This window comes from Schistocerca cancellata, chromosome 4 (assembly GCF_023864275.1).
Source record: "Schistocerca cancellata isolate TAMUIC-IGC-003103 chromosome 4, iqSchCanc2.1, whole genome shotgun sequence".
Taxonomy (NCBI): Eukaryota; Metazoa; Arthropoda; class Insecta; order Orthoptera; family Acrididae; genus Schistocerca; species Schistocerca cancellata.
In genome coordinates this window covers 684,577,079-684,721,257 of record NC_064629.1, presented here as the reverse complement: position 1 = coordinate 684,721,257, position 144,179 = coordinate 684,577,079, and the positions used below count along the sequence as shown (strand labels likewise).

The following is a 144,179-nucleotide window of genomic DNA, read 5'->3' as shown; positions in this document are numbered from 1 at the left end:
GCATCTATAGAAAAGTCCCAGAACTGCTATCATTAATAAACGGTCACAATGCCCACATAGTACTAGGGACAGAAAGTTGGCTGGAACCAGATGTAAACAGTAATGAAATTCTAAACTCAGATTGGAATGTATACCGCAGAGACAGGCTGGACAGTGAAGGGGGAGGCATGTTCTTAGCAATAAGAAGTGCAATAGTATCGAAGAAAATTGACGGAGATCCGAAATGTGAAATAATTTGGGTGAAGGTCACGGTTAAAGCAGGCTCAGACATGGTAATTGGATGTCTCTATAAGCCCCCTGGCTCAGCAGCTGTTTTAGCTGAGCACCTGAAGAATAATTTGGAAAATATTTCGAGTAGATTTCCCACCATGTTATAGTTCTGGGTGGAGATTTTAATTTGTCGGATATAGACTGGGAGACTCAAATGTTCATAACAGGTTGCAGGGACAAAGAATCCAGTGAATTTTTTTGAAGTGCTTTATCTGAAAACTACCTTGAGCAGTTAAACAGAGAACCGACTCGTGGCGATAACATATTAGACCTTCTGGTGACAAATAGACCTGAACTATTTGAAACAGTTAACGCAGAACAGGGAATCACTGATCATAAAGAGGTTACTGCATTGATAATTTCAGCCGTAAATAGAAATATTAAAGAAAGGTAGGAAGATTTTTCTGTTTAGCAAAATTGACAAAAAGCAGATTTCAGAGTACCTGTTGGCTCAACACAAAAGTTTTGTCTCAAGTACAGATAGTGTTGAGGATGAGTGGACAAAGTTCAAAACCATCATACAATATGCATTAGATGAGTATGTGCCAAGCAAGATCGTAAGAGATGGAAAAGAGCCACCGTGATACAACAACTGAGTTAGAAAACTGCTGCGGAAGCAAAGGGAACTTCACAGCAAAGATAAAAATAGCCAAAGCCTTGCAGACAAACAAAAATTATGCGAAGCGAATGTAGTGTGAGGAGGGCTATGCGAGAGGCATTCAATGTATTCGAAAGTAAAGTTCTATGTACTGACTTGGCAGAAAATCCTAAGAAATTTTGGTCTTATGTCAAAGCGGTAGGTGGATCAAAACAAAATTTCCAGACACTCTTTGACCAAAATGGTACTGAAACAGAGGATGACAGACTAAAGGCAGAAATACTAAATGTCTTTTTCCAAAGCTGTTTCACAGAGGAAGACTGCACTGTAGTTCCTCCTCTAGATTGTCGCACAGATGACAAAATGGTAGAATCGAAATAGACGGCAGAGGGATAGAGAAACAATTAAAATCGCTCAAAAGAGGAAACGCCGCTGGACCTGATAGGATACCAGTTCGATTTTACACAGAGTACGCAAAGGAACTTGCCACCCTTCTTGCAGCGGTGTACCGTAGGTCTTTAGAAGAGCGTAGCGTTCCAAAGGATTGGAAAAGGGCACAGGACATCCCAGTTTTCAAGAAGGGACATCGAACAGATGTGCAGAACTATAGACCTATATCTCTAATGTCGATCAGTTGTAGAATTTTGGAACACGTATTATGTTCGAGTATAATGACTTCTCTGGAGACTAGAAATCTACTCTGTAGGAACCAGCATGGGTTTCGAAAAAGACGATCGTGTGAAAACCAGCTCATGCTATTCGTCCATGAGACTCAGAGGGCCATAGACACGGGTTCCCAGGTAGATGCCGTGTTTCTTGAGTTCCGCAAGGCGTTCGGTACAGTTCCCCACAGTCGTTTAATGGACAAAGTAAGAGCATATGGACTATCAGACCAATTGTGTGATTGGATTGAAGAGTTCCTAGATAACAGAACGCGCCGGCCGGTGTGGCCGTGCGGTTAAAGGCGCTTCAGTCTGGAACCGCGTGACCGCTACGGTTGCAGGTTCGAATCCTGCCTTGGGCATGGATGTGTGTGATGTCCTTAGGTTAGTTAGGTTTAATTAGTTCTAAGTTCTAGGCGACTGATGACCTCAGACGTTAAGTCGCATAGTGCTCAGAGCCATTTGATAACAGAACGCAGCATGTCATTTTCAATGGAGAGAAGTCTTCCGAAGTAAGAGTGATTTCAGGTGTGCCGCAGGGGTGTGTCAAAGGACCGTTGCTATTCGCAATATACATAAATGACCTTGTGGATGACATTGGAAGTTCACTGAGGCTTTTTGCAGATGATGCTGTGGTATATCGAGAGGTTATAACGATGGAAAATTGTGCTGAAATGCAGGAGGATCTGCAGCGAATTGACGTATGGTGCAGGGAATGGCAATTGACTCTCAATGTAGACAAGTGTAATGTGCTGCGAATACACAGAAAGAAAGATCCCTTATCATTTAGCTACAATATAGCAGGTCAGCAACTGGAAGCAGTTAATTCCATAAATTATCTGGAAGTATGCATTAGGAGTGATTTAAAATGGAATGATCATATAAAGTTGATCGTCGGTAAAGCAGGTGCCAGACTGAGATTCATTGGAAGAATCCTAAGGAAATGCAATCCGAAATCAAAGGAAGTAGGTTACAGTACGCTTGTTCGCCCACTGCTTGAATACTGCTCAGCAGTGTGGGATCCGTACCAGATAGGTTTGATAGAAGAGAGCGAGAAGATCCAACGGAGAGCAGCGCGCTTGGTTACAGGATCATTTAGTAATTGCGAAAGCATTACGGAGATGATAGATAAACTCCAGTGGAAGGCTCTGCAGGAGAGATGCTCAGTAGCTCAGTACGGGCTTTTGTTGAAGTTTCGAGAACACACCTTCACCGAGGAGTCAAGCAGTATATTGCTCCCTCCTACGTATATCTTGCGAAGAGACCATGAGGATAAAATCAGAGAGACTAGAGCCCACACATCCTTCTTTCCACGAACAATACAAGACTGGAATAGAAGGGAGAACCAATAGAGGTACTCAAGGTACCCTCCACCACACACTGTCAGGTGGCTTGCGGAGTATGGATGTAGATGTAGAAAGTCACTCCATCACCTTTCATGCAATAAGCGTTAACAATTATTTACAAGGCGTACATGACAATGTCAGTCTCCTTTAAATATTCATATATACGATGTACAACGTAGCAAATGAGATCTGTGGTTGTAGTTCACGGCAAAGTACATGGATGAGTGCTAGGAAGGTGCAAAATTAAAGCCACCTTACAATACCACCACCTAACGAACTATATTGTACTAGGATGGGAGAATTCTTATAGCATTATCTCATCTAGTATAATATCATATAACCATCAAATGTCTGTACAAGCGAATTAGTAAGAATACGAGGGCAGAGGAGCACTTGAATCATGTTATGTTCTTCTACATCATTCTGCATTCATTCATGGGTTTACTGCCATAAATTTACTTGTTACATATTTATTATAATCTGTCTACCCATTATGTTTGGAACATTGTTTCGAGACATGACAATTGGAATAAACAATAGTAAAAGAACCAGAATGAGATTTTCACTCTACAGCGGAGTGTGCGCTAATATGAAACTTCCTGGCAGATTAAAACTGTGTCCACCGACCGAGACTCGAACTCAGGACCTTTGCCTTTCGCGGACAAGTGCTCTACCATCTGAGCTACCGAAGTACGACTCACACCCGGTCCTCACAGCTTTACTTCTGCCAGTATCTCGTCTCCTACCTTCCAAACTTTACAGAAGCTCTCCTGCAAACCTTGCAGACCTAGCATTATAAAATTTTTAGTCTCTTTCAAAAAAAAAAAAAAAAGAGTTCCCATCATTCCTTACGGCCCACACTCTCTGTCATTCATCCATCCCTAAGACGTAGGTTCTGGCAAGAATTATTAAAGTAAAGTATCCTAATCTTTCCAAAGTGGTCGTCCAATAAATTACATGTGTTTCATTTAGCTATTGATATGCAAAACAAGCAATTACATCAATTATTCAAGAGGTTATCTATTGGCCATTATACAATTATATAAAATTCTGTGAAACATGCTACATAATTTCACTTGGTCATACACTCCTGGAAATGGAAAAAAGAACACATTGACACCGGTGTGTCAGACCCACCATACTTGCTCCGGACACTGCGAGAGGGCTGTACAAGCAATGATCACATGCACGGCACAGCGGACACACCAGGAACCGCGGTGTTGGCCGTCGAATGGCGCTAGCTGCGCAGCATTTGTGCACCGCCGCCGTCAGTGTCAGCCAGTTTGCCGTGGCATACGGAGCTCCATCGCAGTCTTTAACACCGGTAGCATGCCGCGACAGCGTGGACGTGAACCGTATGTGCAGTTGACGGACTTTGAGCGAGGGCGTATAGTGGGCATGCGGGAGGCCGGGTGGACGTACCGCCGAATTGCTCAACACGTGGGGCGTGAGGTCTCCACAGTACATCGATGTTGTCGCCAGTGGTCGGCGGAAGGTGCACATGCCCGTCGACCTGGGACCGGACCGCAGCGACGCACGGATGCACGCCAAGACTGTAGGATCCTACGCAGTGCCGTAGGGGACCGCACCGCCACTTCCCAGCAAATTAGGGACACTGTTGCTCCTGGGGTATCGGTGAGGACCATTCGCAACCGTCTCCATGAAGCTGGGCTACGGTCCCGCACACCGTTAGGCCGTCTTCCGCTCACGCCCCAACATCGTGCAGCCCACCTCCAGTGGTGTCGCGACAGGCGTGAATGGAGGGACGAATAGAGACGTGTCGTCTTCAGCGATGAGAGTCGCTTCTGCCTTGGTGCCAATGATGGTCGTATGCGTGTTTGGCGCCGTGCAGGTGAGCGCCACAATCAGGACTGCATACGACCGAGGCACACAGGGCCAACATCCGGCATCATGGTGTGGGGAGCGATCTCCTACACTGGCCGTACACCACTGGTGATCGTCGAGGGGACACTGAATAATGCACGGTACATCCAAACCGTCATCGAACCCATCGTTTTACCATTCCTAGACCGGCAAGAGAACTTGCTGTTCCAACAGGACAATGCACGTCCGCATGTATCCCGTGCCACCCAACGTGCTCTAGAAGGTGTAAGTCAACTACCCTGGCCAGCAAGATCTCCGGATCTGTCCCCCATTGAGCATGTTTGGGACTGGATGAAGCGTCGTCTCACGCGGTCTGCACGTCCAGCACGAACGCTGGTCCAACTGAGGCGCCAGGTGGAAATGGCATGGCAAGCCGTTCCACAGGACTACATCCAGCATCCCTACGATCGTCTCCATGGGAGAATAGCAGCCTGCATTGCTGCGAAAGGTGGATATACACTGTACTAGTGCCGACATTGTGCATGCTCTGTTGCCTGTGTCTATGTGCCTGTGGTTCTGTCAGTGTGATCATGTGATGTATCTGACCCCAGGAATGTGTCAACAAAGTTTCCCCTTCCTGGGACAATGAATTCACGGTGTTCTTATTTCAATTTCCAGGAGTGTATTTATGCTCTTGGCTTACATTACAAAAGAAACATTATTTCACAAACTGATTGACCAAGACAGGTTTTTCCTTAACGTGTATACCCTTTAAACATTTCCAAAATCTTATGTTCTAAAGCATTCTTTGACAAACTGCATTTACATTTACTGTAACAATCAATATTTGTAATAAGAGGTCAGATCGACCACCAATTTTAACTAATGTGTTTGTTCACAGTGTGTAACATGTAAAACATAAAAAAATTAAAAACCCATAGCACCATTAAAAAAGAAAATGACAAACAATAATTTTACATAAATACATACACAAATAAAATTCTGGAAATACACAAATATATAAAAACAGTGAAGGACATAGCGTCATTAACAGAAAAAAAACTACAAACAATAATTTTACATAAATACATACACAAATATTTTCTTAAGACAACTCTGAAAAATAAGTACAAAATGTTTACACAATGATAGATATCGGAAACTGTTAGTTTGTAACTGTTTGTAACTGTTTGTAACTGTTCAGTGTTCTCTACATTATACACCTTTTTTTTTATCAAGAGTCAAACACTGATTCGGATTTCACAACACACTTTCGTCTTCATTTGTGTACAGGAATGGAAGCTACAGTTTTAATTGTGAAATTTAGGACGCAAAGATCATTTGAGATGGGACTGTTGCCTTTACAAGTCAGTCTTTGGACCCTCAGGTCTCTTCAGGTTACCAGTCTCTCGCAGAATAGATGATGTGGACGGATCCTCGGATTATACAGCCAGGTAAGTGGGTGTATGTTTGAAACGACCAAGTTTTCGTCGAATTTGCACACAGTATGAGGGAGGTACATTCTGCTAGGATTGTTATAGGTCACCTAGAATTCTTCTGCGTTGGCTAAGAGAAGTGTAATTGTGCCTAGTCTTCAGTTCTTCATGTTTCTTCTTTTACTATGTTTGTGTTCCTACTCTTCTGTTCTTCATGTCGCTTCTTGCTCTTGATATAACTATTGTATTTGGGATAAGGATATCGGTAACTGTTAACAGGTAGGTTATCTGTTTGGTGACACTATACATGGAACTAGTCAATGTGTGTTACTCAGATTCCTCAGAAGTTAGTGCCAGGTGACTGACTCCTACAGCTTATGATGTTATCAGACTCTGTCTGGTGGAGGACCGCAGAATAAAAGCAAATATAGTTCACGTTCCGAATAGCTATTAGCAGTTCCGCTGTAGGCTTAACTGACTGTATTGTGTGCAATTGATTTATCTCGTCACCATCATGTAGTATAACAGTGGAGACGAGCCATTAGTGGCCATTTAAACACCACTCTGCTGTGCTGGTCACGTTACCTGGTGCCATTGTCTGCCGCTCGACCGAGGTCTTCAGGCAGCCGATGAATAGCCCACGTCTGTGTCCGCCCATATCCGCCACAACATGACTGACGGCGCCCCTTGCAACTGGACTGTTCCATCTACACACTGTGTTGTTGCTTCCAGCGTGTCTCGAAAATTTTTTTTTTGCGCATCCTGTGCTCACTAATGCCCACAATTAGTTTCCGATTTACAACAAGTACTATGTAATACATAACACAATTTATTGACATTTATGAAATATTAAATTTTAAGATGCATTCACTAGTGAGGTCATTTACCTTTACATTCATTATTGTTTGAGTTGTACAATCACCCAAGACACATATTTACTATTATTATTATAATAAAGATTTAATGTAGAAACTTAATGTTACTTATAAAGTAATACACCTCTACCTATGTCAGTGAATTATTAAATATCTGTCGGCACCTGTATACCTATAAATATACAGGTTCGTTAGTTGTTTATACAATAATAGAATTAATCCTCATCAAATCCCAATGTTAATAGTTGCAAGTACTACTTGTTAAACTAATTGTTAAACTACTTGTTAACTACTTGTTAAACTACTGTTAACTACTTGTTAAACTACTGGTCAGTAGGACGTTTATACTAGCATAACTACTACACTGCCGTGGGTATCACAAGAGCGTCCAATCTCATGGCTCTTGGTTCCATCATGGCTGTCGTCGTGAATATCTGTGAACAATAAAGTGCACATCTGGACACACAGACATACACAAATGAATGATTAGGTGGGCCTCTTCTTCATTTCCTGCTCATGACGTGCTTCGTGTGGACAATCATACTACATAGCAAATTTAGTGCATTTACTGATCTTTTATTTTAATCTCACTTTCATGACCTTTTCTCATGGTTTTACACAGTAATAACCTCTCTTCTCTGTCCCCCTATTTCGGATCTGCTGCTGTTACCTTTCTCTTGTGGTCTCTTCTTTTCATCTTAATAAAGTTACATATTATTCTATTAGTGGTACCTGGAAATATAAAGATTTTAGTACATTATATAAAATCACTGCTTATCAACACGACTGCCATGTCGTTATGTATTGCATGGGGTCCCGGGTTTGATTCCCGGCGGGGTCAGGGATTTTCACCTGCCTCAAGATGACTGGGTGTTTGTGTTGTCCTCATCATTTCATCATCATCCAGGAAAGTGGCGAAATTGGACTGAGCAAAGATTGGGTAATTGTACGGGCGCTGATAACCACGCAGTTGAGCGCCCCACAAACCAAACATCATCATCATCATCGTTATGCATTACCCTCTGTGCCCTGTGCTTTGAACGTAAAGCTTCATATCTTTTCCTTATTACGTTTTAAGTGTCTATATCCCCTTATTACACTTCCATTTCATGTCCCTCTAACACTCAAATAATATTTCGGTGCGCTCATACGGAATTCTGCAGAACTGGCCACCATATACACAATTATTCCGTCTCTTTGGATAACATAAATACAACTTTCCCATACAAATAACGGAGCGCTCTCGCATAGACACGTGGAGCTGGCCACCTACTGAATTCCCATTTCTCTGAATGGAGACAAATCATACTTGGGCGACACACCTATGTATCACCGCAAACCCTATTAGCAAGTCACTCATTTATGATCCTATTGCTAAACATGTAAAATAGACACTCATTTCTAAAAAAAATTTACTGGTGTTTTCTCCTAATACATTCCACACCAATTGGTTAACAATTTTTTTATCTATTCACACATCTTTACGCCATTTTTTTAGTACCACAAGTCTCTCAATTTCACTTTATTCCTTCAAGGACAGGTAGCACATCTTAAACTCCAAACACCTAAAATTGTTCGCTCAGCTTGCTGTGAACATAGTTATAACCTACGAAGAAACATACTCAAATTTTCTTACCCACGACATCCTGCCCTTTTATGTACTGTAGTACCTCTTTTAACGTGATAATATTACAGAAAATCTGATAAATCAACAGATCCCTTCAGTGTAATACTTAACTTAATTGCTAACTAGGTACAATATACTTTACTGTCGCCATATCAACTCACTTTAATTCTTCCTCCTTATTCTATGCTATTTTGCCATACTCTCCCAGGGCTGGGTGGTCTAATTACAACTGATTGTTCCTGATTCCTGTTGCTATACATTCCACCCTATCCTTGATCCGACCACTGACGAGTTTCTCTATTGTCGTCTCATGATCCGCCATTATTTTGTGGCTCCCATCTCCAGTCATTTTGTTGCCTATATTCTCTGCCATAGTTCCTCCACTGTCCATAATTCCCACTACAATCTCTCTGGTCCATGTTTTGGTGAGGTGGACGATTTACATTGTTTTGCCAATTATGGCCTCTATTATCCCCTCCGTTGTTCTCCCTACCTTCACCTTGCATGTCCCTCTGCCTACGTTTTTCTCACGGCTACTGCTCATTGAAAGTGTATTCCAATTCTCTTAGGATACCTCTGCACCCTTCTACATCACTGCCACATAGGCCAACGAGGATTTGCTAGTAGGAAATTGGCAACTTCATGTAACATAATCTTATGATCTCAGCCAGTGTGCATGGGTCGTCCAAATACTGGTTTTTCTTGGTCAAGTTTTCGAAAAACTTCACCAGACTAAAGAACCCTGAACTCTCCAAGTCTGTGCCCATCTTTATTTCCTGCTTGATCCTATCCTGTCTCCCCTTGGACCAGTATTTGTTCAAAAATGTGTCACGAAACTCTTCGTATGACGTGCACGTTTCTGCAATGTTCCGCATGCATTCGGCCGCTGTTCCCTCGATATGTGAACATACGAAGTCCAGTTTGTACATCAAAGGCCAGTGGGGAGGTAATGATAAATCAAATTGACCAATAAAGGTTTTCGGGTGTAAAACATTACCCTCGTCTTTGTAATGGTGAAATTTTCGAACTTAGATAAAATGCTTAAAATCGAAAATTTAATTAGAGTTTCTTCCTGCTCGGCCTACCAAATTCTCACTTGGCGCTACCGTTTCCTTTCTACCGTTGCCTTCGGCGTCCTCTCTTCTACTTCCTGTTACGTTTTCATCACTGGAAAACTGTTCCATGGTGCGCATTATCGGGTAACAGTTATGCAGATGACATATCTCATTGCTGTTCTCCGTATTCAGAATTTGTAACCCAGTTGTGCACTGTATAGAAGTGGGGACCATTATCTCTAGCGATATTTCGTTGCTCTGCAGATACACTTTCTGTCTGTATTTGACAAGCAACTACTACATTCGAGTACATTCTAATATCGTCTGGTCTTGGACATGATCGTGAAGAGTTTGACTTGCTCTTTCGGTTTCTGTTGTTTCCAAATCGCCTATTGTTTCTTTTCTGAGAGTTGATTTTTGCCTTGGTTGCGACCTGACTTCCTGAGATAATTGCTTAATTTCGCTTTCTATGTTCTGTTTAAATTGGGACAACCCGCAGTCAATACCTTATTTGGTGCAATTTCTGACCTTTGCAGCTGCGTTATTTCTACTTGTTTGACGCGCCTCTGCAACTTCGTTAATGAACCTCTACCTATCTTTGTCGTATTTTCTGTCTTCTACATCTACATCTACATCCATACTCCGAAAGCCACCTGACGGTGTGTGGCGGAGGGTACCTTGAGTACCACTATCGGTTCTCCCTTCTATTCCAGTCTCGTATTGTTTGTGGAAAGAAGGATTGTCGGTATGCCTCTGTGTGGGCTCTAATCTCTCTGATTTTATCCACATGGTCTCTTCGCGAGATATACGTAGGAAGGAGCAATATACTGCTTGACTCTTCGGTGAAGGTATGTTCTCGAAACTTTGACAAAAGCCCGTACCGAGCTACTGAGCGTCTCTCCTGCAGAGTCTTCCACTGGAGTTTATCTATCATCTCCGTAACGCTTTCGCAATTACTAAATGATCCTGTAAAAAAGCGCGCTGCTCTCCGTTGGATCTTCTCTATATCTTCTATCAACCCTACCTGGTACGGATCCCACACTGCTGAGCAGTATTCAAGCAGTGGGCGAACAAGCGTACTGTAACCTACTTCCTTTGTTTTCGGATTGCATTTCCTTAGGATTCTTCCAATGAATCTCAGTCTGGCATCTGCTTTACCGACGATCAACATTATATGACCATTCCATTTTAAATCACTCCTAATGCGTACTCCCAGATAATTTATGTAATTAACTGCTTCCAGCTGCTGACCTGCTATTTTGTAGCTAAATGATAAAGGATCTATCTTTCTGTGTATTCGCAGCACATTACACTTGTCTATATTGAGATTCAATTGCCATTCCCTGCACCATGCGTCAATTCGCTGCAGATCCTCCTGCATTTCAGTATAATTTTCCAGTGTTACAACCTCTCGATACACCACAGCATCATCTGCAAAAAGCCTCAGTGAACTTCCGATGTCATCCACCAGGTCATTTATGTATATTGTGAATAGCAACGGTCCTATGACACTCCCCTGCGGCACACCTGAAATCACTCTTACTTCGGAAGACTTCTCTCCATTGAGAATGACATGCTGCGTCCTGTTATCTAGGAACTCCTCAATCCAGTCACACAATTGGTCTGATAGTCCATATGCTCTTACTTTGTTCATTAAACGACTGTGGGGAACTGTATCGAACGCCTTGCGGAAGTCAAGAAACACGGCATCTACCTGTGAACCCGTGTCTATGGCCCTCTGAGTCTCGTGGACGAATAGCGCGAGCTGGGTTTCACATGACCGTCTTTTCCGAAACCCATGCTGATTCCTACAGAGTAGATTTCTAGTCTCCAGAAAAATCATTATACTCGAACACAATACGTGTTCCAAAATTCTGCAACTGATCGACGTTAGAGATATAGGTCTATAGTTCTGCACATCTGTTCGACGTCCCTTCTTAAAAACGAGGATGACCTGTGCCCTTTTCCAATCCTTTGGAACGCTACGCTCTTCTCTAATGTTTCAAAAGCAATCCGCTTTGCGCCCCTCTCTAGTAATCGCGCCTCGTTCGTGGTTCTTCTGACCTTCGCAGTCTCTCGTTCTAGTTTTGTTCGGAGCGTCACTACCTCATTTTTCACTTCTCTCGTTTCATGTCTTATCAACTAAATTTCGACACTAACGTTTTTCATTTGACTTCTCATTCCAGCACTAATGTTTTGAATTTTACCTCCCATTTCGGCACTAATGTTTTGAATTTTACTTCCCATCTCTTCACTAACCTTTTGAATTTGACTTCCCATTTCTTTTAGGTATTCAAGGATGTTCAACACACCTATGTTATCTAGATCTTCTCTCCTATTGTGACTTTCTCTTCCTCTACTCTTAGGTGATCTTCTGCCCTTTTCCCTTTCCATTACTTGGTATTCAAGAAAGTCGTCACTGTGTCCCCATGATATGCTGCCTCATGACGATGTCACTGATGGCGATCTACCACGATTTTTAGTAATTCTGCGTTCACTTGGACACTCTACATTATATTCCCATATCTTTACAATTGCCTCAGTGTGTCGCTGCTCATCATCTTTGCTGTCACATAGCCCACCACGGGCTTGACTGTGTCTATCAGCCTCACAAAATTCCCATGGGTCAGTATTCCCCTCACCAGTGCCTTGTGCTGCTATCATAGCCAACTCTTTCTCATGCTATAGGTTCTCTTGACTACCCCATGTATCTGTCATTTCTATATTGTTACAAGTAGTGCTCTGTTGTGCTACTAAGTGCGCTTTCGCCCTAATTAATATGGACTGATCCCTGATTACAATTCTTTCTTAAAATACACTCCATTTACAATACCTACATTTATTAAGTAACGGCACGTAAGATAAATATCTACAACAACAGGCTAAACTAATGGCAACGTCGCGATGGGGCAGTGTCGTTACAGTACAACAAAATACACTGACACATTACATAACATAAATCAGGAAATTACAACCAGTGGGCTGAAGTGCAACGCCTCTGAAAAGAAATACAATAAATACACAAATATTATTTTTAATGTTATCACGTGGCTTTACCACTGAAAACTATATATCTACATCTACATCTACATCTATACTCCGCGAGCCACCTTACGGTGTGTGGCGGAGGGTACTTATTGTACCACTATCTGATCCCCCCTTCCCTGTTCCATTCACGAATTGTGCGTGGGAAGAACGACTGCTTGTAAGTCTCCGTATTTGCTCTAATTTCTCGGATCTTTTCGTTGTGATCATTACGCGAGATATATGTGGGCGGTAGTAATATGTTGCCCATCTCTTCCCGGAATGTGCTCTCTCGTAATTTCGATAATAAACCTCTCCGTATTGCGTAACGCCTTTCTTGAAGTGTCCGCCACTGGAGCTTGTTCAGCATCTCCGTAACGCTCTCGCGCTGACTAAATGTCCCCATGACGAATCGCGCTGCTTTTCGCTGGATCATGTCTATCTCTTCTATTAATCCAACCTGGTAAGGGTCCCATACTGATGAGCAATACTCAAGAATCGGACGAACAAGCGTTTTGTAAGCTACTTCTTTCGTCGATGGGTCACATTTTCTTAGAATTCTTCCTATGAATCTCAACCTGACGCCTGCTTTTCCCACTATTTGTTTTATGTGATCATTCCACTTCAGATCGCTCCGGATAGTAACTCCTAAGTATTTTACGGTCGTTACCGCTTCCAATGATTTACCACCTATGGCATAATCGTACTGGAATGGATTTCTGCCCCTATGTATGCGCATTATATTACATTTATCTACGTTTAGGGAAAGCTGCCAGCTGTCGCACCAGGCATTAATCCTCTGCAGGTCTTCCTGGAGTACGTACGAGTCTTCTGATGTTGCTACTTTCTTGTAGACAACCGTGTCATCTGCAAATAGCCTCACGGAGCTACCGATGTTGTCAACTAAGTCATTTATGTATATTGTAAACAATAAAGGTCCTATCACGCTTCCTTGCGGTACTCCCGAAATTACCTCTACATCTGCAGATTTTGAACCGTTAAGAATGACATGTTGTGTTCTTTCTTCTAGGAAATCCTGAATCCAATCACAAACCTGGTCCGATATTCCGTAAGCTCGTATTTTTTTCACTAAACGTAAGTGCGGAACCGTATCAAATGCCTTCCTGAAGTCCAGGAATACGGCATCAATCTGCTCGCCAGTGTCTACGGCACTGTGAATTTCTTGGGCAAATAGGGCGAGCTGAGTTTCACATGATCTCTGTTTGCGGAATCCATGTTGGTTATGATGAAGGAGATTTGTATTATCTAAGAACGTCATAATACGAGAACACAAAACATGTTCCATTATTCTACAACAGATTGACGTAAGCGAAATAGGCCTATAATTATTCGCATCTGATTTATGACCCTTCTTGAAAATGGGAACGACCTGCGCTTTCTTCCAGTCGCTAGGTACTTTACGTTCTTCCAGCGATCTACGATAAATTGCTGATAGAAAGGGGGCAAGTTCTTTAGCATAATCACTGTAGAATCTTAAGGGTATCTCGTCTGGTCCGGATGCTTTTCCGCTACTAAGTGATAGCAGTTGTTTTTCAATTCCGATATCGTTTATTTCAATATTTTCCATTTTGGCGTCCGTGCGACGGCTGAAGTCAGGGACCGTGTTACGATTTTCCGCAGTGAAACAGTTTCGGAACACTGAATTCAGTATTTCTGCCTTTCTTCGGTCGTCCTCTGTTTCGGTGCCATCGTGGTCAACGAGTGACTGAATAGGGGATTTAGATCCGCTTACCGATCTTACATATGACCAAAACTTTTTAGGGTTCTTGTTTAGATTGTTTGCCAATGTTTTATGTTCGAATTCGTTGAATGCTTCTCTCATTGCTCTCTTTACGCTCTTTTTCGCTTCGTTCAGCTTTTCCTTATCAGCTATGATTCGACTACTCTTAAACCTATGATGAAGCTTTCTTTGTTTCCGTAGTACCTTTCGTACATGATTGTTATACCACGGTGGATCTTTCCCCTCGCTTTGGACCTTAGTCGGTACGAACTTATCTAAGGCGTACTGGACGATGTTTCTGAATTTTTTCCATTTTTGTTCCACATCCTCTTCCTCAGAAATGAACGTTTGATGGTGGTCACTCAGATATTCTGCGATTTGTGCCCTAACACTCTTGTTAAGCAAATATATTTTCCTTCCTTTCTTGGCATTTCTTATTACACTTGTAGTCATTGATGCAACCACTGACTTATGATCACTGATACCCTCTTCTACATTCACGGAGTCGAAAAGTTCCGGTCTATTTGTTGCTATGAGGTCTAAAACGTTAGCTTCACGAGTTGGTTCTCTAACTATCTGCTCGAAGTAATTCTCGGACAAGGCAGTCAGGATAATGTCACAAGAGTCTCTGTCCCTGGCTCCAGTTCTGATTGTGTGACTATCCCATTCTATACCTGGTAGATTGAAGTCTCCCCCTATTACAATAGTATGATCACGAAACTTCTTCACGACGTTCTGCAGGTTCTCTCTGAGGCGCTCAACTACTACGGTTGCTGATGCAGGTGGTCTATAGAAGCATCCGACTATCATATCTGACCCACCTTTGATACTTAGCTTAACCCAGATTATTTCACATTCGCATTCGCTAATAACTTCACTGGATATTATTGAATTCTTGACTGCTATAAATACTCCTCCACCATTGGCGTTTATCCTATCCTTGCGGTATATATTCCATTCTGTGTCTAGGATTTCGTTACTGTTCACTTCCGGTTTTAACCAACTTTCCGTTCCTAATACTATATGCGCACTATTTCCTTCAATAAGAGATACTAATTCAGGAACCTTGCCCTGGATACTCCTGCAGTTTACCAATATTACGTTAACTTTTCCTGTTTTTGGTCTCTGAGGACGGACGTTCTTTATCAACGATGATAATGTCCTCTCTGGTAAGCCGTCAGGTATTTTATCGTTTCGCCCAAGGGGGGGTCCCTCTAACCTAAAAAACCCCCGTGTGCACGCCACACGTACTCTGCTACCCTAGTAGCTGCTTCCGGTGTGTAGTGCACGCCTGACCTGTCTAGGGGGGCCCTACAGTTCTCCACCCAATAACGGAGGTCGATGAATTTGCAACCATTATAGTCGCAGAGTCGTCTGAGCCTCTGGTTTAGACCCTCCACACGGCTCCAAACCAGAGGACCGCGATCGACTCTGGGCACTATGCTGCAGATATTAAGCTCAGCTTGCACTCCGCGTGCGATGCTGGTTGTCTTCACCAAATCAGCCAGCCGCCGGAAGGAACCAAGGATGGCCTCAGAACCCAAGCGGCAGGCGTCATTCGTTCCGACATGTGCTACTATCTGCAGCCGGTCACACCCAGTGCGTTCAATAGCTGCCGGAAGGGCCTCCTCCACATTACGGACGAGACCCCCCGGCAAGCACACCGAGTGCACACTGGCATTCTTCCCCGACCTACCCGCTATTTTCCTGAGGGGCTCCATAACCCGCCTAACGTTGGAGCTCCCTATAACTAATAGGCCCGCCCTCTGTGACTGTCGGGACCTTGCCGGAGAATCGGCCACTGGCCCAACAGGCGAGGCATCCTGTGGTGGCTCGGAAACGATGTCATCACCACTAGGAAGCACCCCGTACCTGTTGGAAAGGGGTAAGGCAGCTGCCACGCGGCCAGATCCCACCTTCGCCTTTCGGCCAGGCACGCGCGAGCCCACCACTGTCCGCCATTCACCCTGGAGTGATGGCTGACCGGTAAGATGCTCACTGCCGGAAGACGCAGCGACATCAGGGGTTCCATGTGACTCCAAGGCCACCGAAGTAGGCATAGGTCTCACCACAGTTGCCCCAACGCCACTACGAGCCGACGCCTGCGCCTCGAGCTCGATGAGCCTAACAGACAAAGTCTCCACCTGCCCCCGAAGAGTGGCCAATTCTCCTTGCGTCCGCTCACAACAACCACAGTCCCTACACATGACTATGTTTACCCTACTCTATACGATGACAAATTCCCAAGATAATCTTCTGATGAGCTACTCTGATAATCAAGAAACACTCACTGAAATACGAGACGCGAAAACTACGCTAGGTTTTCCCAGAAAAACTATTTAAAAGCTAAGCGCAGCAAATAAGTACAAAAACGCTTTATACAAACAGTACTCGCTGCTGCTGGTGCTCTCGCTCTGGCTGTCACAAGACAACTGCTGATTCTAGTGACTAGTGGCTAACGGCCGCGAAACGAACAAAAGACGGTTTTAGGGCGCTTTCTGTTCTAAACGATCAAGAAAACACTAAGAAATCTAACACGAAAACTACGTAAAGTTTTATCAAGAACTGTTAGTTACTATGCAGAGCAGATAAACACAAATAGAATCCCTTCCTTAGTGGAAGGTCGTAAACAAAATGCAAAATAAACGCTTTATACAAACAGTACTCGCTGCTGCTGGTGCTCTCGCTCTGGCTGTCACAAGACAAGTCCCTGGTGATCACTATCAATAACACCTAAACATTAAATGGGAAAATTTTTTAAAAAAATTTCCAAGGTTTCAAACCACTTTATGACTACTATCTGAAGAGTCTAAGTAGAATCCTGGCAGGGTAATCCATAACCAAGATCCTACTCCACGCGGGTGAAAAATGAATGTGACCAACAGAAAATAATAAACACTAAAATGAAAATGTGGCCCTGTCTGACTACTCCCTGAAGCAGAACTTAGGATCTCTTAATTCTATAAATTACTATCTAAACATAAATGAATGATGAAGGCAACTAATCCTACTAAATGATAAACGTTGATCCTGTATAAATATTTATTGTAGGTTAAAAAAACATTTATATTACAAAGTTTGCATTTTCTAAGTAAAATTACTAATCAATTGCCCAACTCTGCCCCGTTTTATGACTGCACAATCTAATATCAATAACACGAAATGACTGACATCATCTATGTACCAAACACTAGAAGACACAACTTTCAAAGATGATCTACAGTGGTGTGGAACCTCAGTGGAAATACACTAACATGATCACAGCTGCTTAGCTTTATAGCCCTAATAAGCCGAAGCAATTTGCGATATCACTGTATGTACTGCATCTGGTGCGTTGGCGTGCTGGTTCTCGTACATGCCTGCATCGATGGAAGAACTCCAGCCACAAAATAAAAACTCTTTCAGACACTAGGGCGGCAGAAGGCGGTCCTTTGACTAATATATTCTAATACTGTCTTCTCCTCTCTGTGTTCTACAGACGAGAAACGCGAACTCACGGCCACAAGGACGGTGTTCAGATGACGTGTCAACGTAAGTATAGGCTGAGGAAGTGCTCTCAATTATTGAACGCTGCGTACTCAACGACGACTTCCAACTTGGAGGTGAAGTCCAGAATCGTATAGCTTCACAACAGTACAGTGCCTAACTGTTCTAACTATAAACTCTCCTGAGAGCGACAGCAAGTCCGTCTGTACCAACAAAGCTGATATCGAGCGAACGTCACACACGGGTGCTCACAAGACCTTGTCTCTCCACTGCTGGCCTCCCAGCAAGGCTCAGCTCCCCATCATCGTAATTCCGAAAACGAATCATATTCCCGAAACCACGGAATATTCTCCCTTTCTACAGATCTTTCGAATGCTGACCAACCATATTTGAGTCTTTTGTCGTACAGTGCAGAAAGTTTGCGAGGAAATACCTATACTCATACAATGGTACGCTTCTGAGTGAAAATCCTTGGAAATAATGCAGCCTGTGTGGTTTGCGAGGTGCTGTTTCTTCGTTCCTCTCACCTGCATCCAAGATTTGCAAAGTTCGGAAGTTATCCTTCCGGCCCTACTACAATAGCGGCCGGCCGCCCCTGTATTGTGACTTCGCTCTCAAGTGTCCAGGCTGTCCGTCTTGGCACTTCCTGTGTGGAGCTGAACCACAACACTTGTACGGGCCTTCCACCCAGAGCTTGAGTTCTGCCTGTCGTTTCATCTCCACTGGCGTTCCAACCTCTACTAGTATAGGCAATCATTCATTACACTGTTTTTATAATAAAGACACTCTGTCACCTTTCATGCAATAGAGCGTTAACAATTATGTACAAGGCGTATATGACAATGTCAGTCTTCTTTAAATATTCGTATATACGATGTACAAACTATCAAATGATATCTAACTGTGGTTGTAGTTCACAGCAAAGTATGTGGATGAGTGCTTGCAAGGTGCGAAATTATAGCCACCTTACAACTTGATAGTTGCTATTTTTATTAATACGTTTATTTTTGTACATCCGTTCTCAACCATTTCCTTGTAGTTTATCAGAGGCTATTCATGCTTCTGTGCCTGTGCTGCTTCCCTTGGGGCCTATGTTTTGATAGCCACCCAATCTGTGTATACAGTAGCAGAATTCTGTCTTGGTGCGGCTTCAGCTGAAGTACTGTTTACTGTACACATGTCCCCCCTCCCCCCTGCACCACCTCTTTCCGGTGCGTTTTATATCTTTTCTCTTGTCCCATTCGTTATATGTTCCCGTTTCATACCACATTTTTTAATCCATGACTACCGCTTTTGGCGAAATTTCCAAGAATTTTAAAGAAAGGGTTTAGATTGGACTGTAAAACTGGCAAGACCACTTAATAAAAGTATTCGATCTTCTGTACACTTTTTGTCGCTGTCATATAGTCTGTGTAAACAGATTATGGGGTTTCTTCTTTTTATTCAGATTTGCACCTGATAATGTAATTTAAAATTACGAAACCGGTCGTGCTTTCAATAAAGAAGTATTTACAATAGCTGCAATGGTTTTTATTCAACATGGAAAATTTTGGCTGTGGATTCCCATCCAGTAAACTGTTATGTTCAATATTATCTTCCTTACAACAAACTGAAAATAGAGATTTAGTTATTTCCACAGTTTCTATTATTAGTTATTATTCATTCTCACACCCATCACTGTTATCATCATCATCAACTTCATCTCCCCATAATTACAGTTTCCATCTGGAGTATCAGTGAAGGAGGTTCTTTTGCAGAAGGCTTTGCTTTCTTCCTCCAAGAACTGCATCAAATTACAAAAATCCCTCGCTTTAGCTGGTTGAATACCTGGATCCTTGACGTACAACTTGTGTAGATCCAAGGTAGTATATTCTGTAGTAGGATTTATTTTAATAATGATATGCCTATTCCATGAGACGAAGTAAGAATTTCACAATGAGACACAAAATCTATTTTCCACACCATTTCGATTTATCTGTACCTGTTGCAATTTGAATGGAGGTCTAGGTGTATTGAAACAGAATAGCTCAGTAGCAAGTTTGATGTTTACGAAATGATCATGTTTCGTTATTTTCAGCTGGAATGAATGAGGTAATGCACATGGTTCCGCAGTTTTCCTGACTGAGGTTTCAGGAATTTCTGCAATCATTGTCTTGTGCTTCTTATGACCTATCAACGAGAACCCTTGATCATTTGGGAAATAGACGTGTCCTCGCACTGGAAATCAGTATGCGATTCTTTTGTAGACCTTCAAGATGTGCGCTTGACTGTACAAGAACTGAATCATAACTATTTTTGACCTACTAGGACACCTATCACTAAGCATAACAAGCTCAGCTCTTACATTTTATAATAGAATGGTGTTTAGATAGTCCAAAAGTCGTAGACGTTACTTCGTTATTACCTTTCCTTTCTCCCTGTTCTAGACAGTGGTAATCTGAAACTGAGTAATCTGCCAGACCGTGAATCGAAAAAAAGACCATAATTGCTTTGCATAGTAAATGGCATTTGACTGCAAGTGCGGTAAGGCAACTTTTGCGTGTAATCAAATTAAATACAGTTAATGAGGCCTTGTTTTGCTTTTAGAATATTGTTTCATTTCATGCTTACGAAAACTTTTGGGCCTTTCCAGTGCTGTTTTTTTTTTCGGACTACAAAATCACTCTTCTCAGTTCCGCGATCGGTTATCTCAATCTCTGCCATTTCGATGTTTGCTCAACGATTGAAAGAAGGGACAGTGTTACGATCTTCGACGGTGAAACAACTTTGGAAGACGGAATTCGGTATTTCGGCCTTCTCTGTGTTATCTTCCGTTTCGGTGCCACTGTGGTCGCTGAGAGAATGAATAGATGATTTTGACCCACTTACTAATATTACATACGACCAAAATCTCTTATGGTTTTTACTCAGGTCGGTTGACAAAGTCTTACTTTCAAAATCATTGAACGCTTCTCTCATTGCTCTCCTTACGCTCATTTTCGCTTCGTTCAGCTTTTGTTTGTCAGCTAGGTTTTTAATCGTCTTGAATCTGAGATGAAGTGCTCTTTGCTTAAGTTGCGTTTTTCTAACACAGCAATTAAACCATGGTGCTTCTTTAGCATCCGTTAATACCTTACTCGGAACATACTTGCTAGGGCATACTGAACGATGTTTCTGAATTTTTTCCATTTGTTCTCCACATCTTCGTCCCCATCACCGAATATTTGATGCTGACTGCTGAGATATTCTGAAATTTGTATCCTGTCACCCTTGTTGAGCAAATACATCTTCCTACCTTTCTTAACATTCCTTGTAGGACCCCTCGTCATATATGCCATCACAGCCTTATGATCACTGATACCTTCCTCTACATTAACTGATTCGATAAGTTCAGGTGTGTTTGTTGCCAGGAGGTCTAAGACATTACCCTCACGAGTTAGTTCTCTAACTATCTGCTCAAGGTAATTTTCGGACAAGACATCCACGACAATGCCACACAAATCCGCGTGGCACCAGTTTTGATGGCATAACACTCCCAATCTATACCTGGCAAGTTGAAGTCATCCCCTCTTACAGCGCCATGATCAGACAAATTACTAATGGTATCCTGCAAGTTCTGTCTGACGCGCTCTACAAGTACAGATCCTGACCCAAGTGGTCTATAAAAGCATCTGACCACCATTTTTTACTGTTCTTTGATACTCAATTTCACCCAGACTAATTCACATTTGCAATCCGTGATAACCTCGCTAGATTTTACCGAATTTTTTACTGCAATAAACACCCCGCCACCATTGGGGACTAGCCTATCCTTACGATAAATATTCCGTCTGAACTTAGGATTTCGTTGTCATTGACATCTAGCTTCAACAAGCTTTCTGTTCCCAATATTATCTGTGCATTATAACCTTCAGTATGCGATACCAATTCTGGGACCTCTCCTTGGATGCTCCTGCAGTTTACTAAAATCATATTAATCTTTTGTATCTCTGATCTGCGTGGACCAAGATTCTCCGAGGTTGCTGTCGCTGATTTAACAGGCAAATCGTCCTTCAAGGGAGGGGTCTTTTAACCTAAAGAAGCCCCATGTGCACGCGACACGTACTCTGCTACCCTAGTAGCCGCTTCCTGCGTGTAGTGCACGCCTGACCTATTAAGGACAACCCAACAATTCTGCACCCGGTAGCAGAGGTCGAGAAATTCGCATCCGATACCGTCGCAGAGCCGTCTGAGCCTCTGGTTTAGACCTTCCATTCTGCTCCAAACCAGAGGACTGCGATCAACCCGGGGTACGATGCTACAATTAGACAGCTTAGCCTGCACCCCGCGTGCATTGCTAGTTGCCTTCAGCAAATCAGTCAGCCGCCGAAAGGAGCCAAGGATTGCCTCAGAAGCCAATCGGCAGGCGTCATTCACGCTGACATGTGCCACTACATGCAGCCAGTTGCACCCAGTGTGCTCGACAGCCACCAGCAGGGCCTCCTCGACATCACGGACGAGACCTCACGGCAAACATACTGAATGCACACTGGAATTCTTTCCTGCCTTGCCTGCTATCTCCCTGAAGGGCTCCATCACTCACCTAACACTGGAGCTCCCAATGACTAGCATACCCACCCTCTGTACTTGTCTGGACTCGGCAGGAAAATCGACAGCTGGCTCAACAGGAGAGGCATTCCATGCTGGCTCAGAGTTATCATCAACACTGGGAAGCACCTCGTACCTGTTGCTAAGACATAGGGGCCAACCGCACGGCCTGCTCCCTCTTTCTCTTTCTGCCCAGTGCGACGTGAACCCTCCACTGTCTGCCACCCACTCTGGAGTGAGGATGAACTGGTCAGATGTTGCGTATCGGACGCCGCAGTGACGTCCAGGTCACAAGGGGATTTCAGTTCAAAAATGGCTCTGAGCACTATGGGACTCAACTGCTGAGGTCATTAGTCCCCTAGAACTTAGAACTAGTTAAACCTAACTAACCTAAGGACATCACAAACATCCATGCCCGAGGCAGGATTCGAACCTGCGACCGTAGCGGTCTTGCGGTTCCAGACTGCAGCGCCTTTAACCGCATGGCCACTTCGGGCGGCTGGGGGGATTTCAGTGGCACCAAAGCTGTCCCAGGTCTCGTCACTAGCACCCCAACGTCATCGCAACTTCGAGCATTAGCTAGAAGCTTGTCGACGGTAGCCAACACAGCTTCCAGCTGTTTACGGACAGCAGTCACCTCCCCTTGTGTGCGCTCACAACAAGCACAGTCCCTAGCCATATCGTACTGTGTATAAAATAGATATGAGGGCTCAAATGGCGCTACTGAGTTAGAAAATATACCAAAGGAGAATAAAGTATCACTAAAAGTTGATGTGCAGATTTCTCACTGTACTCTGAGAAGCCAAGCTATTAAACAGAAATAAATTTCTCTACACGGAAAATTTACACAAGGAAGCCGCCCTACACAAGGATATTCACAAGAGTTATGCAACAACAAAAACTACAATTAATTTTCTAACCACTAGTCTACACAGTAAAATACACATGTACAGTTCATTTCTTTGCCGAAGCAAGTGAACAAAAAACAAAGACTAAATTAATTTACAGTTAATGACACAACTGCTCCTGCTGCTCTGCTGCGTATCCTCTCGGCTTTTAGCATTTTTCAGTGGGCCGATGTTCTCTGCCCATTTTGTCAGATTTAATCTCCCTTCAGTTATGAAGAAACATAAGTCTTTTGAGTAATTCTCTCCTTTATCTACAATTGTCTTAATGAATTAATATCTATTAAAGGGGTTTGCTGTTTCTAGAGGCTCTACCTCACTTTTGCCATCTTTCAGTTGACAGATGTCCTCTGCCAATTTTGTTGTTTCCTTTCCCTTCAGTTATGAAGGACCGTAAGTCTTTTGAGCACTTCTCTCCCTTACCTACAACTGTCTTAATGAATAACACCTTGCTTCTCTGATGAAAATGCAGTAATCTTTCTCTTTATTTTTTACTTATTATTATACCTATATGTCTCACTTCTTTTTTTTACTTACAGAAGTCATAATACACTTTCAATTTACTTCTTGGATGGAGAGTACCTCTCAAATCATCTAGCTTTTCTTTTTGGTACTTGTTTACCAGGCTTTTGGTGTCAGGATATGTAGCGTTTTAATAATTAAATAAAGAAAAAACTTGTCTCATATAGTATTTGCAGCAGTGCCCTTCCCATTTTTCTGCTCTCAGCATTTTTTAAATTGAATTAGGCTTGCGAGTTAATCTGCCTGTTTTGCTCACATATCTTCTGCTCAGTTCCATCAGTCTTTATATTAATGTCTATCATGGCTGCAAAATGGGCTGCTAGTGCGGAGTTTATTACCTGTGTGTCACAGCAATGTGAAAGAATATTTGTTGTTATGTGATCAATAGTACTTTTACTATGCTTAGTTACTCTAGTGGGTTCATCTGTATTTATGATGTAAGTCTACAAGACGTCTAGTAGAGACTTGCTGTTGTTTCTATTTTTCTTTGTGTCTATGATCACACTCCAATAATCGTTAAATAAGTATTTTTGAAAGTTCTTGGATTGTAAATTCTAGCTGTTAAAATAAAGTTTTTATTTCACCATTTGCACATTAGTGCACGCCTAATACACAGCATGTCTTCCCTGCAATTTTTATTTCCACTGTTGTAGCTTCAAAGTTCACCTCTGTAGTATATTTTGTAGTACTTAGGATAGCTTTTTTGGTTTGTAACTAGAGAAAATGGCAACCCCAACCACCTTTATGGAATGCTCTGCCAAAAATGGTTAGATTTGCATAATTTTTGAAATTGTAGAGATCTCCATCTGATTTTCATTTAGGGCATGTTCTGTAACTACAAGAATGTTTGGCTTATATTTCTGCACTATTACCTCTAATTCGTCTGCTTTATTGTTTGTGTACTGAACACTCTGGTGAAGTATTCTAAATGTTGTTTTCACTTTAATGATTCCTTTTCCTGTGATGCACTATTCATTTCGATAGCTCCCCATGCTTTAGTTACACTGCAATAATTTGTTTCTGGTTGTCAAATTAAAATTGATCCATCTGCCTCTACTGAGTTTAAATTATTGGCAAAATTTTTATACTGGTAACTGAGATGAGTACTTTCACTTACATATTTTTCTGAAGTCTTCCTCTGCTTACATGATGACATAAAAAATCATCACTTAATGTAGCTGGTCTTCTAGGTCTTAGGCACCTACCTTGACTTTACACTTCTACTGCTGCTGCTGTAGTCCTCCTAGGCCTCGGGCACTTCTGTTGTGTGGTTGCTATTGCTGATGGCCCTGGTTTTCTTCATTTCACTGGCTGACATTGTTTGGCTACTATTGCAGCCAATGATACTTCTGTGTTTACTTTTAACACTGGCAAGTAGTCCATTTGCACTTCTGTGCAGGGTAGCGGAAGATAGCAGGAGAGAAGGAGTCTGGAATCGACTTTCTTGCATTTTGAGGCCTTTTCGGTAGTTTGAAGTAAAGTCTTGAAATCTTTACATAGGAACACAGAACAATCATTGTTAATTAACTAAGCATTTTTTTGACATTACAGATTTTCCCTTTCTATTTAAGTGCATGCCATGTCTTGATGTCTTGTACAATTTTCTCTGGCCATATCACATTTTGCAGTGAATTATGGGTTTCAGAAGCCCTTGCAGATTTTTCTGTATAAATAAATAGTTTTCTTTATTTCTTTGTTTAGAAATGAAAAATAAGCGAGGTCGTATATTTTAGGAGCACCTTTAACAGTTCCTTGATGTTGAAATAGAACACACAGTGTTTCATGTAAACAATGGGTGTGTTTATTGAGTTCATTACAATAGATATCATCTGATCCTGCTGTTAACAAAATTTTCTAGGAACCTGGAACATTGCTGGGGTAGTTCTTCAGTACATCATACCATAAACTTTTGGCAGCTTTTCTGCTATGGCTGTTTGTATATGTCATTATGCCACAACATTTTGCATTATTTTCTTGGAGGTTATTTTATGTGGTAAAGTGCTGGGAAGTGAAACAACATTTCAAAACATCTACATTCATTTGATAGCGAAAATATATACATACAGATACTTCAAACACTATTTATAAGGGAATAAACGCAGCTTAGTCACCTTGTCCATTATTCTTTTCCTTATGTAGCTAATAACGTCAGAACGGTATTTTTCTCCTTCATCAGAGTCGACTCTTTCACTTAAAATATCATTTGATAAAAATTGCTTCATCAACTTACATTCTTGTTTATATATAAAGTGGGTGTCAGCTCTGTTCGGTCATTCTAAAACCTTAATAAATTTTAACTTTCAGATGTATGACCTAGCGTGTGGAGGAACACTCAATGGAAAAATACCCAAGTTATCATGGAACATTTGCAACTTGCCACGAAAAACAGCACAATAATAAAATAAAGGTTCAGGAGTAACAGATGTACAGAATCTGCTACTGTAACATGAGTAAACACGGGGTACATACACTGAGGTAACAAAAGACGTAGAATATCTCATAATATCGTGTTGGACATCCTTTTGCTCAGCATAGTGCAGCATCTCGCATTGTGTGGACTCAAAATATCATTGGAAGTCGCATGCAGAAAAACTGAGCCATGCTGCCTCTATAGCTGCCCACAATTGTGAATGTGTTGCCAGTACAGGATTTTGTGCACAAACTGACCTCTTGATCATGTTGGGCGATCTAGATGATCAAATCATTCGCTTGAACTGTCCAGAATGTTCTTCAAACCAAACGCGAACAACTGAAGTTTGAAAGTATAATGAAATCTAGACCGTTAGCTGCTGACAGGCATTGATAAATATCAATGGGGACAGTTGAAAAATGTATGCCTCGACTCAAACCTGGGACCTCCTGCTTATATGGCAGATGCTCTATCCAACTGAGCCACCGAGGACATAGACGATAGTGCACACATACCAGCTTCAACTGAAGTTTGGTGACATGGTGGATTGTCATCCATAAAAATTCCATCATTGGTTGGGAACATGAAATCCATGAATGGCTGCAGATAGTCTCCAAGTAGTCGAGCATAACCATTTCGTCAACGATCGGTTCAGTTGAACCAGAGGACCCATTCCATGTAAATACAGCTTACACGATTATGGAGCCACAACAAGCTTGCACAGTGCCTTTTTAACACCTTGGGTCCATGGCTACGTGGTCTGCGCCAGGTGTGAACCACACCATTAGCTCTTACCAACTGAAATCGGGACTCAAGTGATCAGGTACGGTTTCCCAGTCGTCCAGGGTCTGGCCGATTTGGTCACGAGTCCAAGAAAGGCGCTGCAGGCGATATCATGCTATTAGCAAAGCTACTGCATTGGTTGTCTGCTGTCATAGCCCATTAATGGCAGATTTCGCTGCACTGTACTAACGAATACGTTCGTCGTACACCCCACATTGATTTCTGCAGTTATTTCATGTAGTGTTGCTCGTCTGTTAGCACTGACAACTATATGCAAACGCCGCTGCTGTCGGTCATGCGGTAAAGGTCGTCAGCCACTGTGCTGTCCGTGGTGAGACGTAATGCCCGAAGTTTGGTATTCTCGACACACTCTTGACATTGTGGAACGTGGAATATTGAATTTCCAAACGATTTCCGTAATGGAATGTCCCATGCGTCTAGCTCCAACTACGATCTCGTGTCAAAGTCTTTATATTCCCTCTATGCGGCCATAATCTCGTCGGAGCTCTGTATATGTATATATCGCTATCCTATGACTTTTGTCATCTCAGTTTAAGTTAACTTACGATGTTATCAGATGCTGACTCCTACAAAACTTTCTTCTCAAGAAACCTTGACGTGACACGACGCTCCGTTACGAGCCAGTTTGAATACCAACATTTAAAATGCATGGAGGAGAATGTTTTCACGTGACGGCCAATGTGAATTTGCCTTAATACTCGTATTTCGCAAAGAAAGAATATGGATTTCGCATCATTTTTTCCCATATTCGAAGTTCACTGCCAAGTCACTATGATAGTTACAGTCGTTCTCTGTTTCTGTACCATAGGGGCCATGCACCTCTTCTTAGTTAGTTAGTTGGTTGGCTGTGTGTTCCATCGATCAATCGCACGGTACGGTAGCTGTAATGATGTGAACGTGCCAAGTGCACAAGAAATGCACACATGAAACAAGGTATATATATATATATATATTTGTTGTTGTTGTGGTCTTCAGTCCTGAGACTGGTTTGATGCAGCTCTCCATGCTACTCTATCCTGTGCAAGCTTCTTCATCTCCCAGTACCTACTGCAACCTACATCCTTCAGAATTTGCTTAGTGTATTCATCTCTTGGTCTCCCCCTACGATTTTTACCCTCCACGCTGCCCTCCAATACTAAATTGGTGGTCCCTTGATGCCTCAGAACATGTCCTACCAACTGATCCCTTCTTCTGGTCAAGTTGTGCCACAAACTTCTCTTCTCCCCAATCCTATTCAATACTTCCTCATTAGTTATGTGATCTACCCATCTAATCTTCAGCATTCTTCTGTAGCACCACATTTCGAAAGCTTCTATTCTCTTCTTGTCCAAACTATTTACCGTCCATGTTTCACTTCCATACATGGCTACACTCCATACAAATACTTTCAGAAATGACTTCCTGACACTTAAATCTATACTCGATGTTAACAAATTTCTCTTCTTCAGAAACGCTTTCCTTGCCATTGCCAGTCTACATTTTATATCCTCTCTACTTCGACCATCATCAATTATTTTGCTCCCCAAATAGGAAAACTCCTTTACTACTTTAAGTGTCTCATTTCCTAATCTAATTCCCTCAGCATCACCCGACTTAATTCCACTACTTCCATTATCCTCGTTTTGCTTTTGTTGATGTTCATCTTATATCCTCCCTGCAAGATACCATCCATTCCGTTCAACTGCTCTTCCAAGTCCTTTGCTGTCTCTGACAGAACTACAATGTCATCGGCAAACCTCAAAGTTTTTATTTCTTCTCCGTGGATTTTAATACCTACTCCGAAATTTTCTTTTGTTTCTTTTACTGCTTGCTCAATATACAGATTGAATAACATCGGGGAGAGGCTACAACCCTGTCTTACTCCCTTCCCCACCGCTGCTTCCCTTTCATGTCCCTCGACTCTTATTACTGCCATCTGGTTTCTGTACAAATTGTAAATAGCCTTTCGCTCCCTGTATTTTACCCCTGTCACCTTTAGAATTTGAAAGAAAGTATTCCAGTCAACATTGTCAAAAGCTTTCTCTAAGTCTACAAATGCTAGAAACGTAGGTTTGCCTTTCCTTAATCTTTCTTCTAAGATAAGTAGTAAGGTCAGTATTGCCACACGTGTTCCAGTATTTCTACGGAATCCAAACTGATCTTCCCCGAGGTTGGCTTCTACTAGTTTTTCCATTCGTCTGTAAAGCATTCGTGTTAGTACACTCCTGGAAATTGAAATAAGAACACCGTGAATTCATTGTCCCAGGAAGGGGAAACTTTATTGACACATTCCTGGGGTCAGATACATCACATGATCACACCTACAGAACCACAGGCACATAGACACAGGCAACAGAGCATGCACAATGTCGGCACTAGTACAGTGTATATCCACCTTTCGCAGCAATGCAGGCTGCTATTCTCCCATGGAGACGATCGTAGAGATGCTGGATGTAGTCCTGTGGAACGGCTTGCCATGCCATTTCCACCTGGCGCCTCAGTTGGACCAGCGTTCGTGCTGGATGTGCAGACCGCGTGAGACGACGCTTCATCCAGTCCCAAACATGCTCAATGGGGGACAGATCCGGAGATCTTGCTGGCCAGGGTAGTTGACTTACACCTTCTAGAGCACGTTGGGTGGCACGGGATACATGCGGACGTGCATTGTCCTGTTGGAACAGCAAGTTCCCTTGCCGGTCTATGAATGGTAGAACGATGGGTTCGATGACGGTTTGGATGTACTGTGCACTATTCAGTGTCCCCTCGACGATCACCAGTGGTGTACGGCCAGTGTAGGAGATCGCTCCCCACACCATGATGCCGGGTGTTGGCCCTGTGTGCCTCGGTCGTATGCAGTCCTGATTGTGGCGCTCACCTGCACGGCGCCAAACACGCATACGACCATCATTGGCACCAAGGCAGAAGCGACTCTCATCGCTGAAGACGACACGTCTCCATTCGTCCCTCCATTCACGCCTGTCGCGACACCACTGGAGGCGGGCTGCACGATGTTGGGGCGTGAGCGGAAGACGGCCTAACGGTGTGCGGGACCGTAGCCCAGCTTCATGGAGACGGTTGCGAATGGTCCTCGCCGATACCCCAGGAGCAACAGTGTCCCTAATTTGCTGGGAAGTGGCGGTGCGGTCCCCTACGGCACTGCGTAGGATCCTACGGTCTTGGCGTGCATCCGTGCGTCGCTGCGGTCCGGTCCCAGGTCGACGGGCACGTGCACCTTCCGCCGACCACTGGCGACAACATCGATGTACTGTGGAGACATCACGCCCCACGTGTTGAGCAATTCGGCAGTACGTCCACCCGGCCTCCCGCATGCCCACTATACGCCCTCGCTCAAAGTCCGTCAACTGCACATACGGTTCACGTCCACGCTGTCGCGGCATGCTACCAGTGTTAAAGACTGTGATGGAGCTCCGTATGCCACGGCAAACTGGCTGACACTGACGGCGGCGGTGCACAAATGCTGCGCAGCTAGCGCCATTCGACGGCCAACACCGCGGTTCCTGGTGTGTCCGCTGTGCCGTGCGTGTGATCATTGCTTGTACAGCCCTCTCGCAGTGTCCGGAACAAGTATGGTGGGTCTGACACACCGGTGTCAATGTGTTCTTTTTTCCATTTCCAGGAGTGTATTTTGCAGCTGTGGCTTATTAAACTGATTGTTCGGTAATTTTCACATCTTTCAACACCTGCTTTCTTTGGGATTGGAATCATTATATTCTTCTTGAAGTCTGAGGGTATTTCACCTGTCTCATACATCTTGCTCACCAGATGGTAGAGTTTTGTCAGGACTGGCTCTCCCAAGGCCGTCAGTAGTTCCAATGGAATGTTGTCTACTCCAGGGGCCTTGTTCCGACTCACGTCTTTCAGTGCTCTGTCAAACTCTTCACGCAGTATCGTATCTCCCATTTCATCTTCATCTACATCCTCTTCCCTTTCTATAATATTGTCCTCAAGTACATCGCCCTTGTATAGACCCTCTATATACTCCTTCCACCTTTCTGCTTTCCCTTCTTTGCTTAGAACTGGGTTTCCATCTGAGCTCTTGATGTTCTTACAAGTGGTTCTCTTATCTCCAAAGGTCTCTTTAATTTTCCTGTAGGCAGTATCTATCTTACACCTAGTGAGATAAGCCTCTACATCCTTACATTTGTCCTCTAGCCATCCCTGCTTAGCCATTTTGCACTTTCTGTCGATCTCATTTTTGAGACATGTGTATTCCTTTTTGCCTGCTTCATTTACTGCATTTTTATATTTTCTCCTTTCATCAATTAAATTCAATATTTCTTCTGTTACCCAAGAATTTCTACTAGCCCTCGTCTTTTTACCTACTTGATCCTCTGCTGCCTTCACTACTTCATCCCTCAAAGCTACCCATTCCTCTTCTACTGTATTTCTTTCCCCCATTCCTGTCAATTGTTTCCTTATGCTCTCCCTGAAACTCTGTACAACCTCTGGTTCTTTCAGTTTATCCAGGTCCCATCTCCTTAAATTCACACCTTTTTGCAGTTTCTTCAGTTTTAATCTACAGGTCATAACCAATAGATTGTGGTCAGAGTCCACATCTGCCCCTGGAAATGTCTTACAATTTAAAACCTGGTTCCTAAATCTCTGTCTTACCATTATATAATCTATCTGATACCTTTTAGTATCTCCAGGGTTCTTCCATGTATACAACCTTCTATCATGATTCTTAAACCAAGTGTTAGCTATGATTAAGTTGTGCTCTGTGCAAAATTCTACCAGGCGGCTTCCTCTTTCATTTCTTAGCCCCAATCCATATTCACCTACTATGTTTCCTTCTCTCCCTTTTCCTACACTCGAATTCCAGTCACCCATGACTATTAAATTTTCGTCTCCTTTCACAATCTGAATAATTTCTTTTATTTCATCATACATTTCTTCAATTTCTTCGTCATCTGCAGAGCTAGTTGGCATATAAACTTGTACTACTGTAGTAGGTGTGGGCTTCGTATCTATCTTGTCCACAATAATGCGTTCACTATGCTGTTTGTAGTAGCTTACCCACATTCCTATTTTCCTATTCATTATTAAACCTACTCCTGCATTACCCCTATTTGACTTTGTGTTTATAACCCTGTAGTCACCTGACCAGAAGTCTTGTTCCTCCTGCCATCGAACTTCACTAATTCCCACTATATCTAACTTTAATCTATCCATTTCCCTTTTTAAATTTTCTAACCTACCTGCCCGATTAAGGGATCTGACATTCCACGCTCCGATCCGTAGAACGCCAGTTTTCTTTCTCCTGATAATGACATCCTCTTGAGTAGTCCCCGCCCGGAGATCCGAATGGGGGACTATTTTACCTCCGGAATATTTTACCCAAGAGGACGCCATCATCGTTTAATCATACAGTAAAGCTGCATGCCCTCGGGAAAAATTACGGCTGTAGTTTCCCCTTGCTTTCAGCCGTTCGCAGTACCAGCACAGCAAGGCCGTTTTGGTTATTGTTACAAGGCCAGATCAGTCAATCATCCAGACTGTTGCCCTTGCAACTACTGAAAAGGCTGCTGCCCCTCTTCAGGAACCACACGTTTGTCTGGCCTCTCAACAGATACCCCTCCGTTGTGGTTGTACCTACGGTACAGCTATCTGTATCGCTGAGGCACGCAAGCCTCCCCACCAACGGCAAGGTCCATGGTTCATGGGGGGAGATATATATTACAGAGGTAAGATTAATATTTCTATTATTTACCCCATTCCCTTAAATGGCACAAATGCATACACTATATTTATAGATTTATTTATTCCTGTTCAAGAATTCATCTGTGGTGTAGAAGGAGTTATCAAGGAGATATGATTTCAGTTTATTTTTGAAGCTATTACTGCTGTCTGTCAGACATTTTATTTCATCTGGCGATTTGTCAAAAATTTTTATAGCAGCATATTTTACCCCTTTCTGGGCCAAAGATAGGTTGAGTAAAGGATAGTGTAAGTCTTTCTTTTTTATGGTATTATAATCATGAATGTCACTGTTGTTTTTAAACTGGTCCATGTTGTTGAGAACAAATTTCATTAGTGAGTGCATGTGCTGTGAGGCTGTTGTAAGAATTCCCAATCTTTAAAAAGATGCCTACAATATGTGTGACTACGAACCCCACACATTATTCTAACCACTTTCTTTTGAGAAGTGAATACTTTTTGTCTAAATGTTGAGTTGCCCCCAAATATTATTCCGTATGACACCAGAGAGTGAAAGTATGTTAGCTTATTAATTTCTATATTCTCATAATTGGCAATTATTCTGATTGCAAAAGTTGCTAAACCTAGTCACTTTAGAAGATCAAAAATATGAATTTTCCAATTAAGATTCTCGTCTATATGTACCCCAAAAAACTTAGTATACTCTACCCTGTCAACAGACTTCTGTTGATGAGTTATATTTATGGAAGGAACTGTACTTTTTGCAGCAGGAAAATGGATGTACTGTGTTTTTTCAAAGTTTAGAGCAAGCCCATTTGCAGAAAACCAATTAATGACTTTATTATAGACTTTATTTGTATCATTTTCAATTGGAGTTTCTTTTACTGGATTAATAATGATGCTTGTATTATCAGCAAAGAGTGTCAGATCAGATTCCTGTTTCAGATAGGAAGGGAGGTCATTCATCATATATATCAAGAACAGAAGGGGACCCATGATTGAAACCTGTGGAACACCTAATGTAATTTCACCCCAGTTAGTTGAAATGGCAAACATATTTAAATCACTTGACCCATAACCAGAAACTTTTTGCTTCCTGTTCTGTAGGTATGACTTAAATTACTCATATGCTACTCCATTTATACCATAGAATTGTAATTTTTGTAACATAATGTCATGTTTCACACAATCAAATGCTTTGGACAAGTAACAGAAAATTCCTATTTGTGACATTTTACTATTTAAAGACTATTATGTGGGCAGTAGAATTGTATATTGCTGTCTCAGTGGAACAGCATTTTTGAAATCCCAACTGTGATTTACTAAGTATCCCATTACTGTTGAGATGGCTTACCACTCTTGAGTACAATACTTTCTCGAAGATTTTTGGAAATGCTGTAAGCAAGGATACTGGACGATAATTATTGACATCTGTGGTGCCCCCCTTACTGCAGAGAGGCCTGACAATGGCATATTTTAACCTGTCTTGGAAAATACCTGGAGTTAGTGATGCATTACATATGTGACACAGAACATCAGCTATAACTGCTTCACAGTGTCTTAATATCTTATTATAGATGTCATCTACTCCAACAGAACATTTCTTTTTCAAAGATTTAATAATTTTACTTATTTCACAAGAGGTTGTTAGGTGAAACTGAATCTGACTATTTTTTTTTTTTTTTTCAAAACAGACACTTCCATGTACTGCCTGGCTTTTTCTTTCGACTGTTCTCACCAATTTTTTCTCCTACACTTAAAAGAAATAGTTGTTAAATACATTAGCTACTTGTGTACTGTTGGTTAGGATGGTCTCGTTCTCTTTAACAGTAATACTACCTACCCCAGTGGTTACTTTTCCTGTCTCCCTTCTAACAACATTCCATACTGATTTTATTTTATTGACAGAGTTGTTAATTTCTTCTCTAACATACATATTTATTGATTTCCTTACAACTTTTTTCAGCATGTTACAATAATTTTTATAGTGTAAAACTACTTCTGGATCTTTACTAGTTCTTGCTGTCTCATACAGTTTTCTTTTTCTTTCTGAAGGCACTTTAATACCTGTAGTAATCCAAGGTTTCTTTGAAAAGTGTGTGGTGTTACATTTTGTAATTTTCTTTGGGAAACAATGTTCAAAAAGGGATATAAATTTATCAAGAAATATGTTGCATTTATCATTAGCATTTGGCTCATTATATACACCTCCCCAATTAACATTTCTTGAGGTTTGCCGATGACTTAGAAATTCTGTCAGAGACAGCAAAGGACTTGGAAGAGCAGTTGGACTGAATGGATAGTGTCTTGAAGGAAGGATATAAGATGAACATCAACAAAAGCAAAACGAGTATAATGGAATGTAGTCGAATTAAGTTGGGTGATATTCAGGGTATTAGATTAGGAAAAGAGACACTTAAAGTAGTAAAGGAGTTTTGCTATTTGGGGAGCAAAATAACTGATGATGGTCGAAGTAGAGAGGATATAAAATGTAGACTGGCAATGGGAAGGAAAGCGTTTCTGAAGAAGAGAAATTTGTTAACATCGAGTATAGATTTAAGTGTCAGGAAGTCGTTTCTGAAAGTATTTGTATGGAGTGCAGCCATGTATGGAAGTGAAACATGGACGATAAGTAGTTTAGACGAGAAGAGAATAGAAGCTTTCGAAATGTGGTGCTACAGAAGAATGCTGAAGATTAGATGGGTAGATCACATAACTAATGAGGAGGTGTTGAATAGGATTGGGAAGAAGAGAAGTTTGTGGCACAACTTGACAAGAAGAAGGGATCAGTTGGTAGGACATGTTCTGAGGCATCAAGGGATCGCCAATTTAGTATTGGAGGGCAGCGTGGAGAGTAAAAATCGTAGAGGGAGACCTAGAGATGAATACACTAAGCAGATTCAGAATGATGTAGGTTGCAGTAGGTACTGGGAGATGAAGAAGCTTGCACAGAATAGAGTAGCATGGAGAGCTGCATCAAACCAGTCTCAGGACTGACGACCACAACAACAACAACAACAACAAGTTTCCTCTGAAGTGCTCTATAGATACCAGCTGAGCGACCTCACACTTTTACTTAATGGTTTCTGAACTGTACACCCTGTTAGGTTTTGTAAGTTAATCAGTTATGCATCATGGTCTGACAATCCATTTACCACAGGGAATGCATGTGTTTGTTTTACATCCTCTTTCTGTACAAATACATTATCTATTAGTGTGCTACTGTCTTGAGCTATATGTGTAGGGAAAGTGATCACTGATCCCAAGTTATATGTTGTTAATAACACTTCTAGTTCACTTTTCCTATCAGAATTACATAGAAAGTTTACATTAAAATCACCACAGACAGCATATAGGGAGTCAAATCTTTTTGTGAACAGCTCCCAGCCTCCTAATGGGGACCTGTACATTGTTGCTATTATCAATACTACATTATCTAGGTGAAGTTCACATGCATGATCCTCAAACTGCTGATCAACACAAAATTTGCTTACTTCTACAGTTTTGCATTTACACCCTTGTTTTATGAAAATGGCAACTCCTCCTTTATCCATCCTAGATCTACAAGTGTAAGATGCTAAATTATACCTACTTATACTGACACTATGCATGCCCACAGTTACATGGAGTTCAGACAGACAGAGTATATTAATCTCATTCTTATTTCTGAGAACATTTAAACACACTAATAGTTCATCTACTTTATTTTTTATTCCCCTGATATTTTGATGAAGTAAGTTGATACTGCCCTTAGCTTTACCCCTATTTACTGTACATGAAGTTTCTTTTATTATATTTATCTTGATTGTCATCTGTCTGGACTTTGGCTTTAACCTAAAAAAAACCTGTCCGCCTGGACCCACTAACTACAGGGATCACCCCATACAGTTTCTGCTAGTAGAGAAGCTAACTTATTTTTCCCCATCCTATTCAGGTGCAGGCCATGTGTAGTGTATCCCCACCTACCAATAGCATTTACTGGAACAACACTTATGTGAGATTTTGCTGGTGTCTGGAGCATCATGTTCAGCTCAGTGTTAACATGCCTTACAGCAGTGCTTACCCAGGGTTGATCATGGCACTGAAAGACCTGCACAAACCCCACATTTGTGTGCTCAGTTTCTGCTCCTACTTTGTCCAGGTCATTCCTAACACTGTATCTTGAATTCATAGCCAGGCTGTTTCCTGCTCCCCCAACTATAATTAACTGAACTTCCTTCTCAAAGTCCCTGCACAGCTAAGGCTAGCACTTAGTTTCACAAAACTTGTGACCTGGTACCCAGCACCTAATATCTCCTAAAGCTACTGGCCCACATCCCTCCCATGACTGCTGCCTATAAGCAGAATTGTTCTTTTCCTATTCTGGTTTGATCCCAACCTGTCTTTTTTTCTTTAAGCTAATATTCTGCTTCAACCTGCTTTCAACTATATCTGGATGAGGTCCTTCCTCTACTTCAGATAGCAAGCCAAACTGATTTACTAATTGAATTTCTGGAGTTTTTCAAGTGTTTCCCTTTTTCGCCCTTTGCTTGCTACCTTTTCCTATTTCCCAGCCTGTTTTTCCTACCTTAATCTACATAATTCCAAGTTCGTGTTTTCTAATTCAGCCTTAAGGGCACAAATTTTTGCCTCCTGTTCAGCGATTTTTCTGTCCTGTCCACATAATCTACACTGCCATGGAAGAGCCTCATTTTCTTCCCTCCTTTCCTCGCCACTACATTCGCCCCAATGAAGCCATAACTTACAGCCTACACAGAACACCCCCTCTCTCAAATTTCTACTGCAACCACCACATTTGCCACACATGGTTTGATAGACAAACTTAACACAAAAGCAGAGAATAAGTTGGCACACGACCACAGTAGTTTCGTAATCTGTAGTCTACTAACCCGTCAATAAACACTAATGTAAACAAACTTTTAAACTTACTTCCGAAAGTTTTAATTACCTAAACTGTGTATGACCGACACGAATTAATTTGACTTTGAACCGGTAACTCTAGTCAAAAACGAAAATCTACACTCGCACGAAATTTACGTCTAAAAAACGTAAACAAAACTGGCGACTACCGGCCTTTCACGAAATACTTCCTTTTCGATCTAAATACGGCCAGAAAAGCGAAACCTTCAATAGACAGCCTAGAGAAGACACTAGTCTAAAATGTAATATTAACTAAATTAGCTCTTATTACAATATTAATCACTTAACTTAGCGAGAGCGTCAGTGCTGTCATGTATGTATCCAATCGCCACAACATACGTCATAGAGCCTGCCTTTGGCAAAGGGCACATATTATTTTGACAACTGCGACGTAATATCTTAGCAACATTCGAATGTAAGTACTGTAGCAGTGTAGTGGATTAGTGCTGAGAAGCGCGTGGGCTCTGGGCTGTGAGCTACCCGTAACAATAGTCTGAAATGATAATCGCGTTAAAAAAAGTTTAAATTGTAAACTTGAGAGAGGATATAAAAACATGAACAGTAGCACTGTACCAAAAGGTATAACATGTCATGTGACACTTATGTGACAATTGCTAAAGGATAACTAAGCAGTGTCATTGTGCTTTTAGGTTTAATTTCAGACGCTTTCAGTATTTTGCTGGAGAACACATGGTTTCAAAAAGTTAGTTTGACAAAGTGCTTCCATGACGTATTTTTGTGTAAGTAACATGACTGCAGTGGCTAAAGGAGAGACATATGGCATGTAATTTTTAGAAGTGTGTATTCAATGAGTCAGGGATGTGTTTAAGAGCGAGTAACGTACTATAGAGACAAGATTTTATTTTTCCGAAGACTCATGTTATAGTTTCCAACTTACGCTTTCGAATCCATAACATGCCCCGCATATTCGTTAATCACTGTCTGATGACATGTGCTAAGAATGATCATTTAGTGAGCACTGACAGTAATTTTTAGTGTATGATCTTTCATGATTTGTTGTCCTTCGTTTTTCGTAAAACAGAGTTAGCGCTTGCTGGTTTTGGAATGCCCGTGAAGGAATTAGTTGTGTGACGGCCCTAATTGCCAGATAATTTCCTCGTAATGTATCGAATAAGTTGACATCAGTCACAATTTGAACAAGTAATTTCACATTGTTAGCACTTGTAGCTCCTTTATGCCATAAGATAAATTTTCTACCAGATATGTTTTCAGTGTCGTGGGGAAAGTCTCCCGTCTTGAAGCTTAGTGGGTTGTGTGATAGTGCTTGTATTATAAGTTCCGTGATAGAGCAGATTTTTTTGAAGTGCTATTGTCTCTCTCTCTCTCTCTCTCTCTCTCTCTCTGTGTGTGTGTGTGTGTGTGTGTGTGTGTGTGCGAAAATTGATTTTTGTGTTACTAAAAGTAGTGCTCTTGTTGATCTGTAGTATGTCTCTGTATGATTTTTTTTTTTCTCTTTTTAAATATAATTGAAATGATCTTTATTGTTTTATGAATATTCTTTTCATTCCTGTGACGACAGAATGGACCCATTTTGTGTATAAAAAGTCGCATATAGACAATGTACAAGAGCTCTTTATTTGCACAGTGAGCCAGTTGTTTGATTACATCACTGTGTGTGACAGTGGAAACAGTGTCTTGATGGAATGTCGTATCATTCTACATAGAGCACACTTGAATGTGCATGTCCAGTATTCTTTTATCTAAAATTACTTCCATATGTTCCCCTTTTTGTTTATTGTTGACTTGCATCTTCATCTGTTTGTTTATAAATAAAATGAACTAAGTACAATATACTGTGGCAGTTTCCTGGGAGCACAGGATTCTGAAGCCAGATGAGCAGGGACCTGTACAGATTGTACCCCTTGCCAACCTTAGCTAGCTGACAGTACAAGCATGCCATAGCAGTATAGCATTGCAGTACACATTCCTAATACAATGTTGATTCCAGTGAGTTGCTTGCCCTCTGTACAAGGAGACAGTGTGTCTGCCTAATGCGCATCTCTCTTAACATTATTTTAAATATGGTGACGGATGGTTGGTTGCCAGTTATGATCAATATGTGAACTAGTCACAGAAACTGGTTTCCTCTTTTTTTGGTTTTATTGTGATGATACAGAAAAATAATGTGATTTAATCACATCCTGGTTGTTGTCATAATATTCCTCATATAGAATTGTGGACCCACATCTTCATGTAATTTGAAATCGAATGCATCCACTCAACCATCCTCACTTTATATTGCTTACTGTCCTCTCATCTTACCATTTTGTGGTGACTATATTCTTTATTACTGTCACTGGGTTGGTGTATGGGGGGTGAAACTAAATAATGTTGTTGTTAAAGCCAGCTTCTTTGGGAAGGTTATCATCTTTCTCATCGAATTATGCATTATACTGAACTCTTATCCACAGAAACTTTACTCTTTTATCCTTGCTACAAGATTCTTCCACCAACTGACCAATATTTGCAATGTATCTCTTTGAAGTGTTGTTCTTGTTATGGTTCTGAAGTGTTCTGATAACGAATTATTGTGTGTAATACAACACAACCTCCTAAGTTTCCTCCTATAATTTTGATGGTGTAGTTAAGTATGTGAACCAACAATGTATTCTTTAAAGTTTGATGTCATATGTTACGTAGATGGTGTATGCAGTGATTTTGTTTTTATGTTTCAATTGTAGATGTCATTAGTGTGTTTTGTTTGCAATGGGTCATTTAGTTATAGTGAGTTGTGGCTTAGATTGCGTTGTTCCTTAGACTTCCTTGGATCTATTGGAAATAGTGGTGCAGTGAGGGATGATAATGAGCTAGATTGCATGTTGAAGATGATAATAAAGCAGTTTTCTTTGACTAGTGGTGTCGAACAGATTCGTGTGTAGCATAGGTGTAAATGTAGCTGGAGTTCTAGGTTAGCTTGGAACTGGAAAGTACTATAGCATAGTAATGATTTTGAAGCAGCAAATGTAATGACACTACCTTTTTTTACATTTTTCATTCCACTTTTAAGTTCCTGATAAAACACTGATTTCCCCACTTTGATATGATATTTTCAAGTTACTGAATTTGAAAGTTGTTATTCGTCACTCATTACAACAGCGAACAAACGTAAAAGCACCCAAAAATTTAACTCCAGAAATAGAATGAAACCAATGGGACAAACATGGGAAATAGTGCGGTTTTCGATGGAGACAAACTAAGTATGTGACAATAAGAATGATGAAATCATTTCAAAACAAATATTAACGCAAAAAACATACTCTCAGAATTTTCAACATTCATCACAACCAGAAAATGTAAAAACAAAAAAGCCCTTGGCATCATCTATTTTGCTTGGCATATACACTGAGGTGACAAAAATCTTGGCCTATCTCCTAATACCATGTCTGACCTCATTTTGCCTGCTGTAGTGCAGCAGCTTGATATGGTGTGGGCTCAACAAGTTACTGGACGTCCCCTGCAGAAATATGCCATGCTGCCTCGGTAGCAATACATAATTGTGAAAGTCTTGCCAGTGCAAGATTTTGTGCACTAATTGAGCTCTCAGTTATGTTCATAAATGTTTGATGGCATTCATGTCAGGCAATCTGGGTGGCCAAACCATGTGCTCAAATTGTCCAAAATGTTCTTCAAACCAGTCACCGACAATTGTGGCCCGGTGACATGGCTCATTGTCATCTATAAAAATTCCATTTTTTGGTTGGGAACAGGTAGCCAAACATACAGAGGATCCAGTTCATTCATTGTAAATCCAGCCCGCACCGTTATGAAGCCAACACCAGTTTGCATAGTGCCCTGTTGAAACTAGGGTCCATGGCTTCAGGGGACTGTGTCACACTTGAACCCTATCATCAGCTCTTAACTACTGAAATTGGGACTTGCCTGACCAGGCCACAGTTTTGCAGTTATGTAGGGTCCAACTGATGTGGTCATGAGCTCAGGAGAGGCATTGCAGACAATATTGTGTTGTTAGAAAAGGCACTTGTGTCGGTTGTCTGCTGCTGTGGCCCATTAATGCCAAACTTCACCACACTGCAATAATGGATATGTTTGTCGTATGTCCCACAATGATTTCTGTGGTTACTTCATGCAGTGTTGCTTGTCTGTTACCACTGACAACTCTATGCAAATGCCATTGCTCTCTGTCATTGCCTGTGGTGAGAGGTATTTGCCTGAAATTTGACATTCTCAGCATAATCTTGACACTGTGGTTCATGGAATATTGAATTCCTTAACAGTTTCCGAAATGGAATGTCAAATGCATCTAGGCCTAGCTTGAACTACTATTTTCACATGAATCACCTGAGTACAAGTGACAGCTATGCCAGTGCACTGCCCTATTATACCTTGTGTACACAATATTACCACCATCTGTATATGTGCATATTGCTATCCCATGACTTTTGTCACCTCAGTGTATAGCTCAAAGAAAGGTGACAATACCAGTAAACTTCACACAACTCAAAGACCTGGTACTTCAAATATCACGTGACCAATATAACTCAAATGAAACCCTCAATACCAGGGGCCCACATGCAACACAAAAAACCAGTACTGCAAATTTCACTTGACGTACATAGCTTATACAAAGCTCTCGGTACCGTGAAAAATTCCGATACTGCAGATTTCACTTGACCTATATGGCAGCTAAAATGAAGCCCTCAGTACCAAAAACCAACACATGCAAACTGTCAAAGCCATTATCCCACTTTCCCTACCTAAAACGAAGTTCACAATACAACAAACCAAAATTCACATAACTATATAAAAAATAACCTAACCAATGGTAGTAAACCAATATCCGTGGTACTTACCTACCAAAATCTAACAGAATTACCAAACACTAAAAAGAAAAACCTTGAAATTCATAAAAATTTGGATCACCACCTATTTCAATATATACATGCAACTATAAACACACATGCCATACATACTACATAAAACCATATACTTGTCAAACAAAGCCACTTTCAACACACATACTCACACACACTCCTGTGTTAAAAACAATACAAAATCGTCCGCAGTAAGTGCAAATAATTGTAGTTACTTGATTTTAAACAAAGACACCCACTGCAACAAGCAATGGCTGACTTGGAAATATCTCTCACGTATCCATGACAGACAAAAGAAGGAAGGGAATAATAAATCTCCCTCAACCTACTGCGATAATAATCACAAACACAAACCCATCAGTCACAATATGCAGAATTAAAGTAACTCACAAGCAATCCGGAACTAACTATTTCATCAACAACCTGACATACTCAATTCACAGTGTCAAATGTCTCATTCTCATAACTAAGAAACAACTTCGAAAATAAACATTGAGCTCAAGAGTGCCACCAAATGCCACGACAAACTGTGACCCAACTCAACAACACTGCACCAGTGTCACATAGCGCAAGCCAACACAGTTACATTTTGGGTCAAAGTGTGGTGAAATTGCAACTTTCTGTGGACCTTTCAAGCTTTTAACATGTTTGAGGGTGTTAACAAGAACTGCATTGCCACTCAGACCCTTCTTATTCTTGTCAAGGTTTCATTAGGTCGGTCGGTCTCTCTCTCTCTCTCTCTCTCTCTCTCTCTCTCTCTCTCTCTCTCTCTGTGACGACATCCATTGACAGTTTCTAGAGAATCCTATCTCCACCATGTTAGTGATGTCATTGGTGTACTGCATTGTGTAGCATTGTTTACTAATTTCACTTTGGGAACCATGGTGTAGGTATCCAATGAACTGCACTAATTTTCTTCTTTTTGATTCAAAAAGACACAAATTAAGCTGATATTAGGCTGCTGGCCTACATGTAATAAACTGGAATTGTTTCAGAGATATGTTTATACTGGTACTTGAATTTTGGTAGTTTACTAAAAGAGAATATTTTTAGACAAAAATATAGTGCCATGTAACTATTGTCTAAATAAGGATATTTATGCATGGTCTAATTGTTATAGATGTTTAATGCATCTATTAATAACTAAGTTTGGTTAGTAGGAAAATTGTTGAAGTTAATTTCTATGTGCAGCAACATTTCTTTTTCTCCGAACAGCACACCTTCCTTTTTTTTTTTTTTTTTTTTTTTTTTTTTTTTTTTTTTTTTTTTTGGTTGATCTCATAGCTCCCAAACCAATAACACAAGCAGACAGTAGTCCATCAAATTTTTCCAAAAGTGCGTGGTTTGCCATATTATGTGAGGTACATTCTGAATGTTATTTATTATTGATGTTTTTGTCATTAACAAAGCTGGGGTATGTTCACCCCACCAAAAAATCTATCATTAATCAAAATACATAAATGAGTTTATTACAAATATATATTTAGTTCAAAATTGTGGTATCTATCTCAGCTGTGATTCATATATCATACCCATACACAGCAATACATTACACAAAATTTGTCATCTTCGGTCATCCTATGATTCTGGATAACAAATCAGCTGTGAAATGAAATGTTGTGTGGCTAGTGCTTCCCGACGGGTAGACCAGTCGCCTGGTGCAAGTCTTTTGAGTTGACGCCATTTCGGTGACTTGCACGTCGATGATGATGATGATGATGATGATGATGATGATGATGATGAGAGCACAACACCCAGTTCCTAAGTGGAGAAAATCTCTTACCCAGCCGGGAATCGAACCTGGGCTCCGTTGCATGGCATTCCGTCGTGCTGACCACTCAGCTATTGGGGCGGATGGTTGTCAAATGGAATTACTGTAGAGTTGGTTGTTTTTATACTAGGGCAAATTTCAAAGAGGAGTCTTTTGACTCTAGCCATAGTTGAAGTCAGTATACTCTGTTTCTAACAATGCTTGTCAGCGGTGTAGATGTAAAAGTCACTCATACCTTATGTATGTATTGTGGAGTTTTTACTTTCATTTCCAAGTCACTTACGTAAATGATACACAGTAATGGATTTAATGTAGTTCCTTATGGCAGTACCATATTGAAGATTCTCAATCCTGATTGATAATTCTTATATTTAATAAATATTTTACAGTTTGTCACCATGTTAGACTTAATGAGGAACAACAGTGTGCAAGGTATTGACTGGATATGTAACTTGTGATAAGACTTCATCAGCAGAGAGTAATACTAGAAAGAAAAGATATTCATTCAATGGGCTCACCAAATGTTGAAGAGAATATTAAGTGAAAGGAACAAGTGGTATAATTAGTCGGACAGTAATACACACCGATTATTTGTAAGTTTATCCAACTGTACCACCATTAAAACAACACTAATCAGTTCTCAACACTTTCTCTTGGAATTCCTGAAAATCCTTGTGATGCTCATGCACACTAAACTGACTGGTTAAAACTGTAGCACTACTCCTGTAAATGTCTTGGAATTCTGTCTTCAGACCATCTCTATGACAATACCAAAACCTACATGAACAGTATGCAGGAGTTGGACGGTTCTTCCTTTGCAGGTGCTGTGCACGTTCCCACAAGCTTTTGAACAACCCAGTCTTATGAATACTGCAAATAGTAGTTTCTGTACAAAACTTTCTGTCAGGATAAAACTGTGTGTCAGACCAGGACTTGAACCTGGGATGTTGCCTTTAACAGGTAGGTGCTCTGTCACCTGAGCTACCAAAGTGCAACTCAAGACCCATCCTCACAGCTTCGTTTCTGCTGGTACCTCATCATCTATCTTACAAATTTACAGACGTATTCCTGAAAAACTGCCAGGAAGATTTGTATGAGGCATACTCTGCTGCAGAATGAAAATTCATTCTGGAAACCACACTTGGGGTCAGTCTCAAACAATCTCATCATCAATGGGATTCTCCTTCCTTTCTACAATTGATTGGACTTCAAGCTATCCATTGCAGGTATCCAGCAAATAAAAAGTTCAGACCACCCAGGTTTCCAATCTCTGTGTATAAAGGCCAACGAAAGGTACTGTATTTTTCTGGATACCAGACTACATAGGAATTTGGGGAAACTTATTAGCAGATGTAATAATACCATCTCAGGTAAACACTGTTGTCCAATTTGCCATCCCACAAAGTGTTGTCTCTCAACTGTTTACGTACAGAGTCATGTCAGCTTGATGAAGTGTTACTGGAAGTGATGGATAGTAAGCTGCAGTTGCTGAAGCTAACTTCTTCTGTGTACATGTCTATCTTCAGTCACTCAAGTGAGATGAGGTTTTACCAAACCAATTCCATTTTTGTATTGGTTTACACTGTAGTAAAAGTGTTGAAGTACTGCCAAAGACCTGTCTCCTTCCTTAAAAATGTGTTATTTGAAAGAAAATCAATCAAGAACATGGAATTAAAAAAATAGTTTTTGTGCACATTGATAATAATGTGAGCTGGATGTTGCATATTTCATATTTTCTCCAAATGTCCAATTTGTGGCATCTTGCTATGGGTAATATCAAATTTTAGAGATGAAAGTGATAGAAAGTTGGCCATTTTGCTGTTTTCCATTCCTTTCTGTTTTTATGTTATTGCATGGCAGCTTTTCAGTGAGTAAGATACTGTGTGTGTTGTCTAGAAGTTAGTGTCACAGCCTACTGATGTGGATAACCTGAGTTTGGTTCTGATTACCTCAGATTTTTCTTTGATGGGAAGATATGGAACAGTGGCCATTCAGTCTTGTGAGACCAAATGAAAAGGTGATTGAATAGATAACAGCTGAATTGACATGACAGTCACCAAAATTGCCTCAAAATGAAAGATTTTCACCAGTCACTTGCCTCTTCAGCCGGGGTCACTAAAATACACTTCTATGGTGGTACTTGACTCGGAGGTTATTGGTTTTAACCCTGATTGGGTGAAAAAATTTTGATTGGCAGAGTGTAGACAGCAAAGGTAGGAGAAGTGGGGGGGTATAAAATTTGTGCAAACGGATGTCCTGGTTTATATTCCAAACCTCTCCACAGTGTCTGTGGATTGAGGGCACATGACTTTGTTGATAGTGGTGACATTAAGCTCACTAGCCCCATTGCTATTAACTTACATGAATGCAAAACATTTACAGTTAAGACTCCTAGTACTCAAACTGCCCACGTGCATCTACTAAAAAGGACTTATTTCATGCTATTATCCTCAAGAGCAGAGGGAGGGGAGAGGAATGAGGGAGTGAAAGGAGGGGGGGGGGGGAGAGAATGAATGAGTGAGTGAGTGAGTTAGTTAGGTAGTTAGTTCATTGCTCAGAAATACATAATATGGTCATCCTCAGGCTTATTCGTGATGACTCTCTAGAGATGTTTGTCTCTCAATAACAGCTTTTAAGTGTGTGTGTGTGTGTGTGTGTGTGTGTGTGTGTGTGTGTGTGTGTGTGTGTTTGTTTGTTTTTAAATGGTTGATAATGCTGTAATATACAGAGTGAATTTGTTGAACTAGAGTGCAAATTTGCTTTCAGACTGAATCATATGTGTTTTTGAAATTGTATTCACTATGGTTATTATTTTTTCATCTACAGTTGCCACTCCTGGTTGGAATGATCCACCACAGATTTCGTATGACCCATCAAGGCCTCAACAAACAGCATCAGGAAGAGCTAAACTGACAAAGAGGGTGGCATTCCCAATCCAAGGAGCAGAGCAGACATCATCACAGAGAGTTCAGACAGTACTTCCTCCTTTGTCAGCTCCACCTGTTAGCTCTGTTACGTTGGACAAAAGTAAAGAAACTGAGGCTTGCAGGCCTGAAGAATTAAGTATTTCAAATGAACAGTGTTCAAAGGTGGTCAGAAACCTCTCTGAATGCCTGGACCGCAGTGGTTGTGACAGGGTTAGTTCACTTAGCTGTTATTGGGCTCCAAAAATAGGCTTAGTGTAACATTTATGATAGTGCTTATGGGTCATTGCTTTACAGTGCCAGCTTATATTTTTGTGTAATTATTTAGTCTATAATATATTTAAAAAGAAAGATGATGAGACTTACCAAACAAAAGTGCTGGCAGGTCGATAGACACACAAACAAACACAAACATACACACAAAATTCTAGCCTTCGCAACCAACGGTTGCCTCGTCAGGAAAGAGGGAAGGAGAAGGAAAGACAAAAGGATATGGGTTTTAAGGGAGAGGGTAAGGAGTCATTCCAATCCCGGGAGCGGAAAGACTTACCTTAGGGGGAAAAAGGACAGGTATACACTTGCGCGCGCGCGCGCGCGCGCGCACACACACACACACACACACACACACACACACACACACACACATATCCATCCACACATACACAGACACAAGCAGACATTTGTTGGCCTTTACAAATGTCTGCTTGTGTCTGGCTTGTGTCTGTGTATGTGTGGATGGATATGTGTGTGTGTGTGTGTGTGCGCGCAAGTGTATACCTGTCCTTTTTCCCCCTAAGGTAAGTCTTTCCGCTCCCGGGATTGGAATGACTCCTTACCCTCTCCCTTAAAACCCATATCCTTTTGTCTTTCCTTCTCCTTCCCTCTTTCCTGACGGTTGCGAAAGCTAGAATTTTGTGTGTATGTTTGTGTTTGTTTGTGTGTCTATCGACCTGCCAGCGCTTTTGTTTGGTAAGTCTCATCATCTTTCTTTTTAAATATATTTTTCCCATGTGGAATGTTTCCCTCTATTATATTCATATCATTATTTAGTCTATAAATGACAATACATCATTAGTTACGAATTTGAAGTGTTGATTCTATTTAGTTCAGTGTTCTACTTTTATAAACCTGAATGAACATGTTAATTGAACAACCACCTTCAATCACAGGTGTGATTTTATTTCAGTTTATGATGCATTTTGAGCCCTGTGGGCTCATCTTGAGGTGTTTCAACAGTCTACATCAATGTATGTGCAATTATACACTTATGGATTATGTGACAGAGTGGATACATGGTTTTTAGCTTAGTATGAGTAAACATGTTTATGTGCACATATATACATAAGTGTATAAATGCACATAAACATGTTTCCTAATACTGTGCTTCAAAACCATGTATCCATTACTGGAAACAGGAAGTTATTTTTCTATTTGTCTTAAGTTTGTAAATGGATATTTACAATCTGCCTCTTTGTAATATACCATTGTAATCTTACCACGACCAGAATTAAACTAAATCTGAGATTTAAAAAAAAAAAAATTATATGGGCTGTTAAATCACCTGAAGATGAGTCGCCAGGTCTTGGAATGTATTGTGCACTGAAATAAAATCACGATTGTGGTTGGAGGCAGTTGTTCTTTATTTTATGAAAGTCACGGAAGAAATACTTTACAAAATACAGCTTAGTGTTTTAAAATAAGGTTCACTATTGTGGGGAAGAAGGATCTTAGTGTTGAGTTGAATAACTTATAAAGTTAAACGGGTTCAAATATTTTTTGATAATAGCTATATTTCTCCTACACTCTTGTATTTGAATTTTCAACTTACCTGAAACCATGTAAGAATTTCTTGAGCAAGTCAAAACATTCGAAGTTCTTCAATTCAGTCTCAAATTTAATTAAAGTATCTTTCATTTCATTAAAATTCTTCAATTTCCTTTAGTGATCAAAAACTTTTTAATTTTTTTTATTAAAACAGTTAATTATAGCAACCAAATTTATTTATAAATCAAAATGGGATACATAGATACTGTGAGCTGCAGTATTGGGATCTTAACATTGATTCATGCATTAATTTCAGCTTGAGTCCGAATGCATGTGACATCATAAATGTGCCTGTATTTATCCATTGTAATATGGTTATGTAGTCTTTGATGCTAATAAGCTCATCTATGATGTACAAAATACATTGTTATTTATATGATTTTTATGTGTGAATATATTAGTGTTGCAATGGTTGGACTCACTGTTCCGAGGATATTATGACTAAGACATTTCACAACAGAACATCATTCTTGTAGTAAAACTTGATGCATGATGTATCACTGTTCTACAAATGAGCCGTCTTTATGTACAGAACATAGTACAAATTGATGATTGCTAGCCACCTTCCACTGTAAATGTGGGTTTTCGTGTCAGGAGTCTCCGAAGACATGTTCGGCTTGCCTTTGATGCATCTTTTCATTTAAACAGAGAGGTTGCATATTTAAGGGAATGTGATTCTGTCAAGAAAGAAAGGTATTCGGAAGGAAATGACTGTGGCCTATAGTAAGGGACCAACCCCAGCATTTGCCTAAACTGTAGATGGGAAACCGCAGAAAACAACATTCACAGTTACTGGCTGATAGATTCCAACCACCAAGTCTCTAGAATCCAGGGATTGCTAGCTCAGCACCTCAAGGCACAGAGCTACCCCAGTTGTTGAAGAATATGAAAAAACTAGTTGTACGTTGTTTTCAAATAAAATAAAATGCATCACAGCAGAAGATCAAATTCTGATGTTGCAAATTTATCCTTTGATTGTGGATGATTCATCAGTTGATAGTGCATGAATGCACACATTTTAAGATTTAATTGTGTAGGGAATTTGTGACCTCAGTTGTTATAGTATTACAACGGCGTAAATGGACTTAGGATGAAGACGGAGTGGGAGATGCAGGATACAGTCAGCTCAGACGAATTAAAGTAGCTTCTTGAAAAAAATCTTTTAGAAATGAATGAACTATAGACTTTGTTGTCATCTCATACCCTTCTGTTCCCCACAAACACTTCCCCATCATTCCATATCAGAACTGGTTTTCATAATTGGGTACTTCCCAGATGACCAGATTTGGACGAATAATGGCAGAATTTTGAGCCGATTAAAGAAATGAAACCATCACTTTTTGGACAATATTGTTGTTGATTAACGAGATTTTTGGGTGACACAGGCAAATCCAAGTGTGGTTATATGGTCTGATTTTGATGTAATGTTATTTGCAATGATGATTACCACTCCACTGCCTGAAATATTTTGACCCCTAAGTTCTAACAGTCTCCAAATGATGACTCCAGTGCTAACATTAAACTGTAACAGATGGGTGATTAGCCAATTATAGTCATGCGGACATATTTTTAACTTATCATAACACTAGTGGAAATATTAAAATCAGTTTTTCTTTTTCGTGTTACAATCTTATCTGTAATTAGAAACTATCAGAACAGCATACAGTGCAAAAATAATAAATGGCAGCACATACATTAAATTAAACTGAAAGTAAGAACTGAAGAAGTGTGCAACTGCCTGCTGCACATCCTCATCTGAAAGGATTTATTGACCCTTCAAGGTGTATCTTAAGGGACTGAAGACATGATAATCGCATGAGGAGAGATCAGGACTAGAGGGGAGTGTGCTCCAATGTTTCCCACTTGAGTTAGTGTAACTTACGCATTAGAACATTTGCAGTGTGGGAATGTGCATTATATGCTGCCCCATACACATTCTTCATTCTCCTGTGGATGTCTACCAGTATCTGTCCCTCACCAGCCAAGAAAAGAATAACAGCATGTTAATTGTGTTTGGATGTGTTTGTCGAAAAGACACGAATGCTAGACTAATCCCTTGCTGATATGTCGGTTCTTATATTCCTGTGTCGGAGTCATGCTACATTGCATATATGCCGCAGCAATGCCCCTGCACAGAAACTTTTTGATCGCCTCTTATATCCATCAGTTTGATTATATGGCATCTAAGTCACGTGTAATTTCGTTTAGGTGATGGGGGGTCCAGACCCCCCTGGACCCCTCCTTTGGCTACATCCTTGAGATAGTGCCCCACAATGATCTGAAACTCAGGGATATACTTTTAGGTTGTTTATTATTTCATATTTTATAAACACATTTTAAGGTAGCATTATATCATACTTTTGAGGAGTTTGACAATAACAAAATTTTTATCTGATGCTCAACTCTCTCCGTCCTGTGCCAGAGTAAGACTGAGATGGCAATAATGAACATAAATTTTTATCCTGCTGTCATAGTCTGAGTGCTGCCATATACCACCTGTAACAGGGTATTAATGACAGACTTCAGAAATAATTACACTGCTTTCCAAAAATGAAAGAAAAATTTTGAAGCAGCGGTAACTCAAGAAATAAATGCCATTAAAGTGGAATATATCACTAACACAGTAATACTATTCACAAAGACCACATGCTAGTCAGTGATGCTTAAGTTCCTTTGCATTCTCTCTGCATATATGAGGCAAGGGGAATAAGACAGTGACTTGAGCTGTGTCAGTGATAGAAGACAGTCAACTAAGATGAAGTTGAGTTGTCATTTACCAGACAGACTGTACTTTGGGCTTTCGGCAGATTGGAGCCACAGCAAACCAAAATAGAGGTGGCTAAGTGGTTAAATGTTTGCTTTTGAGTTGCTTGTAGACTGTAGATGTGATTTGAAACCACAGCTTCAGTGTCTTAGAAGTTTCAAGTGAGGCTCACTGTGTGTCAGAGATCCTGGCAAGAATCTGGATACAAGCATTCCAACAGCTCAGCCCAAACTGGGATTTCTTCCTAGGGATTTATATAAAATACAGTAGTTTGTTGATAGCAGCTGTATTGAAACAGTGGTATCTCCAAACATCTGGAGACGTTGCCCATTCAGTCGTGAGGCATGTCGCCCAGCCCAACACCTCAGCAATCCTACAGTCAGCATCCTATCTCTACACCCCCAGGACACTCTAAACACTTTTGTGAGTACATGGATGGTGAGCACGATGCCCCAAGCCATCCTCTGACTATCTTTTCCCAGACTTGTCTATGACAGATTCCCTGCGGACAACGTAGCTTCGTCATAGGACATCTATTAAGGCTTTACAGATTTTTGTTTCTTTATTTTACACCACCTATTTCAGTTAACTCATGTTTGATCTCCACATCTGGGTTTGCTCTCCACCTTTCAAAATTTGTACAGAATTGTGGGCCATGGGGTGAACGTCACCCAGTACCCAACATGGGAACCAGTCCACATGGGGGTTGTCAATTAACTGCATGGTGTTAGCTCCCTCTACCCATCCAACTAAGCAGGGAATGCACTATTTATGCCCAAGGTGTTACCTCCTCACACATATTGAGGAGTGGGTGCCTGCTGGTTTGGGGGCACTGGGCAGTGTCTATCAAGCTAGGTGGCCATTGCTCTGTGTGGGTGATGTCTGTGGGGAGATCCCTTGTTTGGAGTAAGCAGTGTCAAGGCTGATGTCTAACACAGTGAAAAGACCAAAATTACCAGCTATTGGCCATGAGGCTATGACTGTCTCTTCAGACAGACCAGAATTCTTCTGCGTAGATCATAACGAGCTAAGAACTTTCCCTACTTGGCCACACCATGAGAGGAAAGCAAAATCAAACTAATTACAAAAACTTACTCCTCTTAGTTCCTGGTTGCATCTTTACTGATGGAGTGCCCTTTTGACCTACCAAGCCAGTGTTCTCTGTGGAAAACACTGAAAATATTTTTGGAGAAATATCTTTCCTTTTTAAATTGTGAAATGGTTCTGTTTTAATTAAAACAGTGAATCCTATCTCTTATAAGAAATCTTGCTAATGTACATGTTACTGTAACACCCAACAAGAACCTGAGTAATCTACAGGGTTTAATTTTTCAGTTGGACTTACCACTGCAGAAATTGAAGTAGTGAGGAGTCAACTTCACTTCACGTATCATGTACGTCGAGACCAATAAGAGTTTAAGGTTGACATCAGAGCAGTCATCCTCACTTTTGAGGGGGACGCACTTCCTGAGGAACTGAAAACTGTGGTCTTTCATTGTGATTTGAAGCCATATTTCCTATCATCGATGCGGTGTTTTAAATGCCAATAGCATGTGTTTCCCCAGTGTGTGAACAGCTTGATTCATGGAGAGTTTGGTCAACCACTTCATCCCCCCTGCGGGTCTGAGGGTTACAAAAGGCCTGAGGTATTCCTGCCTGTCGTAAGAGGCAACTAAAAGGAGTCCTCACCTTTTGGCTTTTATGTGATGGTCCCCGGTATGGTTTGACCTCCATTCTTCAAAATTTTCCTGAAGAGCAAGCCAATTGGGGAAGGGCACCTTACGTGGTGCATCATGTCCATCTTGCATTGAGATCTTTAGCCAACTTTCTTGTTGTGGCATTGCAGTCCTGCTCATCCTTCATCTCTTGAGCGAGGACATCTTCTGGGGTGCGTTTTCCTCCACCCACTATGCAGTGTCATTTTCTGCACCGACGATGACCATGGAATTCTTTGCACCTCATATCCAGCACGGTAGCCAGTCCATTGTGGTACCCTCTTGGTTGTAGCCCCCTGACTACACAGGGATCACTCTCCTGATGACTGCACCATTAACTCCCCACGTATGCCAGGTGGCCTTTGCTGTGGCTGGGTGGCGCCCATGCGGAGGGACCCTGCTCAGAACAGGTGGCATCAGGGCACATGACGCACAATGAAGCGTACCACGTCATCACTTGTCGGTGATCAAACTACAGCAGTCTCTAAGCATTTGAAGTCTCAGTACAATGCAAGGAAGTATGATCATAAATCGTCCCCCTCCATGGCCACACCATGGGAGGAACGCCAGGCTATGGATGGCAGCAAACCTTATTCACCCCGGTACCTCACATGTACGATAAGCCGGTTGCCACCGGTGCCTTCATCTTGGCGTTCGAGGGTGACACATTACCCGAGTAGGTCAAGGTGATGGTCTACCACTGTGATGTCAAGCCATATATCCCTCCCCCAATGCGGTACTTTCAGTGTGGGAAGTTCGGCCATAGGTCTTCCCGCTGTACTTCCAGCATCACATGTGAAGATTGTGGGTGTCCATCCCGTTTCAATACTCCATATGCCTTGCCTCCCATCTGTGTCAACTGCGGAGAGCATCATTCCCGTTGCTCACCAGACTGCGGGATTTTACAGTGAGAAAGGAAAATCATGGAATACAAGACCCTGGACCAACTGACCTACATTTTGGCCAAGAGGAAATTTGAGCGCCTACGTCCTGTGGCTGTGACCTCCACTTATGCCTCCGCTACGAGAACAGTTGTACTCCCATCAGTTCTGCAAGTTTCATTCGGCTCTCAATGAGTGCTTCCCTCGCTGTTACTCCCGTTCCACGTACCTCAGGAGCACTGTCTCCCCAACCATCGGGGACACCAGCCCCTACTTCCCAGCCGGAGAAGCGTAAGTCTTCTTTGGCTCATCTCGCTAGCAGGGGGTCCTTTGGGTCACTCCCTTCCCAGGTTTCTGCTAGTGGGAAAGATGACACCCACCAGTGGCTGAATTGCCAAAAAGCAGTTGGTCGAAGGGCTTCACGATCATCCTCAGTCCTGGAGACTGAATCAGTGAAGCCCTTCCAGCCAGAGAAACCCAAGGAACAGCGTGAGAAATTCAGAAAAAAGACCCCCCAGACCAAGGGAATTGCGGTGGCACCCACTCCAACTCTGCCTACAAGTTCTGCATCTGAGGATGAGGTGAAGATTCTGACATCCACTGAGGACCTAGCTCTTGCCAGTCCCTCAGACAAAATGGATATAGCCTGTTCAGGAAATAAGTCGGTGGCAGCACGTGACCCTGAGGTGTAGACTGCCTCATTGAGTGTTTCATGCCTTCCCAGTCTCACGATCATGTCGTCCTCCAGTAGAATTGTGGCAGTTTTTTCCACCACCTGGCTGAGCTATGGCAACTGCTAAGCTTTACACTTGCTTTCTGCATTGCCCTCCAGGAAAGCTGGTTCCCGGCAATGTGGACCCCTGCCCTTCACAGTTGCTGGGGATATTACAAGAACCATAGTGAATATAATAGTGTGTCAGGTGGAGTTTGTGTTTATGTCCTGAAATGTAGTGAACCTGTTCCACTTCAAACTCCTCTTGAAGGTGTGGCTGTCAGGAGGATACGAACGAGGCAGGAAATAACTGTCTGCAACGTATATCTCCCTCCAGATGGTGTGATACCCCTGAACGTATTGGCTGCACTGATTGATCAACTCCCTGAACCTTTCCTACTTTTGTGCGATTTTAACACACACAACCCCTTGTGGGGTAGCACCACGCTTACTGGCCGTGGTAGAGATGTCGAAAATTTACTGTCCCATCTCGGCCTCTGCCTCTTAAATACTGGGGTCGCCACACATTTCATTGTGGCTCATGGTAGTTACTTGGCCATTGATTTATCAGTTTGCAGCCCAGGACTTCTCCCATCTATCCACTGGAGAGCACATGACAACCTGTGTGGTAGTGACCACTTCGCGAACTTCCTGTCACTCCCCCAGCGTCATGCCCATGGATGCCTACCCAGATGGGCTTTAAACAAGGCAGACTGGATAGCCTTCACCTCTGCTGTCAGTGTTGAATCTCCCCACCCGCCATTGTGGTGCCATTGATGTTGTGATTGAGCAGGTCACTACAACGATAGTTTCTGCGGCAGAAAATGCTATCTCTAAGGCTCCCCCAGCAAAAGACAGGCCCTTGGTGGTTGCTGGAAGTTGTTGAGGCAATTAGTGTGTCGGTGAGCTCTGCAGTGACAGAAGCACATAACAGCACCCTTACATAGAGCACCTAATAGCCTTTAAGCAGATCCGCACCCATGTTCAGCTGCTTATAAAACAACAGAAACAGGAGTGTTGGGAGAGGTACGTGTTGATCATTGGGTACCATACATCACCTTCCCAAGTCTGGACAAAGACCGGAGGTCTTTGTAGGTATCAGACCCCAACAGGTGTCCCTGGCATTAACATCAATGGTGTGCTCCCTACCGATGCAAACGGTATTGCGAGCACTTTCCTGAGCATTATGCTTGAGCCTCTGCATCTGAGAACTACCACCCAGCATTTCACACCCTCAAACGGTGGATGGAAAGGAAAGTCCTCACGCCACAGTGAACCACATAACTCCCCATTTACAGAGTGGGAGCTCCTCAGTGCCCTTGCACATAGCCTCGACCCAGCTCCTGGGCTGTATTGGATCCACAGTCAGATGATAAAAGATCTCTAATCTCACTACAAGTGATATCTCCTTGTCATCTTCAACTGGATCTGGTGTGATGGCATCTTTCCATCACATTGGCGGGAGAGCACCATCATTCCGGTGCTAAAACTGGGTAAAAATCAGCTTGATTTGGATAGCTATTGGCCCATCAGCCTCACCAATGCTCTCTGTAAGCTGCTGGAACGTATGATGTGTCAGAGTTTCGGTTGGGTCCTGGGTCTCTCTACCACTGATAATCTCGTGTCCCTTGAGTCTGCCATCCGAATAGCCTTTTCCGGTGATGTCTTATCCTTGCCACATTGCATGAGTGGGGTCTCCGGGCCCTGCTCCTGATTTTTATCCAAAACTTCCTGTCACTCCATACTTTCCGTGTCCAAGTTGGTTCCTCCCATAGTTCCCCCTGTATTCAGGAGAATGGCGTTCTGCAGGGCTCCGTATTGAGTGTGTATCTATTTTTAGTGGCCATTTATGGCCTAGCAGCAGCTGTGGGGCCGTCGGTCTCCTCTTCTCTGTATGCGGATGACTTCTGCATTTCGTATTGCTCCTCCAGTACTGGTGTTGCTGAGCAGCGCCTACAGGGAGCCATTCACAATGTGCAGTCATGGGCTCTAGCCCACGTTTCCAGTTCTCAGCGGCGAAGTCGTGTGTCCATGCACTTTTGTTGGCGTTGTACCATTCATCCAGAACCTGAACTTTGTCTTAATGACGATCCGCTCACTGTAGTGGAGATGTGTCAGTTCTTAGGACTGGTTTTCGATGCTCGATTCACTTGGCTATCTCACCTTCGTTGGCTTAAGCGGAAGTGCTGGCAGCACCTCAATATTCTCCGCTGCCTGAGCAACACCAACAGGTGTGCAGATCTCTCTACACTGCTGCAACTCTACAGAGCCCTTGTTCAATCCCACCTTGACTATAGGAGTCTGGTTTATGGTTCGGCGGCACCCTCAGTGTTGCATTTACTCGATCCAGTGCACCACTGTGGTGTTTGCCTAGCAACTGGAGCTTTTAAAACGAGTCCGGTGACCAGTGTCCTGGTGGTGGCTGGAGTCTCCATTGTGGATCCAACATGCACAACTGCTCGCCAGTTACGTTGCACATATTCGTAGTTCCTCGAGCATCTAAATTACTGTCTCCTTTTCCCACCGACGGTAGTTCATCTCCCGCATCAGCAGCCCAGGTCAGGGCTCAGGATTGCAGTTTGCGTGCAGTCCCTTCTTTCTGAACTGGAGTCCTTCTCTTTATCACCTCTATTTGAGGTCCATTCACGTACACCTCCATGGTGTAAACCTCGGCCGAAGCTTCGCCTGGACCTTTTGCATGGCCCTAAGGACTCTGTTAACCCCTCCACTCTCTGCTGTCACTTCCTCTCGATTCTTGACGTGTTCCGGGGCTCTGAAGTTGTTTACACTGAAGGCTTGATGGCTGATGGTAATATTGGCTTCGCCTATGTCCATAGAGGCCATATTGAACAGTATTCCTTGCCCACTGGCTGCAGTGTATTCACTGCAGAGCTTGTGGCCATATCTCATTCACTTCAGTACATCTGTTCCTGTTCTGGTGATTAGTTTCTTCTCTGTTCTGACTCTCTGAGCAGCTTACAAGCTATCGACCAGTGCTACCCTTGCCATCCTTTGGTAGCAAACATCCAGGAGTCCATCTCTGCCCTGGAATTGTCCAATCATTCAGTGGTGTTTGTGTGGACCCCAGGGCACGTCGGAGTTCCAGGCAACGAACTTGCTGACAGGCTGGTCAAACAGGCTACGTGGAAACCGCTCCTGGAGGTGGGCATCTCTGACACTGGCCTGTGTTCTGTCTTATGCCAAAGGTTTTTTATGCGTTGGGAGACGGAGTGGCATAACACTATGCACAACAAACTGCATGTCATTAAGGAGACTGCGGATGTGTGGAAGTCTTCCCTGGGGGCTTCTCACAGTGAATCAGTTGTTCTTTGTCAGCTCTGCATTGGTCATACGTGACTCACACCTGGTTACCTCCACCATCACGAGGACCCACCTTAGTGTCGCTATGGCTCCCAATTGACAGTTGTCCACCTCTTGCTGGACTAGAGCTTTTAGGGTGGAGGTTTTAATGTGTTGCAGAGTGGCTAGCTTCTCCTTTTTTGTTTTCATGGTCAGCCATCCATGGCAATCTGCTTTCTTATTTTGACTCTCTTCTCCCCGTTCCTTGCTTGTCTCTGTGGTTTTCTTTTCCTGATTTGTCTATTGTAGTGTTTGTTGTCCTGTCGTTCTTCTGGTTCTTCCTTTCTCCTGTTATTGTGCCGTATGTCTTCTTTGTTTTCTTCTTTCCCTTGGGTAATTGTTCTACTGGGAACAAAGGACCAATGACCTAGCAGTTTGCTCTTCCGCCCCGTTTTAAACCAACCAAACACTTCATGAAAGCTCACCATGTGAGCTACCACAATTGTCGCCCTCACGGGCTCAGCATTAATTTGCTGGGTACAGGTTTGGCGGCACTGGGATTCCAGAGTTGTGGAGTGGTAAGCGCCACCAGTCCCCTATCACTGTAAGCTTTGGGCATGCTTCAGCGACCACCATCCAGTGCAGCGGTGGAACATTGTGTGTGTCAGGGAACAGGGATCAGTCTCAAGATGTGCTGTGCGCTGATGGGATGTGTGGCTGTTGGTGGAACAGTTATTAGCAGGAAACCTCTGGGGAACCTGCCACACCTCAGCTGTATGAGGCTTACTCAGGCACCCGAGGCTCTGTCTGAGTGCACCCTTATTTCCCTAGCTGCTTGTCGGACTGAGAGGGAACCCTCGAAATCATCTTCTTCTCCTCCCAGTGGGACAGGTGTACCACCTGGGAGTATTCACACCCACTCATCAAAAAGGATGAGGGAGGCAAGTCGTACTGGTAATAAGAATACTTTGGACTGCAGTAACAAGGCTCATGGAGTTGTGGATAACAGCTTGTTTCTGGTGATAAAGAGGAAGGAGAGGACATTTGAAAAAGTGTCCCCCTTTTATATCCGTAAAGGTTTGGAAGGCCGTGCTGGAACAGTAAAATCTATAAAATGATTGCATAATGGCTCATTATTGGTTGAAAGTAACAGTTCAAAGCAGGTAGACCTTCTTAAGAAATCACAGACACTGTTGAGCTGCGCACACCTCTTTCAACTCCAGTAAGGGTGTTGTCACGTTCCAAGGTGTCATGGACATAGCAGAACTGAAGCAAGAATGGTTCATTGTCACATTCAATTCTCCAATACTGCCTGAACGTCTTAGGCTTAATGTTAGACCTTACATTTCAAACCCTATGCGATGCTATAAATGTCAGCATTTCAGCCATACAACCATGAGTTGTGGAGGTGAAACGATCTGCGGGAACTGCAGAAAAGCCACTCATGATGCTGGGACTGACTGCCCGTCTCCAGCAATCTGCCTCAACTGCTATGGGAACCACCCAGTCTGGAGCCAAGACTGCCCTGTTTTTGCTGAAGAACGCAAAATACAGGAGGTAAAAGTGACGAAGCAGATCCCGTACGTCCAAGCCAAAAAAGAATATAAGGCGATGAAACCCCCATCTTTGCCACCTCATATTGTTCCATGGTGCAGGAACCTATCCCCAAGGCAGACACTTTGACACAGATGATGCCTAGTGTGCCTGTAGCCACGACAAGCATCTGTACTAGCACGTCTACATGTCAAGGAAAAAAGAATAAGGGCAAAGCAATCCAGGCAGCTGTACCAGGAACAGCAGTCCCGCAGCAAGCATCCAGAAGGTGCAAGAAAAACAGAGTTCCTCTCAACGCCCCCTTTCCCCCTCATCCTCGAAGGGATAGGGTGCAGGGAAAGGCTTACGACATTCAGGTCAAAAGCTGTTGCAAGTGCCCTGAGACGTCATTCTTCCCTGTCTCACTGATGGGAAGAACATCATGGAGTTAGATACCTCGGATCAAGGCAGCCCCTCCACTCCCCCTCACTCTACGGGTGCTTCAGCTTCCCAGTGCAAAGGTAGGGGTAAGGTAAAACCGCACTGATGACATGGCTTCCATCACACCCCTTGTCCTTTTGATTACAAGAAACTCATTTTAAAGATATAGATGTCCCTGTGCTACAGGGATATACACTATACCGCAAGGATGACCAACTGGGGGAAAGGGCCAAGGGAGGTGTTGCAGTGTTTGTCACTAATGTGCACTACTCCTCTTCTCTCCCCTCGGCTACTGCCCTGCAAGCAGTTGCAGTTCAAATTCAGCGTGTTGAAGGATCACTGTTCGGTCACTGTATTTACTTCTGCAAGATGTGATAGACTCTGAGGCTCTCCCGGATCCTATTTCACAACTCCCGTGACCAGTCCTCTTCCTGGGAGACTTCAATGCCCATCATGTTGTGTGGGGGCTTGACCAATATGTGCCCTCGGGGTCGGGTTTTGGAGGGCCTCATCACGTCTCACGAGCTGTGCATCCTCAACACAGGTACTCGCAAACATATCTCTACTGCTGCTGGGTCATTCTCAGCCATCAACCCCTCTTTCTGTTCTGCCCTTGCTGACTGCTCAGTGAGAGGTCATTGACGAACTTCATTCCAGTGACCACTTCCCAATCCCCCTTCACCTCCTAAATAGCTCATCATGTGAAGTTAAGCCACTAAAGTGGATGGTCAGCAGGGCTAACTGGATGCGTTCCAGCCAGCTGACTGTGTTCAAACACTGCAACAGCATCCAAGGATGGGTGGACCACATCACACGAGTGATCCATTGTGCTGCTGACCTCTTCATGCCACAGTCCTCAGGTCATCCTATGAGACAACCAGTATCTTGGTGGACAGATGAGTGCCGTTCTGCGATCCAAGAAAGGCATGCACCTCTTAGACATTTTAAATGCTGGCCAACATAAGACAACTTTAGGGCCTTACGAGTCACGAAGGCCAAGGCTCGAATTAAGAAGAGTAAGAAAAGGTCATGGCCAGTGTTCAATGACTCCATCAATCGTTCCACTTCTATAAAAGTATGGGAACCCATCTGGAGGACTTCCGGTAAACACAGCCGTTTACTGATAGCAGCAGTGCTGAAACAGGGATGCCTCCAAACAACACCCAAGCACATTGCTCAGATGCTGGCCAAGCATTTTGCACAAACTACTGCCAATGCAAGCCTGGATCCAGCATTTCGTCGCTACTGTGTGACTATGGAGAGGAAAAAGTTGAACTTCAGGTCCAACAGTTCTGAGGCCTACAACTCCCCTTTCTCTATGTGGGAGCTCAAATTGCCACTGACTGAGATTCATGACAGTGCACGTGGTCACGACCAAATCCGGTACTGCATGCTTCAACATTTGCTAGCAGCATCAAAGGAAATTCTCTTCGAATGTTGTAATCTAATATGGCAGCCAGGCAACTTCCCAACTTGAGGGATGCAATTCTGATCCCTCTCCTCAAACCAGGAAAGGACTGCACGTGCCCCAGTAGTTATCGGAGTATCGCCTTAACGAGCTGTGTAGAAAAGACCATGGGGCGAATGGTTAGCCATCGTCTGGTCTGGTTGTTAGGAACCAAGCAAATCCTTAACCGCTATCAATGTGGATTCCGAAGATTTCAGTCCACTGTGGTGTCACCGCCAGACACCACACTTGCTAGGTGGTAGCTTTAAATCGGCCGCGGTCCATTAGTACATGTCGGACCCGCGTGTCGCCACTGTCAGTAATTGCAGACCTAGCGCCACCACATGGCAGGTCTAGAAAGACGGACTAGCACTCGCCCCAGTTGTACGACGACTTTGCTAGCGACTACACTGACGAAGCCTTTCTCTCATTTGCCGAGAGACAGTTGGAATAGCCTTCAGCTAAGTCCATGACTACGACCTAGCAAGGCGCCATTAGCCTTACAGTGATTGTAATTAACCGTATCTGGAGATAGTCTCACTTGTATCGTCAATAGCGATGTACCACAATGATGGAATAAAGTTAAGTATCCGAGGAGCTGCATACTTTTATTTAGTGTAGGCATAACTATTACTGTTCCAGACTTCACGCCAGTCGGCGTGTGTGTACGCGTGCCTTTCGGCTACTTTCCGAGTGGCGTGGCTGTCTTGCTACGCCACAACATCCACTGTCGACAATCTGACCCTCCTAGCTTTGATATAAGTAAGACATACGGTACTACTTTCAGATACTGTATTCTCACACAACTGCATCAATAGGGCTTTCATGGCCACCTCCCCATCTTCATTCGGTCTTTCCTACCTCAGCGGTTTTTTAGGACTCAAGTTGGTGATTTGAACATGAGAATGGTGTTCCTCAGGGCAGTGTTTTAAGTGTTACCCTGTTTGAGATAGCCACCAACAGCATCACGTCTACAGTAAGGAATCCTGTATAGTGCTCCTTATTTGTAGACAATTTTGCTGTTTTCTGTTCCTCCTCCAGTGGTGTGTGTGTGTGTGTGTGTGTGTGTGTGTGTGTGTGTGTGTGTATTTTAATCGTTCTTGTTGTCTTATTACTTTGCCTGCCTTGAATATGGGGGACACCATCCTACATTTTAGAGATACACAATGGTTTATGAGCCTCATTTTTGACTCCTGATTGTCATGGTTGCCACATCTGCAAGACCTGAAAGCCAGAACCCTGAAGGCACTGAACATCATCAAGTACCTTAGCCACAGGTCTTGGAGCAGACAGGGCCTGTCTCGTTCAATTTCATTGGGCTTTTGACTGTTTGCGGCTGGAATACGGGTGCACGGGGTACGGGCCAGCGAGGCCCTCTTACTTGCGGATCATTGATGCTGTCCATCATGAGGCTGGCCATAGGTGCCTCTGGGACCAGTCCCATACCTAGCATCTGTGCTGAGGCGGGGGAACTGCCACTTACCATCTGGCACCAGATCCGCATGGTGTGTCAGTTCCTTGCAGCTCCAACTTCACCCACGCACCATACTGTTGCTCATCCACCTGTGGAATGCTTTTTTTTTTTTTTTTTTCCAATGGTGTACAAGCCACGATGCCATCTGGAATCTGCATGCAACATGTGCTGGTGTCACTCAGTGTGGAGCCAGTACGACCCAAAATTCAGGGTTTTAACCATCTGCCGTGGCCCGGAGTGATTTTAAATTTGGTGCGGTACAGGAGAGGTAGCACTCCTGCTTCCATTTTTAATGTGATATTCTCTGATATTTTATCTGAGTATCATGACCATGTAGCTCTTCTTATGGATGGGTCTAAGCAGAGGGCTCTTCTGGTTTCTCTGTCGTTTTCCCATATCATGTCCTCAAGGTAAGACTGCCATCATAATTTACTGTCTTAGATGCAGAATTATATGCGATCTTTCGAGCACTGGTGTAGATGAGGCGTTCTCCTGGTGTTAGATTTCTCTTTTGCTCAGGTTCTCTGAGTGCCCTTTACTCTCTCCTGTGTTTGTACCCAGCGGGTACAGTACCCCAGAGTATCAAGGATGCCCTCCTCCAACAACGACAAATGGTGAAGGCCGTGTCTTTCTGCTGGGTACCTGGGCACATTGGGACTGTGGGGAACGAAAGGGCAGATTGGGCAACGAAGGAGGCATGCCTTGATCAAAAATGGTTCAAATGGCTCTGAGCACTATGGCACTTAACTGCTGAGGTCATCAGTCCCCTAGAACTTAGGACTACTTAAACCTAACTAACCTAAGGACATCACACACATCCATGCCCGAGGCAGGATTCGAACCTGCGACCGTAGTGGTCGCGCGGTTCCAGACTGTAGCGCCTAGAACCGCTCGGCCACTCCTGCGTGTTGCGATCCTCAGGTGTTTCGGTGTGCTGTCCCCTTGCATGCTATCACCTCACAGTTGATGTACGAAGTCATGTGTTGGTGGGAAGACAAGTGACTGTCAGTGGCCGATAACAAGCTCTGTCCCATCAAGCTGACAACTCGGCCGTGGAGTACTTCCTTCTTACTCGTCTTTGCATATTCCACAGCTCTATGATGCATGGATTCTTACTATGACGACAGGACCCTCCAATGTGTGATGCTTGTGGTGTGCAGACCACAGTGTGTCACATTTTATTGCACTGCATTTTATCTGCCGACCTGTGAACTGCGGTGGGTTTGCCGGCTGATCTCTATTCTATTTTATGTAATAATCAAACAAATATGGTTAAGGTTTTAAAGTTTTGTGAATTGTCCAACGTTCCTAACAAGATTTTAGGGAGATATTCTTAATGTGTCAAAGGGTGGCTGGCTCACCCTAGTTTTTTGCAAGTGCTCAGCCAGTCGCATTTTCCTGTCAATGTAGGCTTTCCCAGTGTATACTGCTGATGAAATCTTCTTGGGTTTCCATTCGGGTAACTGCGTCGAAAATCTGCAGATTTTCGACGCAGCTACCCAGATGGAAACCCAAGAAGATTTCATCAACATTTCCCTGTGCCTTTCATTTAGTTCTTCTGTGTTTTGTTTTCTCTGTGTTTTAATTTCTTGGTTGGCTATCTTCTCTCCTAATTGTATCACATGCACTCTCACATGCACTAAAACCAGAGTCACTGTGGTCATTTCGAGTGCATGCGTGTACAACACATTTAGTTCATCTCCACATTCATTTCTTTTAAGAAGTGTAACACACACACACACACACACACACACACACACACACACACACACACGCGATTCTCTGTTGGAGATGACCACCCTCCCTGATCTAAGAAATGGGCTTTCCTAATTAAGAAATCCAAAATTCAGAAACTTACTGTCCCCAATCACCTCTCATATTTTGAAGCTTGGAAGTAGTCTCATTGGTATCGGCTTTTGCCACTGCTGTGGCATGGTCATCAACAGTACCTCGAGTATTTACTCCCATGGGTTCCTATAGAACCATCTTTGAAAAAACAGTATCCTCATATGGAACCATCTGTTGTCAGGATTTCTTTTTAGGAAACCCCCTCCCCAGAAATCTACGGACCAGTGACACAACAGATGCCAATGGCTGAAGGAATCACGGACTGCTGGCCCTAGGCCAGCTCGTTACTCTTAATTTCCTACTTCCACAGCAGATAAGACCTCACAAGAGTGCTGACCCTCTAAATTAGTTAGAGATAGAGAATAATTCTTGGGAGAAGACTAATCCATTGATCCAGGAGGTGCCAGATCCTCCCACACCACTGGACACTGAAGCAATCTTTTCTGATTGTTATTCCATCCCCACAGGTGACAGACAGTGGTCTTGGGTGCGACTTGTACTCCTGGCCTCCTTAACTTGATACCTCAATGGAACAGCAATGGATATTACTGTCACGAGCCAGAACTACAATTAATGCCATCAGTGGAGCTGCAATTGATATTACTGTTACCAGCCAGAACTACAACTAGTGCTCTCTTGTTCTGTGATCTGCGTTGCTCTCCAAGGAATGTATTTCACTGATGTCAATTCTCCATCTCTTTGAGGTTACAATGCACTCCGATTGAACAGTACTGATTCCGAGAGCTTATGGAGGGGTCTGTTTATTGGTTAGTACAGATGTCAGTGAGTGGAGTCCCCCTAGTACCACACTGGAAACAGTAACAGTGTGAGTGATCCCAGCAATCGCTGTAACATTGATTTACTCCTGGTACTAATTTACCTTGCGATGACCTCTGCCGCCACCACCACCACCACCACCACCACCAACAACAACAACAACAACAACAACAACTTTCTTCTACTTGAGGGCTCTCAATGCCCACCACCACCACCACCACCACCACCACCACCACCACCACCACCTGTGGAGGATTACCACTTCATCATCTGATTAACAAAGTTCTTTCTGATCTCTATCTATGCCTTGCCAATGATTTTACTCATATCCACCTATGGCATTTTTATGGCTATTGACCTTACTCTCTTTTTACCCCAATCTTGTGGCTTCACTGCATTGGTCACTGTATGACAATCTTTGTGATAGCTATGATGTTGCAGTGATCCTTTCTTGGCATTGCCCTTATGGACCAGTTGCCATGTTGAGGTCTCTGAAAAGCCAACTGGCTGTTGTATATCTTTGCTGTCACTTCCACCCCCCCCCCCCCCCACCTCCTCCCCTGTATTGGACCACTTTCACCAGTGGCCAGTACCATGGTGAATCAAAGACATTTCAACAGATCTTAAGGACTGACAAAGAGCCCTGCAATGTCTCAAGTTACATCCTTCACCAACCACCCTCATCACTTTTATGTGACTCAATGCAAAGGCTCACTAATTAACTGAAGGCAGTAAGAAGAAATACAGGGAGTGCTGTGTGTCCTCCTTGGGAATATATGCCACTTCATCCCAGATGTGGACCAATCTCCATAGTTAACTGTGCCACGAAAGGTAACAATGGTTCTGGGTCTCCTCATTCATGGGGGTATTTCTACAGATGAGTCAGCTCTTACTAATCACCGTATCATCCACTTTGTGACAGTGTCCACATCCTCTTCCTACCTGGAAGCCTTTCTAAAGCTTATATGCCAAGTTAAAGACATCCCTCTTTTCTCCCCCCCCCCTCCCCCCCCCCCCCCCCCGCTCCACACACACACACACACACACACACACACACACACACACACACACACACTTGCTATACTGAATTATGTAATCAATCTTTCATTGATTAAGAACTGCTTTAGGTTCTTGATTTGTCACACAATATTGCCCCAGTCTCTGATCCAATTCATAATCAGAAGATCCAACATTCAGCATTTGAATGTGATCCAGATTCCATCTGCTCAGGGTCTTCAACTGTATTTGGCTGGAAGATGCTTTCCTTTCTCAGTGGATAGATAGCACGATCAACCCTATTTTTAAACCAGGCAATAACCCTACGTCCATTCACACCTGCTAACTGATTAATGTCGCTGGTGTGCTCTACAAACTGCTTGAAAGGATGGTAGTCCAACAATTACACTGGGTTGTCATATCATAGAATTTTTTGTTGTGCTATCAATGTGGCTATCACAATGGATGATTCACAATCGACCATTTGGTTAGGTTGGAAATAGCAGTCCAACAGACACTCTCCTGAATGCCAACATGTCATGTTAGTTTTTTTGTCCAGGCATAAAACACGGCTTGGTACTGTCATGTTTTACTTACTCTCATGACTGGGGCTTTCAAGGTTATTTACCAACTTTTGTCAGTTTTTATACCACCGATGGTTTCGAGTTAGTGGGTACATGGTTCAACAACTCCCCAGGAGTCCAAGAGAATGGTGTCCATCAGGGCTCCATGCTACGTGTGACACACTTTCTCATTGCCATCAATGGGCAAATGACCTCCATCAGACCTATATGTCGAAGAATTTTGCATTTGGTATAGTTCCCAGTGTTTAACCTTGGCTGAACATGAGCTCCAAGGACCCATTTGAAGGGTCTCTGTGTGGAAGCTTTCACATGGCTTCCATCTCCCTCCCACAAAAACAGAGTTTTGCATTTCTGTGGATTTACCACAGTTCATTGTGACTCAGAACTTTACTTGGGTACCCAGCTCTTGGACTTTTTGTGCAGCCCTGATTTTAGGTTCTCAGAAAAAAAGCTGATGTGGCTTCCCCATAGTCATGAACTAAATACTAGTGTCATGCAAAAGCTAAGCTCTCTTTACTTCCTGGCCCATATACCTGCTGGGGCATGGATTGCACTACTCCACTCCATATTTACTGGGTACTGGTCTTGTCCGAACTGGACTGGTTGACAGGTTTGTGGCTCAGCAACGCCTTGGTTTTGAAATTATTCGATGTAGTACATCATTATGTAGTAAGACTGATCACCGACATGTTTTGGACTATCCCATAGACAATCTCCTGGTCACTAATGGCTGATGCACCTGCCTAGTAAGCAGGAGACCTGGGTTAGATTCCCGGCCTTGGTTCAAATTTTTGATCTTCGCTTCAAAGTTTATATAAATAAAATCATATCTGTATGAGACCAGTAAGTCACTGAAACTGTCATTTCGTTTGTGTAAGCCTCTACGAAATCTCTTTGGTATCCCCTTTAATAAGAATTTGCTGTGTATTTCTGCACACTGCTGCTTAGTTAGTACCCAGACCATGAGTTATGACCAATCTATTTCAGTGATTCAAGTTTTGGTGGTCCACATGATCTCTCAGCTTCTCTTGCTCTCAGTTTTTCAGAAGTATCAAGGTGCCACCATCATTCATACTGACAGCTCAAAATGCAAGGATAGTACAGGATATGTGTTTACATCTGTCACTGGTCAGGAACAATATTTGTTGCTGGGAATGTTTAGCACCTTTACAGCTGATAGTAATTAACAGAACTCTACGTTTTATGGAAAATACCACCCTCAACCACGTTTTAATTTGTAGCGACTCAGTGAGTGGTCTCCAAACTCTTGTTCAATTGTTCTATAGTTTCTCTGTCATCTCAGGTATTCACTTTTTGGTCTCTGACTTTTATTGCACTGCCTGATCTGTTGTCTTTCTGTGGGTCCCAAGCAATATGGGTATCCCAGGGAATGGTTAGAGGAGTAATTACTCACCCAACATTTGTTTTGATGATCCCAGGCAATGGCTTGTGGATGCAAATAAGACCTCTACTCACTTGGAGATGGAGCAACTTCTGGTAGGCTAATGCCCCCTTTAATAAACTCCACACTTTCAGGTAGATAATAGATGCATGACACTTCTTCCATTCCTCCCAGAAGGCATCTACTATCCTATGCTGCTTCCATATCAGTCATACCAGATTAGCCCATAGTTTTTCTCATGAAATGAGCTGCCCCTACATTGCAGTTGAATTGAAGGGGCAGCCATAGTTGTCTTTGTACATACATATGGATTGTCCTTTCAGGGTGATTTTTAAATTACTTACCTGAAGTTATGCTCGAAAATCTGGTGTAAGACAAATACTCCCTTAAGGAAGTATTTTAGGTCTAATCCTATTTTCTCTTACCATTAATAGTGTAACATCCTTCGTAATGACTCCAGCTCAATATATTCTTAATTTACTTGGCCTGCAAATGAGTGGTATCATGTCAAGTTTTAAAAAGGTTCATGAAATTTGTGGGCCTCGTATTTCATTCCTAGCTGTCATGTTTATCAAACCTAAGACATGGAAAATCTTGAACTCCCTTATTTACATGTGTTTGAGAGCAAGTCAGACATGTCTACTTCAGTTTTTGTCATCCTGGCTAAGTAATGGTACACTTTTGTAGGAGGCCAATCTGATACCAGTGTAAGCGGGGCATGTTGGCAGCCACGTGACTTCACTGCCCGTCACCAGATTCAAACCTGGGTTCTCTGCTGGGTGTGAGGAAAAGGATGGTGAGGGTATGTCCACGGATGACTCCTGATGACAGAATAACAACATTTACTGATAAACTGCAATACATTGGTTGTGGGCTCTCTGGGCGAGGTTTGCTTCCACTTGTAATATTCTTAGTGACGACTGAGGTGACTGGTGGATATTAACGTGTTCCCACTGCTGTGCTGACATAACTCGGATCTGCTGCCTCGACGGTGGCACTTCAGCCTCGAACAGATTAACTGCAGCAGCTGGAACCATGTGCTATGGGCCTCTGTTGTGTTGGCGGGTGGGAGGCATGGCAGCCGGACAGGTCACTGCTGTCTGGTGTCCGCAGGCCAGGATCCCCGGCTCCTGCCCCTGTCATGGTGTTTTGTGGTGGCAGTGTTCCAGGACGATGGCGACAGTGTGTTACTACAAAGCATCCACGTGATGACTCCCATAACAGGTGGCTGCTCTGTGAGCACACAGAACACAATTTTTCACGTAACAGTCCACATCTTGCCTATGCATCGTCCACACTCAGCTGGCCAATGAAGCATCACTCCCATCTGTTGTAGCTGCATGAGAGATCTTGTAATTTCTGCAAATTTTGGAGCATACTTATGGTAAAAATTCACTAGCCCCAAATAAGATTGCAATTCCTTTAGCTTTGTGGGTGTTGGAAAATTTTGAACAGTCTCAACTAGGTTTGGATTGGTAAGAATTCCACCCTGCCCAGTAATGTGACTCAAATACCGAACTTCTTGCAATACAAAATGACATTTCTCTAAACTCAATGTTAATCGTGCTGCACGCAGACAATCAAACGCTTGGCGTAACTGCTCCCGATGTTCAGGAATATTCTTTGAATACATAATTGTGTCATCCAGGTACACCATGCACTGTTTTGGTTATAATTCATGTAACACACTATCCAACAAATGCTGAAAGGTTGCCATGGTTATTTAAATTCAAAACACATGGGAATAGATTATCAGGGAATAGATTTTAATGCAGCTACAAAGCGATGGAGATTGTAGATAAAATGTTCTCGGCTAACTTGCAGCATCAAATTTGGATAAAATCCTGAGCTTTTGATGATTTTCTACATGAGCATTGTCTGGGACTAAGTCTGACTGTCATGAAATTGGCGAGGCTCTCACTTTTGTGCCCAGAGGAAGGCATCCGATTGGCTACGTTATGTTGCGAAGATGGTGGGTGCTGATGTCATATTGTGTATGTCTATAAATTATATTTGCACTTGCTGTCCTGTGTCACTTGCAGTGTCACCGTGTACATCAGGAGGTAACTATGAGAAGTATTCCATCACACTCTTTCTTTGTCAAGTGCACACTTCAATGCCTTATAGAAATCAAGCCGTAGTCTAATTTCCAATGCTTCCATTATCACAGAGTACCAATAACTTATTGTGTGACTCTGAATTCTCATACATTCAAACATAATGTTGTGTTTATTTAACTTACTATGATTGGCCACCACCGATTTTTCAAAATTCCTGTATTTAAGGTCCCATTGATATTCACCACAGTGATCAATAATAGTCTGTATTGACTGCTCTGCATAATTGCTACCACACAACAGTTTGCAACATTTCTGTAGTTTTCGAGAGTGGCTGGAAGACTGGTGCGATTCCTTGCCTGTTTAGGACTCGACCCATCTTCCAAGTTCTTGCACCACAGAACTTGTGTGCTGATGCTCCTGGCTTGATTGAACAATATCAGCTCTTGAATTCCTCGATAACATTGACCTAATATAGTGGACAAAATACCCATTACTTCTGAATAACATCATCAGAGGAATAATCTTTGAGCTGAGGTGGTCCTTGCCTGAAATAGTCATGGCTCTGTGTATCAGGGTGTTTATCCTAGCTACTGTCTCAGCCGGCTGGTGAAAGCTACGCTTATTGAGATATAGGTCCATATGCATTTGTTTTCAGTACACAGAATGGTCAACCGGACTACCTGCTTTTCATTCAACCAACACAAGGCGACTTCCCATTCTTTCACGTTCACTGTAAATTTTATGTTTGGATGTACACTGTTCATGTGGTCAATGAGCTGCTGAACTGCCTAACTGTCATGTGACCAGATTAAAATTGTATCATTAATATATCTGAAAGAGCAGAATAGATAGGCGGGGGCACTGCTCGACACTTGGTCATCAGAATCCTCCGTGAAAAGAACAGCTATAGCTGGTGACAGCAGCAAATCCACATTTGTTCCATCAGTTGTTTCACAGTAATTTCAACCATACAAAAAGTAGGCCTACACCATCTCAAAGTGTGTTGAAACAGTTTTAAAATTTCAGGGGAGACATGAATAGCCAATAGTTTTAATTTATTTCTACTTGTACCTACATAAAAAGGGAGACTACATCGTGAGTGACTGGGACTTCACATGGGCCTATCTTAATCTTCTTTATGATATCAGTGAACAGTTTTGTGTTATTAATGTGATGTCTATAGTGCTCAACTACAGTCACCAATAATTTAACCAGCCTGTATGTAGGAGAGCTGATCACTAACATTTGGTCTCACTGGTATGCCATCTTTGTATATTTTCGGCAGATCTTTGTGGAATGGGTTCTCTTGGTCTTAAGTTATTCATAGGTTTGTCAGAATTTTGGCTTTTCTGACAAACTTTGAATAATTTAAATCTAACTTTATGTTTGAACATACGATATTGCTGGCTCGTACATAAAACTATTGGGGCTTTTTGATAAGAGAAACAGTGGAAATTAAACTACCTCTTGATTTTTACAGTGCATGGAAGTGTGCTTTTGACAAAGAAAGAGCACAGAGAAAGACTTATCATAATGTACCGCTTCATGTAAGCAATGGAACTGCAGGTGATGGTGGACAGAAAGTGCAAACATAATTGATGGACACAGGTAGTGCCACCTCAGCATGCACCATCTCCATGACCTATTCTAGCCATATGTCATCCTTGGGTATACAAGTGGAAACCTTACCAGTTTCATGACAGTCAGACTTAATCCCTGACGATGATGGAGGCAGTCATTGAAAACTTGGAATTTTATCCAGATTTGATGTGGCATATTAAACAAGATGTTAATGTGTTATTAAGGTGGCTGCTTCATATAGATTTTGTTTGTAACTGAGCTACAGTTTACAAGTTATTTTAACCCTTAATTTGTCATTTTGTAGAGGATGTACATGACAAAACATATTGTACTCAAACTGAAAACCCCCAGAGTTCTAAAAAAATCCATCATATCTATTTCAGACTTTATTTACCAAGAAGGTTTCAATAAAAAGTGTGATTGTAATATTGTAACATCTTTATGAATGTAAATGTCAATATGTTCACAATTTTGTACAATCTCCAGTGGAAATATTTTTTGGGTGTGTATGTAAATTGCTATGGAGTGGATACTAACTAATGAATTTTTAGCTCAGGGACTGGACAGTATTTAAATTATAAAATATAATTATTCACCACAACTTTACAATTTCTCTCCTGTTCTGATGACTTCTCTCAAACCAAGTGTATTACACTAGTATCATGAATTCTTCCTTGTATCAAAAGCAGCAAAGGAGTCTGTTCCCTAGCTTGTCTCTCAGACAATATTAACTTAGCCAGCAAATATTGCCAGATTATTATTCTTTCCACTCATCTTTAACATGAATGACATGATTGGCTTCTGCAGCAAGATTGTGACGTTTATGCAGTGTGATCAGAAATGAGAGACATTACCCAAACTTACAGACTAATATTTTGTGGTAGTATTCCATTTCCCATTGATGCTCTATAATGTACTTGTCAGACCCTATTACAACCTGAGAATGCTGAAGGTTCCTTCCTGTGTCAGCAGTCTCCTTTAAAATGGTACCATTACCCCTGCCCCTATTTCACAGTATCGCATATTGTAGCCCCACTACTGGAAATATGAGAGATGATACACATCATCTAGTCTGCAAATTCTGTTTACGGGGAAAACACCTAATTTCCTGATTCTGATTATGCCTTTGTATCCTTGCCTCCCAAGATAAATATGTTCAAACTTAATGGATTGCAGTCTGTCCTTGTATATATTTTCAGCTCCTACTATACTTGTGATTTTACATGGCAGTATTTTCTTCTCATTTTCCTCTTCACAACTCTCTTCCACTGAGCGAGGTGGTGCTGTGGTTAGCACACTGGACTCAGATTCAGGACGACGACTGTTCAAATACCCATCTGACCATAAAGATTTGGGTTTTCCGTAATTTCCCTAAATCATTCTAGGAAAATGCAGGGGCACAGCCGATTTCCTTTCATATTCTTCCCTAATCTAAAATTCTCTCTAATGACATCAGTAACCGTACATTAAATGTTGATTTTGATTGAGTCTACAGCTTCTGTTTTGATAGTTATTATTTTTCAGTTTCCCTTGCTTGGTTTCCTTCAGTCCTTGTTTGTATATATTTTTATCATTTATTGTTTTCTGAAATTAGCATTTTTTCTGTTTTTTCACTCTTTCTTATAATTCACCTGCAGTGCATTAATAATATCCTGGAAGTTGGATCTTTACTCTTACAGACCTTGATTTTAGACTCATTACCACCACCACTCTCAACAACAACAACAACAACAACAACAACAATAATAATAATAATGGTTCAAAAAGATGGAAGAAAATGTCTTCTACATATCTGCACAAGCTGTACTTCATTTGTACTCTCTATTGTTAAGTAAATGATCTTGTGTGTTAAACTGCAATTTTTTTTACTTTCATATTTTGAATTTAGGGTAATTTAAAATGTTTTTCAGGATATGAAATATGACTTCAAGATGAGAATTAAATGTTTTGAGTCTCAGTGGAAAGAAAATAAATTTCCAGCAGATTTAAAAGAAAAATTGCTAAGGCTCTCTGAAGGTAAGCTGTGAAATGTATTTTTCATTTCTTTGACGCGATGTGATTAAATTTATGATATTATGCACTGCAATATGTAGTGATGAATATGAATATTCCTCTCTCTCTCTCTCTCTCTCTCTCTCTCTCTCTCTCTCTGTGCGTGTGCGCGTGCGGGTGCGCGTGCGGGTTGAACCATCTGTCACAAATAGAAACAGTTAATAGTTTGCAGTGATTTCAATGTGAATTTATTAAAAGAAATATAATGAACTGGAAGCCTCATTCAACTGTTATAGTCAAATTTGATTAATGAATATTTCAACTCGTGTACAGAAAGATAACAGGACCCTGATTGTTTACATTCTCATAGTGGTCAGACTGAAAAAAATTGGTTAACACCAATGCCCTATGCGTCTGACCATGAGAGACAACTAGTGAAAATGAACTATGTAGCTCTGAGACATGTTAATAGAAAATTTTGAGGTTTATTAATACCAGAATACCATTATTAAAAGCCTGATAAAAGTGAAATAGGATGAGGCACCATAAGAACAGAGATGCTAACGTGGAACTTAGTCTGTTCCATATTAAAGTAATGATGTTACAATGAACTGGTGTGGATCATTGCTAACAAAAGAGGGTGTAAAGTAGTGCAGAACAATTCCTACAATGTTGGAAGTAGAGATAGTTTTGCCACCTAGGTAGGAATCATGCATTCAGACTAACAGTTCAATTTTACTTCTTCTCCTATTTCTTACATATGTAATGTGTTGAGTCAGTCCAATGGTGGGTGCCGAGGAATAGGTGGGTGCCGAGACAGAAAGCAAACTGATTAGAAGCACATGTAATATTTATGTAAAATTATTTACTTAACATTCTTTGGCATGTCCAAATAGTAACCTACACTAGTCCATTACATAGGCACATTCATATAAACAATTACAGTAACAGAGGTACAGACTGGTAACATTGTGAAGGCTCAAAGTGAACTCCACAATTAGAGTGGCTGGCGTCAGTGTGACATCTTCTTAAGGCGGCTTGATGGTGGTGCAGCAGAGGGTGTGTCTACAAGCCAGCCATGGATTAGCAGGGCAGTCACATGTGTTAGTGCCAACCTCTGGATGTAGAATGTTAGGCACGGTGTCACTAGTGTGTGACACCGCATAATGACCTACTTGACATTCATCAAGCATAATTGGTACTTTCAGCAGATGAAACAAGTGTTATAATTTAGTCTGTTGGAGACTCCAACAGAAGACATTGTTAAGTGTCTTTCAAAGAATTAGGAACTGGCTTTCAGGGATTTGCCATTTACATTAGAAAAAAATTGCAGTTCACTAATTAATGTACAACAAATAGAATAACACCGTAAGTTGATGTTGTGCATTAATAGGGTAGAATGTTCCAGATTTTTCTTATTCGTATTGATGAAAACTGGAAGTGAGAAAAGCCTGGTATTGAGCTTCCCAACAGCTAAGTTTAGAAGTGTTTTAGAAACAAATATTTAACATCTTTACATATTTCCACTCGCAAATGTCTTAATTCAACACTTAAGAAGAAATTAGTGAGTGCACAAAAGCAAACAGTGAGAAAAAATACCAAAAATAATTCAACATATATTAGTAATACCCACAAGCACAACACTAGATGAAAAAAAAAAAAAAAAAAAAAAAAAAAAAAAAAAAAAAACTTTTCATAACTCATTACTACAGCTAGAAGTGTTTCAGTTTAATATGCAGCCACAAAAGTATTTGATCTTGTGTCCAACAATTGCACTGTTGCTGTCATCAGAAAATTTTTTTTCCCCTCGTCTAACATTGTCTGGAAAGTCATTAATGTATATCAGATATGTTACTAAGCGCCCATCCCAGAACCTGGGGTGTGGTACCCTGACCTAATTTTCATTGGGCATTGCTGATGATGGGATACTTTTGGAAATGACTGCTCAAAGTATAGTTTAAATATTGTACAGAACTTAGACAATTTTGCTTCTACATTATTTTCTTTTCACACTTCATCCCAGCTTTTGTCTAACAGTACCCCTGAAAAATCTTGAATTTTGGGTTTAGAAAGAGCTCTTTTGTATGTTTGACGGAGACTTGAAACTGTAATGTTTACATGTGTAAAAAACTAGCTTTTGCTTAAAATGTAGCACAAATTACCCAGTTCATGTTCATCCTGTGTTTCATGATGAGAGCACTCGTTGACTTCCAACGAACTTTCAGCATAATTTGAAGCCTTTACTAAGCTTTTTCTCACTTATTACTTAAAGCAAATATTTAACACACTAACGTATTTGTAACCAAATGTTTGAAGCTGTTTTATATGTGGGATTTAGATTCTTTAAAGAATTGGTTGTTTACTGATGGGTCCTCAAATGCTGCCCTTATTGTCTCATCTGTATTAATGTGCATGGGATCTGATAAATGTTTCACTAAAAAATTCACTTTATGTGAAGCTTGTGCTGTCTGCATCCTTTGTGCTTTGTGTTTCAGATGTGATCAAAATTAGTCATGGTCAGTTCCTCGTATTCCTAATTTTTATAGTTTCTTAACAGAATTTTATGGCCAACAGTGTCGGAGGCCTTTGATAGATCTAAAAATATACTTGTGACACATTCATCCTTGTCTAGTACACCAAGTACCACTATTGTAACCTCTACTATAGCTGATTCTGTACTTCTGTTACTCTGGAAACTAAAGTGTGCTTCACTGAGGTGGTTATATTTATTTTACGAGGTGCATTCAAGTTCTAAGGCCTCCGATTTTTTTTATAATTAACTACTCACCTGAAATCGATGAAACTGGCGTTACTTCTCGACGTAATCGCCCTGCAGACGTACACATTTTTCACAACGCTGACGCCATGATTCCACGGCAGCGGCGAAGGCTTCTTTAGGAGTCTGTTTTGACCACTGGAAAATCGCTGAGGCAATAGCAGCGCAGCTGGTGAATGTGCGGCCACGGAGAGTGTCTTTCATTGTTGGAAAAAGCCAAAAGTCACTAGGAGCCAGGTCAGGTGAGTAGGGAGCATGAGGAATCACTTCAAAGTTGTTATCACGAAGAAACTGTTGCGTAACGTTAGCTCGATGTGCGGGTGTGTTGTCTTGGTGAAACAGCACATGCGCAGCCCTTCCGAGACGTTTTTGTTGCAGTGCAGGAAGGAATTTGTTCTTCAAAACATTCTCGTAGGATGCACCTGTTACCGTAGTGCCCTTTGGAATGCAATAGGTAAGGATTACGTCCTCGCTGTCCCAGAACATGGACACCGTCATTTTTTCAGCACTGGCAGTTACCTGACATTTTTTTGGTGGCAGTGAATCTGTGTGCTTCCATTGAGCTGACTGGCGCTTTGTTTCTGGATTGAAAAATGACATCCACATCTCATCCATTGTCACAACCGATGAAAAGAAAGTCCCATTCATGCTGTCGTTGCGCGTCAACATTGCTTGGCAACATGCCACACGGGCAGCCATGTGGTCGTCCGTCAGCATTCGTGGCACCCACCTGGATGACACTTTTTGCATTTTCAGGTAGTCATGCAGGATTGTGTGCACAGAACTCACCGAAATGCGAACTCTGGAGGCGATCTGTTCAACAGTCATTCGGCGATCCCCCAAAACAATTCTCTCCACTTTCTCGATCATGTCGTCAGACCGGCTTGTGCGAGCCCGAGGTTGTTTCGGTTTGTTGTCACACGATGTTCTGCCTTCATTAAACTGTCGCACCCACAAACGCACTTTCGACACATCCATAACTCAATCACCACATGTCTCCTTCAACTGTCGATGAATTTCAATTGGTTTCACACCACGCAAATTCAGAAAACGAATGATTGCACGCTGTTCAAGTAAGGAAAACGTCGCCATTTTAAGTATTTAAAACAGTTCTCATTCTCGCCGCTGGCAGTAAAATTCCATCTGCCGTACGGTGCTGCCATCTCTGGGACGTATTGACAATGAACGCGGCCTCATTTTAAAACAATGCGCATGTTTCTCTCTCTTTCCAGTCTGGAGAAAAAAAAATCGGAGGCCTTAGTACTTGAATGCACCTCGTAGTAATTCATTAGTCTGTCTTCCACAATGAATTCTAGTATTTTTAAGACTGATGATGGCAGGGAGGAGGAGGGGAAGATTAGTGTTTACAGTGAGGTCATTAGAGACAGAGCACGAGCTCGGGTTAGGAAACGATGGGGAAGGAAGTCGGCCATGCCCTTTTGAGGAACTATCCTGAAGTGATTTAGGGAAATCACTGGAAACCTAAATCTAGATGGCCAGACGTGGATTTGAGCTGTCGTCCTCTCAAATGCAAATCCAGTGTGCTAACCATTGTGCCACCTCACTTGGTAACAGCAGAGAAATAAGCCTTTAGTTTACTATATCTTCTGTGTCGCCCCTCTTTAGTAGAGGCACAACTCTTCCCTGTTTCAAATACCCTGGTAAATTACATGAGCTGAAAGACTCATGTTGTTCAATAGGGCTTGTATAATGTGTACACATTTTTTAAATACACTGACCTGCACTTCATCTATGCCTGCTGACTTCTTATTCTTTTTGAATTTTTGTTATGTTTCGCTGATTTCATGCTCTGCAATGCTAACATCATTGTACTTGCCACATAATGTTTTATTGGGACGACATTTTGCTGCGGGAATTTTTGTTGTTGTTTCTCTGCTGTACCTGAAAGATTCATTCAGAAAATTTGGTAGTTTCTGTGTATCATTTATTGACCTACCCATGTCTTTATCTGTAAATGATTGTAAAACAAGAAACAGGGAAACCGAATCCCAACCTTATAGGTCGCTTTACTTTTATTTTCAGCATTTAGTATTGTTTTGTCCTTTACTGACGTTTTTTTGTGGTATGCAACATTTTCCTGTAAATATTTTGTATCTTTGAGAATAATTTTTGAACTCTGACACACTGTGTGTTCTTCTTATGGAACTGAGATATTTCATGGTATGGTGAGTACTTTCTTATACTCATTTTCATTTGTCATTGCTGGTGATTAGGATACTTTTGGAAATGACTGCTCAAACTACAGTTTAAATATTTTGCAGAACTTAGATAATTTTGCTTATACATAATTTTGCTTATACATAATTTTTCTTTACCATAATTTTTCTTTACCATAATTTTTCTTTACCATAATTTTCTTTACCATAATTTTCTTTACCATAATTTCCTTTACCATAATTTCCTTTACCATAATTTCCTTTACCATAATTTTCTTTACCATAATTTTCTTTACACATTTCATCCCAGCTTTGCTCTGACAATACCACTGAAAAATCTTGAATTTTGGGTTTAGAAAGAAATTTTTTGTATGCCTGCTGTGTGATGAGTTTATCCAATGCAAATTTTAATTTTAAGTGGCCAAAGATCATTAACATGTACTACACAGAGTTCCTTGGGTATATTTGTAACAACATAACTGATTACTGAAGTTTTTATTACCTTTGTTGACCATCTCTCGTGCTAAGATTGTGAAGAATGTTAATGACTCTGCTACGGGTTTCATCCACGATATTTGTGTTTATATTTGTCTCAACATAATGTTACTATGTTCTTGGTCATTGAAACTTTATCCAAACCTCAGTTAATTTTTTAGAAAAGGTTTCTCTATTTGAACTAGGTGATTGGTACACACAAGGAATGATCATTCTATTATCTGTTAATTCAGTACCTGCTATGTTAATCACTCAAGAGGTCTTGTGATCTTGAGTCGAGGCCAAATATAAATTGGGTACTACCTCTACTAGGAATATGCCTCCCTGACGTATAATTTACAAGTTCAACAAGTTCTTTGTAGTTTTGTGGATCAGCCCCTATGTTTTCAACTTTGAGATCTAGTTCATTTCTGAAAGCCTTCCATTTTGCTTTAACGAAGTTAAAACAGTATTTGAAAGGTTCACTTTCTACTTGGACAACTCCAGAAACTGTACAAGATATAGGGCAATGTTGTTTTTTTTAACATGGTGAGCAGTGTTCTCAGTGATAAAGATGATATCAGGATTATACCCTCTCTGCAATCTGCTGCTATTAAATGATTTTCTTAGTTTAGAATAAAAAGAAAAAAAGGTTAAGTTTCCCTCTGCCTGTTCAACTTTCTAGTTCTTCCTGATTTTTATCAGTTAAGCTACATCCCCAGTACGTCTCCCAGTACAGTCTTGATGTTTTGGTTATGAAAGTTATTTGGCTTATTGAAGATATGATCAGTGTTAAGTGTTTTGCACACTGATGTAATAGTACACAACTGGCACTCAGTTGTTAAAGCTTTGATGTTGTTTGTCTCTGTGATGCTTGTTGACTTAATCTTTGTATCTGGACTTACAAAGGTAGTACTACCATATTTTTCATGAGGATGTTCTAATACCTCTTCATGTCTTCAATTTTTGGTGTTCAGATGTTTATCCCTTTGTGTGTTTCTTCCAATACTAAAATGTTCCATGAATTTTGTTTGCACTTGTGTGACAGTAAGACTTTTCTCTTGCGGCAGTCCCTCAATATTTAATGAAGTAATCACAATTTTTGGTCTCGAAGAGGTCCACTTTTGTGAATTTGCCAGTTTTCTCCGATCTTTCTCGGTGGTAGAAAGATTAGCCGTTGATACTTGTTCAACTTTTCCAAGATATGCCTGATTCTGTTCTCTCTACAGCAGTCATTTGCAGAGGCTCCTTCCATGTAATGCAAGCCGGCACTTATGAGGTCTTTCCAAAAAAATTCCAGAACACTTGTAATTTTGCACCATTGGTGTGTTGGAGCGAAATGTGATTGGCATCTCTGCACACACCTGTGTTTAATGTGTAACTGCTGGGCATTTCATTGTTGTATGTCTGTTAGTTATTGTTCAATGCTGTATTGAGTAGAATGTTGTGTTGCACAGTTTGCGAATTTAGAGATGGCTGAGTTAGAGGAGCAATGCTTCTGCATTAAATTTTGTGTGAAACTCAAGAAACCCTTTACAAAGAGACACCAAATGAAGCAGGAAGCCTACGGTGATGAGTGCTTAAGCTGTACTCAGTGTTAAGAACAATTCACGTGGTTTAAAAATGGCCAGAGAGAAGTTCCCAAAGATGACCCTCATTGAGGACGCCCATCGATCTCTACTGACGATGCTCGTGTCAGAAATGTCAACGAAATTGTGCATGCAAATTGAAGACTAATGGTCAAAGAGATTGCAGAAGAAAACATTTCAGTCGGATCATATCATGAAATTGTTACACAGCGTCTTGGAATGCATTGCGTGGCTGCTAAGTTCGTCCCACAGTTCATGAGCCAAGACCAGAAAGACTTTCGCCTCGCAATCTGTGAAGAGCTTCTGGAGTGCGCAAATGAGAAAAAGGTCTTCCTTAAGAGAATCTAACTGGTGAGACATGGGTCTACTGTTACGATGTTGAAAGGCAAAGATTTGCGACAGTGGTCGACAGAAAAGAAAATTCTCAGACAGCATTTCCAGCAAGAGCACTGCTTTTGAAAGTGGAAACGCCATTGGGAGCAGTGTATTGATTGTGGAGGAGAGTATTTCAAAGGAGACTGTGCACAATAAGTAAAAGGTAAGTGTAGAAAAATTTTGTGGATATAGTTCCAGAAGTTTTTGAACAGACCTCATACTTGTGTCCTCCTGTTAAACACTGCCGCTGTACTGCTGCTAACAATGTTTCCCTTTGTCAGTGCAGACATCGAACTGCCGTTCTAGTCTCTACCAGTACTTCTGATACCACTTGTAGAGGCTGTGGTGTGACATTAGCTTTCCTCACTGGGCAGCGTAGCTCCGTCAGGAGTGGGCGTGACAAATTGGTACGCCTATTATGAATGTAGGCAGTGTCCCAGCTGTGCCGATTGACGAGAGCATAGACATCTGCAGTGCAAACACCAGTCCAGTGTTTAGCTGGCAGCGTCTGATGGTGTCAGGCACCAATTGGCTTGGTGGCTGTGAGGGCCTCAGATCAACCCTCAGCCTAGAAGTGCTGTGGCTGGATCCTCAAGTAGGCAGTCCTATCAGGGTGACAGTGTATCAGTGGCGGCCTCACTGCTGAAGCCAACACTACAGCAGGTACTGACTTCATGACTCATTGATTTGGTGCCCAGCCTGGCCACATAGTCAATAGTTATGTGCCAAAGCAGATTTGTTGTGTGTTGGCTACCACTAATGTCACATATGCTGCATGCAGAATCATTGCTGGTTACAGTAAGTCTCTGGTCACAAACTGGGCAGTGTGGCATAATGCTGCACAAGCTTTCTTATAGCAACTAGCCCTTGCGTGTACCTTGCAAACAAAGTTTACGTGGTTAATAGACAGATGCTGCACACAACTTCTCTCCCTTAGGTTACGTTCATATCTGTGGTGTCAAAGGGGCATCCAGCACAAAGTTAAATAATAAAATAAAGTTTGCCAATTCCTGGAAAAGCAGACATGTAATAGACAGTATAAACACTGGGAAAAAGAAAGGTGTGCTTGTTAACTGGCCACTTGATCATAGCACTGTGCTGCAGCAAACTAAGGCAACATGTCCTCATTTATCACGTGCTGAACAATGAGCCCAGTGATGTGAATGTTTAACATTCGCAGTAAAGGTTTAGATATAATTGTAACTTGGAGTACTTGCAAGACAATCATGACAGACATGAATACATAGTCACTGATAGTGTTTGTGAGGATTTACAGTGCTGTGATGGTATAGTGTCTGGGCTACCTCTGGAATCAATTATGTTAGTTGGTCATCTGGTTGTTTGGTTTCAGACACTTGGGTTGTCACTATTACATTGCACAGTCTGAGATATCTCGGGTTTTCTTTCAAACATCAGTTTCAAACTTTGCTGCTGCATTTTGAATCGATGTTCTGACATAAGGCAGGTTGCACAGATTTGCAACAAAGTCGCAAAATCAGTCATCTGTTCCTGATAAGAATAACATGATTGATTGACATTGATGGAGATGGTGATGTTATATGATATTTGTGAGTGCAATAGATTTCCAGGAAATTACATAGTTATCCAAGTGGCATTTTTTTAGGATCTACTTCCTAAAAAGGCGGCAAATTTTCGACTCTATGTACAACAAGAAAAAGCCGCATAGTGATCTTCTACCTTTAGAACAACTAAATGTTACTTGACATGGTATGTATAAAATTCTAAATTTTCTTTGGCAACAGTAAATGAGGCAAATCATGTTGGGGATTGTTAGCTTGTGTATGTTGTAGCTGTAGTGCTGTATTGGCTACTACTACTACTACTACTACTACTACTACTACTACTACTACTGCTTAGCTGGGAGTTGCTTCTGTTGGTGTTTATGCTGAATCTGTTATCACTTTAAAAATTCCAATATAGTTGACTCTACAATGAAGTAGTGAAAGATGCGCATATGAAATCCAACCTCATCACCACCAAAAACCCTTGGCTGGGATGAAACACAATTTGTTAATGAATAGTATTGTAGCTAGTGTTTAACATTAGAAAGTAAAAAAACATCAAGCTCACCCAAGCTGTTGAATTTTCAGCCCTAGTAGGTCAATAGAGCACAAAATCATGTTATTAAAACTTTCCACAGAAAATTGAGATCTCTTATTTAGCTGTCGGAGTAGGCACTTCATGAGTAAGAACAAGGTAGCATTTAGCAGCAGGTACTCAAGAAGACCCCACCAGTGGTTGCCTGCCGTTACATACGTGCAGTGAAAATGGGCTCCATCCAAAGAATATACTGTGCCTGTGGCGGCACTTTGTGAACATGATGACCTTTGCACCTTTTGTTCCATTATTGGTTCCAAGTTACAGATCTTGGTGTCTGACTTAAACATGATACTTGACACTTCAGTTAATGATCCCAGAACACACTAGAAGAATATTCTGCAGATAGTAATACTGCTGTTACTTGGGTTGCTTTTCTGATGCTTTTAGTCTCATTCATCAATATTCTTCAGATTGATGAAATGGAAAAGATGAAAAATTACTCTGTCGTCAGTCAATGGCTGTCAGATTCTGTGTGGCTGTGCAAACTGGTAATTCTTTTATCACTGTGTCGTTTTAGCTTAGTTGCAAGAACAAGTATCTAGCTCATGAGCTGTGTGTGCATGATGGTTTACTAAGATAGCTGTTAAATATTGGTATGAATGATTTGTTTTGATGGTGATCCATTTTACTGTAGCATCTCCATGGGTGTTGCACACCATCATAATTAACATATGAATCTGCATATACATGGTTACTCTACAGTGCATACTTAAGTGCATGACAGAGGGTTCATTGAAACACCTTCACACACTCTCTCTCTCTCTCTACCATTCTCTTCTTGAACAGCATGCAAGAAAAACGAACACTTAAATCTTTCCTTGTGAACTCTGATTTTTCTTGTTTTATTGCAATGATAATTTTTCCCTCTGTAGGTGGGCATAAACAGAATATTTTCACATTTGGAGGAGAAAGCTGGTGATTGAAATTTCATGAAAAGATCTCACTACAATGAAAAACGCCTGTGTTTGAATGATTGCCACCCCAACTCACTTATCATATCCCTGACACAACCTCCCCTATTTTGCAATAATACAAAATGAGCTGTTCTTCTTCAAACTGTTTGGATGTCCTACATCAATCCTACCTGGTAAGGATCCCAAACTGTGCAGCAATACTCCAGAAGAGGACAGACAAGCATAGTGTAGGCAATCTGTTTAGTAGATCTGTTGTAGCTTCCAAGTGTCCTGCCAATAAAACACAGCCTGTAGCTTGCCGTCCCCACAGCATTCTCTGTGTGTTCATTCCATTTCAGGTTATTAATAGTCCCCAGGTATTTAGTTAAATTGATAGCCTTCCGATTTGTGTGATTTATCATGTAACCAAACAATTACTGTTAGTAGTCATGTGCTCTGACCTCTCTCTTCTTATGGTTTAGATTCAATTACCACTTTTCATGCCATACAGATATCTTGTCTAAATCGTTTTGCGATTGGTTTTGATCTTCTGATGACATTGCTTGATTGTTTGCAGATGATGCTATCATTTACAATGTAGGTATGTTGTTCACATAGTCTCCCAAATTGTGAATATAGATGGGGAACATCTGAGGGTGTACAACACTTCCTCGGGGACACCAGATATCACTTCTGTTTTACTCAGTGGCTTTCCATCAATTACTATGAACTGTGATCTTTCTGACAGGAAATCATGAATCCATTTGCACAATGGAGATGATATTCCATAGGCAGGCAGTTTGATTAGAAGCAGCTTGTGAGGAACGGTGTGAAAAACGTTCTGGAAATCTAGAAATATGGAATCAATTTGAGATCCCCTGTCGATAGTACTCAATACTTCATGTGACTACGGAGATAGTTGTTTCATAAGAACAGCATTTTCTGAATCCATGCTGACTACATGTCAATAGATTGTTCTCTTAAAGGTAATTAACAATGTTTTAACGAAATACATATTCCAAAATCTTACTGCAAATGTAGGGGAGTGATATGGGTCTATAATTCAATGGATTACTTCTATTTTCTTTCTTGGGTATTCTTGTGGCATTGGCAACTTTCCTGTCTTTAGGTATGGATCTATCGCTAATCGAGCAGTTGTAGGTGATTACTAAGTATGGAGCTGTTATATAAACATACTCTGAAAGGAAACTTATTGGTGTACACACTGTACTGGAAGACTTTCCTATATTAAGTAATTTAAGTTTCTTTGCTACTCTGAGGGTATCCACTTCTAAATTACTTATATTTGCAGCTGTTTTTGTTTCAAATTCTGGAATATTTATTTTGCTGTCTTTGACAAAGGAATTTTGGAAAACTGTGTTTTGTAACTCTGCTTTTGTGGCACTGTCATCGGTAATATTACCATTACTGTCGCACAGTAAAGATTTTGATTGTGTCTTGCTGCTGGTGTACTTTACATATGACTTGAATCTCGTTGCTTTTCTGCCAGATTCTGAGATAGTGTTTCATTGTGGAAACTATTAAAATCAGCTCACATTGAAGTCCACACTAAATTTTGAACTTCTGTAAAACATCGTCAGTTGTGGAGATAAATCTTATAAATCCCACTTGATGTTTTTTGATGCTTCTGCAACAGAGTTCTGGCCTGTTTTATGTATCAGGAGATCTGTCCCATCAGTTATTAATTCATTTGGACTAAATTTCTCAGTTGCTGTTGATACTATTTCTTTGAATTTATACCACATCTGGTCTACTCATACATAGTTCGGAAGGAATGGAGACTCTCTCTTAGGAAGCTGGTAAACAGATTTTTATCTGCTGTTTCACATAGATATAGTTTACATTTATTTTTGGTGGATTTGGTTTATACACTGTGATCAAAAGCACCCAGACACCTGGCTGGAAAAAACAAAAAAAAAAACCCTACAAGTTCGTGGTGCCCTCCATTGGTAATGCTGGAATTCAGTATGGTGTTGGCACACCCTTAGCCTTGATGATAGCTTCCATTCTCGCAGGCATACTTTGTCAAGTGCTGGAAGGTTTCTTGGAGTATGTCAACCCATTCTTCACAGAGTGCTGCACTGAGGAGAGGAATCAATGTTGGTTGGTGAGGTCTGGCAAAAAGACGGCATTCCAAAGCATCTCAAAGGTGTTCTATACAATTCAGATCAGGACTCTGTGCAGGCCAGTCCATTATAGGGATGTTATTGTCGTGTAACCACTCCACCACAGCCCGTGCATTATGAACAGGTGCTCGATCATTTTGAAAGATGCAGTCGCCATCCCTGAAATGCACTTCAACAGTGGGAAGCAAGAAGGTGCTTAAAACATCAGTGTAAGCCTGTGCTGTGATAGTGCCATGCAAAGCAACAAAGTGTGCATGGCCCCCCTCCATGAAAAACATGATCACACCATAACACCACCACCTCCAAATTTCACTGTTGCCCTACACACGCTGGCAGTTGACATTCACCAGTCATTCGCCATACCCACACCCTGCCATCAGATCGCAACATTGCATATCGTGAATCGTCACTCCACATAAGGTTTTTCCACTGTTCAATCGTCCAATGTTTATGCTCCTTATGCCAAGCGAGGCGTCGTTTGGCAATTACTGGTGTGATGTGTGGGTTATGAGCAGCCGCTCGACCACGAAATCAAAGTTTTCTCACCTGCCGCCTAACTGTCATAGTACTTGCAGTGGATCCTGATGCAGTTTGGAATTTCTGTGTGACGGTCTAGATAGATGTCTGCCTATTATACATTACGACCCTCTTCAACTGTCGGCAGTCTCTGTCCGTCAACTGACGAAGTCGGTCTGTACGCTTTTGTGCTGCACATGTCCTTTCATGTTTCCACTTCACTATCACATTGGAAACAGTGGACCGAGGGATGTTTAGAGTGTGGAAATCTCACGTACATACGTATGACACAAGTGACACCCAATCGGCTGACCACGTTTGAAGCCTGTGTGTTTCACGGAGTGTCGCATTCTGCTTTCTCGCAATGTCTAATGACTACTGAGGTCGCTGATATGGAGTATTTGGTGTCTGGACACCTTTGATCACATAGTGTATGCTACTCAGTCTTGCTGCAATGACCTTGTGGTCACTAATCCCTGTATCCGTCATGATACTTCCTATTTGCTCTGGATTGTTTGTTGCCATGAGGGAAACAGTGTTGTCACAACCATTTGCACTTTGAGTTGGTTCCTGAACTATTTACTCAAAATAATTTTTGGAGAAAGCATTTAGCATAATTTCGGATGACATTTTATGCCTGGCACTAAATTTAAACACATATTTTCACCAACATATTGATGGTAGATTGAAGCCACCACCAACTATAATTTTATGAATAGGATACCTGTTTGAAATGAGAATCACATGCTCTTTAAACCTTTGAGCAGCTGTCTTGTGAAAGGAAGTTTTTAATATGCAGTTTCCACATTGGTTATTTTTAAATTTGTCATTTTTCTTGCTACAATGTGCTTTCATAAATATCTGAATCGATTCAGAAGTACTGTCACTCCTCGCCGAAAAGTTTATAACATCTTTTTTAAAACTCAGGTAAATAAGTGAATTGTCTGTGAGAGTAAAAATGATCACATATCTGTTATGGCTCATTTTTTATATATTTTGACAGGCAACCTGTGTTAGAAGTATGTGATAACAAGCATAATACTTTCGCCAAACACGGCATGAATTTGATATCACTGCAAAACTGTGAATTCTTGTCAGTGAAAGAATCTTAGACTGCGAACAATATCTTTGCTGGAAATATGTTAAAGGATTTTACTTAGTATGAATGACTGAAAAGGAGTATACCTTAGGCAGGTTGATAATTTCAACCAAAACAGCAAGTTAATAAGCTTTCTTGTCTGTCTCTAACTAAAGCTAATGCCCAGATGTTCACAAAAACACAACCTATGTCCCTTGCCATACTAATGTGTTCAATGATTGTTGCTCTGCAGGGTACAACCATCAAATAATGTTGAGATGCATTTGTGGAGACTAGGCAGATGTGAAATTTCATTGCACAGTCAAGTCTCATCTATCATGAGAAATTTTAGGCAAAATGTGTGATTTACTCAGTGGGTGTATCTTCAGGGGGAAGTGGACCTATCAGACTATTTACTTGAGGTTGTTTAGTAGAAACCATGGAAAGGAAATCAGGATGGCCAGGCAGCAATTTCAAACACATTCCTTCGAACTATGAGTGCTATATTTTGACTACAATGATAATACACTCAGTATTATGTTGAGAATATGTGCACAGGAAGCAACAGGGTATCTAAGGTAGCCCCTGAATAAACTCATCCATGAATGCTGTCACGTAGTTATGCTGTTAATTTGAAATATAGTTGTAGTCTGATAGTATACTTTGAAGTAAATTTGTCTTTTGCGACAGGAAACATAAAATGAGCTCCCGGAATGGAAACTGAATTTAATTATGATTAAGGAGTGAAGTTATATGTATTTCATGGCATTATACTGTGATTAAAATTATGATTTGCAGATTTCAGTGGTTGTGGGGAGGGGGGGAGGGATGTGGCAGTGTTTCCGTGTACAGCCAGCCACACTAGACAAAATGCTGCTTGTACCTACATAACAGGTGACACAAGAAGCAAGTGGCATTTGAGAAAGAACTGTGATTGGCTGACATCTGACCTCTACCACTCAATGCCCTAGAAAGCCAATCACAAAGTTATTTTAATCAAAGTATAGGTCGTACTACAAACTAATTCCAAAGGACCACATTGCCTGCATATGATTTATGAAAATCTTGATAAGTCAGTTAATGGGTAGGCACACAAATCTGGAGAAAGCCAGAGATTGAGTGTGTTCAAAATGTGCATTGCATAATAAAAATGCTATAAAGACAACAGACATAATTTTTTATTGAGTTTTCCATGTATTTCACTGCCACAATTTGCCAAGAAGAGCCGCTATGACTACCATGAAATGACTGTTCCAGTATTTTGGGTTATTCATAAATACTTGACAAGATATGCAGAAAACACACAGTGGATAGAGAATCTCTCCAAATTTTTAACTTGCATTGCAGGTACACAATATGGGTACCACATGCTACATGGCAAATGCCAGTGTGATAGTCAAACATGCGTCCTACACATGCTGACCCATCAGGGTCAATATCAGTGACCACGTTAATTATACTTCCTTGTAGCTCTTCCAAATTAAGTGGCAGTGGAGGCAGGCATGCATGGTCTTTGTCATAACCCCCCAATAAGAAATCACATACAAGTAGACTAAGTCAGTTGACTATGGGGCCACTGAAGAGGAGGAGAGTATGATGGGAAGCATGTCGAATCCAGCACTGAGACATTTCGACATTGTGGTAATCATGAGTGGCTGAAAGAAAGGGTGGTGGGACACAGTCTTGTTGCAAAATGAAGTCTCCGTTGTCTTTCTGTAATTGTGGCATAAGCTGTTACTGCAGTGTGCCGAGGTACATGAAACCAGTCCAGTTTTCTCTGCCCAGAAAAATGGACAATAATCATTTTGAAGAGACTGTGGCACAAAAATTGTTAAATTTAGCTGAATGGCAAATGTGTTGCACCGTCTCTTGTGGATTTCTGTGCCCCAAATGTAAACATGACGACATGCCTCTAAACACATGAAACGTAGCTTCGTCACTGAAAACCAACTTCTGTGAAAAACTGTCTTCCTCCGCTAACCACTGTGTGTTGTTGCAATAGTCGGAATGAAGCTGTTTGTCTCAAGTAGTCAGGGCCCATAATAACTTCAGTCAGTATTGCTTTATACACAGACATCTGTGTAGGAATGAGCAGAACAGTTGACTTTAGTATTTGTTGTTATCTGCTTGTACATGTTGTATATTTCTTTGGGCCCCAGGTGAATGATTCCCACACACCCTGTACAATCTCTGCTGACAGTTCCAGCTGGCTTGTTTTCTTCACATCTCGTAAGCAGGCTTTCACATGGAATGTGTTGTACCACCTTTGGATTGTTCTGTTTGTTGAAGCTTTTACATGATATTTGGTATAAAAGCTTTGCTGAACCATCACAACTGAATAACATTTATCAAATTAAAGAACACAAAATGCACACATTTCTTTATAGTACACCATGTTCTGACACACCTGCCCCCAAATGATGCACTCTGCAACTACACCATGTCATGTTTTATGATTCTGAACTTGGAGAGATGCTCTGTCCACTGATACTTGTACTGTATATGTCTTTTTGTTTTTCTTTTTTTTCCATGCAGTTGTCTTATGAAACTCTGTAGGTACTTACTGTATGAATAAATCTGTATTTACAAAATAAATTTTGCGAAAATCACACATTTGTGTTAGGTGTTATCTCATTTTTAATCATCTAGAAATGAGGTTTTTTTTTTTTTTTTTTTTTTGGATGGTCTGCTCATCTTCATTACTCTAGTTCTACTAGATGATACTGTGGCTGAATTTATCATATATTTTGTTTTAGCCGTGCTCAATTACTTATTTGTATTTTAAGTCAATATCCTTGATCATATTAACAAATTTAAAATTTTTGTTGCTGTGTATGATGGTACTGTGTGTCACATTGAGTTTGTGAGAGACTAAGAAAAATGTTTAAAATTTCTAACCATCTTCGTGTTTCGGTATTGAGTGACCTTAATATGGAAATAACTTGGGAGGGAACAAAATATTTAAGTACAAAAGTTTGATATTTTCTGTAAAATGATAACTGCAAATGTATATCTATTATAATTTATTCAACTGTCTGGGATCACAAACTTCATTCGTCACGTGTGAAGACAGTTTGGTTCCTAAGTTACTAGTTACTCCATAATGTGGGTAAAGCTGAAGATGAATTATGTGAATCTAAAATTGGTCATTTATAGAAAGTTTTCAGTCCCTGGCTATTAAATAAATCTACTGTTCATGTTAATTTGCTTTCAGCACTTGTTGACAAGAATGACGAAACAGCAGAAGACCTATTGAAGTACGTGTTGGAGAATTTTTCTAGCATAGCATCTGGATGGATCCCAGTAATAAGCCATATTCTGACTGTGATGGATTCAACCACATGAAGAAGAAAAATGCAAACAGTATTTGTGTAACTGAAAATGAGTGTGGATGTTTATTGTGTTATTGAAATGAGGCATGTTGAAAGATACAGTTTAACATTTTTCTTTTATGAATTTATTTATGCTGGAGCGTAAGCAAAGAATGTATTATATTGTATTCCTGAACACCATTGATCTTTGTATTTTGAGTGGAACTGGATGTTGGGTCAATTCCATCAAATAAACTGTTTCTCACTCTTGTTTCTTTTTTATTTACTGTTAGGTAACTTTTTATGTTAAGAATAAAAACAGTAAAATTTAATTAATGTCACATAAGTGAAATAATATGAATAAAGCAGTATAAGACAAAACAAAAAGTTAATTTGAAAGCACTGTCTCACTTTTGAATCTGAAATTGATATATTATTTTAGAAAAAAATCAGTATTTTGCGCTCATCTATTTTCAGTTGGTAGCACTAACAAACGAAATAACCGATCCTAGCACATGGAAGTAGTTTTCTTATCCTTTTTGTTTTTTTTTTTTGTGGAAAAAGGAAATAGCTCTTTCTGCAAAAATCATGTGTACTGTTGAATAAATCGGAACTGCTGTACATATGTTAAGGTAACTCAATGGCAGTGTTCTAGGTTTTACTGATAACAGCTCTAAGTCTCATACACCAGACAATATCAATATTAGTACTTTATATGAATTTCTTACTAACATTAATTATGATAGAAACAGAGGAGATGATCATTAGTACAGCCCCAATTTCATGAACTAAAAAACGGTGAAATATGCAAGTATTCATGAGCTAAAATATATATAAATATGACCTTAAAATGAAATATGACATTATAAGAGTTTATAAATAAACATTGTTGATGTTTTTAAAAATATACAATGTAAAACAAAATTCACTTCTTAACAGAGTACAGTATCTACTTTTTGCAATGTTTGAAACTGACTAGCATTTATTTTTGAAATATTTGTGTGTCTGGGAAAAAGAAGAAAACACGAAATACAGTGAAAACAGTAACACCTATCCAAACACAAAAACATGTTTTTACTATTGCACGCCCTTTATTTTAAAGTATTCCAGATTAGTTAACACATCGTGTGAATATCCCATTTCTGCAGAGTTGCACTGGATCACAAGTTGCATTTTCAGGTTTTCCATTTTCAAAGATCTACAATTGTCACTGAGGATAGTTTTGTACCTGGGAAACCTCCTCTCCACATCATAGGACATTACGAGAGCATATTTGAAGGTGAAAAGGTCACTGCAGGCCAGATTTGGTTCATTGTCTTCTAGTGTTGTGGCATTTCCAGAAAGACGGTCACTAATTTTGCACATTGTAGAATATCCAGGATTCCACTTGGAGGTGTGATGGCTTTTGGTACTTCTGAAAAGTTGGCATTGATGCAATTGATGTACACAAAGTTTTCAGACAAGGTATGTGTAAAGACCTTTTTCACAGTTTTGATAGCACTTAATTCATTGCTATCAGGCTGACAAAAGATTCATTATTTTGGTGTAGTTGGTGCAGTAATACACAGCAGCATTAAGCCAAGGACTCATTCATGTAAGAACAGGCTGAAGGCGAAGGGCAGCAAAAGTTCTTGTTCCTAGAATTTTTGCACTCACAGCAGAGCTTTCACATCGATTTTCTTGCAACAGAAAATAGATTTGTCCACAACAGGGTAAACTGACCACACCTATACTGCAACTCTGTGTTAACAAGTGTGCAAGGTGAGTGACATGCACCATACTGGTGTAGAGAATTTGAAGCTCCTTGGCTGCTTTATCCATGTATGAAGCACTGTCTGTTTTTAGCAGCTAAACATAGTCTCTGTTCACACCATCTGGCCACAGTAGCTTCACAGAATTTTCGAACAAAATGTCAATTGTAGAGTCACCATCATCATTTGCAGCATAATGCCCACTCTCATCAGTGGTTTAATGTATGGACACCCAGACTTTTTGTGAGTAACACTGATTCCTATCTTGTTGAACACCTTGTAGCACACGAATAAATAGTTCTTTCTTTCTCAGTGTAGATTCATGTGGAACTGGAAGTGCCATGTTGTCCAGCAACAGACAAGTGTGGATTCTCCAGCTTCTCCAGTGGGATGTTTCAGGGCACCACATCTCATACAAGTACTTGAAAAATAATTGTACAGTTGAAGATGGACCTGTCTGCACAAATAACAGTGTTTGTCTGCTGTCATTTTGAGCACTTCTCTGCACACAACTGCTGTTTTTGGCAGTATTACAATGTTGTACATTAAAGTTTACAAAAGAATATTTCCCCGTCAATTCTGAACAACTTCCCTGCATAATAATGAACAAAACCTCGCAATTTGAGGGTGTTGGAGCACTTATTTTTTGGCATGTAGAACCAGACAGCATTTGCAAAGTGAATGGTGTGACCACATGTGCACTGTTTATTACACTGGAAGCTGTCTTTCTTGGATTTGCGTGTGTTTAGTTGAACCAATACAACGATATCTTATTGTCAGCGAACCAACTGTGTTATGCTTCTTGTCTATTATAGTCCTGTACGCTGCTCATATACTACAGTCCTGATAAATGAAGTTTTGTAGTAACTGTTTTTATTTGTGACCTGAGACGTTCTCAAGTGACAACATTTTTATGTTTTTATTCTTGTCTTCTCAAAGATATGAAAAATATATGCATTTTTGACAGAAGTTGATCGAAATGTGACCTATTATTAAAAAGCTGTAAATACTACTGTGTATGAACAATATATTTTTCTGCACTACAGTACATGGATTGCAAAATTCACCCTAAAGATCAGGAAAAAAATGCCTTGCCATTAAAATCTGGACATTTGTCATTAGGAAATGTCATTGTAAACAGAAGACCATCCCTTTTTAACCTACCCAGGCTGTGGATATGAACAAACTTTATGTTGCTCTGTAAGCTGCTATCATTCCTTAAAACTGAATATTTAGTTGCTACTAACTGGTATCAGTTGTACGATGCCTGTAAATCTAGTTACAGGAGCCATCGAATTTTGAAAGCTTAATGAAACAGTTTTTTGAATAGTCCTTGGATGCTAACTATTTCTGACAGTGCTGCTCCAAAGACATCGTGTGCATTTGTCATGTTCCTGCTATCAGATTCCAGGTTCACAGATGCTTAGATTGATTTTTTTTCCACGTACTTTCCATTAAATTACTAAAAGGGCAACAAATGATGAGACTTTAAGACCTATTGTATACTTTGTTAACTATATTGGTTGATTGTAAGAATTATGAGGGGTGTTCTCTAAGTGAAGCAACACTTCTTTTTCTCAGCCAAGTTCAGTTGAAAAATAGCAGAATTTGTTGTGAGACATTGTAAAAGATTCTCAGTTCAGCCCCTATAGTTTCATGAAGTTTCAGTATGAGGCAGCACTACATGTAGCCCTCAAAATGGCGTCTGCAACGTAGGTACCTTCCAAGCAGAGAGCTGTTGTTGAGTTTCTTTTGGCGTGAAACGAGAGCATAACTGGATGTCACTGTTGGCACACTTGTCCACCAGTTGGCATACTTAAAGATATGTGCCTGCTGGGTTGCTCACCGTCTAAAAGGAACTGTAAAGAGCAATGAAGGACAAACTGTGGATAATTGCTTGTGTGTTAAGAGGCTGATTGTGACAATTTTTTGTCAAACTTTGTCACAGATGATGAAACATTGGTTCATCACTTCGAATCTGAAGCAAAATTGCAATACATGGAGTGGCACCACACCACATCTTCTCTGAAGAAAAAATTGAAAGTCAAGGTGACAGTCTTCTGGGACTCTGAAGGAGTTATTCTGTTTGATTTCCTCCTTTATGGTGCAATGATCAACTCTGAAACATATTGTGCTACCCTCAAGAAATTGAAGAAATAGCTAAAGCATGTTCGTCACCACAAAAATGTAAACAAACTTCTTCATAACAGAAAGCCTTACACAAGTCTGCACACCCGGGGAGCACACTTTGTCTCCAACATCGACAACTAGAGTTCTACCATGTGGGCATATGGGCCCTACCAGTAGAATAGCACAAGGCTGTCGCATTGAACGGAGATTGGATCATATGAGTAAAATGGAGAATATACTTTATACTCGAAATTTCGAAGAACATTCTTAGAGTTGCATGAATAAAGCAAGTCAGAGTGTATGAATCACCCGAGAATGTCCTCAGAGCGAGTGAAAGTGTGAGGGAAGTTGCTCAAAACCAAAAATAGTCTCCAATTTTGTATGAATAAAACTAGAGGAGCTTCTCACAAGCTGTTTTTTGAAGTGAGTTCTGTTGAGTTTGTTTTACCAACTTTTTGTAGTAGTGGCAGAATTTATGTTCCTTGGAAGGCACACGTAGCCCAAACAGATTCTGAAGAGAGAAACTGTACAAGTTAATACTGGTTTAACAATAAAAACATTATTTGCCTGGCGAACTTCCTTCAAGAAGAGTATGAAACAAAAGCTCCCTTCTTATCCTTGCGCCTTCCCTGTTGCTCCCTCCTTCCCCTCTTTTGGTGTTCTGATTTACACTAAAGAGCCAAAGAAACTGTTACACCTGGCTAATACTGTTTACGGCTCCCACAAGCATGCAGAAGTGCCATTACACGAGGTGGCATGCACAATGGACATGAATGGACACACGTGATCAGACAGGATGCTTGCGTATGTGTTACTGTCAGAGTTGTATCCCATATCACTCCAACTACACATGCGCCACACCATTACAGAGCCTCCACCTGCTTGAACAGTCCCCTGCTGACATGCAGGATCCATGGATTCATGAGGTTGCTTGCACACCCGTACACATCCATCCACTCGATACAATTTCAAATGAGACTCGTCCGACCAGGCAACATGTTTCCAGTCATCAACAGTCCAATGTCAGTGTTAACAGGCCTAGGTGAGGCATAAAGCTTTGTGTTGTGCTGTCATCAAGGGTACACGAGTGGCCCTTCAGTTCCAGAAGCCCATATACACTCCTGGAAATGGAAAAACGAACACATTGACACCAGTGTGTCAGACCCACCGTACTTGCTCCGGACACTGCGAGAGGGCTGTACAAGCAATGATCACACGCAGGGCACAGCGGACACACCAGGAACCGCGGTGTTGGCCGTCGAATGGCGCTAGCTGCGCAGCATTTGTGCACCACCGCCGTCAGTGTCAGCCAGTTTTCCGTGGCATACGGAGCTCCATCGCAGTCTTTAACACTGGTAGCATGGCGCGACAGCGTGGACGTGAACCGACGTACCGCCGAATTGCTCAACACGTGGGGCATGAGGTCTCCACAGTACATCGTTGTTGTCGCCAGTGGTCGGCGGAAGGTGCACGTGCCCGTCGACCTGGGACGGGACCGCAGCGACGCACGGATGCACGCCAAGACCGTAGGATCCTACGCAGTGCCGTAGGGGACCGCACCGCCACTTCCCAGCAAATTAGGGACACTGTTGCACCTGGGGTATCGGCGAGGACCATTCGCAACCGTCTCCATGAAGCTGGGCTACGGTCCCACACACCGTTAGGCCGTCTTCCGCTCACGCCCCAACATCGTGCAGCCCGCCTCCAGTGGTGTCGCGACAGGCGTGAATGGAGGGACGAATGGAGACGTGTCGTCTTCAGCGATGAGAGTCGCTTCTGCCTTGGTACCAATGATGGTCGTATGCGTGTTTGGCGCCGTGCAGGTGAGCGCCACAATCAGGACTGCATACGACCGAGGCACACAGGGCCAACACCCGGCATCATGGTGTGGGGAGCGATCTCCTACACTGGCCGTACACCACTGGTGATCGTCGAGGGGACACTGAATAGTGCACGGTACATCCAAACCGTCATCGAACCCATCGTTCTACCATTCCTAGACCGGCAAGGGAACTTGCTGTTCCAACAGGACAATGCACATCCGCATGTATCCTGTGCCACCCAACGTGCTCTAGAAGGTGTAAGTCAACTACCCTGGCCAGCAAGATCTCCGGATCTGTCCCCCATTGAGCATGTTTGGGACTGGATGAAGCGTCGTCTCACGCGGTCTGCACGTCCAGCACGAACGGTGGTCCAACTGAGGCGCCAGGTGGAAATGGCATGGCAAGCCGTTCCACAGGACTACATCCAGCATCTCTACGATCGTCTCCATGGGAGAATAGCAGCTTGCATTGCTGCGAAAGGTGGATATACACTGTGCTAGTGCCGACATTGTGCATGCTCTGTTGCCTGTGTCTATGTGCCTGTGGTTCTGTCAGTGTGATCATGTGATGTATCTGACCCCAGGAATGTGTCAATAAAGTTTCCCCTTCCTGGGACAATGAATTCACGGTGTTCTTATTTCAATTTCCAGGAGTGTAGATGATGTTTCGTTGAATGATTTGCCCGCTGACACTTGTTGATGGCCCAGCTTTGAAATCTGCAGCAATTTGTGGAAGGGTTGCACTTCTGTCACGTTGAACGAGTTTCTTCAGTCGTTGTTGGTCCCGTTCTTGTGGGACGTTTTTCCAGCCACAACGATGTCGGAGGTTTGATATTTTACCGGATTCCTGATACTGACAGTACACTTGTGAAATGGTCGTATGGGAAAATTCCCACTTCATCGCTTCCTCGGAGATGCTGTGTCCCACCGCTTTTGTGCCAACTATAACATCACATTCAAACTCACTTAAATCTTTGATACATGACATTATAGCAGCAGTAACTAATCTAACAACAGCGCAAGACACTTGCTGTCTTATATAGGCGTTGTCAACCCCAGTGCTGTATTCTGCCTGTTTACGTATCTCTGTATTTGAATAAGCATGCCTATACCAGTTTCTGTGGCGCTTACAATTTTGTTCCTTCTGCCTATTCTTTCATCCTTTTTGGAGTTTAGGTCCCTGCTTGAATTTTCACCTCCACTTCCAAATTTTCTGTTTTTAATGTGAGCTATTTGAGGAACAACTCCCCCCCTAGCATCTAGGGTGTGGATTCGTCTCCCCCCTTCCTTTCCCTCTTCCTTGCACACTGTAGCCCCCCCCCCTCCACCCTGCTAGGTCACCAGCACATGTAGTCAGTCCATGTGGTGGTGCTGTTATGTATCCATCTCGCGGAGCCCCCTGACAGCACAGGGATCATACTACTGATACCTGAGCTGCTCCCTCCCCATGTATGCCAAGAAGGGGTCGCTTGTCTTCCTGGAGCATCAGAAGTCCTGGCAATGGCCGCCGTGCCAGGCAGCACATGAAGCATATTCAGCTGAAAAAATGTGACCATTCTCAAATGGCCGTCTCTTTGATTGGTGAAGGATCATTGACTGCTGCTTCATATGACCTGCCAGCCTTCCCTTTCCTGGTTACACCATGGGAGAAGGGCCAGGCTCGCAATCTTGGGATGAAATGCTTTCCCCGCTACCTTGTCCGTACTAGGATGGATGGACACACATCCACAGCCTCAAAACCATTGTGGAGAATATCAAGGTCAAGTTTTGTGAAGTATAGTGACTCGGTAAGATGTGGTCAGGCTCCGTGTTGATCAAAGCTGCTTCTGCCACCCAGTTCGCAGCTCTTCATGCTTGTGATCATCTTGGCAATGTTCCAGTGTCTATTACCCCTCACCAATCTCTGAATATAGTCCAGGGAGTGTTTTTTAATAGGGACCTCATCCTGCAAACTGATGAGGAACTCTGGGCTAATCTGGAGCACTGCAGCATTTATTTTGTTCTATGTGTGCAGAAGGGTTGCAAAGACAACTGCATCAATACTGGCGCCTTCATTCTGGCTTTTGAGGGGGATACCCTCCCAGAGAAGGTCAAGATTATGTGCTATAGATGTGACATGAAGCCGTACATCCCACCACCCATGAGGTGCTTTCGGTGCTTGTGTTTTGGGCATATGTCTTCCCACTGTACAGCAGATCCTCTGTGTGGTGACTGTGGGCACCCACTCCATGAGGGAAGTCCCTATGTTCCGCCATCCATGTGTGTCAGTTGTCATGAAAGACACTCCCCTCACTCACCTGATTGCCCTGCTTACAAGAGAGAAAAGAAGATCCAAGAGTACAAGTCCCTAGGGCGCCAATCTTATGCTGAGGCTCGCCAAAAATATGACACACACCATCCAGTGTCACTTTCTTCAGCTTTTGCCTCTGTTACAGCCCTTTCCTCTCATTCCTCTTCCTTACCCCAGCCTTGTCCCTCTCTCCTCACCCATTCCCCTGCAGTTCCCATGCCCTCCTATCCAGGAGCTGCTCCCCCTCCTTCAGAACCTGGCAGCGATGGGGTTCCCCCTCCCCCCCCCCTCCCCTCTCCCCTCTCCCAGGACTCTTCTCACTGGGTCCGCAGCTCGTGGTCATGCGGTAGCATTCTTGCTTCCCACGCCCGGGTTCGATTCCAGACGGGGTCAGGGGTTTTCTCTGCCTTGTGATGACTGGGTGTTGTGTGACGTCCTCAGGTTAATTAGGTTTAAGTAGTTCTAAGTTCTAGGGGACTAATGACCATAGATGTTGAGTCCCATAGTGCTCAGAGCCATTTGAACCATCTTCTCACAGGTATCTCTCAGGCTGGAAGCCTCCTACCACAATTCGGCCATGAGATGCTCCGTCTGTGTGCTCCAAGGTCGCCTGCTCTCTTTCGGTTCCAGATCCTGCAGACACCTGTACTCCCTCTGTGCCCTGCCCTCCTCCCCCTCCTAAAGTGGAGAAGAAGAAACATAAGCTCCAAGACAAGTCGCCCCCCCCCCCCCCCTCCGGGTCCCTGATTGTGCCCTCACGCCCCTCACAACCTGAGTCTGACATGTTATTTATGGATGTCACCCCATCCTTGTCAGTGATGACCAATGACCGAGTGACATGACCTCCTGTCGACTTCTTTATGTCTAACTTTGACTCTCGCCACACGATCATCCAGTGGAATTGCAACAGATACTATTGTCACCTACCAGAAGTACAGAATGCGGTTGAAGACCCTGAAGAGATGTTGCATCTGGAGAACATCCAAGTGTTGGATCATCTGGTTGTGGATGAAATCCGGGCCTGGAGCCATGTCATGTGAAGACGTAAGAGCCTGCAAGAATTCCCATTCAGTGACTATAGGATTCAGCTCGGTGGGGTTTGAAACAGAGGGGGGGGGGGCGGCTGTTCAACTTGGCATTTCTGCTTGTGAAAGGTAGCACCATAGAAAGAGGTCACCAATGCCGTTGCAAAGTGTGTCGCGATGTGTTCTGCCAGGAGCAATGGATCAGTGCACAGAGCATCTAGGAGGTTAAGACCCTGGACAGTTGACTGTCGCTGGTGGCCCAGAAGTCTACAGAGCTTGGACCAAACCTGCGATGAAGAGGCATTCGTCCCCAGGGAGGAAACATAGCACTCCCAGCATTCTTTTTTACCCTGCTTAATAAAGTAATGAGCCTTAGCATGGAAATGATTAAAAGTGAGAAGATTAGTCTGTGAAGCGTGTCGTTTAAATCGTTGCAGCGTTCGTTGGTGGTCCTGGGCAGTGACAGCTACATCCTTGGTCCACCATGATGCTGGGCGACGACGAGGGGGACCTGTGGATAGGGGGATAGCAATGCCAGCAGCATGAAGAATAGTGGCAGAGATGCCTTGATGACCTCAACAATGCAATTCGAGAGGGGGGTGTCAAAGTGCATGGCAGATGTATACAGGGTGTTACAAAAAGGTACGGCCAAACTTTCAGGAAACATTCCTCACACACAAATAAAGAAAAGATGTTATGTGGACATGTGCCCGGTAACGCTTAATTTCCATGTTAGAGCTCATTTTAGTTTCGTCAGTATGTACTGTACTTCCTCGATTCACCGCCAGTTGGCCCAATGGAAGGAAGGTAATGTTGACTTCGGTGCTTGTGTTGACATGCGACTCATTGCTCTACAGTACTACCATCAAGCACATCAGTACGTAGCATCAACAGGTTAGTGTTCATTACGAACGTGGTTTTGCAGTCACTGCAGTGTTTACAAATGCGGAGTTGGCAGATGCCCATTTGATGTATGGATTAGCACGGGGAAATAGCCGTGGCGCTGTATACGTTTGTATCGAGACAGATTTCCAGAACGAAGATGTCCCGACAGGAAGACGTTCGAAACAATTGATCGGCGTCTTAGGGAGCACGGAACATTCCAGCCTATGACTCGCGACTGGGGAAGACCTAGAACGACGAGGACACCTGCAATGGACGAGGCAATTCTTCGTGCAGTTGACAATAACCCTAATGTCAGCGTCAGAGAAGTTTCTGCTGTACAAGGTAACGTTGACCACGTCACTGTATGGAGAGTGCTATGGGAGAACCAGTTGTTTCCGTACCATGTACAGCGTGTGCAGGCACTATCAGCAGTTGGTTGGCCTCCACGGGTACACTTCTGCAAATGGTTCATCCAACACTGTGTCAATCCTCATTTCAGTGCAAATGTTCTCTTTACGGATGAGGCTTCATTCCAACGTGATCCAATTGTAAATTTTCACAATCAGCATGTGTGGGCTGACGAGAATCCGCACGCAATTGTGCAATCACGTCATCAACACAGATTTTCTGTGAACGTTTGGGCAGGCATTGTTGGTGATGTCTTGATTGGGCCCCATGTTCTTCCACCTACGTTCAATGGAGCACGTTATCATGATTTCATACGGGATACTCTACCTGTGCTGCTAGAACATGTGCCTTTACAAGTATGACACAACATGTGGTTCATGCACGATGGAGCTCCTGCACATTTCAGTCGTAGTGTTCGTACGCTTCTCAACAACAGATTCGGTGACCGATGGATTGGTAGAGGCGGACCAATTCCATGGCCTCCACGCTCTCCTGACCTCAACCCTCTTGACTTTCATTTATGGGGGCATTTGAAAGCTCTTGTCTACGCAACCCCGGTACCAAATGTAGAGACTCTTCGTGCTCGTATTGTGGACGACTGTGATGCAATACGCCATTCTCCAGGGCTGCATCAGCACATCAGGGATTCCATGCGACGGAGGGTGGATGCATGTATCCTCGCTAACGGAGGACATTTTGAAAATTTCCTGCAACAAAGTGTTTGAAGTCACGCTGGTACGTTCTGTTGCTGTGTGTTTCCATTCCATGATTAATGTGATTTGAAGAGAAGTAATAAAATGAGCTCTAACATGGAAAGTAAGCGTTTCCGGACACATGTCCACATAACATATTTTCTTTCTTTGTGTGTGAGGAATGTTTCCTGAAAGTTTGGCCGTATCTTTTTGTAACACCCTATATAAAGACCAAATGGCCCTTCAGGATGCCCAATGTAGGGGCTGTCTGCCTGCTGGCAGCACAGGAACGATAGAACCACCAGAAAGTGGCCACTGTCACAAACATCATCATGAGATGGCCGATGTAGGGAAGCCATGGGAGCAGAGGAGGAGATTGTGAAGTCGATAGCAGTGAAGGTGCCATGGGCAGCAGTGAAGTGGGTAAGGGAATCATCATTGAGGAGACACAAATCGAATTCTGTAACAAGTTGAGCAATTAGGAGACCTTTTATCTGTGGAAGTGGCACTACACCACAGTGGGTGGTGGGCATTGAAATCCCCAAGGAGGAGAAATGGAGGTGGGAGTTGCTGTTTTAAGGTAGACAGTTCAACGTAAGGAAGTGGCCTACTTGAAGGGAGGTAGACATTGTAAACGGTAATTGCCGGAGTCATTTGCACTCTAACTACTATTGCTTCCAGGGTGGTATGAAGGGGGATCCAGTCACTAATGACATCAGAGTGAACAAAAATGCAGACCGCACCATATGTTATCCCGGGGCAGGCACGGTTCTGACAGAATGCCCGATAGCCATGAAATGTTGGTGAGTGGTCATCACTTAAGTGCATTTCTTGAAGAGCAAAACAGAACGCAGAATAGGAGGAAACAAGATGATGTACTTCTGGTAGGTGACAACAGTATCTGTTGCAATTCCACTGGATGATCTTGTGGCGAGAGTCAAAGTTAGACATAAAGAAGTCGACAGGAGGTCATGTTACTCGGTCATTGGTCACCACTGACTAGGATGGGGTGACATACATAAATAACATGTCAGACTCAGGTTGTGAGGGGCGTGAGGGCACAATCAGGGACCCGGAGGGGGGGGGGCGACTTGTCTTGGAGCTTATGTTTCTTCTTCTCCACTTTAGGAGGTGGAAGAGGGCAGGGCACAGAGGGAGTACAGGTGTCTGCAAGATCTGGAACCGAAAGAGAGCAGGCGACCTTGGAGCACACAGACGGAGCATCTCATGGCCGAATTGTGGTAGGAGGCTTCCAGCCTGAGAGACACCAGGGAGAAGAGTCCTGGGAGGGGGGAAGGGAGGGGGAACCCCATCGCTGCCAGGTGCTGAAGGAGGGGGAGCAGCTCCTGGATAGGAGGGCATGGGAACTGCAGGGGAATGGGTGAGGAGAGGGGGACCTCATGGGTGGTGGGATGTACGGCTTCATGTCACATCTGTAGCACATAATCTTGACCTTCTCTGGGAGGGTATCCCCCTCAAAAGCCAGAATGAAGGCGCCAGTATTGATGCAGTTGTCTTTGCAACTCTTCTGCACACGTAGAACAAAATAAATGCTGCAGTGCTCCAGATTAGCCCAGAGTTCCTTATCAGTTTGCAGGATGAGGTCCCTGTTAAAAAACACTCCCTGGACTATATTCAGAGATTGGTGAGGGGTAATAGACACTGGAACATTGCCAAGATGATCACAAGCATGAAGAGCTGCAAACTGGGTGGCAGCAGCAGCTTTGATCAACAGGGAGCCTGACCACATCTTACCGAGTCACTATACTTCACAAAACTTGACCTTGATATTCTCCACAATGGTTTTGAGGCTGTGGATGTGTCTCCACCCATCCTAGTACAGACAAGGTAGCGGGGAAAGCATTTCATCCCAAGATTGCGAGCCTGGCCCTTCTCCCATGGTGTAACCAGGAAAGGGAAGGCTGCCAGGTCATACGAAGCAGCATTCAATGATCCTTCACCAATCGAAGAGACGGCCATTTGAGAATGGTCACATTTTTTCAGCTCAATATGCTTCATGTGCTGCCTGGCACGGCGGCCATGTTGTAACTTTCTTTTATTTAAAATCATCCAGTGTTTGTGGCATGCTATGGTAGCCACAGTAACAATATGATTTACATTGTGCGATGTCCAGTTTTCTGCGAGAGGCCGTGGATCAGAGCGCCTTAATGTCAGTTTAGGACCTGACATAGACATCGAAGTAGTGGCAGATAAACAAAATGTATGACAAGGTACAAAGCGTTTTAGAAAACAATGTTTCAAACAACGTCACAGGGTCACAGGGAGCGTCTCTTGCGACTTACAGTATAGTCTGTGGGATATGGCCATCCTCCTATAGCACGCGTGATGAAACCTTAAATTGCCCTCCGCAATGGATCAAAAGTTGTATATTTAATATGATCGTCCTGCATCGGAAACAGCAGCAGTTTGATAGGTAAATTCGACGACAGACGAGGTGTCCCTTTAGGAGTGCTATACTGAGAAGCATCGCAACAACTCTCTGTGCCAGACCCATATCGCAGCTACGCGTCATCGCGCTAGCAATGATGCCTAGGTGAGTTCTGTATCGGATGAAGTTAGTGGAGCTTTTATAGTTCGTAATTTTTCTCTGTTGGATGGTACAGAATAATGATGATAGCATGTTGGGGAGACAGATGCGAATGGACGCGTATCTGCTTCGTATTGTAGTATCTGTATCTAGTTTGGAGGCAAACCACAATGCCCGAATATCCACTGAATGGACAAAACACGCTCCTGTTGCACTAACTCAGGTCGTTCTGTTTCTACACGGGTTACAGAAGGTGTCAGATATGTCTTTCTCCTACCTCTGCCCAGTTCCGACTTAAATGGGAACGATCACATGCGCAAAGCTGTAGAAATGGGAGCAGCTGCAAGATACATAGAGGTCTGACTAAAACCAGATTGGAATTTTACTGTAGTAGACAGGTTCAAGAAAGGTGACCCGTTTCAAGATATGAGAGTGCCAGAAATATGATTCACTTGTGGATGTGATCCGATGCAAGTATGTGGTTGAATGGAAAGACTTGATTCCAAATAATGTACATCATTTCTAACAGATAGTGTAACACTAGAGATCTGAAAAGCTAGTGTACAGTTTCGTAGAACCTCAGTCAGCACATCATCTACTACTACTGTTTGTGTTCCTTCTCAATCAATAACCGCCTATAACTCAGTGGCAATATCGCAGAACCTCTGATATGGTATCGAGTCAGAATACGTTACAAGCACTATAGAAATATCTAGCTGGGGTGGTGTGAGGGAGTCGCAAATACCGCTTCATAATGTAGTATCTGTATCTAGTTTGGAATCAAACCACAACGCCCGGATATCCACATCCCTTAGCCGAATCATTTTCAAACTTTAGCGATTTTATAACGAGGTTGCATCGTGGGCTATGTGTAACTGGAGTGCTGGTCTGATAATATGCACTCCAGCGATCACCATCTCGGTATTTGTCCGGACAGAAAAACTACCTCATTCAGAGGTAATGTCGTACCTCGATTTATAAAGCCAGTATAGCTTTTAACATGGATACTTGTGTGCACCTGTAGAACCTTGACCGCTTGTGACAGTAACATACAGTAGCTGTTGGGATCGAGCTTTTTTAACATCTCTATTTCTAGGACATTGTGGTGGCATTTGCAAGAAAAACTTAGGAGACAAGTCCACCCTTGGTTGATTTTCTCTCAGTATTATTTCGTATAGCCAGCGATCGGTTATTGGCGAAGTGTTATACTTAGTAGTAAGGGTTGCATAATATGTTCGCATTTTAGCATCATACGTATAAAGTGTGTATTTGTATTCCGACATGTGCAAAGGAAATGACTATGTCCAGTCGTAAGGAAGGCATGGGTTTGTCGTGGAGTTCTGTGATAGCATGGGAAAAGTATGTCAAGTCATAAGAATGGTACTGATATTTCTATTTTCAGAGCCACAGCCGTCAACAGAATGTATTTCCGATACTTTGCTCATTGTCGAATGTCGTTCAACTGAGGCTGCAATCGTAGCATTTAGTTGTAAGTACAGGCATAAAATATATATGTAACCGATTTCTTAGGATAAACATCCAGCCTGTGCGTGCTTGGCCTGCAGCGCTGGTGACCTGTGCAGGAGTGATTCATGTTTCCCGTTAATGGTAGGAGCTGTCTGACTGGAAATACCTGTTGGAGTGTAGGAATGTAGATGAATTAACCGCGTTATCCTCTAGACTACCGAATAGCGAACTAATACTTAGTATGTGTTAGATAGCTTTCGTGATTGCGTGGAAATTTTAGAAGATTGAATATGGAGGTGCGTTTGCACTGGACTGTTATTCCCTCCCATGTAATTTGTTCAGTTGACTGCTTCTGCACCGTGATGGCTGGGTGTTGTGTGCTGTCCTTAGGTTAGTTAGGTTTAAGTAGTTCCAAGTTCTAGGGGACTGATGAAAAATAGATGTTAAGTCCCATAGTGCTCAGAGCCATTCGAACCATTTTTTTGCTTCTGCACATTTCGTGCCTGTATTTAGTTAAGAGAAATCTGTTGTGGTGTGTGCATCTAGCATGTGGAAGACACGTTTGCCAGTTCTCTAGACATGAGAAACACTTTAGTTGACCTTGTAAATTATAGGGATGGTTTGGACTCTACTACATCACTGACATCGGTATTCGAGAGTGGAAATATCAGTTTCCTCTATTTGTTTCGAGTTTCAGAGTAAATGTCTTCGGAGACGTGACAAGTTTCTAGTTAGTCAGTGATTTACAGCACACCCCATCTAGCTAAAGTTTCGGGTATGTAGAGAAATAATTTCCAGTCTATATCTTGGGAATTATGTTCCACTAGCGATCGGTAGGATGCTGCCTAGTGCTTGATATTGAGAAGTACCGTGAAAATGGCGAACCCAGTGAAAATACATGTGTTCTTGTAATCCCCAAGTCTGGAGATATGTGTAGAAAAGCGAGCAAGCAAGGAAGCAGGTTCGAAGCAGGAACAGTAACGTGTTTGTACCAAGGAGAAACGAGCCCTAATTTGTAGAACAGCTCTGAGAGTGACCTCAGTCTGCTGAGGGTGCTCTGGTCACCCATTGGCGGTGGATGACTTGTGGTCGTCAGCTGTGGGAAAATATCTAGTGCTGTGAGGAGTGTATACGGTACTGTCCGTCTTCGCAGTATATGTATGAATGATGTAAAAGGGATGATTTTGTTTGGCACAGGATACGAACTGTATGTGTACTACATCGTCACGGTATGCGGTGATATATTGCTGGGTAGGAGATCGGTTTCATGCACTAATATTCAAGCTATTGTCCTCAGTGGGAGAGCAGTGTAATTGAGTAGGAGTCTATCCATATTTGACATTATGTAGGGTATGCGGTGATATATTGATGGGTCATAGGTCGGTTTCACGTTCTAATATTCAAGCTCCTGTCCTCGGTGGGAGAGCAGTGTAAATGAGTAAGAGTCGTTCCGTATTTTAAGTTGTTTAGTGGGCACTTTGCAGGGTTTAATTGCTGGTGCAATATGGTTATATGTGCAAAATAGTTTTACTGCTGAAAGTCTCATCTACAGAAAGAAAGAAAAGGTGGATGATGCTTCGATACAGGGGGCATCAGTAATTCGGTGGGTAAATTCGATAAGAGCCAATCGTAATGCTCGATTCATTAACAAGGCATCGTTTGTGCTGGGATATAGGAGTCTTTACATAGCAGTGGGAACGTTTGTGTGTGTTGGAAGCAGGAAAGGTAACACACTCTAATGAATTCTCTTACTACTTTGGTTTTGATGAAAGTCTATGTGTGTGTGTTAATGCAGCTAGCCGCTAACTTGGTGTAATGTTTTGTCTGTACAGAAGTGTATCTGTCGCCTTTATCGCTCTCTCACCCTCATACACAATTCTGTACAATAAAGTCAAGGGCTTAGATTTTCTTATCAGGCTTATCCGTGCAAAGACAGACAAAAAAATTATACTAATGGGAGGATTCTGAGTAAATTCTAGAATTCCATCGCTCTCTCTTTCTCTCTCTCTCTCTCTGTCCCTTATCTGTGTACAGTTCAAATATAATTTACATGAAATCAGCCTAGTAGAATCTCTGGTGGAGCCCTTCGTCTTAATATTCAGCGGCTGGCTTGCTAGAAAAGATCTTTACATACGTTATTATTATTACGCGCTGCATTCAGTTGGGAAAATCGATCGTTTGAACACTTCGTTCAGTTTACGACAGATCTAAAATTTCAGATGTGGACGAAGCCTTTTTGGACGATTTCAAAAAACTCAGAGATTGCAGGCTCTCTTCGTCACAGCTGAAACTTCCCAATTAATTACAGGGCCCAGACAATCATCAATGATTCAGACAGAGAACGCATTCGTCATTCACTCTAGAATAAAATGGTCACAAACCTTATTTCTGAGGAAAATTGTATATTGAATCCATTTCCGTACATGTTCCGTTTCCGTGGATTTTAAGTCTCATGCAATTTACTTTTACAAGTCCTTCTTTCTCTTTATCTACCACGCTAGCGGCACAAACTTTCCTGTCTCGCTTTAGCGCGAAGAAGAGTAAATAAAATCTCCTTTAGCAATCCGAAATTCTTCCAACCGATACTTTCCGAAGCTGTTCCTTTCTCTCTCCTCTCTCTATAATAACCATGGAGCATACATCTCTGTACCTCTGTTGTTCCAAAGAATAAACGTACTAGAAAAATACCTTGGCGTCGACGAGCTGTCGGCGCATATATTACTAGAAAATCTGCTCAGATACTTTTCAAACGTAAATAAATGTGGATGATTTGATTGACCATTATTAATTATTGCGGGGTAGAGGGTAATTTTCCGTGGGGAGATTACAACACGATGGGTGGGGTATCACGTTAGGACCGCTGGGAAGAGTGCATTCGATGTTATTCTGCGCTATTTTCGTAAACAGATTCTGTTAGGGCAAGAATTTCCTTGCATACAAGTTGAGACACCACGAAAACTCCTACAAAAGAGCACATTAAGTATTTCTGGGACACTATGCAATTTCCGAGAGGTCGACTCAGGGCATCTGTGGGAGGTTTGACAGCTGACAGCCGCATCACTTCGCGGTGCTGCAGGTAGTCTCCTGCACAGTCTACTGGACAGGGGGTGGCAGACGGTGTCTGTGTATGTTGTTTGCATGTCTGTTGCATTATTTTGCGAGCAGGTCTGTAAGCTGTGCTATGCGTTATTTGGACAGTTTCCGAGTACTGAGTGTGTCTACACATCAGTGTACTGCATTATTTAGGAGTCTGCATTTCTGTACTGAAATTATTTCGGTAAATTAGGAGTGGGGCTGGTCCCGGCGGAGGTTTGTGTCCTCCCTCGAGCATGGGGTGTGTGTTTGTCCTTAGGATAACTTAGGTTAAGTAGTGCGTAAGCTTAGGGACTGATGACCTTAGTAGTTAAGTCTCATAAGAAAAAAAAAATAGGAGTTGTTTGCATGTCTGCAGATCGTTATTTAGGAGTAGTTTACAGTTTTGTGGGCTGTGTGGCGTGACACCAAGCATTTGTTTTGTATCAATATGATAAATATACTCCATCCCTAAATAAATTGTTCCAAAATAAATAAAGTGCACTCCTTCCTTACTCTCTCCAGCAGCCCAGCGCAGGCTGAGTCATTTTCGCGCCATTTTCCACCACCATACCACCATCTTCGAATATGTTGCAGGAGGGATGACAGAACCCCCTTGTGGCAGTATAGTGTACTAGGTCAGAAGGAGTCTAGATCTCGTGGTGGAGACACTGCCTGCAAAATAAAAACTTATGTCCAACACAGGCAGAGTCGTTTTCCTGCCATTTCCCCCCACCATCTTGGATTATATTATGAAACAGACGACAGTGCTCTCTGGTGGTGGAACTGTGTACTTGGTCCAGAGCTCGTGGTGAACACACTGTTTGCCGCCATCTTGGATAACGGTGGTTGCATCTTGAGCTGACGTCATGGCTGCCATCTTGGATTACGTCTCGGAACGGACGACAGCACCCTCTGGTGGTGGTCCTGTGTTTTAGGTCAGTTGGAGTGGGGACCTCATGGCGAACACACTGGATGGTGTGGCTGCCTCTAATTGCTTAAATAAAGACTGGCACATGATTTTGACAGTTGACGATTAGCAAGCATGTTTGCAGAGTCTTTTAGATGGATTGTTATTTTGACAATTTATGACATAAATGTATTGCTTTAATTACGAGTGGTTTGCTTGTCTGTAGGCTGTGCAATGCATTGTTGTGACAGTTTATAATTAGCAAGTGCGAGTGCAGAGCACTATACATGAGTTATTTAGTAGTAGTTTGCAGGCCTGTATGCTGCGTGGCATGTCAGAGCGTGTGTTCTGTATCACGTTGATAAATATAATCCATTCCTAAATAAATTGTTCCAAAATAAATAAAGTACACTCCTACCTTTCTTCAGCAGCCAGTGCAGGCTGAATCCTTTTGCCAACAATCCCTAAGAAAAGGTGGCGGTTGGGTGACTCAGGTTGGTGGAGGTGAGCTTTGTTTCCTACAATTTTCCTAGGTTGGTAGAGAAACCCCAAGTGACCTTTCTTTACAGCCAAAATTAAAACTTGGCGCCAGTTCCAAGGAAGACGTGGCGGTCGGGTGCTTAGTTTAGTGGTGGTAGTCCAAGTGACCTATCTTCCCACAATTTTCTTAGGATAGTAGAGATAACTGTGGTGTGATGCATTATCCTGTTGGAATTTCAACTTCCCACCATTTTTCTGTGGGAGGTGAGGGGAGGGGGGTTGTGGGGGGTTAGGTTGGCGGAGGTAGCCCAATTTTCCTATCCCGCCAAAACTGAAACCTCTAGCCAAAATCCGCCATCTTGGATGATGTCACAGTCGCTATCTTGGATGACGTCATCGCCGCCATCTTTGATAAGGGTACTTTGAGGTACAACATACTGGGGAGGTTCTAATTTCTTGCTTTTTTCTTATGCACCAACGTATACATCACTCATGACTCTGCTGCCGTGCCTTTTGCGGAATTTTTCTGCAATGGAGAGCTTTTTGTACAGGTTGTGCCAGGAGTTAAGTGTTATTAAGTACATGTCTGTTGGGTAATGTTGGTGGGTCATCGCATGGTCAGCATATGTGTGATATTGGGTGTTTTTTTTTTTTTGAGGTGTGTTTTCATGATATACTACAAAACCACAGCACAAGCAGTACCAATCAAACAACCAAGTGACGTGCAAACAAACAATTTTCAGACCCCTACTTCACAGATTAAAAAAAAAAAACACTCCGGCAGAAACACAAAGTACATACAGGGATTAAACACACAAGGAGAGGCCACTATGTTCCGGTCAAGAATTTACTTCAGACTTTGTACACCTTCGGTAGTCCGTTAGGACAACGTACTGTGCAAGTAGTGAGGCAAACGTCGTTCGCGATTTGGAGAAAATGGGGAGAGAAATTTCATGCATCATTTACGTGCCGATGCTTTGCGACCGTGATTATGAAATGGCGTAGGTCATGTGGTTAGCGTTGACGCTCCGTAATCGGTGGATCGAGTCCCAGTCATGGCTTTTTTTTAATTTATATTTTTTCAATACTAGTCGTATTATTTCATACATGTTACATTTGAAAGGTAATATGATGAAAAGACATGTGTATTTGCATGAAAGTTTATTGAATTTTCAATGTCAATAATAAAGGGAGGATCAGCATTGTTCGTTTGAATAGAAATTTTTATTTGTGTTGCAAATCGATTTCACCCTCTGCGTAACCACCATCAATGCTAGTATTAAAGCACTACGGACTTATAAATACAAGCAGTAAAACTACAAGATCTACACATATCAATGAAGAGTACTTGTCACAACGCAGGCACAAATGCAACTGATGATGGTCACGCAGTGATTGAAATCGATTTTCGACAGAAATAAAGATTCCTACTTCAACGACCAACGCTGACCATCGTTTTGCTATTAATACCTGCATGAGGATAGGGGTGCACGCAGCTCCTGGCGGTGTCCCCATTCAAAAAAAGTTTGTGTTGTTCGGTTGGTCGGTAATTTTTTTTTATCACAACAAATATTATATATTTATAAGTATAGACAACGACCAAAAGCATAAAGTTTTCTGAAAATGCATACCTATCGTGATTTCCGAAATCCTTTATACAGTATGTGATCAAAAGTATCAGGACACCTGTCTGAAAATGACTTACAAGTTCGTGACGCCCTCCAGCGGTAATGCTGGAATTCGGCCGCCGTATTGCAAGTCCTTTTTAGTTGAAGCCGCTTCGGCGAGTTGCGAGTCAATGATGATGGACACGAGGCAGAGAAAATCCCTGACCCCGCCGGGAATCGAACTCGGGACCCCGTGCGCGGGAAGCGAGATCGCTACCGCAAAACCATGAGCTGCGAGCTATTCCACTGTTTAACAATTTTATTATTACACTACAACAAGTATTATGCGACTTTTTATTACGCTAAACAAGCTGAAAACATTATAAAGTGTCTTCAGACTTGTTCATATTTGACTGACAACGAACATGAAACTGCTTCTCATTCGACATTCAGTCGTACATCGCCGATTTTTAGCACTGACATTTACGAAAATGCTGCGTTACGCATGGTTTACATCCTAATTGTCGGAAGAAAGCGAAATTTTTCAAAATGTCAACGAGCTTTGTTTCTCCTTAGGAGCTCTGAAGATTCCTTGTGTATGTGGGACAACTGCATTCATTCAATGTGGTAGATGCCGTTTTAATGTAGATTTTCTCTGTCTGTATGAAAAATACCATCTTGCAGCTCGTAATCTCGAAAGCGCATCCGACGATTAATCGCACATTACCCTCGTATTCTGGCATCTTGTTGAATGAAGTTAATTAGACCTTAATTTATCGATGTTTGACCTGCCCTTTCCAAGCTTGTCCCTCGTCCTCGAAACTTGTGTCTGCAGATCGAAGCGTCCTGGTACAAAGCACCAATCGTACCTGACTGCAGGTACACTATGAGATCAAAAGTATCCGGACAGCCCCAAAACATACGTTTTTCATATTAGGTGAATTTTGCTGCCACCTACTGCCAGGTACTCCATATCAGCGACCTCAATAGTTTGGATTGAATTGTTTGGGGGAAGAGACCAAACAGCGAGGTCATAGGTCTCATCGGATAAGGGAAGGACAGGGAAAGAAGTCGGCCGTGCCCTTTCAAAGGAACCATCCCGGAATTTGCCTGGAGCGATTTAGGGAAATCACGGAAAACCTAATTCAGGATGGCCGGACGCGGGATTGAACCGTCGTCCTCCCGAATGCGAATCCAGTGTGCTAACCACCTCAGAAGTCATTAGGCATCCTGAGAGAGCAGAATGGAGTTCTCCGCGGAACTCACGGACTTAAAACGTTGTCAGGTTACTGGGTTTCACTTGTCTCACACGTCTGTACGCGAGATTTTCACACTTCTAAACATCCCTAGAGCCACTGTTTCCGATATGATAGTGAAGTGGAAACATGAAGGGACACGTACAGCACAAAAGCGTACAGGCTGACCTCGTCTGTTGACTGACAGAGACCGCCGACAATTGAAGAGGGTCGTAATGTGTAATAGGCAGACATCTGTCCAGACCATCACAGAAGAATTCCAAACTGCATCAGGATCCACTGCAAGTACTATGACTGTTAGGCAGGAGGTGAGAAAACTTGGATTTCATAGTCGAGCAGCTGCTCATAATCCACACACACATCGGTAAATGCCAAACGAGGACTCGCTTGGTGTAAGGAGCATAAACATTGGACGATTGAACAGTGGAAAAACGATACGTGGAGTGACGAATCACGGTACACAATGTGGCGATCCGATGGCAGGGTGTGGGTATGGCAAATGCCTGGCGAACGTCATCTGCCAGCGTGCATAGTGCAAAATTTGGAGGCGGTGTTGTTATGGTGTGGTCGTGTTCTTCATGGAGGGTGCCAACAATTTCATACGATTATTTCATTTCAGTCAAATAATAATGAAAATTCAATAAAATTTCATGCAGATACATGTGTCTTTTCATCACATAACCTTTCAAATGAAATATGTACGAAATAATATGACTAGTGTTGAAAAAAATGTAAATAAAAAACAGATGAGCAGGTTTCGATCCAGCGATCCTACAATTATTGAGCTAACCACATGACTGCCGCCACCTCGTGTTCAGCGTCGCAACGCACCGGTACATCATGGGCGTGTAATACTTCTCTTGTGATTTTCTCGAAATTGCCTAAGTAGCGCGCCTTACGACTTGCACATTATGTTGTCCTAATGGGCGATTACAAGTGTACAAAGTTTAATATAAATCTGTGATCCGAACGTCGTGACCTCCACTTGTCAATGAAACAAGAAATAGTCTTAGAGAATGTATACAACACACATATGGCAGAAACACTCAACGTTTGTGAAACAGGTAATGAAAAAATACACCACACCTGAGGAACCAACACATGGGTGACAAAAGGTATTTCAGATAGGGCACTGTGGTGACTACAAAACTCAGAACATGTGACACGTCCACTGACAAACAAAATGAAATATTTACAAGCTGTTACGCAATTGTCGGCAGTCTATTCATGTAGGTCAGACATGCCGGAATCCGAAAAGCAACTAAAAAAAAAAAAAAAATAACCGACAGCTTACGTTTCAAATATGATGAATACTTATTCGCGTACAGCCATGACCGAACACACAGATACATAATACCAAAAGATTTTGGTATTGTAGCAGCCGGCCACGGTGGCCGAGCGGTTCTAGGCTCTTCAGTCCGGAACCGCGCGACGGCTACGGTCGCAGGTTCGAATCCTGCCTCGGGCATGGATGTGTGTGATGTCCTTAGGTTTCAGTAGTTCTAAGTTCTAGGGGACTTATGACCTCAGCTGTTGAGTCCCATAGTGCTCAGAGCCATTTGATTGTAGCAAAGTGGCGGATTTAAAAATTTTGCGCCCCGAGGCACACCATATTACATACGCCCCCCCCCCCCCCAAAAAAAAACATGTTTTAAGTAATAACTATTACCTGATCACTTCACAATTGCCGTTTTGGGTGGGAGCGTTGTGAGCTGTTTCCATACTCTGCTATTCGTTGTTCTGAAGGACGCGTCAGCGGTCTAGTCGCGCTGAATCGAAATGTAATATGGTTCATGCACTGTATTTGGTGTACGGCAGTGGATAAAACAAACTTAAAACTGCATTGTGTTAAAACATTCCTCTGTCGAAAGACAACAGAAACGAACACAAGGAAAATAACTTTTCTTTTATGGCCTAAAAATCAGAAGAGTGTGTAGGAGACAACGGATTTTTGTTATACAATCACTTTTAATACGTTCTACACGAAACCGTTGAACATGAAAATATAAAAGTTGTGTTATGATCTAAAAATTGAAGCGAACGTACTTTTACAGAGATGCGTTCAAAATTAAAATGTCGTTTTACGATCTAATAACTTGAATGTGTAGCAGATGAAAAAAAAAAAAAAGAAAAAAAGAAAAACACCTTCGGTGTTAATACGTGAATCTATAGGAAAATGTAAGAAATGAAAATGAAATAGAGATTTCGGTGCACGAACTAATAACTAAATACAGACGAACAAACACAGAACAGCATCACTGTGACTTGACTGTACAGCGCCGAGCAGCTTGGGTCATTCGGGTATTGTTTAGTATTGTCGGGCGCTTTCGGTCACGTCTGCACGTAAACGACGTTTAGTTCCGCATTCTGCCATCGGCAATTGTAAAATGAACAGGGGATTCGTGGTTTGTATTTCCAATGAATGTGCTGTAAGTTATAATAAAAATCACATTATGATCTTAAATTTTTAAAACTAATATGTATAAATAAACAAACTCACCAGTCAGCAAAGCTTGCATCTGGCTTTGACGGCAGAAAACTCGTTGATCATATCTTCATAGTTCAGACGCTTATCAGTTAGGAGGTCGCTTTCGATGTGAAGAATGGACAAGGTGTTCAATCTCATCTCAGGCAAGGTAGAACGTAAGTACGATTTTAGTCTTTTAAGAGCCGAAACCGAGTGTTCTGCTGAACAATTTGTAACTGCCATACATAGAAATATTCTAAGAACAATGTCAACATTCGGAACCACGGACTGTAACCTCTCTTTTCGTAAAAATTTACTCATTTTGACTGATATATCACTAATCTCAGAAGATTTCAAAAGTTCCTCGAAATGTACACATTCACTAGGAAAGGGAGACTCTAAATCTGTGTCATATGACGCTTGGAGTTTTGCTGCACGTTCAGCAATATCGCCAGGTGAACTCTTCTTAAGGTTGCCGAAAACTGTGTAGGAATCCAACAGTGTTCAATAGCTTTCCTTCCTCCTCCCTAATTCGGCGTACAAGTTTTCGAGTACTGGGAGAAATGTTTCGACTCTAAATTTTTACCTTCCAGTCAGAAAAACTTCTTCAGAGTCCGCTTCTTCGTCATCATGAAGTTTGCGTTTTCGTGATCTTTTATAGGTGCATTCATAGTCCATATCAGTCACAATCTCCAAGGATTTATTTTCACAATAGTCGAACATGCCACGAGTAGATGAAATAAATCCTACAAGTGATTCATACAATTCATGCACTATTTTATTATCAATATTTACACTTTGCAATTTCAGATTTACACTATTACACTACTGGCCATTAAAATTGCTACACCACGAAGATGATGTGCTACAGACGCGAAATTTAACCGATAGGAAGAAGATGCTGTGATATGAAAATCATTAGCTTTTCAGAGCATTCACACAAGGTTGGCGCCGGTGGCGACACCTACAACGTGCTGACATGAGGAAAGTTTCCAACCGATTTCTCATACACAAACAGCAGTTGACCGGCGTTGCCTGGCGAAACGTTGTTGTGATGCCTCGTGTAAGGAGGAGAAATGCGTAAATTCACGTTACCGACTTTGGTAAAGGCCTATCGCGATTGTGGTTTATCGTATCGAGACATTGCTGCTCGCGTTGGTCGAGATCCAATTACTGTTAGCAGAATATGTAATCGGTGGGTTCAGGAGGGTAATACGGAATGCCGTCCTGAATCCCAACGGCCTCGTATCACTAGCAGTCGAGATGACAGGCATCTTATCCGCATGGCTGTAACGGATCGTGCAGCCACGTCTCGATCCCTGAGTCAACAGATTGGGACGTTTGTAAGACAACAACCATCTGCACGAACAGTTCAACGATGTTTGCAGCAGCATGGACTATCAGCTGGGAGACCATGGCTGCGGTTACCCTCGACGCTGCATCACAGACAGGAGTGCCTGCGATGGTGTACTCGACGACGAACCTGGGTGCACGAATGGCAAAACGTAATTTTTTCGGATGAATCCAGGTTCTGTTTACAGCATCATGATGGTGCCGGCCAGAGTGGCCGTGCGGTTCTAGGCGCTACAGTCTGGAACCGAGCGACCGCTACTGTCGCAGGTTCGAATTCTCCCTCGAGCATGGATGTGTGTGATGTCCTCAGGTTAGTTAGATTTAATTAGTTCCAAGTTATAAGGGACTGATGACCTCAAAAGTTAAGTCCCATAGTGCTCAGAGCCATTTGAACCGGCGTGGTGGTATGGGGGGTGCCATTGGTTACACGTCTCGGTCACCTCTTGTTCGCATTGACGGCACTTTGAACTGTGGACGTTGCATTTCAGATGTGTTACGACCCGTGACTACCCTTCATTCGATCCCTGCGAAACCCTACATTTCAGCAGGATAATGCTCGACCACATGTTGCAGGTCCTGCACAGGCCTTTCTGGATACAGAAAATGTTCGACTGCTGCCCTGGCCAGCACATTCTCCAGATCTCTCACCAATTGAAAACGTCTGGTCAATGGTGGCCGAGCAACTGGCTCGTCACAATACGCCAGTCACTACTCTTGACGAACTGTGGTATCGCGTTGAAGCTGCATGGGTAGCTGTACCTGAACACGCCATTCAAGCTCTGTTTGACTCAATGCCCAGGCGTATCAAGGCCGTTATTACGGCCAGAGGTGGTTGTTCTGGGTACTGATTTCTCAGGATCTATGCACCCAAATTGCGTGAAAGTGTAATTCAAATGGTTCAAATGACTCTGAGCACTATGGGACTTAACATCTATGGTCATCAGTCCCCTAGAACTTAGAACTACTTAAACCTAACTAACCTAAGGACAGCACACAACACCCAGCCATCACGAGGCAGAGAAAATCCCTGACCCCGCCGGGAATCGAACCCGGGAACCCGGGCGTGGGAAGCGAGAACGCTACCGCACGACCACGAGATGCGGGCTCGTGAAAATGTAATCACTTGTCAGTTCTAGTATAATATATTTGTCCAATGTGTACCCGTTTACCATCTGCATTTCTTCTTGGTGTAGCAAATTTAATGGCCAGTAGCGTAAATCTCTGGATTATGTCCTTACAAACTGTCATCATGAACACTGTTTCTAGTCTGCTGAGTTGATTCAAGCTGAAGCCTCATTTCGCACAAGTGGTTTTTCAAGCGTGTTATTGGCAGTATGTGTGAGGGCATTGATAACGCCCTCCCAGTTTTCATATATACTTACACATGCTTCGTCTCTTGCTGACCAACGTGTTTTTGTCAAACTTTTTACCGTTTTGCTTGCTGGTTTCATGAAAGAGAAAAGTTTACCCCAGCTCTGTGTAGAAGCAGAGAAAAAATTATAAAGGTTTTGCACTACATTGAAAAATGGACATGGTTCCCGACAACAGCTTGCAGCACTAGTGCCGACTAAATTCAAAGAATGTGCTGCACAAGGCACATCATGCGCTTTCAGATTTCGTTCTTTAATGTGTGCTGCAAACCAGTCTAGGTTCCTGACATATTGCTTGCGTTGTCATATGACTGGCCTCTACAGTCAGTAATATCAACGGAATTTGTAGAGAGAACTTTTAATATGGCCTCAGCTAAGTTTTCGGACTTGTGTCCCAGGTTTGGCAAAAACAGAAGGAAACGTTCAACAGGTTCATCATTCTCGTTCACATATCTTAATATGAAAGATAACTGATCAATATCTGAAATGTCCGCAGTAGAATCTACTAAAGTACAACCAGTAAGAAGCAAGAACGCTCTCTATGTCACAATAATTTGGCAGACGCCATATTGTATCTGCCTTTTTCAGTTGAAGCCCATAATTGGTGGGTTTTGTGTTAAAACTTACACCCTCTGAATATATCCTGTTTATAAGCACCAGCACATTGAATGTCTCAAAAAATGCGTCATTACTGGTACGATTTGTTGTAATAGAATGGCGGGAAACGCTATAATTGTGGTTAAAGAATTTTAGTATTTAGTTCAAAATGGCTCTGAGCACTATGCGACTTAACTTCTGAGGTCATCAGTCGCCTAGAACTTAGAACTAATTAAACCTAACTAACCTAAGGACATCACACACATCCATGCCCGAGGCAGGATTCGAACCAGCGACCGTAGCGGTCGCTCGGCTCCAGACTGTAGCGCCTAGAACCGCATGGCCACTCCGGCCGGCTTAGTATTTAGTTGTTTTCACGTTGTGAAAGTACGCCCTTTCAAGAGAATGACACACTGAAGTGTTATCAAAAATGCGTCGTTCTTAGTAGGATATGTTATGATTAAATGTCAAGCAAACATATTGGCGATTGAAGCCTTGAGAATGCCATAACATAAAATATAAGGTCGTTCACTGCATACCTTAAGTGCGGTGTTGTAGGTACAGGCGCCGAGCTATGAAACAATGTGTTTCGTATTCGGGTCCCACTGTATCCAGATTTGTTTTCACCTTCGGGTTTTCTAAAGGCTGTGGGGCTTCCTTGTTAAATTAACCCTTTCGTGAGCCGTCTGAAACATGCTTCCCACTACAATGAACTCGCTCCTAGTCCCGTAGGATTCACAGTTCCCACCTCTGAACGGTGTTACCACCTAGCGAACAGTATAGGGTTCTACCTTTAATCAGAAGTTCCCGCCGTTTTTGCTGTACCTTCGCCCAGAGGCATTGTACAGCTGAGTGTTGCTCTGTAGAGGAGCCTTCCAGTGCTGTTTGCGCGACATTTTGCGATTTTTTCCTCAAAGCTATAGTATAACGTAAATACTTTCGATTTACCCAAATTTATGAAGGAGCAGGTAAAATTGGAACGAGGAGAATTCCAGTTTGAAAGAAAAGGACCTATTTCTGCAGTAACATGGATGTATAACCATCCAGTCACTTTCTTGTCCTCAATTCATGACCCATGAGAAACAGGCACAGTGAAAAGGAAACACAAGGATGGTACTAATACAGAGATTTCTTGTCCTGAAGTTGTGGCAGAATACAACAAAATAATGGGTGGTGTCGATAAGTTTGATCAATTACGAGAAAGGTATGCTATTGGCAGACGTTCTGTAAAATGGTGGCACAGAATATTTTATTTCCTGGTGGATGTTGCTGCAGTAAACAGTTTTATCCTGTGGAAAATTAGTAAAAGAGAAAGTGGACAGCATGATCAGCTCACGTACAGGATCCATCTAGCTGGCTTCTCATCCCAAAAAAGGCGTGGACAAAAACCTGTCTTTCTGGAAAAAAGGGGTAAAGTACCTGAAGATTTTCGTCATGTGGCTGTAGGGGAGCATCAACCCATTTTAGGAGAAACCTACTGGACGTGCCGTCATTGTAGTACCAAAGCTGCGGAAAAGAGCACTCGCTGTGTTTGTACGTATTGTCAAATACCACTTTGCGTAGACCCATGTTTCAGAAAATTTCATGGCAAGTAATTGTGAACAATCATTGTAACAAGAGAAGTAAATTTATTAAATAAATATGACATATATTGAGCAAGTTGATTTAGTCATTTAACTCCAAGGAAGGGCAGTGGGCAGAATACTTCCCACCTTTTGTGTGACCTCACTTTCACAATTGGAGCAAATTTGATATTCTGTATGATAAATATACCTATCTGTTAACTACTATCTGATCTCCATTCATTAGAAAAAACTACTCAATAATTTTGCCCACGAAAGGGTTAATAGAAATAGCTCTGTAATATCAGATGTTATATGAATATATGTGCAACGTCTCTCAGGAGCAAGTTTGATTTTGTGAAGTTCTGGAAGCTGATGTCCTCAGTGACTAGACATGAACTTTGCAAGATCCCCTCGCTTCTAAACTGATACTGTTATTACTCAGCTTAGCCGCGAGTCCGTAGAGGGTGGTATATGTGACGTACAGTATAACTGGTAAGCATTTCCACCCGGAATTTGCGAGTGTAAGTCGGACCTTCCTTGATCCGCCTTGGTGGGTCGTGTCGTCGGATTTCCTCCTACCTGTGCGCGGTGCAGCTCTCGTAAATGTCGTCCCGTGCATATTCTTCATTGGTGCATTGGATGTCTATCGGTGGAAGCTAATTATCTGAAATTGCAGTCGATAAACTTTGTGGTATCTATTTACTCGAAGTTAACATTCAGAATGCTGTAATATCACTTTTATTCCTATTAGATCAATAATGAAACACTCATGTTTCTCTCTCGTAACCGAGAGCATGGCTACCATCGAACAAGACAGGAAGAGCTCTTAACGCCGACTGCCGACTTTGGCGTGCAGTCCGTGTCTCTTACTAGTTTCGTCACAGTTAGTGGAGTTCCGATCAAGTTCGTACTTACTAAGACTGGCATTTGTTAATGAACGGGTGTGAATTTTAACGAGGCAATGGCTCTGAGCACTATGGGACTTAACATATGTGGTCATCAGTCCCCTAGAACTTAGAACTACTTAAACCTAACTAACCTAAGGACATCACACACATCCATGCCCGAGGCAGGATTCGAACCGGCGACCGTAGCAGTCGCGCGGTTTCGGACTGAGCGCCTAGAACCGCTAGACCACCGCGGCCGGCTAACGAGGCAAAATTATGATAAATAGTTTTAAACATCCAGAGGCTCCTCCTATGTTGTCATAAATGACTTTACTTATTAAATATAAATAAACAAAATCGGTGACTTTGGCGCCAAGATGGCGGTACTTCCCATTATGTATATTTCCCAGGCTGACGCTTGTTGCTACGGTCCAGTGCCGAGCCCCACTCCACTACGCGCGACAGAAGGTCGCTTCGTCACCTAGCCAACCAGGGTGGGAAATGCTCTCCGACTCATAGCCGGCTATGGACCACAGCACTTCCTAACTATCGTAAATACATCAATGAGAGACAATAATTTATTAAAACTGGTAAAAATGTCTTCCTCACGTAAGAGGCACCTTACAACTTATAACATGTTAATCGACACTGAACTTTTTTATTTTTTATACTAGACAGACTAGCACGAGTTGCAGACGGACAAGTAATGAAATGAGCGACTAATGCAGGAACTTTACGTGTGTCAATTTTCGTAAAGAGCTGTGATGTTTGCGAGCCAAATAAAGTCGATAGCTGCCACTGCACGGCACGAATCACGTTAACAAGGTTGTCACGTGTGCTGACGACGCTGTCTCTCGTGAGGTTGGATTTCCCGTCCACATCAACGTTAACTGCCTCGTCCGGTGTGAGGGAGGGCGACGTGATAGCCCGCAGCTCCCCCTTCTCGCACTTCACACTCTGCCAGTTACGAGTTCCGCCGTAACTGTTGTCGCCCCACTCGTTTGAAACCGACGCGGGAGCGGCAACAGGGCCTGTTGACCTAGTGTCGCTAACTTTGTCTATGTTAATGAAGGCTGTATATGCGCTAAAAATCCAGAATTAGTTAGAAAAAAATTGCTGAGGAGAAGTTATAGTCTGCAAAGCTCCTGTAATCCCTAAGCTTCAATCCACAGTGTGAAGAAGATTACTCGTTTGATAAAACGCAAAGCGGCGCTTAGTGTTTTATAATATAACGTTATCGGCGACAAAGACGTATAATGTGGAGCAACATTTCCAATTGCTTCCTGAGAAATTAGTCGTCGGAATACAGTAGAAGCCCGATATTGTGGCACGTTCGAGACCAACCTGGTGCCGGATTACCGAAAATGCCACGATATCGGGTGGTACCTCTTACTACTGGTGTAGGCTAAGCCGTACCGCGAAAACAGCAGTAATATGGTGTTTTGCAGTGAAATTCAACAGCTTTAGTTTACATACAGTGAGTCCAAAAAGTATTCGTCTAGCTGCATATCTTTTAGAAAACAAAGTCTGTGTAACATGAAAAAAAATGTATACAAAATCTAAAGAGCCAATCATCTAGGAAGCACGCCGGAAAAACAAAGTCTGTGTAACATGAAAAGAAATGTATACAAAATCTAAAGAGCCAATCATCTCGGAAGTACGCCGGTAAGTCATTTTTGCTGAAAAGCAAGGAAAGAAAATACATTCAAATCGACAGCATGGTTAACAAAATAGAAAATTTAACACAAGAGCTAGTTCATAAAGTATTCGTCCACATTCTGAACATGCCGAAATTCTACGCGCAGTGATTAAACCATAACGCTGACACACGGCACACACTAGAGTCAACCGTGCGCGGCCCCACTCTATCTCTTTTGTGGTTTTTGTAGTTCTGAACGGCGCCGATACAGTGCAATTAGCGCCATGGTGCGTAAGGGTAGTGAGATGACGCTGACCGAAAGGAAACTTATTCGGCGCTTACATATGAGTGCAAATCTTTTTACGAGATTGCTAAACTAGTCGTTAGACCTAGCTCGACAATTCAGTCAATAATAGATCGCTTTTGTGCAACAAAATCATTAAGAAACCAACCATATACCGGACGCTCTCGCACTTTGACTGATGCAGACGTGAGATTTGTCATGAGGGAAATGAAGTAGAAACCTAAAATCAACGCTCCTAAGTTGGCTGGGGAGTTAGAGTCTAGGGGAAAGAAAGTATGCGCCAACGCTATCAGAAATAGCTTCAAAACGTATAGGTATCACGGCCGGGTAGCGGGCAAGATATTTTGGGTCAGTGAACAGAATCGAAAGAAACGTCTTCATTTTTGCGATGGAACATAGATTCAAAAAAGAAGACTTCTGGAACAGAGTAGTATTTTCTGATGAGAGTAAATATAACGTATTCGGGTCGGATGGCGGGCGAATGGTGTAGCGTAAGAAGAATGCGAAGATATTGCCATGCAGTCTTGTGCCAACGGTTAAACACAGTGGTAGCTACCTGATGGTGTGGGGCTGTATGAGTGCTGCATGTGTTGGAAAATTACATTTCACAGAAGGTAAAATGGATCACCATATTATATCAACATTTTATAGGACAATCTGAATCCTAGCGCCAAAAAATTAGGTCTGCAAGGAAATTACATTTTTCAACAAGATAACGACCCAAAGCATACGGCTCTAAATACAGGGCTGTGGATCCTGTACAATACCCCAAAACAAATTAACACCCCTCCACAGAGCCCAGACATTAATCCTAGTGAACACTTTTGGGAAATACTGGGAGATAGCATCAGGAGAAGACACATTTCTAACAAGAGAGACCTAAAAGAAGCACTTCAAGACGAATGGGACAAAATTCCAGCCTTTCTGACTGCAAACTTGGTCAAGTCGATGCCCAGACGATTACAAGCAGTAATAGCTGCACAGGGAAACCCCACTAAATATTAATTTTTTGAATTGAAATCACATATTCAGACTGTAAATTAAAAAAAAAATGAGTGGACGAATGCTTTTTGAAGTAGCCCTTGAATAAATTCATGATTTTGTCAGATTTGTTATAACTATGGCTGTATTTATTTCTTTGTCCATCAATAAAAATGACTTACCAAGGTTCGTTGCATGTGACTGGTTGTTCACATTTTATGTTCCTTTCCTTTCACGTGACACATATTTAGTTTTTTAAAAAAATTACAGCTAGACGGTTACTTTTTGGACTCACTATACATGTACCCGTACAATATTTTAATTTTGCAGTAGCATAAAATGGGCAAAAAAGGGTCTTCACGTCCCTATAAAAAACTTAAAATGACTGGCAAAAATTGTGTAATACTGGAAAGACTGCAAATTCACTAAAATATTTCTAATAACATTTTTACTCTTTTTGCTTAAAATATATTTTTGTTTTCGAAATCGTTGTCGCTTGGCACCAAAGTTGTTTCTAGTGATATATGTAAATCAATAAGTTAAGAGGCATAATAACTCGCATTATGCTCAGAAAAAGCGATATACAGGGTGTTACAAAAAGGTACGGCCAAACTTTCAGGAAACATTCCTCACACACAAAGAAAGAAAGTATGTTATATGGCCGTACCTTTTTGTAACACCCTGTATTTATTTATGGACTGCAGATTCTTCCTTTTCCTCATCTGAGTAGGGCCACTGAGAGCCAGCATATTTGGAAATTTGTGGTAAGCTCCTATGGGACCAAACTGCTGAGTTCTAAGTTTACACACTACTTAATCTAACTAACACGACAACGCGAGGCAGGACTCGACACGGTGAAGGGGGGGTGGGGGGGGGGGGGGGGGGGGGAGACCCGCGCGAACCCTGACAAGGCACTCATCCGCGCGCGCGGCTATCTTGCGCTGCAAGTAGAGCCAGGACTAGGCCCGGTACAAAATGTGTGATTGGGCCCCTTCTCCAAATATAGCAATCCAGTTTTACTTATTGTTATTTCAAAGAAGGTTTGACATGATTTAAACATAACACAATTCGGGGAATTGTGTACACACACCCCCCCCCCACACACACACAATGGGAGGAGAAATAGAATACACGTAGTTTCTTAATAAACACTAAACATATCTTCACAGGCCGGCCGATGTGGCCGAGCGGTTCTAGGCGCTTCCGTCTGGAACCGCGCGACCGCTGCGCTAACGCCGCGTTGTGATAGTGTCGAAAATGCACTTTCTTTAAATGTTGTTGGAAATCCTTTCAAAACATTTACTCAACAAATGTACACCACAACAACTGTGAAATGTTGTTACAATATGGTAGGTTTGTCAACAACATTAAAAGATAAGGGACTTCTGGTTCCATCACAAGGTGATTTTACAGAAAATATTTTGCATTCAAGACTAACCACAAAATAAAGTGAATTTACAGTGAAATCCAGACCATTAAATGCCTGCGGGCGTTGATAAATATGAACTGGGATAGTTCAAAAGGTGCCCGCCGACAGGGACTCGAACCCAGGATCTCCTGCTTTACATGGCAGACGCTCTGTTCGACTGAGCCATCGATGAAACAGGTGATAATGCGACTACAGGGACTTATCTGTGGCACGCTCCCCGTGTGACCCACACTTCCAGCTTACTGTCGACACCCTACATTTGTAGTGCTCCCCTATCCACTATACTCATTACTCGCAGCGCAGAATCTACCGATTCCCCTAAGAGTTTGAGCAATGTGAGTGCATCCGCATTGAAGAAGATCATTGGCCGGTAAGCCTTATCTATATGAAGATGGTATCTGTTGTTTCGGATATGTCCGAAAGAACAGATACCATCTTCATATATTCATACAGAATAAAGTATTTGTATTTGTATACGACTGCCGTGGAAGGAGTGTAAAAGTGAAGAAATGAAACGACAGCCGGCAGGGGTGGCCGAGCGGTTCTAGGCGCTTCAGTCTGGAACCGCGTGACCGCTACGGTCGCAGGTTCGAATCCTGCCTCGGGCATGGATGTGTGTGATGTCCTTAGGTTAGTTAGGTTTAAGTAGTTCTAAGTTCTAGGGGACTGATGACCTCAGATGTTAAGTCCCACAGTGCTCAGAGCCATTTGAACCATTTTTTATCTTCACAAATACAATCGGTCCGTGCACGACAGTGTGCGGTGATGATGATGATGTTTGGTTTGTAGGGCGCTCAACTGCGCGGTCATCAGCGCCCGTACGAAGTCTCAATTTTCCAATTTTTTACACAATTCAATTTAGTAATTGTCACGAATGATGATGATGATGATGAAATGATGACAATAAAAACACCCAGTCCCCTGGAAGAGAAAATCCCCAACCCGGCCGGGGCAGTGCGCGGTGCTTATATGTTCCAAAAAGTTGCGCGCGAAAGTACGATTTTTCAGGGGTCATATCTCGGGTTCTATTGATCACACTATTTTGGATAGCCCTCAGCCTAGCGAACATTTGTGTAACTATTGGAAGAACTAGTATACTGCAGCTCTCACACAGTACAGGGTCAAGATTTAAACATTACAAACTTTCTCTGGCCCAGGTACACTGAGCAAATCGGTTGGTTCTTTTGCATTAGGTGTATTCCAGGATGGACGTTTGGTGGCTTATAAAAGCAACATTTGTTCATGAGCGATTCCTGATAAAATCCCAAAAAGCCACGATTTTTTACTGCGAAAAGTACCAATTCTGGGGATGACCACTTCTATTAACGCAGGTCGTCGAAAATTTTCTGGTATGTTCTTAAGATGTCTCGTGAAACTTTGAAACTTTTTTCGATATCATTGACCGTTACCAAGGACCAGAGGTTCAAATTTGTCGGACTTAATGTAGTAGCCGGCAAGGGTGGCCGAGCAGTTCTCGGCGCTTCAGTCCGGAACCGCGCGACTGCTGCGGCCGCAGGTTCGAATCCTGCCTCGGGCATGGATGTGTGTGATGTCCTTAGGTTAGTTAGGTTTAAGTAGTTCTAAGTTCTAGGGTACTGATGGCCTCAGATGTTAAGTCCCATAGTGCTCAGAGCCATTTGAACAATTTTTTTTAGCGGAATAGTTGCTCACTGAACATTCAGCTACGTAGCTCTTTAAAGCATCACCGTCCATTGGTGACACATCAGGAGGGTAACAAGTCGCCATTTGAACTTATGTAGTAAAGTTCTGCGTAATATCCAGTCTGAGGCTTCCACGTAGTCTTAACTGACGTTCTGAACACATGGCAAGGTTGGTTGGTCATCGGTCCCACACGGCAAGGATTCTCAGGTCATCCCAATGGATCTGAGGTCACAAACTGTGTATTTAGTCAGCATTTTTTCACCAATAAAACTTTATGACGCACTGTCTCTGTGTAATGGGCTCTTCACGCCTATAAAAATATGCCCAAAGTCGTACTGCAGTAACATAAAATGGGCAAAAAAGGGTCTTAACATCCCTATAAAGAACTTAACATGACTGGCACAAATTGAGTAGAACTGAAAAGACTGCTAATTCAGTAAAATATTTCTAATAACATTTTTACTCTTTTAAAAAATCATAAGCTGGGAGTTTTGAATGAACTGCGATCGCTGAATTAAGTATACAGATGAATGTAAAGCAAACAACTTTGTGTTAACCTTATTTTATGCGTACTTATCTGTTGTTTATGTGTGTCAAAGTATATAAATACGTCAAAGTATATAAATAAACTGTCAAAACTGTACTGACCTATAGGATTTGTTTTATAGAAGCAACTCACACTGTTTTCGCGGGGAAAAGAAGAAAAGGAGAGGAAGAATGCTCCTGTTGTAGCATAAAAAAGGCGAATTTGTACCTCTTTAAAAGACACTGGCAGACAAGTGGGGGAACCAGCTGCCTCGATCCTCATTCCGCTTTCCTCGCCAAAAGGACTTGCATACAACATAATCGTGCTTTTTTGTGCTGAAAGAGTATAGTAGAGAGACAGTGACGGTGGAATAGAAAGTAGACAGAGCCAATGAGAGGGAAAGAGAGAGGAGGCAGGAGTTTCATATTGGCGCACACTCCGCTGCAGAGTGAAAATTTCAGTCTGGAAACATCCCCTAGGCTGTGGCTAAGTCATGTTTCTGCAGTATCCTGCCGGCCTGTGTGGCCGAGCGGTTCTAGGCGCATCAGTCCGGAACCGCGTGACCGCTACGGTCGCAGGTTCGAATCCCGCCTCGGGCATGGATGTGAGTGATGTCCTTAGGTTAGTTAGGTTTAAGTAGTTCTAAGTTCTAGGGGACTGATGAGCACAGATGTTAAGTCCCATAGTGCTCAGAGCCATTTGAACCATTTTTTGCAAGATCCTGTCTTACAGGAGTGCTAGTTCTGCAAAGTTCACAGGTGAGTTTCTGTGATGTTAGGAAGGTAGGAGGCGAGGTGCTGGTAGAACTGAAGCTGTGACGCGGAGTCCTGAGTCGTACTTGGGTAATTCAGTCGGTAGACGACTTCCCCGCACAAGGCAAGGGTCTCGAGTTCGAGTCGCAGTTCCGGCAAACACTTTTAATCTGCCAGGAAGTTTCACTTGTTAACACTTTCCAGCTTCTTGTCGGTCTCTGACCTAGCTAATGGGTTTTGAAAGGAGTGGATCATACTTACTCAACAGCTCTAATATTCCGAGGAAATTTCATGGGTCTTGAATTTTTTGAGCTGAATCTCTGAAGGAGAAGCATCTTTGACTAAGGAATAATGCCACATCAAGTAACGTGAGAGTTCGCTCGGATGTTGGTTATTCTACGGACGAACAAAACGAGAACGTTACCTCTTTACTTCCGTACATCAGCATGGCCACAGTGCTTCTTCTTGTTATTTCATTTCAAAAATGGTTCAAATGGCTCTGAGCACTATGGGACTTAACTTGTGAGGTTATCAGTACCCTAGAACTTAGAACTACTTAAACCTAACTAACCTAAGGACATCACACACATCCATGCGCGAGGCAGGATTCGAACCTGCGACCGTAGCGGTCACGCGGTTCCAGACTGAAGCGCCTAGAACCGCTCGGCCACCCCTGCCGGCTGTCGTTTCATTTCTTCACTTTTACACTCCTTCCACGGCAGTCGTATACAAATACAAATACTTTATTCTGTATGAATATATGAAGATGGTATCTGTTCTTTCGGACATATCCGAAACAACAGAAACCATCTTCATATACACTCCTGGAAATTGAAATAAGAACACCGTGAATTCATTGTCCCAGGAAGGGGAAACTTTATTGACACATTCCTGGGGTCAGATACATCACATGATCACACTGACAGAACCACAGGCACATAGACACAGGCAACAGAGCATGCACAATGTCGGCACTAGTACAGTGTATATCCACCTTTCGCAGCAATGCAGGCTGCTATTCTCCCATGGAGACGATCGTAGAGATGCTGGATGTAGTCCTGTGGAACGGCTTGCCATGCCATTTCCACCTGGCGCCCCAGTTGGACCAGCGTTCGTGCTGGACGAACAGACCGCGTGAGACGACGCTTTATCCAGTCCCAAACATGCTCAATGGGGGACAGATCCGGAGATCTTGCTGGCCAGGGTAGTTGACTTACACCTTCTAGAGCACGTTGGGTGGCACGGGATACATGCGGACGTGCATTGTCCTGTTGGAACAGCAAGTTCCCTTGCCGGTCTAGGAATGGTAGAACGATGGGTTCGATGACGGTTTGGATGTACCGTGCACTATTCAGTGTCCCGTCGACGATCACCAGTGGTGTACGGCCAGTGTAGGAGATCGCTCCCCACACCATGATGCCGGGTGTTGGCCCTGTGTGCCTCGGTCGTATGCAGTCCTGATTGTGGCGCTCACCTGCACGGCGCCAAACACGCATACGACCATCATTGGCACCAAGGCAGAGGCGACTCTCATCGCTGAAGACGACACTTCTCCATTCGTCCCTCCATTCACGCCTGTCGCGACACCACTGGAGGCGGGCTGCACGATGTTGGGGCGTGAGCGGAAGACGGCCTAACGGTGTGCGGGACCGTAGCCCAGCTTCATGGAGACGGTTGCGAATGGTCCTCGCCGATACCCCAGGAGCAACAGTGTCCCTAATTTGCTGGGAAGTGGCGGCGCGGGCCCCTACGGCACTGCGTAGGATCCTACGGTCTTGGCGTGCATCTGTGCGTCGCTGCGGTCCGGTCCCAGGTCGACGGGCACGTGCACCTTCCGCCGACCACTGGCGACAACATCGATGTACTGTGGAGACCTCACGCCCCACGTGTTGAGCAATTCGGCGGTACGTCCACCCGGCCTCCCGCATGCCCACTATACGCCCTCGCTCAAAGTCCGTCAACTGCACATACGTTCACGTTCACGCTGTCGCGGCATGCTACCAGTGTTAAAGACTGCGATGGAGCTCCGTATGCCACGGCAAACTGGCTGACGCTGACGGCGGCGGTGCACAAATGCTGCGCAGCTAGCGCCATTCGACGGCCAACACCGCGGTTCCTGGTGTGTCCGCTGTGCCGTGCGTGTGATCATTGCTTGTACAGCCCTCTCGCAGTGTCCGGAGCAAGTATGGTGGGTCTGACACACCGGTGTCAATGTGTTCTTTTTTCCATTTCCAGGAGTGTAGATAAGGCTTACCGGCCAATGATCTTCTTCAATGCGGATGCACTCACATTGCTCAAACTCTTAGGGGAATCGGTAGATTCTGCGCTGCGAGTAATGAGTATAGTGGATAGGGGAGCACTACAAATGTAGGGTGTCGACAGTAAGCTGGAAGTGTGGGTCACACGGGGAGCGTGCCACAGATAAGTCCCTGTAGTCGCATTATCACCTGTTTCATCGATGGCTCAGTCGAACAAAGCGTCTGCCATGTAAAGCAAGAGATCCTGGATTCGAGTCCCTGTCGGCGAGCACCTTTTGAACTATCCCAGTTCATATTTATCAACGCCCGTAGGCATTTAATGGTCTGGATTTCACTGTAAATTCACTTTATTTTGTGGTTAGTCTTGAATGCAAAATATTTTCTGTAAAATCACCTTGTGATGGAACCAGAAGTCCCTTATCTTTTAATGTTGTTGACAAACCTACCATATTGTAACAACATTTCACAGCTGTTGTGGTGTACATTTGTTGAGTAAATGTTTTGAAAGGATTTCCAACAACATTTAAAGAAAGTGCATTTTCGACACCATCACAACGCGGCTTTAGCGCACGAAATCTAAAGAAAATATTGTGCATTCAGTATGAAACACGAAATAGAAACCGAGCGAGGTGGCGCAGTGGTTAGCGCACTGGACTCGCATTCGGGAGGACGACGGTTCAATCCCGTCTCCGGACATCCTGATTTAGGTTTTCCGTGATTTCCCTAAATCGCTTCAGGCAAATGCCGGGATGGTTCCTTTGAAAGGGCACGGCTGATTTCCTTCCCCATCCTTCCCTCACCCGAGCTTGCGCTCCGTCTCTAATGACCTCGTTGTCGACGGGACGTTAAACACTAATCTCCTCCTCCTCCTCCACGAAATAGAATTTGGTCTGTATGACTCATAAAACTGAAGAACTGAAATGGAAAGGAAGAGCTAGTTATGCTGGTGCTGGGATACTGTTCTTTTATTTACTGTATGATACAAAATTTGTTTTACGGTAGCAGTCTGATATTCAGCAACTTGACACACTGGGGGGTACCGAACCTTGAGACTTGGGTCCCCATGACACTTTGGTTACAGAGATTTTGCCCCTTCCCCCTGCCCCTGCCCCTGCCCCTCTCCCTCGACGGACCTACATCTGAGTCACTCTCTTCAGATACGTTTTGGAAAGAATTGTTGTTGGTTACACTTCTTACAACATCCAAAACTTCAAACACTGATTCTGGATGTTGTTCCTACTCAACAGTCAGTGGTGTTGAAGCAACTATAGGATCTGTAGTCGCCACAGTTTTCTTTAGCACCGTTGTAAAATAACTCTTTATACTTGAGCCCAAGACAGTGCGACAGCATAGACGGCATCTTGTACATTAAACTTTTTTTGAAAGTCAGTTACATCACACGGGCGTTTAACAGGCCGTGAACGAAAGAGCTCCTACACAAACAGTTAAAGCTCTGGATTACCCCTTGATCCATTGGTTGAATGGGTAACGTAACATTAGGTGGAAGAAGTGTAGAAAATATGTTTCTATAAACTAACTCAGCTACTGGCGGATCTGCTTTACAGTCATCCAAAACTAGGATGGCTTTGCTATCTTCTGGCAGACCAAAGTTTTTGAAGCTTTCTTTGACTTGTGGAACAAAATGATGAAGCATCCAGTTTTTGAAAATTGTGGCAGTCATCCACGCATTTGACTGAGCGTGATAATGAACAAGCAAGTTCGTAACAAAATGTTCAAATGTGTGTGAAATCTTATGGGACTTAACTGTTAAGGTGATCAGTCCGTAAGCTTACACACTACGTGATCTAAATTATCCTAAGGACAAACACACACACCCATGCCCGAGGGAGGACTCGAACCTCCGCCGGGGCCAGCCGCACAGTCCATGACTGCAGCGCTTTTTTTTAAAAAAAAAATCTCATTTTGTTCGCTTTCGTTCGTTGTATCTGCTCGGGGTGGACGTCGTAAGACATCCGTTTAAGTTCGTTGTTGATCGATTAACTCAGTTTTTTTATTACAGAGGGCAGATAACCCTCTGACCGAACACGCTGAGCTACCGTGCTGACGACCGCTCGGCTAATCCCGCGTGGCAAGTTCGTAACATTCTTAAATGTCTGAGGTTTTCTAGATTTACAAATTACAAAAGAAGTTATTCGGTGGCTTCCAGACGCATTAGCACATAGCAAAACCGTCAACCTGTCTTTGTTTGTTTGTTTGTTTTTAACCCTATAACCGCCTCTTCACCTCCCCTAGCTAGAGCAGATGTTGGTAAGCACCGCCATCATAAGTCTGTTTCATAGTCATTGTAAATCTTATCAGCTGTTACATCATCAACTGCGATTATTTCTTCAAACTCATCTTTGTATTTTTCTGCTGAGAAGGGGAACGTACGAACGTCCCCTCACCGATATGATTCATAAAATTTTCCGATTTGATTGATACTGATAGGATGCGTCGGACACGACTAGGAGTTCAACATATGCAAACAGGAAGACGCAACACCCAACCGTTTTCGAAAAAAATCGACCTTGAAAATTTTAGGCGTCTTCTTTGTATGGTCGTTAGTGATCCAGGAGTCTGCAGCCAAGCGAGTAAGTGCTTAGTTTCAGAATCGCAAGGTCTTTGGGTCGAATCTACATGCTGTCACTTATTTTCTTTTTCATTTCCACAAGATTCGAACAACAGATTTATTGTGACTCGGTCTGCCTTCGGCGCGGCTGCGGCACGGACGACTGTTTACGTCCCTGCCGTGGAAGTTGGGGCGCGCGCGGTTGTTTACCTATTCGGCGTACTCGCACGTTTCGAAGACTCGATATACAGGGTGGTCCATTGCTCGTGAACGGGCCAAATATCTCACGAAATAAGCATCAAACGAAAAAACTTCAAAGAACGAAACTTGTCTTGCTTGAAGGGGGAAACCAGATGGCGCTATGATTGGCCCGCTGGATGGCGCTGCCATAGGTCAAACTGATATCAACTGCGTTTTTTTTTTAATAGGAACCCCCATTTTTATTACATATTCGTGTAGTACGTAAAGTAATATGAATTTTTTAGTTGGACCACTTTTTTCGCTTTGTGATAGATGGCGCTGTAATAGTCACAAACATATGGCTCACAATTTTAGACGAACAGTTGGTAACAGGTAGGTTTTTTAAATTAAAATACAGAACGTAGGTATGTTTGAACATTTTATTTCGGCCGTTCCAGTGTGATACATGTACTTTTGTGAACTTATCATTTCTGAGAACGCGTAACAGCGTGATTACCTGTAAATACCACATTAATGCAATAAATGCTCAAAATGATGTTTGTCAACCTCAATGCATTTGGCAATACGTGTAACGACATTCCTCTCAACAGCGAGTAGTTCGCCTTCCGTTATGTTCGCACATGCATTGACAATGCGCTGACGCATGTTGTCAGGCGTTGTCGGTGGATAACGATAACAAATATCCTTCAACTTTCCGCACAGAAAGAAATCCGGGGACGTCAGATCCAGTGAATGTGCGGGCCATGGTATGGTGCTTCGACGACCAATGCACCTGTCATGAAATATGCTATTCAATACCGCTTCAACCGCACGCGAGCTATTTGCCGGACATCCATCATGTTGGAAGTACATCGCCATTCGGTCATGCAGTGAAACATCTTGTAGTAACATCGGTAGAAAATTATGTAGGAAATCAGCATACACTGCACCATTTAGATTGCCATCGATAAAATGGGGGCAAATTATCCTTCCTCCCATAATGCCGCACCATACATTAACCCGCCAAGGTCGCTGATGTTCCACTTGTCGCAGCCGTCGTGGATTTTCCGTTGACCAATAGTGCATATTATACCGGTTTAAGTTACCGCTGTTGGTGAATGACGCTTCGTCGCTAAATAGAACGCGTGCAAAAGCTCTGTCATCGTCCCGTAATTTCTCTTGTGCCCAGTGGCAGAACTGTATACGACGTTCAGAGTCGTCGCCATGCAATTCCTGGTGCATACAAATATGGTACGGGTGCAATCGATATTGATGTAGCATTCTCAACACCGACGGTTTTGAGATTCCCGATTCTCGCGCAGTTTGTCTGCTACTGATATGCGGATTAGCAGCGACAGCAGCTAAAACGCGTACTTAGGCATCATCATTTGTTGCAGGTCGTGGTTGACGTTTCACATGTGGCTGAACACTTCCTGTTTCCTTAAATAACGTAATTATCCGGCGAACGGTCCGGAAACTTGGATGATGTCGTCCAGGATACCGAGCAGCATACGTAGCACACGCCCGTTGAGCATTTTGATCATAATAGCCATACATCAGCACGATATCGACCATTTCCGCAATTGGTAAACGGTCCATTTTAACATGGGTATTGTATCACGAAGCAAATACCGTCCGCACTGGCGGATACCACGTACTTATCGTTTGTGACTATTACAGCGCTATCTATCACAAAGCGAAAAAAGTGGTCTAACTAAAACATTCATATTTCTTTACATACTACACGAATATGTAATAAAAATGGGGGTTCCTATTTAAAAAAAAACGCAGTTGATATCCGTTTGACCTATGCCAGCGCCATCTAGCGGGCCAACCATAGCGCCATCTGGTTTCCCCCTTCAAGCTAGACGAGTTTCGTTCTTTGTAGTTTTTTCGTTTGATGTTATTTCGTGAGATATTTGGCCCGGTCCCTATCAATGGACCACCCTGTAGAATGGCACATGCATACTGGAAGTCGACTCTCAAAATTAATTTTTCGAATGAATATGCGAGATCGAAAGTCTATGAAATTGAAAGGTTCCTACGAGACGAAGTTCAACTTGACTACAACGAACTTATTGGAATACACCTCTCCATAGTGAGCAGTGTCGTCTACGACAAACTGATTAACGATGCAATGTGTGACAGAATCATTCGAGATACTAAACATGGACTCAAATTTCGTCACTCTGATGGACATGTTGAAGAGGTAACTATTGATCACGCAGGACTGGGATTACGAAGCACACGTATTTTCGAATTTCCCTTCGAGGTTCCGTCTGAGTTGGTGATTGACCCCATATGGAAGAGTGCTTAGCCACGTAGAGGAAGAATGGTCCAACTTCACTACCTTCCCCGTTCTCAACGGCTTGCGGCTAATCAAAACTGACACACCATGTACCCTCATACTTGTTCATCGGCGGATCCAGAGCAATAGTCATACGATGGACAACCCAGAACATGCTCTGGATGCGGGAAAGAGGGCCATGTCCGTTCAGAATGTATGCAGCGGAGGCTTGTGCAAGTTCCAATTGGCGAACCCGTACCTACGTTCACGCTAACGCCGCTGACACTGACGTATGCGGACCCGTTTCGAACAGATCCCATCCCGAAGAATGACCAGCTCCAACACCCTGACAGTTTACGGCAACCGACTGCAGCAGAGACCGCCTCCTGTGACGAAACGACGCACACTTCTGCCACTCCGGCGCCGACGATGCCGTTAACCGACCGGAAAGGATCGGTATTAGGTATGGAAATTGATCCTACGGTTGTGCCGACAGCTGCTTTCGTCCCTGAGCAAAGGGAGTCACTTTCGCGCTCGGACACGGAGGCGCACACGTGCAAACAACGATCGCCGAAGCGCCACAAGAAACGACGGCTAGCGCCGTCGGACACCTGCTTAATGCATTCCACGTCAGACGGAATTGCGTGTAACGACGATACAGTGAATCCGGATGCGCACGGGGAGGACCTACCTCCCACACAGCAGTACGACGCGAATCACATGAGACAGGAGTTGAATACAGACCCACCAGATGGAGAGCCGCCGGTAGAAGACTCTCCGCCCACGAGAGATGGACCTCCAGCACAGGAACTGGGCCGATGAATCCGATATTGATCCACAGATCGACGAAGCAGCCGCAATGGCGAATGCGGCGTCCACCGGATGTTAACCACGCAGAAGACGCAGACTGTCGCACAGACAGCATGTCGCCGAGCAACAGCACACAAGTTAACATAAGCGTTCATGTTTCCTTTACGCACTGAGGAACGGTCACAGGCGTATAGAACAGCCTTTATTAATATTAATACAGTTAGAACGCTGGTCAAATTGCACTTATCATGTTTGCGATACATACATTACACCCACTACAGACGGCGGCAGCGGAACAGCGATACTTCTACGTGGCAGCATAGTAGCCGAGGACGTGGTGTACCTGCCGTCAGCGCGAGGACTGGCGCTCACAGTGCTAGGAGTACGGATTGTTAACATCTACGTACCGTCGGGGTCCGACAGACGGCGCCATCGATCCCGACTTTACGCAGAGGACATTGCACCACTATTCTTAGGCCGGTATGAACATGTCTTATTTGGAGGCGACTTCAACTGCGTGCTCGCACTAAAGGATCAGCACCCACGCTCTAATTCATGCCAGGAGCTGCCGTAATTGATACAGGACATGAATCTAATCGATACATGGGAGACGATACACGGCGACAGACGCGGATATACCTATGTCACAAGTCACTCTGCAAGTCGCCTCGATTGAAATTACGTAAAACGTCGTCTCGAATCTGCGATCCTCGATGCGGAATTGTGGCCCGTCGCCTTTTCAGATCACATAGCATACATATGCACGGTCTCCCTAAGTCGTCAACGAGTGTGGAGGAGTCGTGGTGTTTGCAAATGGAATACAACGCACCTCAGGGTACCTGAGTGTAGATGCTTAATGAAAGACACTCGGCACATCTGTGAACGACGCCTCCCGGCATATCCGACGACGTTGCAGTGGTGGTTGGAATACGTTAAGCCTGCATTGCGCCTAGCGTTAATTGCATGCGGATGAGAGCAGATGATATGGAGGCGCCACACGACGGAATTTTATTTCACGATGCTCCGCGAACTTTCTGTACAAGCGCCTTCACAGGACCGGAGTGCTACTATAAAACGAGCGCAGGCCCAAATGATTTCCCCAGTCTCCTGTTTAAACTCCAGACCTACGCCCTTCCTAATAACTATGTCCGTCTGATTGCCTCCTACCTCTCCCGCAGCTCTGCGCGAAGTGGCCGCGCGGTTTGAGGCGCCATGACACGGATTGCGCGGGCCCTCCCGCCGGAAGTTCGAGTCCTCCCTCGCGCATGGGTGTGTGTGTGTAGTTCTTCGCATAAGTTAGTTTAAGTAGTGTGTAAGTCTAGGGACCGATGACCTCAGCAGTTTGGTCCCTTAGGAATTCACACACATTTGACATCACACATATTTCTCCCACCACACTTCCTACATTACCATCCATAACACCGATTCCAGCACCTTCGACCCCTCCGCGGGTGTGCCCCAGGGCTCTGTCCTCTCACCTCTCTTCTACCTCCTATACACAGCAGATATGCCCCAACCCTCCCCCCCCCCCTCCATCCGCCTCTTGCAGTTTGCCGATGACACCGCCTTCCTAGCCCTCGCTCCTACCCTTCAACGGTCCCAACGCCTTCTCCAGAATCACCATGACCTTTATGCCACATGGTGTAACCAGTGGCTCCTAAAAATCAATCCTTCCAAGATGCGGGAAATCATCGTAGGTCGTTCCACTCGCTTCTTCCAGCTCTTTGATTTTTCTCTTACCATCTGCGCCCGACCTGTCTGCCTCCCCCCACCTTCACCTACCTTGGACTCACCATTGACCGTCATCTTACCTGGATCCCTCATTTCTACTCTATCCAATCCAAAGTCCGCAACCGCCTCCATCTCCTTAAACTCCTTTCTGGCCGGACATGGGGGTTGCACCCCTCTGCCATCCTCCACACCCACAAATCCTTGACCCATCCCATTCTCTACTATGCTAGTCCTGCCTGGATCTCCGCCCACCTCCCCCCAAATTCTATAAGTCCCTCGAGATCCTCGAGCGCCATGCACTCTGCCTCACCTTCCGTATATGCCTCTCATCCCCCATGCGGATTCTCTATGACCTGATGCCTTTCCCCCATCTGCTCCTTTTCCTCGAACATATCCGAGTCCTCTACACCTCCCGCTGACTTGATTCCCCCCATCCCCTGGTTGCTCCTCTCCTCTCCAACCCCCGCCCACTGCCGCGCCTTCACCGTTGTGTCCCACCTACCCTCCACTTCTACACCCTTCATCTCCTTTCCCAAGGTGGCTTCCGTCAACTCCCCCTCCCAGATGATGCCCTCTCTCCCTCTACTTATCCATCCTATGAACTCTGATCCTCACCTCACCCTCCTTACCTCTGTCCTTTTCCCAGGCTCCCTCTTCCCCCTCCTTCCATTCTGTTTTTCCCCGCCTACCCTCTCTTTGACTGCCTTCTCTCCCCTGAGTCTTTTTGAATTCCCCTCCTCTACCTTCCCCACCACTTCTCGCGTCTGCCCTGCCCCCCCTCCCCCATTTTTATATGTCCTCTCCCTCCATCGGCTCCTCTCCCCGTTGCTTTTTCCTCTCCTCCCCCTTTCTTCCGCCCCTTCCCCCCCCCCCTATCTGTCTGGGTCCCCCCCCACCCCCCCAATCTGCCTTAGGCTGTGGTGTGTCATCTTCGTGTTTACTCTTTAGTGCAGTGTTTACGTGAGTGTTAAATGTTGTCCTTTTTTTTTTTTAAGTTTTGCGAACAGAAACCATACTGTCGCTAGGTGTGATTTTTTTAGTCTTGCAAACAGAAACCAGACTGTCGCCATGTTTTTTAATTGTCTGTCTACTATTGTACCTGTCTACTTATTGTGTGTCTTAATTAGCATCATCAACCCTTTGTTTTTATATTTTAACTTTCCACCGTTTCACAGTTTTAAAAAGTCACCGTTTCTATCGCCTGTTTTTATTGGTTATTATATTATGTTTTAAACTATTCTGTACGCTGGAATGAGATTTTCACTCTGCACCAGAGTGTGCGCTGTTATGAAACTTCCTGGCAGATTAAAACTGTGTGCCGGACCGAGACTCGAACTCGGGACCTTCGCCTTTCGCGGGCAAGCGCTCGACCATTTGAGCTATCCAAGCACGACTCACGGCCCGTCCTCACAGCTTCAAGTCTGCTAGTATTCTGTAGGCTCAAGTCCGGCGTACTAAGCTGCTGCCAGCACGTCCCCTCTGGGGGGGGGGGGGGGGAATCGAAACTCAATAAAGGAAAAAAAAAAAAATACTTTCCATAACGCGACGCCATCTGGACGGCGTCGCAGTCCACGCAAGGACCTTTGAACGAATCCTTGGAGAATCATCGTCGGTGTATCACGTTATCAGAGAAAAACAACGTAGCCGCAGAACCTTAATACAGGCGGTCATACTGCCGGACGGTCGCCGTATGTCAACGCAAAAAGACATCGCCAACGCCTTTGTGCAACAATACGGTCATCTCTACAAAGAAGCGGAACACGATCAGCCAGCCCTTCATGAGGTCCCACGAACGCTATCCGCGTGCCTCGACGCGACGGCCGACCGAGAGTTAACGGGGGAAGTCACAGATGATGACGTACTAGAAGCGCTCGATAAGGGAGCATCGAACAAGTCGCCGGGGCCCGGCAAGTTACCGTCAGAGTTTTATCGTACATTTAAAGATCTCATAACTCCGCGATAGACTGCCACGTAACGCGAATTGATGTCGCCCAATGTGCATTTACCACCCTCCTTCGTGGAAGGAATGATCATCCCTATCCACAAACCATCCGGCGGCATAGGGATACAGGCCTACCGGCCACTGACCCTTCTTAATTGCGACTACAAGATCTACACCAGGATACTTGCAGCACGCTTTAAACGAGTACTGCGCCAAGTGATATCACTCGTCCAAACCCAAGCATAATCCGTTCATCATAAGAATAAATACGATGTAAACTTTGCACTATGTATTCTTCAGCGTTTGCTGGAACCTTATTGGATTTCAGTTTCACGTGGGATTGCAGCCAAGCTGTATCGAGTACTGTCAAGTACCATAATACGAGTACGTTTTGAGCTGTGCGTTACGCGCACACCGACTTAGTGATAATACGGGACAACAGCTTTACCGGTGCATTTAACTTAGCACTGGCCGGTCAGCTGGTACAGCTAGCCTGCAGTGACATGGCCAGCTGCAGTTCACACGTAAAACGAGACGAGCAGAGGAGCAATACAGCTTCGAATGTCATTTAATTTTTAAGCAGTATGGAATAATACACTGCAAATCTCCCACAATACGCTCCTTAGACGACTAGACGAAAACCGTAACTATCGTTTTTAGCTAAAGTACTATTGTAACTAAAAACAAGAATCATGAAAATTCCTGACTTAACCACAGGGTATTTTTTCTACATAAGCTGTGTGTAACGTAAGAGAGTATTCAAGGATTTCGCCGTGTAGCCACTGAAGTTATTACTTACAGTCAGTCGTCTGGTAATCTATTAGCTCTTTCGTTATCCGAATCCGAAAATACATTTCAACTCTGCAAGTGTCGCCTGCTACGTGGATAACGAGCCTATCAACAGTAGAATCCACGAAGCCAACCAGGCGCAGCATTTTCTCTTCTTCTATTATGATGAGCCGTTCTATATTCTGCAAGCGTTCGGCAGTGACATGCGAGAAAGCTGCATGCGTTAGTTCCAGTACGTATGGCAGCTTAACAATCTTGTTATTTCTCGGGTCAAATCCTGCACTTTGGATCCAGATCAGTTCTGCTGGGCTCATATGGTAATGGTACAGTAGCAAATGTAAAAACGCAGCATTTGTATGATGTGCTCGATGCTGTGAAAATGATTGTGTTTCATGTTTCTACGATACTTATCTACCTCCGTGTTATAAAACGATGGCCATAGTCCAAATAAAGAGGATTTGGTTTTTCATTTTTCCCTTAAAAATTAAATTGTTATGTTTTCTTAATTTAAACAACTTTTATGAACAGTCTTTCATAAAACATCAATAATTAACAATTTGTATTTGAAATGGAAAAAGGAATTTCGCGTCCAATATGTAATTATAAATAAATAGACATGCATTATTCATAATAAATGATGACGAGTTTCATAATTACGAGATGTATGTGTTTCAAATTGAACGAGAAAAAAAATGATACTTCGGAAATTTGAACTTACGCACGAATAACTGCATTTGCTTCACATTCCATTACGCTACCGACTGCGTTACATGATCTACGTTGAGTGTCTTTATCAACTGCATTATATACAACGCTGGGAAAACTTCAGAGCCGATTGATTATCTCTGTAAACGTCCGCAGCTGGTGGTCGTAAGGTAGCGTTCTCGCTTCCCGCGCCCGGGTTCCCGGGTTCGATTCCCGGTGGGGTCAGGGATTTTCTCTGCCTCGTAATGACTGGGTGTTGTGTGATGTCCTTAGGTTTGTTAGGTATAAGTAGTTCTAAGTTCTAGGGGACTGATGACCATAGAAGTTAAGTCCCATAGTGCTCAGAGCCATTTGAACCATTTTTTGCAGAGGCTGAGACTATACACGTTTTTTGAAATAAAAACGACGTGGCTAAAGCGTGATTAAGAAAAACGTTGATGGCTGTTAATACATTTGAATACCTTAAAGTTTTATTTAGCGTGACTTAGTAATAAGATAACTAATACATAAGTATGACCTACTTCCAAGAGCGTAATAACACTAGTGTACGTGTGGTACAGCTACTGACCAATCATCGCGTTTGTGTTTGTTTACATCACGTTTATTCTTATGATAAACGGATTATAGGAAGGAATAGCAATATACAAACGGCACTCAGCGACTACCGCGATGTAATCGCACTGGCAACAACATGTCTCCGGAGTGCACTGGTATCGATAGACTTCGATCGAGCCTTTGACAGGGTAAGCTACGCCTCTCTCTTGGAAGTGATGCAAGTGAAGTTTCCACAGAGTTTTGCCACCGTCGTTATGCAATTACTCCTCGGCGCCGTATCCAGAGTGCTCATCAATGGACGCATGGTGGGGTCCACCACCATCTTCCTTCCGATCGGTCACACAAGGGTGAGCGCTGTCGACGATACTGTATGCCATCTGCGGGCTCCGGGATCGACTCCAAGGAATGACGAA

General features: G+C 42.7%; 1 protein-coding gene across 1 annotated transcript; it reads left to right on the top strand.

Annotated features, from left to right (window-relative positions):
- The first annotated feature begins 38,150 nt into the window (after positions 1 to 38,150).
- On the top strand, positions 38,151 to 92,332 carry LOC126184630 (steroid receptor RNA activator 1). Its single transcript, XM_049927102.1, has 4 exons — positions 38,151 to 38,308; positions 47,180 to 47,490; positions 74,527 to 74,632; positions 91,969 to 92,332. Exons 1-4 carry the CDS (start codon positions 38,284 to 38,286, stop codon positions 92,097 to 92,099), a joined length of 573 nt encoding a protein of 190 aa, XP_049783059.1. The 5' UTR covers positions 38,151 to 38,283; the 3' UTR covers positions 92,100 to 92,332.
- Positions 92,333 to 144,179: the final 51,847 nt, after the last annotated feature.

What these genes read in the sequence shown, in the direction of transcription:
- LOC126184630 (XM_049927102.1), top strand. Translation starts at nt 38,284, where the DNA reads ATGAACAGTAGCACTGTACCAAAAG. An exon ending in ACCGCAGTGGTTGTGACAGG is followed by an intron (nt 47,491 to 74,526) that starts GTTAGTTCACTT and finishes AATGTTTTTCAG; the next exon opens with GATATGAAATATGACTTCAA. An exon ending in ATTGCTAAGGCTCTCTGAAG is followed by an intron (nt 74,633 to 91,968) that starts GTAAGCTGTGAA and finishes ATTTGCTTTCAG; the next exon opens with CACTTGTTGACAAGAATGAC.